This window comes from Primulina huaijiensis, chromosome 9 (genome assembly GCF_012295235.1).
Source record: "Primulina huaijiensis isolate GDHJ02 chromosome 9, ASM1229523v2, whole genome shotgun sequence".
In the NCBI taxonomy this organism is placed as follows: domain Eukaryota; kingdom Viridiplantae; phylum Streptophyta; class Magnoliopsida; order Lamiales; family Gesneriaceae; genus Primulina; species Primulina huaijiensis.
Window position 1 is genome coordinate 18131325 of NC_133314.1, and position 113016 is coordinate 18244340.

The following is a 113016-nucleotide window of genomic DNA, read 5'->3' on the forward strand; positions in this document are numbered from 1 at the left end:
ATATATTGAAACATGACATTTACATCACAGATGTTAGTCTTAATTTCAAGCGATTTTTATCCTTATTTATATGCATGGCTGAATCGACAAAGAACATGTTTAGAATATATGGTACGCTTCCTAACGAGTATCATGACCTTACGTTGGGAGGCAGAACTCATAGTACTTATTATATATTTAAGAACTTTATCTATGCATCTTGCATGAATATATAGATAAAGTAAATGTCATAATTGGATAAATCATAAAATACCATTAAAATAAATATTATTTTCACATAAGAGTCAATAAGACTTAAGCCACGAGTCAGCTCGCTGAACACATACTCTAACATTAAAGTGACCACATTAAGTCTCTGGCTGCATTAAGGGGAGAAAATCTCTTGGGATATTGCGACGTCTACCCCGAAATTTTCCAAGTGATATCATCAATAAATACTTCATAGAATATAAAAGAAACCTATATAATCATATACATGGTTCAGGTTCCAACTGAAACCAAGTAAAATAGGATGTCAGATTGTTATTTTATGCATATCAAGAGCATTGTTCTATGTCACATTTTGGAACTATGAATCCATTCAAAGGAAGATTGTGCATGATAGATATTGTTGGAATTTATTTTGCATTTAATATCTTCTTAGAAACATTATTAATTCAAGTTGTCATAATAGTCAATTACGTATTCATAACTCCATCTTTATCTTCTTAACATACGGATTATTATATGCTACTGATGAATCACCTGTACAAGAAGAATGAGACATAAAAAAATAATAATAACAAAACTCGAAAAAACTAACCTTGAACCGTTCCCCGGCAATGGCGCAAAAATTTGGTGTGATGTCGTTGTGCCACCAAACTTAAATTCCTACTCTCTAAAATAAAATTAGTGTAATGGTGAGCATGATCGAATCCACAGGGAACAGGAGATTTATTTCTTTCGAGCAAAATGTAAATAAAGGGGGGATTTTGGGATATGAACAAAATAAAATATTAAAACTAAAATTAGAAAGCAATAAAAAATAATAAATCTAAACGAGAATTAAATTACCAAACTCTGATTCAAGAGAATTTTCAATATTCAATTGTGTCACTGTTCATCGGCTAACATATTATTTATTCATGCAGTTACAAGTAATTAACCTTATAGTTATAGGGATAGCCGCTAAAATCCTTGTGTTTTCCTAATTTAATTGATCAAACACAGCATCCAGTCAAAACTTATCGGTAACTAACTGGGCACGATAGAGTTGCATATTAATTAAAAATAGCATTTTCGTTTTGTGAAAACAGTTAATCCTAAAATCTAAACACCAAGATAGCTGCAATTGATAGATCGAGTTTCGTTGATTTATTTAGATTAAATATGTTATAATAGCACAACACACCTAATCTATCGCTACTCATGTACCAATCGTTCATGACAATTACGGATCACTGAATTCATGGATAACAATAGAAAATTATATATCAAATTAAATTGTCAGATTAAACAACATACAACTTTCATATAAATAAATCATAAATCAACAAATACTTGAACAAAACATGCATATTAAATTAAAGTGCAAAAAGCCTCATAGTGATAAATCGAAATAGTAAAAATATTCCCTGAATCAAAAATAAAACTTAGCCTAAAGGTGTGGAGAAAATCCTTGCGCTCTTCTTTCTCTTCACTTCACATGAGTTGTTGGAGAAGAGGTTGGAGAATTCTTTCTTGTGTAAAAATCTTATCTTGCCGCCTCCCTTGTACTGTACGTGAATGGTAGGCTGATTTAGGTCTAAAATTAAGCTAAAAAGCCCACTAATTTCTTAATTAACCTTAAATCTTAAAATATAAAATAATAGATAATATCTTATCTATTATTTCCCTCCAAGAATTTTCATTAAACCAGACACCATAATTAATTCTTTTGAATCTTGCATAATCTTCACAAAATCATATTTTTCACTTCTTGCAATTTTAGGCAGCTGAAACATAACCACAAGACGTGGCCACGCCTTGTTCCAGTACCTCTTCTGGTTTGTCCATTCTCTTTCAAAACTCTATCTTGGAAACTTCAAATGTAATAAACATCACCTTTTTAACTCAAATTTGCTCCAAGACCGTAAAAGTTCCTCCTACAATAAAATTACACAAAAATATATCAATTAAACATATCAAAGGTTGGAATAATGAGAAATATGAAAATAAAAATACTAACTATTACGAGCCTATCAGCTACACCTGGAGTATTTCTCCTTATATGATGTGGTCAAACGTTAGCACTTAGATCATCATCATATATGTAAGCTTCCATAAAAATGTAAGGGACTCACATGATCTAATAGTATTGGAATAATAGGAGAAACAAAAAATGTCTCATATCAAAGAAAGAATAAATGTGTAGGAAATGACGACGGTCATAAGCCGGCATTTTTTACAAACGGTATATGTGATGCCTCAACTTTAGAAAATTGAGGAGCGCGTGCGCATCTTCTTTTGACCATCGAGCTCCCGATCAACTCATTGATGATATGAGAAATGTCTATAAATAGTAATTATTGAGGTCCCTAAGTACAAACCCCAAAAGAACAAAAATACAACATCTACGGTGAGAGTTGAAGTGCTTAGAAGGATTCAATCGGAGGAAAGAAAGATACTTACATTCGATGGCCGGAGGTAACACTCGACTCACTTCCGTAAATTGTTTATCATGTTCATAGATATATAGAAACATGATTTTTTTGAGAAAGCTCTAATATTTTGTATCAAAACAATGATATTTCCTTGAATATATTTGTTCTTTATTTTTCCAAAATTCATATACACAAAGTCTTCGGAAATTTGATTCTCAAATTTTGATATGAGATGTGTGAAATTTTTGAAAAATCTGGATGAGGCCATGAGGGTCGTGACTGTTTTTTCTAAAAGTTCTAAGGTCGAAGTTGATGCTACAGGTTTGCGTTTATAATGAAATAGACAAACCATCTGTATGCATTTTGGAAAACCCAACTCTTGCAATTAATTCTTATGACCAAATCACGTGAAGTGTGTTAATTTATATCATGAAAACTTGCATCCCAACATATGGTTGTATTTATAGGGTTGACCCACATAATTGAAGACATTTGAATTGTGGTAAATGTTTTTTAAAAAATTATTAAAAAACATGAAAGCCTTTCATAGGATTTTGAAGATAATAGTTGTTTACATATAGTCTCTCCTCTGGTCCTCGGCCCCTATCCTGGGTAGATCGGAAATTCTTCATTGTCTCCCTGAGTCCTCGAGTCTTTAGCACATACCTTGTGTAGACCGGACACCTTCTTGCCATTTCCTCGGGTCTGACTATGCTTCCAGATCACTGCTTATCTTGGCCAGGACTCGCGAGACATTACTACTGTATCAATTGACGATCTCACCCAATCCATTATTCTAGGAGTGATCAAAATTTTAAAATAGCTGTTAAACTGACCAAACATAATTTCATGCACCATGTGTTTTCATGAATAAGAAAGGTTGTTGATGGAAACAAGTGATCGTGTTTTTATAACTGCACAAGAAAAGTAAAAGAAACAAGAAAAAGTTAAGGAAAAAAGGGAAAGAAAAAATTATATCCCAACCTGACATCAAGAAAGAATCCAAGTGTTTCTTTTGTAAAAGACAAGACACGTGAAGAAGGAATGCAATAAATTTAAAGATTGTCTTGAAAAGAAATTTATTTCTATTTCATTTTTCTGTAATGAATATAATATGATTGATATAATTTATAACAAATAGTGGATTGATTCTGGTTTACAATTCATGTTACAAATACCTTGCAAGATATGCAAAGCCTAAGAAAACCTCTAGGAAATGAGAGGAACATCTATTTAGGAAACAAGATGTCTTCGTATGTAGATGCTATTGGGACTTATTGTCTAGTATTGAATAGTGGTTTTATTTTAAAATTGGAAAATATTTTTATGTTCCTAGTTTTTCTAGGAATTTAATTTCAGTTTCAAATTTTGTGCCCCTTGGTTATTCCTTTCAGTTTTTGGATAAATCAATAAATTTATTTTATAAATCAAATCTTGTTGGAAATTGTACAGTGATTGATGATCTTTTCTCTATTTCTTTACAAAATAATAACACCACTAAACATGTTCAATGATGTATTAAAAGACGTGTTATAAGTAAAGATTCCTCAATATTGTGGCACCGAAGATTGTGACACATCTCCATAGAGAGAATTAAAATATTAGTAAATGATGGAGTACTTAGAACTTTATATTTTACTTATTTTGATTCTTCCGTGGACTGCATTAAGGGAAAATAGACCAATAAATATGAAAAGGATGCCAAGAGGAGTACATGAATGTTGAAAATCATACATTCAGATACTTGTTGTCTAGATATGGACATACCAAGTTCGAAATACTTAATCTCTTTCATTGATGATTAATCAGGATACATGTATATCTACATGCTTCATAACAAAAACGAAGCACTTGGAACCTTTAAGGTTTTCAAGTCTGAAGTGGAGAAAAAGTGTGAATAAAAATTAAAATTGTGAGAACAAATAGAGGTGGATATAGGGGTGTCAATTCGGACAGGTTGGGTCGGATTGATCAATAGTACTATTCAAAAATTGTTCAACCCGAACTCGAATCAACCCGATTTTGAATTTTTTTAAATTTTTTTATGAAAATTAAATAAAATTCAAAAAAATGTTTTTATTTAAACACATAATAACAAAATCTCCCTCATATAAATGATTTAAATTTGAAAGTCTAATTGTAGAAGAATAAAGTATATTTACTAAATCAAATAAACAATTGTTTAAAAAATAAAAAAATGTTCAAAATAAATATTAAATTATGATAATTTATGATATAAATATTTTTTCAGACATACAGTATATAAAACTGTAGGAAATATTTATTAATTATATATTTGTAGGCAATATTTATTAATTATATATTTTTAAAAAAATTAAAATTTTCGGGTCAACCAACCCAACCCAACCCGATCATCTTTTTCGGGTCAGCTATGGGGTCCAACCCAATTTGACCCGAACCCGAAAACCCCAAACCCAAACCTGATTTTTTTCGGGTTGGTGGGTCGTGTCTGATTTTGACATCCTTAGGTGGATAATATTATGATAGATACACTGAGAATTGGCAAGCACCTGGTTTGTTTGCGAAGTTTCTCCAAGAGCATGAAATTGTTGTCCAATATACTATATCTGGTTCTCCGGACCAAAATAGCCTAGCTGATTGAAGAAACCAAACATTATTGGACATGATGTGAAGCATGTTTAGTAGCTCCAAACATCTTAAATCCTTGTGGACTGAAGCTCTTAAGACAACTATGTATATATTAAACTAAATTCCAACTAATGTTGTCCCAAAGATGCCATTTGAATTATTAAAAGATTGGAAACCGAGTTTGCAACATATACGAGCTTGGGGTTGTCCTTCTGAAATAAGAGTTTACAACCCCACATGAAAAGAAACTGGATCCAAGAGCTATAAGTGGATATTTTATCGTGTATGCTAAAAATCCAAAGGGTACATATTCTATTGTTCATCTTATAAAACTAGAATTGTGGAATCAAGAAATGTAAAATTTCTTGAAAATGAATTGATTAGTGGGAATGATCATTTAAATGACATAGTTTATTTTTAGAAATATCACATTTATGCACAAACATTTTATTCAAATGATAGATTGGTCGATATTCACGCCACTCAAGACCAAACAAGTGTTAGAAAATCAATTCTTGAAGTTCCAAAAATCGTTGACGAAAATTCAGTAGATCAAGTTGTTAATGAAAAACAACAAGAAATTGTTGATCAACCAAACAATCAAAGGAGATTTACTAGAATAAGAAGATCAGCGATATCTAATGATTATGTCATGTATTTACATGAATCAGAGTTTAATATCAAAGCCAAAATTATCCTGAAACATTTTTACAAGCCATGAGTTGTAATGAGTTAAAACTATGGTTTAATGCTATGAAAGAAGAGTTGAATTATATGTCATTTAATGGAGTCTTGTATCTTGTTCAGTTGCATATGGTGTAAAAGCCACTTGATGTAAATGAGTTTTCAAAAGAAAGAAAAACTCGTTAGAAAAATTGAAAGATATAAAGCAAGATTCGTCGCTAAAAGATTCACTCAGCATGAAGGAATCGACTACAAGAAAAAAATTTCTCCAGTATCTAAGAAAGATTTTCTCTGTATCATTCTAACATTAATTGCACATTTTGGCTTAGATTTACAAAATATGGATGTGAAAAAAGCTTTTCTCAACGGAGAACTAGAGGAATAGGTTTATATGAAAAAACCTGAATGATTCTTCTATAGTAAAAGTGAGCACTTGGTACGTAAGCTTAAGAAATCTATATGTGGATTGAAACAAGCTTCCTGTAACAGGTATTTAAAATGTCATGATGTTATCTCTTCATTCTGATTTGTAGAAAACCCCATGGATAAATGTATATAACAGAAGGTTAGTGAGAATAATATTTGTTTCCTTATTCTATATGTGGATGATATATTACTTGCAACTATTGACAAAGGTTTGTTATGAGATGAAATCATTTCTCTCTAAAAATTTTGATATGAAAGATATGGGCGATGTATCTTATGTCATTGACATTAAGATACATAGAGACAGAATTCGAGGTATTCTAAGCATGTTTCAAAAAACCTATATAAATAAAGTTTTAGAAAGATATTGAATAAAATATTGTTAACTAAGTATAGCTCTTATTGTGAAATGTGATAAGTTCAATTTAAGACAATGACTAAAAAATGAAAAAAAAAAATTCTTATACTTCTGTTGTCGGAAGCTTGATGTATGCTCATGTTTGCACTAGACCTAACACTGCATTCATTGTTGGGATGTTGGAAAGATATTAGAGTAATTGAGGTTTAGACTACTGGAAAGATGCAAAGAAAGTGATGATGTACCTTCAAAGGACCAAAGATTAATATTCTTATGTTCAGATGAATTGAGAATTTGGAAGTAATTGGCTATTCTCATTCAGATTTTGCTGGCTGCATTGATCACGAAAATCTAATTCAAAATATATTTTCATGCTAGCTGGTGAAGCTGCATATTAGAGGAGTGCAAAGCAGACATTGACTGCTACTTCCACTATGAAAGCTGAGTGCGTAGCTTGTTTTGAGGCAACCTCACATGGCGTATGTTTGAAGAGTTTCATTTCGAGGCTTATAATTATGGATTTTATATCTATGTCATTAACAATATATTGTAACAATTCAGCTGCTATTTTTATGGATAAAAATAATAAAATTCGTAGTTGAAACAAGCACATTGACATTAAGTATTTATTCATATGAGAACGTGTTAAAAATAAGAAATTAATTATCGAGCACATTAGCACAGAAATGATAATTGCAGATCCTTTGACTAAAGGCATGCCACCATTAAAATTTAAGGATCATATAGAAAGGATGAGACTTGGTTCTTTTATGTAATTTTGTTGTAATAACAAATTAATAAAACTCTGATGTGATATTTTCTCACATTTAGTGTGCACACTTTCATTGATTCGAGAAATATCATTAAAGTTGGACCCCAAATAAACATAGAGTTTATTTATTAAATTATACAAATTTGAGATACATAAAGCATTGTAATACATGGAAGATAATAATCCTTTTTAGAGGAATATTATCATGATTCATATGTTTTGTTTTCTCGTAAATGAGATATGAATAGACTAAGTGGGAGAATGTACGAAAAAATGGCTCATATCAAAGGAAGAATAAACGTGTAGGAAATGACGACGGTCATAAGCTTGCATTTTTTACAAACGATACATGCTTCGCCTCAACTTTAGAAAATCGAGACTTGCATGCGCCTCTTCTTTTGACTATCGAGCTCCCGATCAACTCATTGATGTTATGAGAAATTTCTATAAATACCAGTGATCGAGGTTCCTAAACAGACACATCATAAGAACAAAAATACACCATCTACTATGAGAGGTGGAGTGCTTAGAAGGCTTCACTCGGAGGAAAGCAAAATACTTACAAATTATTCGATAGCCGGAAGTAACACTCGATCCGTTATCATATATTGTTTATAAGTGATACTCACGGAAAATTTCGGGTCCGATCCCAACGAGCGTCACTAGTTCAGACGTGGGCTTTAAGATTACCCTCAGCCTGAAATCAAGAATAAGACCGTTAGAAGGGGGCCAGGAGGGTGTCCTGGCGTAGCCCCTCCGACGCTCAAATCAGAGACTGAGGATATATGGAGGGAGCAGCTAAGGGTGCTGCCGAAAACAATATAGTGAATGAAATAACCGTACGCTCAAACCTGGTATTTATAGGAGAATACCTGGTCTTCTCATGGGCCCTTCACCTGTGGACTTTAAATATGGGCCGGATGTTGATGGGCTCATCCATGGGGTATCAATCATGTTCATAGATATATAGAAACATGATTTTGTTGAGAAAACTATAACATCCCGATGTAGCATAGACTAACCCGTAACATCTTAAAGTTTGGTACTATCATTTTAGACAATATGTTTCATATATTTTGGCAGCATGTTTGGTTGATCTAGAATTGGAACCGATGGAGCAAAAAACAAAGCAACAAATATAAAAACTGGAGAGTAAGACAAGAAGATTAACCAAAATATATATAGAGACCAACGACCAGTTTAAAGAATTGGGTGATTTGTTAAAGATATGTGTGGACAATGCTGACGTGAATATACATAATTGGAGGGAAAAAAATAAACAATAAACATTTGTAAATATTTCTAAAAATAATAATATGTTTTTTTTTATAAACAATAAACATTTGTAAATATTTCTAAAAACAATAATATGTTTTTTTTTTTAAAAAAATATCATTGCGTTGGTTCTCTTTAGATAAATGGATTTCCCAAAGTCAAGAATTTCGTTTACCCTTTTGGTCATCCCAACTTCCACGAAATGTCACCTCTCCTTATTGTATATTTATATGTAAAAAAATTGTTGTCCTTTAATAATGAATTAATATTTATTATGTTCACATGTCACAATAATATGTTGAATTAATGTTGTCTGTTTCACATAAAATTTATTGGGAATTTGGATATTTAATTCATTTGTATGTTTAATTCACATTATCGTTGATTGACTAAAACAATTTTTTTTTTTTATTGAAAGCTAAGTTCTTAATCCAAGAATCTCTTGGCCTAATGACAAACAAAAAAAACTTGTGTGACGGTTTTACGGGTCGTATTTTGTGAGACAGATCTCTTATTTTGGTCATCCACAAAAAAATATTATTTTTTATGTTAAGAATATTATCTTATTTGGTTAATCCATGAAAAAGTATTACTTTTTATGTTAATAGTATTATTTTTTTTATTGTGAATATCAGTAGGGTTGACCCCTCTCACAGATAAAGATTCGTGAGACCGTCTCACAAGAGACCTACTCAATGACAAAAGTGATATCCCCAATATATCTGAGTTTAAATCTTACGTGTGAGTAGTATTTATATTAGATAAAAAAATTATTTGCCCCCATTTTATATAAGAAAAAATAAATAAATTCGTAAAACTGATGAAAATAAATTGTCGCATTATTTATATTTCTAAAAAATTTAACTACTTCACCAATTCTAGAAGAATCCATTTTAAAAAAATTATTTTACAAGAAAATAAGATTAATCCCGTCCCACACGTTCGACGGTTCAAATGCAGCATTCCTTCTTCAGCGGTCAAACTTGGCAATTTGTTTTCCTACCTCTCCAATGATTTATATTAGTAAACCGACCTACGTGTTACGTACTTATATAATATTTTTATAATTTATTTGATTAATATTTAAATGAAGATCAAAATACAATTATAATAAATAGTGAGGGACTACACTGTAATTTTGATATATAAATAAAAAAATAAATTGAAAAATAAAATAAAAAAATGAACTCAATAAAAATTGAACATATAACATAAACCCAAAAAAAACAATGACTATATCCACTAAACTACATATAACTTACATTAAAATTTTAACATTTTATTAATATATATAAATATAAAAACAGACCATGACACCAAAGTTAGTTACTCTAAGTGTCTCAACATTAATAAAATAGTATATATATATATATGTATATGTATAAATATACAATACAATTTTAAGCTTATTAAAATTATTAAAGTTTTCTCGTAAAATGTTATATTTGAGTTTTATTTTTACTATTTATTTTATCTATTTAGTTACGTAAAAGGGCATTTTTTTATACAATACAATTTTAAGCATATTTAAAAAAAATAAGTTTTCTCGTAAAATGTTATATTTGAGTTTTTTTTTTTAAAAAAAAATTGTTACGTAAAAGGGTATTTTTAAAAAATAGTTGTGGTAAAAAAACGATTCAAATGAGTAACATGCACTCACACCCATAACTCATAAGCTACTTCAATTGAAAATGATTCCAACTAATTTTTGAAAAACAGAATAGGAAACTTTGCAAAAAAAAAAAAAATTTGTTTGCAAAAAAAATTATGTTTTACAAAAGTTATTAAATTTGTAGATCAGAAAAAATTAGAAAAAATAAAAGTGAACATTGATTGAAAACAAAAGTGAAAAACTAAAAATCACAAACTATGTATTATTCGATAAATAAAATATTCTAATACGAACTTTTAATAGAATCAGCTTTTTGATTTCATTTAATGTAAAATTTGAGAAAAACACAATATTGATTTTTTTAAGTAAAAAAATCAATAATAACTTTTTCCAGTTATTGCAAACACTCTTTGATTAAACTTTAAATGAAATCTATTTCTATAAAAATTATTGCAGAACTTATTCGATTAAAAACATCCATTTCATCGATTTTTTACATTAAAAATCATAAGTCGTTCTCATCAAATTTAAAATTTTTGAGTCGTCATTGGATTAACATCATTCTAAAATTTTCTAACAGTATTTAATTGCGTGTAATTTTTAAAGTAAATTATATTCTATTATAAATTTATGTAGTTTCATGTAGTACAAACATATAAAAGAAAATTCACATTTTTTTAATCATGTAATGATTTTTTTTGTCAATCAATTTACGATCTTAGTTCACTAATTTATATTTTTTTTCGATTCTTATAATTTCTCGTCAGAAGCTAATATATGACACGAGAACATGATGACACGATATAATTGAAAAACAAATTTGTTGAATTAATTTTGTGGATTGACGATAACATAAAATATTTTTATTACCATACTTGTAAGAGTAGGTCTCTTGTGAAACGGTCTCACGAATATTTATCTGTGAGACGAGTCAACTCTACCGATATTCACAATAAAAAATAATATTTTTAGCATAAAAAGTAATATTTTTTCATGGGTGACCCAAATAAGAGATCTGTCTCACAAAATACGATCCGTGAAACCGTCTCACGCAAGTTTTTCCCTAGTTATAAATGTTAAATTCTATAAAATCATGGGCGTGTACGTAATTTCAAACACACTTGTTTCTGTTCTCTGTGTCCGAACTCCGATGCACAGACGCTCCCCGCTCGCGACGACTTTAATTTGAACCAAATTTATATGAGATATATATATATATATATATACACACACACTCTGATTTACTCTCTCATATTTCCATTTTTTTTAAAAATGTTTCTGTACCATCCTCTGTAATCTGTATATGCTAACCCAACACGAACGGTGACACTGACTTCTCCTCTTGATATTTTCGCCAATTTCGAAATAATTGAATCAATATGTTCTAGATTTTAAGCAAAACCCTCGTTTGTTTTCCTCCTTTTTATTGATGACTTATTGATTCGAAGCAGTTGTTAGTTCCAGGTAATCCACCGATGTGGAGTTTCTATTTCTTGACGTGGTATTTCTTGCTTCTTTCATGCTTATTTTTTTTGTTTAATTTCTGATCTCAAATGATTCTCCCCCTTTTTTGGCTGGTTGTTTGTGTGATTGGGGTGGGGATTCAAGGATTTTTTTTACATGAGTTTACTTGAGAAGCTTTTCACATGCATTTTTGGGTATGTATGGGTGAGTTGATAAATTATATTTCCATGTCAATTCACACGAAATGCTGGAAATTAAGACCTGTTGTATGCTGTTGGGGTTGTTATGTTTCAGGATTCAGGAATTTTCATTCTTAGTAACTTTTCCTCTGGATGATTTGAAAACCTACTAATTTGGTAGTAGATGCAAAAAGTCCTTACTTGGCTTATGTTATTTCCTTAATTCCAAATCTAAGATTCAGTAAATCTTAGTTTTTATCCTTTCTCTTAAAGAAATGATTAAATTTAGTTTTTTTAAAATAATTATTTTCTTTTTCTCCTACGGGCAAGCATTGATGGGTTCTTATAACGAGCAGGTGCAGGGTTAGACACCATGGGGTCTTCAACTTTGTGATCAAATACTATAAATTGTGATTTAAAATTTGATTGTGCCAATCCTTGAACTTTTCACGCGGTTACACGTCTACATTTTGGAATACTTCGAATGCAATATTTTTTGTTGAACAGAGTATTTGTTTGTTGGGTGGTTTGTCAAACACATTTGCTTTTTAATGGAGGCAGTAGGCAACTTGGTTTCATCTTTACTGTAAGAAAATGCAGGTTCTCTAACATCATTCGACAATGTTGCACAATTAGATGGTCTGCGGAAGGCAAGGGATCATAGATTGTGAAGTGCTTTATTAGCGACCGATCTCTGAACCTAGCTTCACCAGTTATAAACCCTCTGTGCCGTATATAACTAGTGCAAACAAGTGTTGAAATCGTAGATGAATGATTTAGTGTTATTTTCATTACTTCATTTAATATGTCTTGCGTTTGGTTTATTTTGACCTATTACAGGCTTGTGTTCGTACCAGTTGTCTTTGCTTCCAATGGCGAGTGGAGCATCTTATTATGATGACTTGCGAAATAAACCTGAGGTCATTGATCCACCCCAGAACGAGGACATGTTGGATGTTGGAGAACATGTCAAGGATAGTGGTCAAACTGCCATAAAATCTGATGTCACTGTCTCAAGTAGTGTCCGGGAGCTGCTGGAATGTCCAGTTTGTTTAAATGCTATGTACCCACCCATTCATCAGGTGCAGCAATCTTCTATCTGAGATTTGAAGTATGAGATTTGTGACATCAGTTTTTTTGTTACTTTCTTATACCTCTGTCAGTAGACTCAGTGCCATGTGCATAATTCTGGGTTTGCCACCGATTTTTATTATTTCTTAGATACTTATATGTATACTTAATGAGACAAAGATGACAATTACGACATAATCGGGCAGATCTTGCCTTCAATGAGAATAGCATGAAACACATGTTTCTTAGTCTTAGTCGTGGAAGAGTATGTGGAACGGTGTTTCTTCTGTTTGGTTTGGGTGTGTTGTGGGATGTGGGCAGGGTTGAGGTTGAATCTTTCTTATTAAGAACCCCAGGATTTTTCATTTCTGTAATCAATGTCTACCATTTTGTTTCTGCAGTGCTCCAATGGTCACACATTGTGTTCTGGTTGCAAACCAAGGGTTCACAACCGTTGCCCAACTTGCAGGCATGAACTTGGTAACATCAGATGTCTTGCGTTGGAGAAGGTGGCTGCATCCCTCGAGCTTCCATGTAAATATCAAGATTACGGGTGTGTAGGAATCTATCCTTACTACAGCAAGCTTAAACATGAATCCCAATGCACTTTTAGACCTTACAATTGTCCTTATGCCGGCTCAGAATGCGCAGTTATTGGTGATATTCCATTTCTTGTGAATCACTTAAAAGATGATCACAAAGTTGATATGCATAATGGCAGTACTTTTAACCATCGCTATGTGAAATCAAATCCGCATGAGGTCGAGAATGCCACTTGGATGCTCACGGTGATGAAAATTTTCCCCTTGCCACTTCTTTTATTATTTGATTTATGATGGTAGTATCAGGCTCTCTAATTTGTAGAGATACTGTTTGGCATGGTTCTTCTTAGTGTAAAATTGGGGATGGAGCTTTTAACAGCTTATGGTTGTCCCTAAACCCTGAACACCTCCAACATAAGCACAAAAATTACTTTTTAGCATAGACACGCCTCTATTTGTATGGCGCTTTCAACTTAAACTAAAAAATTTACAATTTTACCCATATATTTAAAAAACCTCTCAAATATTATTTTTAGAAAATGTATGCTGAAATCATTCTCTTGCAATTCAAATTACGAGTTAAAGCACGATTATTACTCAGTCACCTATTTCTTCTCTTTTTCTTTCAAAATAGCATCATTTATTTATTTTATATTTCTCAATACAACATCACTTTATTGCATGTTGCGTCACATTTTAGAAGCATATTCAAATTCAAAAATGTTAGAAATACTTGCCGTCAAGTTTTTAGTTGAGTTGAGGCTGGGCTAAAGCACAACCGAATGCCACCACCATGACTGATTTTTTCCTGATTTTATTTCGTCTCAACTAATATAACTTTTGATATCTTGTTCTTGTTGCTTTTTAAAGGTCCATATGTACCTTCAGGGAGTCCCTCGATTATAGCTGTAGCCTCATGTTAGATAGTTCAAGTCATTTTACCCTAACTAACTTTTTAGATCGATTTCTGTGTAGGATCAGATATTCCAGTTCTCATACTTATACATTCCTCCTTTTCCCCCCCAGGTTTTCAGTTGTTTTGGGCAGTATTTCTGTCTGCATTTTGAAGCATTTCAGCTTGGAATGGCACCCGTATATATAGCATTTTTGCGGTTCATGGGCGATGACAATGAGGCAAAAAACTATAGCTACAGTCTTGAGGTTGGAGGAAATGGGAGGAAAGCAATATGGCATGGAGTGCCAAGAAGTATTCGAGACAACCATCGGAAGGTACGCGATAGTTTTGATGGGTTGATCATTCAACGTAACATGGCACTATTTTTCTCCGGTGGAGACAGGAAAGAACTAAAGCTCAGGGTTACAGGCCGGATTTGGAAAGAGCAGTAACGTTCTTGTAGCTCTCATAGCTTTATCTATTGTTTCATTATAGAAGTATCGTGCGTTCCTCAAGCACAGTGGATCTTATTGTCGTGTATTTTGAAGTTTAGGAGGCAAACTATCTTTGCTCGTCCATGCATCAGATGCACAAACTGGGAATATTTTTCTCGTTAGTTCTGTGCTACGGGCTGTAAGGACATCATTCATGGGTGATCCTGTCTTTCTGTGCTTGAAATAACTTCCTTAAAGTTATCAAGAAACATGAGTTATCAAGTATTGGATGTGTAGTTTTTGTTTTGGATTTAACCTGTGAGAAATGGAATATTTGTTTATTTTTAATATAATCTTATTTTTAAACTAGCTATCATAAATTGACAATTTTAGCTATTTGGATAATAATAAATGTTAAAGTATATAACATTATTATTACAAATTTAGCACCAAAATTATAAATCCTCAAAATGAAATATTTTAGCTTAAAAATTCCACATTATCACTTAGTATCAACAAATACTTCTTCAAAACAGTCAATAGAAATAAATAAAATCAATTACAACAAATTTATCACTACAAATCAGATAAAATAATTCTAAAATTGAAAAAAAATTATATATTTATATAATCAATTTGGTTTTTGGATTATTTTGTTTATCTAAATTTTGAACAAAACCATTTTTTTTGTTTGATAAATTTTTAAAACAAATCTAAACCTCTAAACCTTGAGCAGAAAATGAACCAAACAACTTTGTGGAAGCAAGTAAAATTTGAATGATACTTTGAGTAATTAAATAATTAATATCATTGTAAATAAATTTATAATTTCATGCGAATTTTTTTTAACCGCAAGATTATAAATAATTTGGACAATAATAACTAAAATATGACTCTAAAATGATTCACCAAAAGATAGAAAACTAAAAATGTCACACTCCAAGTGCGCGTTTAATGGATTCTTGTTAATATGTTTGGAGATCATCTACCTTTGAATTTTGCTTGATCTCCCACAAAAGTTAATTAACACCAATTATTCTTGTACTAATACAAAATCAAGATACCTCGTGCAGATTCCTTCCCAGAATCAACAAGAATTCAATACAATCCAATATTTAAAAGATCAATGCACAAATCTGTGTGTGATAAACATATATATGTTTTCTTGCATTCAAAATCTTCACGTATAATGTGTATTTTCACAAATTCATTGATGTATGTATAGCCTGAGTGTACGTATGTAAAACTCATACAACCACGTCTGTTGGACGTGTTTGCGATTTCTCAGTGATCCAAGCTCAGCAGAACAACACCGACACCCTTTGATCCTGTAATTTTTTTTCTCGATTTTTAATTAAAGTTTGCTGCAATGATATTTCTTTCCCACATTTTCTTGATTTCAACATTTTGATCTGTGCGTCTAAATAATTGAAATATCCATCAGGACCCCTTTGACTTTTGCAGAAAGGAATAGAGAAAAAATGAGTTATTTGAGATAAACACCAAGAATTTCGGATTCTTGTCTGAGTTTCTAGAGGTTGAAATGTCAGTGGAACAAGGAAATGCGGAAACAGATGATGTTTCAGTTCCAGTTTCAGGTAATATCTTGTGTTTGTTATTGTGAATTCATGCTATTTTCTGCAGTGTTTTGTTATTCTAATTAAGAATGTCAATGATTTATGAGTGGCATCATACTACATCTGATGAGATTCTGTAGTTTTAATCTTATGTATATTTCATTTTAAGCTTTCAGGAGTGTGATATCATGATAAATCACAATGCTGAAAACCAAGTTGTATCGTTAGAAGCATGATTTCTCTGCGAGATAATGTGACTGAAAGGTTATTTTTCCTTTTTAAAAGTATTTTGTGCATAGTATATTCGGTCATCTTATGTTGAGCGTCGCTTACAATGTGTAGGCGACTTGGATTGCGTGGCATCATCCGATTCATTCTTTCATTTTCATTCCTTAGAAATTATAATAAATGGTATGAGCATATGACCTGGTACAAAAAATTTTAAGATTTTCCCATCGCTAGTATCATCAATGGTTAGTCTTACTTGGAAAATGTGTTGAAGTTTTTGTTTTCCATTTGCATGTAAATCCAAACTTGTTTGAGTTATAGGTAGATTTTTCTTTCTAGGTGAACTATGCTAAAAAAATGGTGAGAAGCAAGTTTTCTGAGATTAATCACCATAATATTTTTGCATCAGATGAACCAGGTTCTTGTCTTTATGATCTCCTACAAAAGGAAACCTCCCCAAACTGGGTTAACTGTCCGAAGGAAGGGCGAAATACTTCGAGTAAGTGTTTGTTAAGATTCATGATTTCTTGTCTCTGTTTCGAGTAAGTGTATCTGTGTATGGTTAGATTCATACTAATGGAAAAGTTATATGAAACTTTGGCTCGCACAACTAGAGTAATCTGGGGAAAGAACGAGAAACTGAATCTGACAAATACTATTTTGTTGTAGTAAATAGATGCCGAATTCATTCGATCTTCATTAATGTGCAATTCTGATTTTTAACTTTGTTGAAATTTTATCAGGTACACAGCGTAGGCTAGAGAGCATGTTATCTGAATCTGGGAATCGATTTTGTGCAGATTGTGGATCAAGAGATCCAAAATGGGTGTAAGTCTCAGTCTCATTAGTTCATCTTCTTGCACTGTTCTTTATGTTATAAGTCCATTATTCTAATATCTTGGTGGTTATGTAGTTGAAAATTTTCACAAGATCTAATTTTGGTTTCATTCGTGGAAATGATTCTCCTGCTATCTTATTTTCATTCCCCAACATATATATTTTCCTTCTTTTTCATTCCTCTATACATATACCCTTATAAATGGTAAACTTATCATTAATTCCATAAAATGTTCTTTTATTATATTATATATACCCTAAACAATATGTTATTGTAAAATATTAAAGTAACTTGTATTGATATCACTAAATGATCTTAACTTTGTTGCTGTAATTCTTGTGTTTTTGTCTCTATAACGAAACTTGTATCTTTATTTCAATGGTCGTGAGCAGATCCTTGAACATTGGAGCATTCATTTGTATCAAATGCTCTGGTGTACATAGAAGTCTTGGAGTGCATATATCAAAGGTGTGGAACACTTGACTTATCAAGTCTACAGTGGAATGAAATTGTGGCTTTGAAATGGCAGTAACCTCATTTCATCTATTTCATGTCTATTTTGCAGGTCTTATCTGTGAAGCTTGACGAATGGACAGATGAGCAAGTAGATGCTTTGATTGAAATGGGAGGAAATGCTGCAGTGAACTCGAAATATGAAGCTTATGTTCCAGATAATTATAAAAAATTGAGACCGGATTCCTCGACAGAGGAGCGTGCCGATTTTATAAGGTAGTAGAAGTACATCCCTCCTAAAAATTTTAAATTTTGTATTTAAATTTTCTTAAGTAGACTCCCTTTTGGATACACAGGAGAAAATATGAAATGCAACAATTTTTTAACCATGATTTATCATCGTGTTTCCCATCATCTTCTTCAACACCCCACACGAGTTCTTCAGGCTGTCATCCTGAATCTGCCATAGATAATAAGAAGCGCTTGGAAAAACAAACTACAGGTCACAGAATCCAAGCTCTTGGGCAGGCATTTCGTAATAGCTGGAGAAGAGGTGAACACAAGGCGCCAAAGAAAACCAACTCAATGGTAATTGTTCTCGCTACAAGAAATTCTCTTAAATAGAACATTCTCGACTACACTTGAAAAACTGTTGTAAAGAAGAATATATACTGAATTAAGATATGACAAGTAAAGACAATCTTGCAATTTGTGATCCATTTCAATACTTAATTTCTGGTTTGGCATGAGTACATAGCCTGATCATATTCAATCATGTGGTATAGGCAGGTATGGTCGAATTCGTAGGATTGATCAAGGTTAACGTCGTAAGAGGTACTAACCTAGCGGTCCGGGATATGGTGACTAGTGACCCATACGTCATCCTCTCACTGGGAAATCAAGTACTTATCCTGTTATTCTCATTTTATTTTGTCCATTAAATTGTTATAGTAATCTATACACAGCAGTTTTTTATACAAACTGTTTTTTGGTAGTCAATGAAGACGAGGGTCATAAAGAATAATCTCAACCCGGTCTGGAACGAAAGGCTAATGTTGTCGATTCCAGAAAACATTCCACCTTTAAAGTTGGTAAGATTCCCATATGCCTAAAGAAGAATATCTATTTAATTTTGGGTCAATGAGGGATACACAGGGAAAGATGATAATTTACTGAAACATAGATGAACAAAAACATTGGAATTTGAGGTGCCATGTGTTTTGCTTCTGAGAACATTTTAAACGTTTTTGGGATTGCCTCTACAGAATATATAGAATTCACTTTCTTGGTAAATATCGCCAGGATCCGATTATCTGAATTCCCTGGCGCCTTTTTCTCTTAGAACCCAATATTTCTCTCCAAGGAGTATGCTTTGTGTCATACCCTCTTGCTGGCTCATAGAGTAGTTTACTGCAGGAATGTGTGTTGCCATGTTGGTGAAAATCAAATCCCATTATTTTTTTATATGCATGCTTCCGTTCCAAAGTAAATCCAGGAAAAAAAACTACCATATTTTTTTTGTTGCACCAAGCTTTCCATTTTGGTTGTTTTTATAACCTTACCCTAAGAAACTTTGTGATGGCATGCCAGCTTGTATACGACAAAGATAAGTTCACAACCGATGATTTTATGGGGGAAGCAGAGATCGATATCCAACCACTCATATCTGCTGCAAAAGCTTCCGAGTGCTCCTCGATTAATGAGACAACACAACTCGGAAAGTGGAAAGCAAGCAAAGAGAACACACTTGTAAAAGATGGTGTTATAACCTTAGAAGATGGTAGGGTGAAACAAGATATCTCTATTAAGTTGCAGAATGTTGAACGGGGAGTCTTAGAGATTGAGCTTGAATGTGTGCCTCTTACACAGTAGAAAGTAACCAAAAGCCCTTCCCAGTTCAGTCTCTCCAACGAGCAGCGAAAATATCCATCGAGCACGGCATGTTTGTGAAGTTTCAAGAAGTTGTGTATAGTAGTGTTATAATGTTTTTTTTAAAAAAAAAAATTGGATGACAAATGAGGACAACAAGGGTAGCACCAACTGTGGTATGGCCATATTTTTTTGTATATTGTTCGCTTCTCTGATTTATAATGGTTTATTGACCAACTTTTGATACTTTTTGATGAATTTTTTATTTTAAAAACGTTTGTACTAAGGAGGTGTATTCATTCTATACTTTCAAATACTTTTAATGACTTTTTTTTAAATGATGGATTTTTGTGGAGTTGATGGATTTTTATTGACTTTTATGGAATCTCATAGAATTGTAAAACAAAGTCGCCAGCTGATGATATACTACCACAGATACAACTAAAATTGTCACATTTTTATATCAAGCAGGCCACTATTGGCACTTCAACCTTCAAGGCATAAAGTAGAACTGGGCTGGCGATTTCAAGCTTTTTATACAAACTCAAGCTCCAATTTAGTTGTTCAAAAACTCGTACACTGACTCGCGACCTTAAACTTATCTTTCCAACATCTATAAATTTAATAATGTACAAATTTAAAACATAACTAATTTTTCTATATAAGAAAATACACTCAAAAGTCTGATTGACCTTATGCTTGTAACCCAAGCTCATGAACATAATATCCATGAGACAAAACTTTTGATGCACATGCTACGTGAGCTTGATATTCAGTTGGCCATCCTTATTTTCAGCTTTGTTCAATCGAATTTTTTACAAGAGATGTGACATAAACCTGAGAAATTTAACAAACTCGATTGGTTTGTATTCACACTCACAGCTACAAACAACATATATACTGAAGTCTGAACTAAGTTCTACAGGTCACAGTAAAAAATATAAGCCGTCGAGAACTTCACATTTCATAATCTTGATACAATAAACCATCGGAGGGGCCTCGGCAAAAGTTTTCAATATTATCAATAAATAAACCATAGTCATAATAAAAATGCTATCACAAGCTGCAAAAACACTCGCAGCATATTAGCCATAAAGTGCATACCACTGCACAATGGCAACCATTACATAATAGGCATTAACATGTACAACACCAAGGAGAACATTCACCTACGTTCCATACACAAACCACAATGCACATAGCTGATTTCCTCGGCATATGAAGTGAGGTTGTCATCGGTTTTACGAAATAAAACGATGACCCAAAAAAGCCTATGCAGAAATAAATAATAATCACATCCTTTTTCATCAGGTTAATTTAAAATCCATCCACTCACATTCACAGCTCATGAGCAGCACAGTGGACACCTAACAAGCCCGTTTTCGTTGCATTTCGGACACCTTTTCGGCTTCTCCTCGTCCTCATCATACACCTTCTTACTGCCACTGCAATTCGGGCACGGAACGAACCTCACATCACCGCACGTATCACACGGCTGTGGAGCAACAAAAGGGAGCCCCTTTATAAGCCTAACCAATTCACCGGCCTCTAGTAATTGCTTTATCACATCAGCTCCCCCAATGTACTTTCCTTTGATAAACACTTGAGGTAAGCTGATATTAGTTTCACCCAATACTTTCTGTAACTCCTTTCTATATGCTACATCCATGGATATATCCCTCTCATCGAGATTCACACATAACCCATGAAAAATCATGCGTACACTGTGGCAATCTTGAAATGTTCTTCGTATTCCCCGTAGGCTTGTGAAGTAAACTACAACTCTGTCCTCAGTACCAGGCAGCCTGAAGGGAGATTCCGGGACTGGAGAAGGGATACCTTTGGAAATGAAATTTGAAGAATCCGATGCTGCTAGCAGCAATTTGGTCAGCTTTATTGGCGTGGGCGAGGGCAGCGGCAAAGCTACTGAATTTGTGGGGCTTGAGGGGTGTTTTGGGGTTTCGAAAATCGAGCATAATTTTCTGACCTTGCCCTTCAAGGAGTTACCGGCGGAGACCATCGAGCCAAAGGAGGAGCTGTACAAACTCTTGATGGAGCCGCTTCGCTGCATGGCCGGGGAATTGTAGAGGCCGAACAGAGGCTTAATGGTAATTTCACCTCCCGCCGCCACCGCCGCCGCCGCCGCCGAGGCTTTGAAAGTGCCGGGACATTTGACAATCGTCAAGGAGCTGCACTTATCATCTCTTTGGGATTTTTCCGGGAATTCCATCGCATGGTTCTTGCAATCAGCCATCAAATAAACAACAAAAAAAAAATCCAAAGAATCAAGTGCCCTGAACGGTATTTCCGAGGCCCGGACGGTGGCGGCGGCTGGGTCGTTGATTGGAGCTGGTTCTTGGCTGAAAATGGGTTTTCTAGTTGGGGAAAAAAATCAGAGATCGAATGAAAATGAAGTATTGAAACAGAATCGGGAAAAGTAAACGAAGAGAGAAGGGGAGAAGTAATGATTTTTGAAAAGTTGAATGGAAGCAAAGGCAGTGATGTCACTGTCGACGACACCACCGAGTCCGAAAATGAATATGAGTTTTGGCGTTTGCTTTCGGTGTTCTCTCCTAGATTTAGCCTTTTGTTGGTATTTTGTTTTTTAATCTCGATAAAGTATTTAATTAAAAAATGGTATTTTGTTTTTTAATCTCGATAAAATATTTAATTAAAAAATGATTTTTTATATGTATTTTGTGTATTTCAAACCGTCGAATGAGATATTTTGTTTTTTAATCTCGATAAACTATTTAATTAAAAAAATGATTTTCTCATGTATGTTTTGTGTATTTCAAATACATACGAAGAGGTCAATTTCTTAACTAAATAATTGATCGAAGTTATTTTACAATTTTGTTGAATACGTCAAACATTTCGAAATTTCACATTTAAAACATCATTTAAGAGATCTTCTTTTACGTGTAGTACAACTAAATAACTCGTTTATGAAAATGTCCCTTCGTTTATTTTATAACACTCATTATCTTTCTAATTTTATTTATTTTTTAAACAAAAAAGTATTATTTTTATATCAAAAATATTATTTTTAATGTAGATATGAATTAGATTGATCGTCTTCTATATTTTTTTAATATTTTGGTGATCGGTATCAGTAAAATTAAAGTCGAGGATTAATCCCCAAGATTCAAAAAAATGTTTGGTTCAAATCTCACTTTTGTGGGTAATTATCTAGTTTTGATAGGAAATCTCACTCCCAATTGTATAAAAAAAATATCGGTAAAATTAAATATATATTGTACATGTCATCAATTTTATTTATTAATAGTGTATCGTGACACATATTATACGTGTTTTTAATAAAAATAAATAAAGAATAAAGTTTTTTTAATTTTAAAATAAATGTTATAAATATTTTGAATGGAAATTGTTGGAAATAAAATAAAATATGAAGAAAAGATTTATTATAACATCGTAAAATTACGTAGTTAGTTTGATAAGATGAACGATGTTTTAGACAAATACAAAATTATACTATAACTTTATATAGTTAGTATAAGTGCTCTCGACTCTTGTAATAGTGTTTACAAATGTTTTAAAAAATAATTAAAGATTTTTTTTTAACAAACACTTGTTTTAAGCATTACAAATACTACTATATAGTAATAAATATATCAATATATTTTATATTTAACATTTATTAATATTTTTTCCTTATTTTAATTTTAAAAATATAGTAAATATCCATTTTTCTACAACGTAACTCGCTTACAAAAACATTACCACTTGATGGGTGTCATCTTCAACGTGGTTTGTTCTCCTCACTGGAGCACCAATCGGAACATCCTATCGAATCTTTTTGGGTGTTTATATGGAATCTTTCTGTTCCACCCAAAGTGCGGCTATTCTGGTGGAGTATTTCTTATGACTGTATCCCCACTAATCAAAATCTGTTTTGACACCATGTCCCGGTTAGTGAATCTTGTTGTCTGTGTAATTATCCTATGGATTTAACCTGCCACACTCTTTCTTCTGTGCCGCAATAAAACACTTGTGGAAGAACTCTCTTTTTGCTCATATTCTTAAGGGAGCAATACAAACCAGCACTCTAGAGATATGCATGAGGTTGAAAAAACACTTGTCAAAAAAGGAGTTTGAGAATCTTGCAGTCCACACGTGGGGAGTCTGGAAAGAAAAACAAAATTTTATCCATGGAGATAGGAGCAACCCGATGGCTGACAATGTTTTTGGGAGTTCCGCAATGATTTGTGATTTTAGAAGGGCTCGGAAGAAGGAAAAACTTGCTATTCAGGCTGAGTTGGGTAATCCGGAAAAGAAGTGGATGCCGTCATGGTCATACAATCTCAAGATGAATGTGGATGCAGCAGTGAATAAGGACAAGAATCATTGTAGCGTAGGAAGTGTTGTTCGTGACTCATAAGGTCGTTTTTGCTAGCATTTGGAAAACAAATCAATCAACCAATATCGGTGGTGCATGGTGAGCTTTTAGCGATCCGGGAAGGAATCAAGCTTCTGTATGAGAAAGATCTTCGAGATGTTCAAGTGGCATCAGACTCTCTGTTGGCAGTGCAAGCAGCCACAACCAATCAGGAGAATCTTAGCTACATTGGTTCTTGTGTGGCAGAAATCAACAATCGAATTCAAACACCTATTATTTCAGAATTTATTCATGTGCGATGCTCGGCTAATATAGTAGCCCATTATTTGGCTCGTTTTGTTTTTTCTTCTCCCTCATCCTTTGTGTGGATGAATGGAGAATTTCTAACTTAGTTGGTTAAGCTTGTAATCGACGATTCTTTGCAATAAAATTACGAGTTTTACTATAAAAAAAACATCACAACTTTTTTTTAGACTAAAAAGAAAAAAACATCATCACTTACTATTTCTTTCGTCTCAAATATATATAACAAAGTTTTTTTTTTTTACACATATCAAATCATTAGTAAAACAAAATTTATAAGAAAATTTCATATTTTGTCCATATTTAATTAATTAAAAAAATGTGTCAAGTTTTCCAAAACTTAGTAATAGGGGTATATTAGTAAAATAATAATAAAAAATATTTTATGTAGAAAATCGACTATATATTTAAGATAATCGAAAAGAATAAAAGAACTAATATATAATTGATATAGACAAAATGTTTTTTTGATCGGTTCAACCATAAAAAACGATTTTGACTATTTTCCAAAGAAATCAATTAAATTTCAAGTAAAATTATCAAGAAATTACTGAAAACTAATTGGAAAACCAACTAATTTTATTCAGTCAATCAATTGTATTTCAAACAAAATTATTGAGAAATTACTCAGAAATCATTAACAAAGTTATCATATCCAACTTTCTTATTATATACTAGAGGAAAAATTAATGCTGAGACAAAAAGAACTTTTAAATTTTACAGAAGACTTTATGTTAACACTAAAATAATGGAGTCAATTCAAAAAAAATTCGAACTTTTTACTAACTAAATTAGATATTCGAGTAAAACATAATTAATTAATCGAGTTTATATATTTATACACTATTTTTTGTATTTGACACGTAGATGTGCACGATAGTGGACGGGAAATCAAAATTGTATATGTATATATACAATATATTTGTTAAAAAATAGATGTAAGACATGTCTATTCAGCTAAATTTTCCATCGTTTTTCCACTGAGCAATTAGAAGCTGGAACCCTAAACAACAGGTTTCTCAAAAACCGCCATTTCCCGTTCAAGCTCCGACCAATGATGTATGGCGGAGATCCTCAGCATCACCAGCAGCAACATTCACGTCCGCCTCCTGGCCCGCCGCTGCCTCAACCACCACAGCACCCCAATCCTCACCAGTTCCAGCATCAGCAGCAGCCGCAACAGTTCCACCATCAGCAGCTACATGATTTCCCGCGGGGTCCACACCCTCCCCCGGGTCCACCGCCGCCTCAAATAACGCGGCAGCCTTCTGCTTCCTCCACTACTCTGAACACTCCCCCACCTGATTTTCAACACCCGTCTGCTCAGCCCTTTTTCTCTATGCAGCAGCCGTATGATGGTAGTAAATATTTGGTTCTCATCTTCTTCTTTATTTGTTATCTTAGTTGCTTCTTTTTATCTGATTTCTTTCGAGGTTACGTTTTTGCCACGTCGTTGTCTTTGTTTTCCTGGAATTTTAGTAATGTGGACAGATTTACACTAGAATTGCACAAAATTTTGGTAATCAAAACATGTGGTCAATGAAGAGATCCCATTTGAAACATCAAATAACTCGAGCTTAATTGGAATCGTTCTTAGGTATTTGGCAATTTAAGACAAGTTATATTTATTATCATTTTGAATGTGTTTATGCTTGACAAATGGTACTTTTTCTTGAATTATAAATTGAATATTAATTATAACGCAGAAGCGAAGTATATCATTTGTCCATTTATTTTTATATTATTTTTTTTCTAGAATAAATATCGTCACAAGGACAAGTATTGGTGAGCTTTCTGTCTTACCTTGTTTCTACACATTTGGCAGCTAATGCAGATAGTTTTGCTGCAAAAAGAATGAGGAAAATTGGACAAAGACGAGCAGTTGATTATACAAGTACTGTTGTACGATATATGCAGGTGATGCCTGTTACGAATGTTGACTATATTTTCTTATTGCGTAATATTTGGATGTAGCAATGTAAAGTTCTTAGTTGCACCATGAACAGCATCATAGCTTCAAAGGTGTCGATATAAATTCCATACAGTTGATTTGAACAGCTGTTTTTTTGGTCTAATTTTCAGGTGCTCTTATATCTGATGTCAATACCACTTTAAGGCTAACCTACCTGATCCTTCATTTGACCAATTTTTTTGATATTTTTAGTTCTCTCCTCTCTCTCTTTTACGTTTGAGAAAAGACGTACACTTTTAGAATTTTATTGACTTACATATATGGATGATTGTGTGGGATCATTTTATATGACCATATAAAGATTCTATCTTCTCCCTCCTGTTGCTGGGTCTACTTTTATGATATCCTGCAAAAAGTATCATGTCGCGGTTATGATAAGCCTTAATTGAACATCACAATTGCTCCAACTTAATTTGTGTTATAGCTTGACTTAACATCGGTAGACATTTGTTTCATATTTTGTTCCTAGAATCTCCTTGAGTTTTGCAGCACTTTCATAAGTCAAGAGGATGCTTTTTTTTTTACACATGATGTATGTAATTTTTTTTTTTTAAATTCTGATTGCTGTTCTTGCTATCACTTAATCTTGAGATCCTATAAACAATTGTTCATACTGTGATTAATTTAGCAAGGTGGCAGAACTATAATATATAATAATTTATAGCTTGTAACTTTTATGCAGATATCAAATCTATGATCTACACACACCTGTTGTTAAAAAATGCTATACACACACCTGTTGTTAAAAAATGCTTTCACCTGAGTTTTTTTTAAAACCCAAAAAAACCTACAGAGGACTTTTTTTCATTATTTTAATTACAGTCACCATAATCAAATGAGTGTGAAATGATTCCATTTTTGTTGCCTTAATGGATCGTAAAGACAGTTGATTGGCCTGTTTGTTGTTTATGCATGCTTTGCAATTAGAAAAGACCTTTTATTTTGATGCAACTGATTAAAAAGCTTAATACAAACTGTCAAACAACCATTCTTAATTAAATTCTCTTGCTGTGGTAGATACCAGTACGGAAATCTGCTCTCACGTACTTATAGAATCTTAAAAGCATCTGACTTGGTGTTTACTGTACTTGAATAACCCAAGAGTCTTGCAGATGATTATTATTTTTATGTTATCACTTAAAGATAAAAAATGGTTAAGTGACGAAAAGAAAGAAGCGAGTCAATTGTAGACAAATAGGCAATATGAGACCTGCACAAAAGAATGTAATAAACCTGTGAACTCTATCAATGAGAATTGTTTTCGTAGATTCACTCACAGTTTCCTTCTTTCTCAGATGAAATACTCTAGAAAAAACACATTGTTTCCCTGTTTTGAGATATGTATTTCAATGCTTTTGGGTCCATCTCTATCTTTTTTGTGTTTGAAGTCTAAAGCCTCGCAAGTGTTGTCAGTTTTCTAGAGGATTTTGAGTAGGATTCCTAGCTGTTCTTGGATTTCCACCCTTTTGGCTCGTCTTACAGAAATTGAATGTGTAATAAGAGAAATAAATTAAAAATTAGAAAATAGAAAGGGATTGGGATGTCTGTATAAGTTTGGAGAGTAAGTTTTCGATTTTGGACGAAGATACTCTAAGTTGGTGATTGGAGGCAGAGGCATCTGATGTGAAATAAAAAAAAATCCTGGCTCTCAAGATACTAAGTCGGTAATGCCATTTTGTTTTGTGGACCTAAGCTGTCCGATTGTCTTGTCAAATTATGAGGTCATAGTAAATACTAAATATTGGGGTGGGTACTGCTGTAGTGGAGTAGGGTTATGCTTAAACTTAGAGATTAGCCAAATTGATGTTTTTGGTGCGTTCTTTCAGTTTTATGTTCTGTTTTATCTATCATTCTGAGTTGTAATACCAGGTTCTTCAACTTATGTATCATGATGTATACTCAAGTTTCCGTTTTCTTCTTTCTTTGGCAGATTCGCATGTTCCAGCCCAACTCAAGAGATAGGACTGTATTGCAGCCTACCCTAGCCGCCGCTATTGATGTTTGTTAACTTCCTTTCTTGAATCACATTACTTATTATCAGGCATTGTTATGAACATCACCATCTTCATGTCATGTTTTATGACTGTTCTTTGAGAAGGAGCTCTTCTTCAAAGAAATGTGGATAATTATATATTCCAGTTACTTTGACCCATTTATGACAGTGCTGACTTTCCTTCCCTCGTCCCTCCTTGATCATTGTACGCAGATGTTACCTGCTATAGCGTACTCAGATAACCCATCAATAAGTTTCACAGCAAAGTTTGTACATACATCATTGAATAAAAATCGTTGTTCGATTAATCGAGTTCTGGTAAGTTGAAAGAACTAACCTCCAGTTCTTACTTTTTTTTTTTAATTTTCTGATGTCATGAAGTATATCTCTCGATGCATTGACTTCAACAACCTGACACCTTTTCACTGTGGTTAATAGTTGTGATTTTACCAGTACAAGAATGCTTCACTTCCTCTTTTTCATCTCAAATATGGGTGTTTGTACCAAATTTTATCCTAACTGAAGATTTTGTTTCGTTTTCTCTTGTTTCGAATGAAATTCTGCACTTCACTAAAAATTTAATTCTCTGGTTGATTGTTGTTTCGTTCATTACGTAGGCCTGTATTTTGATTGTAAGCTGAGAAGATTTCTTTCTTCATGGGTGTTAATTTTCCTTATTGAGTAATTGGATGCAATTGTTCGTTAGAACTGCCAAATGGTGTTTAATACTTGCTAGAACTGTCCATTGGATTTTGTGCTTACTCCTGGGCAATTCAACCACAATGGTCGGCCTATATTTAACTGGAAGTCTGAAACAATGAAGAGTTATCAGAAGGAGCCCACACCTACAGTATAGGCAGGTCGCTGTACTCATGGTTGTGACAACCTCAGTCTGAGATGTTAGCATGTTTGCCATTTAATTGAGAGGATTGAGAGAATTAAAACAAGAAATAGAAGTTTTTGAATGAGTTGCCATGTCTATTAAATAATATGTATAGTGCTCAGTTATTTCCTAATTTTCCAAGTTTCTTATTATGATATAGGCTATGTGATGTAGTAAGTCATCCACTATATTTCAACCTTATAGATTCTTTTCCCAAGACCATAATTTGTTGTTCTGTTACGTTCTTTTGTATGCTAAAATTGATCTGTTGAAATTGCATTGAACTTAGTATTGCTGTTCTACAATAAATCCCAAATATCTGAGGATTTTGGGTGATGAATACATAGGTTTTTGTCTTCTTAGTTTAATGTATTTGCATTTGCTGGCAGTGGACTCCTAGTGGTAGACGTCTTATTACAGGATCTCAGAGTGGGGAATTCACACTTTGGAATGGACAGTCATTTAATTTTGAAATGATATTACAGGTATTTCGTGTTAATAGCTGATTCATATTGTTTGAGTAAAGTGTAATCACGTGAATTTTTTATTGACAGGCTCATGAACAAGCTGTCAGATCAATGGTTTGGAGTTATAATGAGAACTGGATGGTCACTGGGGATGATGGTGGCTCAATAAAGTAATCTAGTGTTCAGGCATATATTGTCAAGAGTTTTTCATTAGTTTGTTGTGCAAAGCCATGACAGGCATCTGGTTGCAGGTATTGGCAAAATAACATGAATAACGTGAAAGCCAATAAATCTGCTCACAAAGAATCAGTCCGTGGCTTAAGGTATATGTACATGCTCAAAGGAGGTTATATAATAGTGATAATCTCTCTTTATTTTTCTTGGGATGGGTTGCATTCAGCTTTGCAATTGCTGATTTTCAACTAGTTTTTTATGTGGTGATGACAAACACAGGGTAAAACTTTGTTTGATGGGTGTAAAGAACCAAGCTGATTTTTGTGAGGTTTTTTTATCTGTCTCCACATTAATATTAGAGTTTTTAGTTTTCAAACTTGAGTTGAGCTTAAATTGACTGGAATATTTTTTGAGCCCAACTCTAAGTCCAAAATATTTTGTTTTATCGTGTAATTTGTTATATATTTTTTACTTTAGCTTGTTAATTTTATGCGTTATTTTTTAATAGTTTGAACCACAAAGTTCTGTTGACTAGAAGTGTTCAGGCTTTTGTTTTTTCCTATCAAACCAAATTTCTAATATTCTCAACGCGTATCAAGTAATTTCCATTTTATGATTTTTGTACAAGTGCTACTATTTCACCTCCATCGCATATAAAAAAAATTAATCTATCTCTAGCCTTAATTAAACTTTTCATTTTTCATAGCAACCCCTAAAGTTTCCATGGCTGAGGATTCAGCTGCAGATCTAGGAACCATACATGAGCTGGACTTTGGGTGATGTTAATGGTGTATGACGATGCAATTGACGATGTTGATGGAACTTAAAAAAACCAAGCCATCACTAATATTTAGAATGGGTTTATGCTTTTTACATTTATTTTTAAGTTCAATAGCTTACCTACGATTGTGTGTCTTTACCCCAATTTCCTCCTATAGATCTTGCAGTCGATAGTTTCTGATTCTGTTTTTTGGTTATTTTTTTACACTGTTGTCTGTTGTTTTTCTTTTCATTATCAGCTTCATTTGATGGTTAGGATCGAGTCATTGTCAAACATTTAAGTAGAGTTTAAACCTTCAATTTTCATGTATTAGAATTTGTATCAAGCTCGAGCCAGCTCAAACGTTATTAGATTAAAAAGTCAAATTAAAAAAATTAGCTAATATGCAGCTCGATATAGTTCATTTACACTGGACCCACATTGTGGTCCTGCACTCCACGTAATTGAACCAGCGTACTAAGTGCACAAACTAAGATGTGGAGTGCAATATATCTCTACTTCTCTACATTGTACTGTTAACATCATTTCCTTATTTGTAATATTTAGACAGGGAAAAACTGCTTCTGGATGATTTCTTTGATCAAAATTTAGTTACTTTCATTCATTTTCTGTTTGACAAGCACGCACTAACTTCATCCATGTTACATGTTGGCCAGCTTCTGTAGGACAGATTTGAAGTTTTGCTCCTGTTCTGATGACACAACTGTTAAAGTCTGGGACTTTGCTAGGTGTCAAGAGGAGCGATCATTATCCGGTAATGTCCTCAAAGTGTTGATCAAGGACTGATTTTATTTTGACCATGTTTACTCTTGGCTGTTGCAGTATTTCTTTATTTCCCCGTATGGGCTACACGAGTAAATGGTTAAATCACTAAACGATAGCATTTGACCCAAGATTAGAGAATACTTTGTAAAATTTCTGTTGCTGCCTATGGAAATCACCAATTCGCAGCCACATGGTGCTGATCTTTTAAGCTGACTATTTTGGATAAACCTCTGATTTTAGAATAGCCATGATTTTATGGTCTTGACATCTCATGAATAGACCAGACAAGTCATCAACTGCAACAATTTTTCTTTCCTTTACATGATGCGACCCAAAATTATTTAAATGTTATTTTTTAATATCATACACACAAAATATCAGTTGATAGGTATCATCTTTCCCTGCAAAAGTTAGCCTATAAATGAAGGAAAAGTTACATAAAACAGGGATCTGCAGGTTCGAAATGGTTACTTATGCAATGTGGTCATGGTTGGGATATAAGTGCGATTACTGACATGCTACAAACGTACCACTTCTACAACCTAATGCTCACATGAAGTAACCTATAAATTTCTTGTGTCATTTGAACTCAGGCAGGCCATGGTTGGGATGTAAAGTGTGTTGACTGGCATCCTAGCAAGTCATTATTGGTCTCGGGTGCGTGCTTTATTAGTTCATGCATTTTGAAACTCTTCAGTTTATGAGAATTGTATTGTTAATTAATGAAGTGGTGTATTTTCACAGGTGGGAAGGACAATCTTGTCAAGCTATGGGATGCTAAGTCGGGGAGAGAACTCTGTTCATTGTAATCAACTGTCTATTGCACATTCTTTTTTAAATCAAATTTCAGTTACATTTAATTCTCATAGCTTGATTTAATTGAACTCAAGCTTTGGCTTGTCAGTCATGGACACAAGAATACAGTTCTGTGTGTGAGTTGGAATCAAAACGGTAATTGGGTCTTAACAGCTTCAAAAGACCAAATCATCAAGGTAATACTGTATTTTACTTCGATATGGTCCTTAATTGAAATGCTGTCCCCCATGTCTTATTGTCTCCGTCCCCGCACAATGCGTAAGAATTTGAAAGGTTGGATAGTGGAGGGGTTGAAATTGAAAAAAAAATGGGAATATGCAAGACTTCAATTATTTCTCTATGGTTCTTGAGAATTTTTTTCGCTGTCAGCTTTATGATATAAGGGCGATGAAGGAGCTTCAATCTTTTCGTGGGCACCGGAAGGATGTCACAGGTAATGAAGGTCTTATTGCAGTAGAGATGCTTTATTTTACTAGAGAATACGCATTGGTTGCTTGCGATGCGAGTGTCATTTGTTTTTGTTTATTCATTTATATGTATGGGCTCTTAAGAAATGTCGCAAGACTTTTAGATTTACATTTAGCTTAATAGATTTTTAGGTGTCCATTTATTTAGGGTTTTTAGGGTTATTTATGAAGAGAAACAATAGTAAATTAAATGAAAGGGTTTAGTTCTCATTCTCACAGGGAGAGATATTAAATAGGTATACGGATATCCAGTATTCAGCTTCTATCTCTACATTCTTCCTCATGCTAGAATCAAATTCCTAGTTTGGAGCACGAAGATGAGAACAAGCTAGCTTAATCTTTTAGAAGATTTGGCTATTTGTGTTGAAGGAGCGGAAGAAGTTTGAATCTGTTAACTTGCTGAATGAGAGAGCTCTCTACCTTCTTCGCTTTTGCACCAGCCTCTGAGATCACACTTTTCTTTTTGATATTCCAAGTCGCATTAACTTCTGATACATGATACAATAATCTGGTGTTGATATTCTACCTTTGCCAGCTTCTTAACTTGAGTCTGAATAGATTTCAATATTAATATGTTTTTAGTTTTGTGATGTATACATTTCACTTGAGACTTTTTAATGTTAGCATCTTAAGTGGCCTTCCAATGAACAACCTTAAGATTCTTCAAGAATTCTGTTGCAAATGCCATCACATGATGCCAACACTTCCTTTCACCATTGTTGTTTAATAACAATATAATCACATCTCGCGAAATGTATCTTGCAAGTTAGGCAGATCTCCTATGCAGAGCATGAACATACAATTCAAATGTTTATGACTTAAATATTCCATTCATTCAATTTCAACGTTGTTTTAGCTAGGGATTTAACGATATTGGCTCAAGAATTATACTTTTAATCACTAGATAATATATTAACATTCTAAACAAAAAAAATTAAGCTTTCAGTGAAAGAAGATTTACAATATTTCTTCATGCATTGTGGTATACTATTTGTGTATACTATATCCATAGATTCATTTTCATCCTTAATTGTGCATGATGGCTCATGACCACATACTTATTCATTGTCCTTTGACGAGCTGTCTTTAGTTTAGAGCTTTGGAGGATATGAGTTTGGTATGGGTAGTTCCAAGATCTTCGCACGAGCTATTTGCTGCAGATCTTGGACATGAACTGACGAACTCGGAAAGAAGTGTAGGATTTTTTGTATAGTGATAATTCATTGTATTTGTTGCTTAGTTTGGTTGTAGCGGGATAGAAGGATTTTCGACAATCTATAAGAGTAAGTTGAAGAGTGTTGGGACAATATTAAGATTTGAGTATCTAGCTGGATTGAGAAGCATATAGAGTTGAAGAATTTATTGATCTCACATTTATTGAAGGATTGGAGTTATATATGTTGTTGATATGATCATGGCTTTGTTTTTCCTTTTCTCCTGTGCTATCACTTGTCCGCTTCTTGTAATTAATAACTTTTAATTATTTAATATAATTTCGTTTCCGATAAAAAAAGAAACACTGTAAGTTGAACAATAATGAAAATAAAGTTTCTGTATGACCAGTTGCATTAAGGTCTTTGCAGTGTGTTGATGTAATTATATCTGGTAGTTTCTTCTTGATGTCTTGTGTGAGAGCTGTAAACCGAAAAGTCGAGGCTTGGTGATTTGAGAACCTGCAATGTTTGTTTGGTTTAAAGCTTAATTATATAATTTGGAATCTTTCTCAGGATAAAACTTGAAACAAGTAAAATAGATGAACAGTGGCTAAATCTGACTTTTATGATTAGTTATTTATTTTACTGGCTTTTATTGTTGCTCTTATACATATTTTGGTTTAATCTGAACATATTTTTGTTTAATCTGATCCTGCATTTGTATTTCAATTATCACAGCACTAGCTTGGCATCCATTTCATGAAGACTACTTTGTCAGTGGGAGTTTTGATGGATCAATTTTCCATTGGCTGGTTGGGTAAATTGTTCGCTGTGATCCTTGATATTTCTGTATGGTTTTATGTTGAAGTCCTTGAGTTTCAACTCTTACTTTCCCAGTGTGCAAATCACTGCTTCTCTTCAAAACCTTTTATGGATGACTTTACATGTATATCTTGTTAAATGGATGAAGATTGTTTGATCTTTTATTGAGATTTGTTATGGTAAGGAGCTTCCAATGAGGTTTCTATTTTTTTGGTTTTGGAATACTTGATCAATTCATTGACAACAAATTTTGATGCAATGCCTCAAATTAGGTAAAATTGATTAATAACACCATAAACTTGCCAAAGCATGGAAGATCTCTATGTTTCAAATCAAGTCATTCAAATGATGCTAATTTAATTAAAAAAAATCAGTTTTAGTTATCGAATTTTTATAAAAGTTAGCTAAATTTTTGGTCAGAAATAGATTGAATATTAAATTGTTTATAAATAAAAAAATTGAGTAGTATATGAATTTTCAAATCATACAAAATGTTAAACCCTTCATCTTTGCTCTTTAATTTGCTCGTTTCTTGAATACAAATTCCGCATATTCACTTTGTTTATGAAAATAGTTGCATATTTAATTCTGCAAGTTAATATTTGTGGTTATTAAATATTTTAGACTTATTGTTGTGGGTCACCCGTTTTGCCAATAATTGGGTCATTTGTAAACTTCACGCTCCAGATGTTCATTCTTGGGCGTGAGGGGGTATGTTAGCTGTCCCACATCGGTTGGATAAAATACCTGGGAGTTGTATATGTGGTCTTGGACAATCCTCTCCCCTTGAGCTAGCTTTTGGGGTTGAGTTATGTTCAAGTTCCAATCTTAACATAGACTATAGAGTATCTCAAGATAACATGGATAAACATGAATTCTGAGTACTGCTCTTTACTAATTTCTAGCTTTCTGTTACCTGCTGACATCTTGTGAAAATTGAGGATTATTAAATTATTCGAGTTTCGTCATATTTAAGTCTCTTTCACCATTTGGATTTCCTAAAAAGTTTTTGATCTGGTTGTTGCTTTGTATAAGCAATACCAAGGCTTCTAATTTCTCTGCAGTACGGGTATGATGTGCTCTACTGGCAGCATGAAAGTTGCGAGGGAATATCCATTAATTGTCGCCAATTCTCATCTTATTTTATGTGGGCAGGCATGAATCTCCCCAGGTTGAGATACAGAATGCGCATGATAACAGTGTTTGGGACCTTGCATGGCATCCTATTGGATACATTCTATGCAGGTACCAATTTATCTGTAAGAAGATATTTGACGTTTGTTACTGTGTATGAGTGCATATTAAGAATGTCGGGAAGTACAGTGTTGCTTATGTCCATTTAAAATAGAAATAGTGGTAGACATATCAATTTTTCATGTCATTCTAATTTATTTTTTTGAGAAATAGTATGGCCTGAAAAAGAGCTTTGTTTTCTGTATTTTTTCTTTTACTTTTTTTTTATCGTTTCAATGTTTATATTGGTTTTGCATTTATTTTGGTCTTAACTTGGATGATATCTAGCATTCATTAACTGTTCCAGATTTGTGGTGGTTGAAACCAATGTTTAATATATGAAAGAATAAACTATGATGTGACTAAAACAGTCTTTCTTTATTTTGTACTTGATTGATGTTGGTCTTCAAAAAATACAACAATCTTTCTTATACAACTAAGTTAACGTCTTGCTGCTAGTTTTTTCATCCTTTTTTTTACAATCCTGGTTTGAGAGACTACTGCATCTGTAGGATATATGTATTTTCTTCAATTTTTCCTCTGAGAATTTTCATGATTCCTACTGAATTATGAATTTGTAAGAATAGAGCCTACAAAAGTAGAGGAGATCTACCTTTCACTTGAACATGTCTGATTCCTTAAGTTCTCTCTTATATCAACTGTAAAAAACTTAAAGAAAATACTGAAGTTAGGAACATGATTTCGACTAAATGTTATCTGTTTTTGGGTTGTTCAGAAGATTAGCAGAGCTAGATGCCATTGCTACACATTGAGCTTTCGGACAGAATGTAATTTCTCCTTTGATCCAAAGTGCACCAACTATGTTTGCTGAGATGTGTTTTGGGTTGTTGGAACCTTTTAGGGACATATTTTTCTGCAGTTTTGCATCTCTGAATTAAATTTGGCTTCGAACGCTGGTGTTTGCTTTCTACTATTTCTCCGTTCCCCCTTTCTTTTAAACTTGTGCGCTGCAGTTATAGAACTTCATTTTTTCATAGCGCCTATTGTCTTCCATTTGATTCAGATTTATTTTTTTCTTATTTCCATCGATCCACTGTCTCCTTTCCCGTGTAATAGTGAAGAGCGTCCCATGTAGACCAGAAATAAATAAATAAAGAGAAAAAAAAACTATTTTATGCAACTACAAAGTTGGCACTTCATTGACTTTGAAGTTTTTATATTGGGTGTAGCACAAGGATTGAAGAGCTCTAAGTTCAATGTTTCCATCTGTGTTACCAGAAAACGAAGAAGGGGAGCTATTTATGTGTGTCCATGTTTAAATAAGGCTGCCCTATCTGATCCATTGTGTTTAAAACCATAACTCTTAACAATAACAAATATTTTCAAGCATACTTAAATATAATTATGTCGGCACATATTAATAGCCTATGTTACATTGCAAATATATTAAATTTGGAAGTAAAATTTGAAATTATTGAAACGGCTAAATTTTCCAAAGTTTTGGGCATTGAGCAAAGCTATGAACCAACTTGCGTGCAATATATTTTTTAGTTTTCATTCAGTTTGGAAGAGCATGATCATTTTCCAGTTGTTTTAAAATTTGATATAGATTAATTTGAAAAAGATTAGTTCCAAGGCGGTGAGAATGATAATTTTTCAACCGACTATACTTGTTATTTTTGCAGTGGAGGAAATGATCATGCAACAAAATTTTGGTGCAGAAACAGGCCTGGTGACACTTCACGTGATAAATTCATCCCTGGACAAAATCAAGGTTAATTTTCACTTGAATATAATGTGTCATTTTCCAATTGCGTGGTTGGCCTATTTCAGAACTAGTATAAACTTGATGTTTTTAAGATAGCTACACACTGTTTTTTAAATTGTCTTTGATGTTTTTAACAAAGATGATATTTACTGATAAAATAATGTTTACGTAGAGGAGAAGATATCCTCTTAATATCTTATTATTAATGTAATGTTTTCATTGGGACTGTCTTATATCGAACTTCTTTCTTCTTTTGGCATGTTGAACGATAGCCGTTGAAAATTTTTTAGTTTTTAACAGCTCATGTGACCTCTAGAAAAGTAATGTTTTAATATTTTAGTAGGTATCAGCGAGCAAAGTCCTGCTTTAGGAGGCCGAGTTCCTGGTCCTTTCCAAGTACCCGAGCTCCCGACAACCCATGGTCCATTTGGAATGGGGTTGCCTCGGAATGAGGGAACAATCCCAGGAATTGGAGTTGCAATGCCGCTCTCTGTTAATTCTCTTGATTCATCTGTTCAAGGAGATCAGAAGACACCCCCTCTATCAGTTTCGATACCTATGGGAGCCCCTCCTCTGCCGCCTGGTCCACACCCATCTCTTCTCGTGAGCAACCAACATCAGTCTTATCAACAAAATTCTGCGCAAGCCCAACATCACCAATCTTTACAGCAGCACATGTCCTCTTTGCCATTTCCGGCACAAAATCTGCCTCAGCAACAGCCCACTTCTCATTTACCTTTTGTACCGCATCCTCATTTACCTCGCCCCCCCCTACAGATGCAACCACATAATATGCCTGCAAATGCACCATTTTCAATGTCAGGATCTTTGCCTAATGCATCCATGCCAAGTTCAGTCCTAGTACCAATGCCCGGTCAAATGGTAAGAAACTATAGCGGGCCAAGTGGCACAATAACACAAATTCTGCTAGATAATGACTTTGAGCTACATTTTAAATGCATTCCTGTTTTTCCATGTTGTCAGGGTGGTATGAATCAAATGGGTCCGCCGTTGGCCCAAGGTCATTTTATGGGCATGAATCCCATGCCTTCTGGATCAGGACCACTGGGAAATATCCCTCCAGGTGGAATTGCAAATGTGTTGCCCAACATGCAGGGCTCTTCCAACACAATTGGCATTCAAATGTATCCCCCTGGTGGTGGCTTCAGCAGGCCTCAAGCTGGGCAGATGCCAATGATGCCTGGACTTAATCATTACCCGGTGAGTAACTTTAGTCATCACCATAAACCGCCTGGTAAAATCTTATAATTTTGTTCCATTATATTCAGCTACGCATTACGATATCTCCTTGAATATTGGATGTTTCCCCTTATACTTGTTATTGTGTGACAATGCACCGATGCAGCTGGATAATAATTCCTTGTCGACTGCAGACTTATGTGGTTTTTTTAAATCTGAATAGTGTCGGCATTGTTAATCCTGTTACTAGTTTGTAAAACACGCCCTTACTGTTAAACGAAGTGACCTCTTTGTTGTGTCTTAAAGTCTTTTAATGTAACTTTTACATGTCATCTCTGTGTAATTGAGTTTTCTTCATACAACTAGATTCTACGACATTATGTCTTAGTGCATCTTGCTCCGACAGGCGCATATCTGGCTTTGTATCTTGCACCGCTTTAGGCTCCTATTTATCCTGGTCTTTATCTACAATGACTCGGGTCATGTGTCGCAGTTTTCCACTTTTTGAGTCATTTGCCCCTCACTTTACCTGATTGAGAACGAGTATTTATGTTAATTCTCATTATATGGACATAGAATCACCACACCAAAAATTTAACCAAAATTTGAGAAAACATCCCTTTAACAAATGAACGTTTGACTTGAAAAGGGCATGATTCTTCGGAAGAAAGGTCTTATTGTTCGTGTAGCGCAAGAAAAACAGAGAAATGTACTGAGTTTCGTGAGAAGTGCAGTGCCACTGCGTATTGAAATAACAAAAAATAAGTAATGATTATATTAAGAGATATGAAAATGAGTTTTTATAAAATATTATAAAATGAGATAATTATGTTGCTTTCTTAAAAAATGAGAAATTATTGTCCGAAAACAATAACATTGCCTGAATTTTTCCTAGGGATCAGCATTCTAATATTGCAGAGGTGACACCTGATACTCACAAGAGAATAGAAACATATCAAATTCTTAAATAATTCCTTCAGTGGACCAATAAAAACATTTTAACTTGTTGACGTGATTTTGTATGTCTTCATTACTGTAACAATCTTATCGATCAGAAATATTTTTGGTCTGTCTTCTCTTATCAATTTATCGATTTTTGTCGTCTCCGTCTCATATGGTTAATAGGTTTCTATTGTGTCGCTATATTCAAGTATAGACTATAGTCATTTTGTTAATAGGTTTCTATTGCGTCACTCTATTCAAGTTTAGACTAATGTAGTTGCTTACTACTTGCTGCAGTCTGGAAATGCAAATTCACCTGGAATGCAGACAAATTTTAGCATTCAGTCGGGGATTCCTCCACCGTTGCCCCCAGGCCCCCCACCACATGGTCAAGCTCATCAGTAAAATCATTTTAGTCAGTTATGTTTTGTATCCAGCCATTAGGCAGGAAAATGGTGGACACATAATCATTGTAACCTGAATCTGTCATGACGAAATTTTGCTGATTTCTGGCTAGTCAGGCGTTGAATTTTTTCTGATTCTTGTACTGGGTTTTATATATTGCCAAATTATTGTCAGGTGAGAATTGAAGATTAATTTGTGTTCAGCGTGGACTCATCTGGGTTTGATTTCTCTGAATACTTAGTTACTTAAAAGTGTGCTGGATTCTACGTGTGATGGAAGTTCTCATTCGAGAAAATGTCGTCATTTGTAGAGTGTACATTCCATGTCTTATTATTACGATATATCGAACGTCCAATCCGTTTAGAAATGAGTAGGGGAGATGGATTCAAGGCCATAGCGTTTAAGAATTTGTAAAGGAGTATGACTAATAAACCAAAATTTGTAGTACATTTGAGGGTGAAAAGTTCATCTTAACCGTCTATCGATATGCGATACCTACTGATTTAGTAATCTGATCCTTTCTCGCTAGAACTAGAATCAGCCTCGCGTTCTCCTCCATTCATTTTGTAGACGACCCTTCTTGCAACATAAACATACCAACAAAAGTTAACAGCTCTCAGTGCGGCCAAAGCCCAATAAAAATACTCAAGATTTCTCTTGTTACTGTTGTCTCCCAGCCGTTCATGCCCAGTACTCGAGCTCGTCCCTTGCATGATACTTATCAAACCACCACTCAAAAAGCTTCCAACTGTCACATTGATATACGCAGCTGCACCGATCCCGGTTTGTGGCAGCATTGTTATTCCGGTAAGGTGATTTGTGAATCTTTTGGCAATGGGAACGAAGGCTCGTTCATAAAGTAAAACGGATGTCAGAATTGTGAGGCCCATGAAAACTTGGAATGATGCTGGTGGGATTTGGTAGGTTTTTTTGATGAATCTGTTCATTGTACTGGTTTGTTTGCTGAAATATGTGCTCAGTTGTGCTATCACTACAGCGAACATTAAGCAGCCAAGCCAAATGGGGATGAGTTGGAGAACTAGTTTTACTTCTTCTACTTGGTTTACCGAACATAGTCTCCAAGGATTCCTCTTTTGATCACTTGATGCATCCGTGTCGTCCATGAGCGTCGCCTTGTCGATCCAATAAATATTCATGTATAAAGAATCACTATGATTTTTCTCTTGTTTCTTCGGAGGTTGTATATCCACAACTTCCTTATCCTTTCTTTTCTTTCCTTTACCTTTCGAGGTAAAGGCATAGCAAACACTTTCTGTCTTGTCTTGATTCAACTTTTCCTCTTTCTGAACATAGTGCGAGATGGGCTCATTCAGAGACCAATTTTTGTTTTTTTAAGTTATAGCTCACCTTAAACTGATTGAACTGTGGATGAATAGATATCAAAACTAAATGCTGGTCCTCAGAGAGGTCAAGTTTCAGTGCTTTCAACCTTGAAGCAAAGATGAGACATCTCCATGATGTACTCCCTTATGTTGTCTTTACCCCTATACCTCAATGAAATGAGTCTCGCCTATAGTGTACCAATTTCAGACTTTTCACTCTTAGCAAACCTATTTTTCATGTACTGAAAGAAAACCTTAGCCGTAGCAATGTCACTAGAAATTGTGCCCCTGAATGTTTCTAGAATGACCCTTTTCATGATCATCATATACATGGGATTCGACCTCTCCTACCTTTCAAACTCCCTCTATTCATCAGATGTACTCTTATCAATAATGACAGGAGGAGAGTCAACCCTTATCGCAAGGTCCAAATCCATGACTTCGAGAACTATCAGTAAATTCTCTTGCCACGATTTAAAGTTCGAACCATTTAACATAGGAATATAATTTATGTTGAAATGAATATTTGCATAAGTCAAACTTGAATAGAGAACAAAAATCAAATATACATGTTCAACCAAATATCCTAAAATAATCAATAAACTCAAATAATGTAAACCTCATAAACAGGATACCGAGCATTCCATTAATATTTTATCTTTGGAGAGAAGATTAACTTGTAAGTGATATCCTAGCGCAGTAGTCTAACACTGATAGTAATTATCATTTCAAATAACAATTTTCTTTTGGGCTGATTTATTATTCACATGAAAAATCGAACAACTATAACAAGTTTACCACCACAAGTACATATATAATTATATTAAATACTAACCTTCCTTTGGCCCGATAAATATTCATATAAATCACATATACCAAAATCTTTTTGTATTTCAAAATAAAATTAATCTTCACAAAGGAGGTCACATTGGCTACATTTTATTTCAAAACGATTGATATAAGGATCCGCTTATATCGATCTAAGGAACTTATATGGAAATTTATGCGGTTTTGTAATCTTTCAGCTTTAGCAGAAACGTTTCGTAAAAATTAACTTATGCCTGTTTGGACCGAAATGGTAGCACAAGGAAAACTTCGGGAATGAACCTAAATCTAACAAAACTCGAATATAAAATTATGATTTGAGAAGATGATTGAACAATTAATTTTAAACTCTTATCTTTATTGCTTCTTATAGTTGACATTACTTGGTTAGTCCCAATAAACCACCAATAGTAGGTTTGAACTATATTGATAATCATGTTGGTGTATGAAAATGTTGGGTTTATTCTTGAGGACTGATACTCACGGAAAATTTTAGGGTCCGCTTCCAACAAGTGTCACTAGTCCAGACGCAGGTTCGAAATTACCCTGAGCCTGAAATCACGAATAAGATCGTTAGAAGGGGGCCGAGAGGGTGTCCCGGCGTAACCCCTCCGACGCTTAAGTCAGAGACTGAGGATATATGGGGGGAGCAGCTAAGGGTGCTGCTGAAAACAATATAGTGAATCCATTAATTAAACACTCGAACCTGATATTTATAGGAGAATACATGGGCCCCTGATGGGCCTGTCTTCTCTTTGGGCTAGGGATGGACAAGGGGTAGTGGGTACATCCATGGGGTATCACCAGTCTCCCCCTCCCAAGTCGAACTGAATCGTAGGTTCAAAGTTCGATTAATGGTGTTGTCCTCGGTTTACAATATGGATGTTGCGTATTTTTCTTTTGCTGCTCATCAGTTTCCCAATATTTGGAGACAAATTAAATCATCTTCTCATCTTGAAGGGCCGGATTAGCTTTGAGCCTTCCCTACAAACATATGTCTCTCCTCAGTCCATTCTAACTTCCTCCTCAGAATTACCTCTGTGTCACATTCAACAATTCTCTTCCGCTTACACATCACCCCGCTAATCACCGCCCGCGCCAATCATCACCTTCACCAACCGCCGCCCGTGCCGCGCCTGCAGCCCTAGCCACCTCGACAGCCCCGCCTTTCACATTCTAGCCACGCCCAGCCGCCCAACGCTCGCCTCGCCGCTGCGCTCTTCTGGCCAGCCGCGCCTCCGCCCTTCCATCCACGCCACCTACCTCGCAAAGCATCACCTTCGCCCGCAAGCCTCCGCCCCGCATCTCAAGCTCACCCCACCGTAGTTCTTCGCGCTCGCTCGCCTGCACAGCATCGCTCGTCAACCCTCGCCTGACTTGCCCTGCACTTGCCAGTCCTGCCTCGCGGGCGCGCGCTCGCTCGCTCTCGCCTTCTCGCCGCAGCCCCTGTCCAGCGCTTCGTCCATCCACGCTCGTCCCTTGCCCCCCTCGGCTTGCTCGCCCTGCACTTGCCAGTCCCCTCGCCTCGACTTCATCCGCAGCGTCTCGCCCCAGCACATTCGCCACATTCTCGCCCACGCACTAGCTCCCTCACCTCGACTTCATCCGCAGCACCTCGCCCTAGCACACTCGTAATTTTTCACCCTCGCCTAGCACGCCCAAAGGTCTTCTCGTCCAAAGCTCTCTCGCCTCGCCCCTGCACCAGCTTCACCAAGCATAGCCCCCCTGCACCAGCCTCGCCCTCCGCCTGCACATCCTTGCCCAGTATGTTGAGAATTTTATTTCGAACATGATACAATTGAGATATTCCCTTGCGAATGATTGTGTGGTTTCTGAATAGCTTTTGGGGGCGTTGCCCCGAAACCCCCATGACCTGACCGGGCAGGTCGATCCCCGTAATTTTCGCAGTGGTAAACATTGTTCGTTAACGACAAACCAAATAAATATTTCTAACACGGTATGCCCTCGTCGCCACCATCTTAATGGTCCTCTACTAAGCTTTTGAAGGAAAATAATTCTCACTTCCCCACGCCCTTGACTCCTCTGCCAAAATAGTCCTTAGCAAGAAAAATAAAACTTCAACCTCCTCACCCTCTAACTCCACTGCTAGGCGACGCTTTAGCCGGGCCTTAGCAGGAAAATAAAAATTCTCCACTCTCACCCTCTAACTCCTCTGCTAGGCGACGTCATAGAAGGAAAATAAAAATTTTCTCCTCCCAAACTCTGCTCCTACGCTAGGCGATGCCTTAGCAGGAAAATAATCTGCTCCTCTGCTAGAAGACGTCTTAGCAGGAAAATAAAATTTCACCTCATCACCCTCTGACTCCTCTACTAGGCGATATCTTAGCAGGATAATAAAAATTTTCCACCCTCACCCTCTAACTCTTCTGCTAGGCGACGCCATAGCAGGAAATTAAAATTTTTCTCCTCCCAAACTCTGCTCCTCTGCTAGGCGATGCCTTGGCAGGAAAATACTTTGCACCTCTGCTAGGTGATGTCTTAGCATGAAAATAAAATTTTTCTCTTCCCCAACTCTGCTCCTCTGCTAGGCGATGCCTTAGTAGGAAAATACTATGCTTCTCTGCTAGGCGATGCCTTAGCAATTTTTCTCCTCCCCAACTCTGCTCCTCTGCTAAGTGATACCTTAGCAGGAAAATACTATGCTCCTCTGCTAGGCGATGCCTTAGCAGGAAAATTCAATTTTTCTCCTCCCCAACTCTGCTTCTTTGCTGGGCGATACCTTAGCAAGAAAATAAAGTTTTTCTCCTCCTTAACTCTGCTCCTCTGCTAAGCGATACCTTAGCAGGAAAATACTCAGCTCCTCTGCTAGGCGATGCCTTAGCAAGAAAATTCAATTTTTCTCCTCCCCAACTCTGCTCCTCTGCTAGGCTATATCTTAGTAGGAAAATAAAAATTCAACACCTCCACCCTCTAACTCCTCTGCTAGGTGTTACATTAGCAGGAAAATAAAAATTCCCCACCTCCACCCTCTAACTCCTCTGCTAGGCGACGCCTTAGCAGGATAATGAAAATTCAACACCTCCACACTCTAACTCATCTGCTAGGTGTTACCTTAGCAGGAAAATAAAAATTCCCCACCTCCACCCTCTAACTCCTCTCCTAGGTGATACATTAGCAGGAAAATAAAAATTCTTCTCCTCCACTCTGCTCCTCTGCTAGGCGACGCCTTAGCAGGATAATAAAAATTTTCCTCAACCCCCACCCCCTAGCTCCTCTGCTAGGCAACGCCTTAGCAGAAAAATAAAATTTTTCTCCAACCATCACACTCTAACTCCTCTGTTAGGCGACGCCTTAGCAGGATAATGAAAATTCTTCTCCACCCTCACCCTCTAACTCCTCTGCTAGGCGATGCCTTAGCAAAATAATGAAAATTATTCTCCTCCACTCTGCTCCTCTGCTAGGCGATGTCTTAGCAGGATAATAAAAATTCTTCTCCTCCACTCTGCTACTCTGCTAGGCGACGCCTTAGCAGGAAATTAAAATTTTTCTCCAACCTTCTCCCTCTAACTCCTCTGCTAGGCGACGCCTTAGTAGGAAAATAAAATTTTTTTTTTTTCAATCCTCACCCTCTAACTCCTCTGCTAGGCGACGCCTTAGCATGATAATGAAAATTCTTCTCCTCCACTCTGCTCCTCTGCGAGGCGATGCCTTAGCAGGAAAATAAAATTTTTCTCCAACCCTCACCCTCTAACTACTCTGCTAGGCGACGCCTTAGCAGGAAAATAAAATTTCTCTCCAACCATCACCCTCTAACTCCTCTGCTCCTCTGCTAGGCGATGTCTTAGCAAGAAAATAAAATTTTTCTCCAACCTTCAATCTCTAACTCCTCTGCTAGGCGACGCCTTAGCAGGAAAATAAATTTTTTTTCAACCCTCACCCTCTAACTCCTCTGCTAGGCAACGCCTTAGCAGGATAATGAAAATTCTTCTCCACCCTGGAGGGGTTGCGTCTCTTCAACCCTGCTCTGATGACCCTCAACATTCTCCTCTCGCTCATGGCGATTGGCTTGTCCTTCAGTAAACATAGACTCTTGGTTCCTCTTCATGGCCTCGTCTACTGTCTGGGTAATAAATTGGCTCAACTGTTCCAGGGTCAAGTTCCCCACATTCTCATTGGGACGGGTTTGCTCGACCCTTGTCTCGTGAAGGGGCTGCTCGGCTCTTGTCTCTTGACGAGGTTGTTCCTGTATCGTCTCAAAATGCGGTTGTTCCTGTCTTGCCTCAGCATGAGATGGTTCGGGTCCCCTCCGAGGACGCGATGATGCTGAGGTGGCTCTTCCACTCCCCCTCTTCCCTACCATCTCTACGTCTCAACTCAAAGTTTTCCACAGACGGCACCAAGTGATACTCACAGAAAATTTTTGGGTCCGCTTCCAACAAGTGTTACTAGTCCAGACGCAGGTTCGAAATTACCATGAGCCTGAAATCACGAATAAGATCGGTAGAAGGGGGCCGGGAGAGTGTCCCGGCGTAGCCCCTCCGACGCTTAAGTCAGAGACTGAGGATATATGGGGGGAGCAGCTAAGGGTGCTGCTGAAAACAATATAGTGAATCCATTAATTAAACACTCGAACATGATATTTATAGGAGAATTCCTGGGCCCCTAATGGGCCTGTCTTCTCTTTGGGCTAGGGATGAGCAAGGGATAGTGGGCGCATCCATAGGGTATCAAGGACTAAAAGAATTATTTATGTTAACATAGAACAACGAATATGAAAAGAGGACACATGCATGGGAGGAGTACTTCAATATTTGCAACAGCAGATTCAATCAGATATTTTTTACGCATTCAAGTTGACATTAATGATTTGATAACCGATATATTTTGTTCAGACATGAAAATGATTGCAGGCTTTTGGAGATTTGATATGTTTTAATATAACTAACATATAAGAAAAATAAAGATGGTAGACCATTTGTACTCTTTGTTGGTGTCAATCATCATAAGAAAACCGTTATTTTTGGCAAAACATTGTTATATGATCTCAAACTTTTATGGGGATCTTCGATACGTTTGCTAAAGCTACGAACTGATACACATGTAACTATTTTCACTTATGAAGATTTAGCGATGGAAAATACATATAACCTTATCATTATTTGAATAAATAAGAATTGAAAATTGTGTTAATTCGATTATTTACTCAACATGTATCGAAAATAACCCTAAGGGGTGCCCTCGCGGGCTATTCTCTGGCCATGAAAGCCTGGGTGTGAGGGTGCCACTACGCGATCGCACATGCTCGGACAAACTGTGGCAAGCGGGCGCGCGCCTCGACGCGTTCGACGTCGTTCCTGTATCATGAAAAACTATATCTGCACGAATCACAACCTTTTCAGCGCTCGAACACTATAGAAACTGTGCAGCAACCTTGTAGTTTCAAATTTCTGAAGATTTTTTGTTTTTTTTCTTTAAAAACTGAACTTTAATATGAAACTATCAACTTGAATCCATGAAATTTTTTTTTCTGCCAAAATATTTTCCAGACCTGAAGTCATATCAAAATATTTTCAAATAAAATTTTCTTTTTCAAACCTGGATCCAAAAAAATATCCAAAACTTTAAACAAATCTCAATGATTCAAGCATGAGTGTCTCTGATACCACTTGTTGAGAAAATACATTAAGAAGATTTCTCGAGGTAATCCACAAGCATGATACAATAAGTTGTATTTTCTGATAATCTGATATACAAGTGAAGAATAGGACACCCGGCTACACGCTAGCAGTAGAGAGTAGGCACATAACATAGATCTTTAACCAACCATGTTCGTGTCGGAAGTTCTGTTTCCCTCTTCGTTTGACAAACTGATTGATGCAACAAGATGCTCGATTTTGAGAGGACTGTGTCGAACTGTGTGCTGGAACATGACCTAAAAAACAAAAGCATAGTTTATGATATTCTGCCAAATTCGATACGAATTCAAATAACACATAAAGCAAATTTAAAATCGAATAAAATAAAGGAAAATTCAATCTTGAATTGAGATCTTGGTAAAAAGTGTCTTATCACTCTGCTACAAGTATTTGTCTTTATCAAGAAGAAGTTCCATAAAATATGGGGAGAATAATGCTTAAAAACTGCCTATTGGATTAATGCGTAAGGATTTAGACAAGTTACAGCAGATTAATTCTACCTACTTACCTTGGAGTAACTATCAGCAAAAGCACGCGCTCGATTGGGTTTGCCTAGGTAGTGCAAATCTGCTCTCTCTAGCTTTCCATCCATGAAACATAATCCTCCTTCACTGATGGCAAAACGTAGGAGATTGCCAGTCTGCAGTCCTGTCTGAAAGCCATAAGTTAGTATACAATCAAATTTTTAACTGTTTTCCTCATTTTTGTATTTTTGTTCATGTTGTGTGCTAAAAATTGCATAGAGCCATAGACATCGCTCATGGTATTCATTTCCTTAAATCCCTTGAATGATAAGGGCCATGAGGTGATTCAAGTATGTATAGTTAGTTACATAAGAAGTAGCTTCGATAAGCAATTACTGAAATCAGGTAAATATAGTGTCATGGCTTCTCATTTAAACTGATGAATAAGCATTTTTACAATTATGTAGTCAGTCAAGCATTTTTGCGCGCTAAAATTATAGAACCTTTTGTATAAAGTCCTCGTTCAAGCATCCGAAAATAACAGGAGGTTCGTCAGATGTAGCCAGCCTCCCATCAACAAGTAGCTCCAATACAACCTGATTATATAACCAAAAAGAATGATCAAGCTCACAACAATACTTGGTTTATTCCAAAACAATCCAAAACAAGTCACCAGTATCTTACCATCATGTAGCTCCAATACTGCCCGATTATTTAATAAAGTGAAAGATCAAGTCAAAACAAATAGATTGAGCATCGCATAAAAGTATATAACCAATGCCAAATGAGGTTAACAAAGGAGCAACCGTGTAAAAGTGGCTGCTCGTAGCAAAAAGATTACAAACTATTTGAACTCGTCCACCTATTCAAATATTGGCTTAGTAAAACAGAATTTTAAAGTGGTTAATCACGAAATTGCTCAGTTGAAGCTTCCAATGAAAATTCTGTTCCACACTTCCTCAAGGAGTTTTCCTCAAGGCACCTCAACATGTCACCAACAGAAACACCAACCAGCTTCACCTTGAGGCATGCTATGCTCACCCAGCCCCAGGGACCAGTGCACTGCAATGCTTTTTAAAATGCTCATTCAAATTTAAATTTCATAACTCTTTCAGATTTTGCACTGAACAGCCCCAGAAAAATTCCTCAAAATATATTAAGATGCTAGCCCCTTTCAGCTATCTATGTTAATTGTCATATATCACCATCAGAGACTATAAGTATACAGTTGATCAGTAGTACAGAAAGTTACACGAAAAGACGGCCAACGATCAGGCTACATTAGAATAACGATCAACCAATTCCCATAATATTAATCAAGTCCTATAATACAGGTGATTTGTCGCAATGCAAACAAAGGGATTAGACATAAACATATATATACCTGCTGCTGATCTGGAACCTGTCCTTTACCATCTGTATCACAAACATATTGACTGCAAGTATCATCCTTCCAGACCAGGACCAATGGTGTATTTCCCGATTGATAATGTGCAAATCTGGGAGAGAATCAGAGCGAAAAATTAAAGTAGCGCCATATGCAACTAAGTGAGATTTATAGAAGTGTGATACAGTAAATCTGAATGCAACTATGCAAGTTGCTACAATTTGAGTAATATAAAATTCAACAGAGACGTTTAATTCAATAATGGAGAAAGGCCAAGCAGAAGCGCAGGGAAATGTGTTAAAAATCATTTAGTCTACTTACATGGATTCAGTGAGCTGCAATCTGTTTGCTTAACAAAAAAGTTTGAATTTAGTCATATCACCCGTCAAAGAAATAGATTTGTGTCTCACAGATTCACGGGTCTATCATATGGTGAGACTACTTCAGTTATTTGAACCAAAAGTTTTAACTATTTCTATGTATTATCTGAACATTCAATGCTTACACATGATCAATGCAACAATTATCTGAATATGGTTTCAAGTCTAAATCTTCATCTCAGTATTGACCCGTCAAAGAAATAGATTTGTATTTCACAGATTCATGGGTCTATCATATGGTGAGACTACTTCAGTTATTTGAACCAAAAGTTTTAACTATTCCTATGTATTATTTGAACATTCAATGCTTACACATGATCAATGCAACAATTATCTGCATGTGGTTTCAAGTCTAAATCAGTAAATCTTCATCTCTGTATTGTCTTGCATACACTGGAAGCATGGAAAAAGATCAGATGTTGGTATGCTTGCAACATCATATAAACACTGATAGTTACTTATTTTTTAAGTGATAAAGAGTTTTCAGCCACAATTCAATAAAGAACAGAAACAAATTTCTTGAAATTTAAAAAGCACAAATGAAACACAATCAGGCAATATGTGAATCCCTATTCTGCCACGGCATCAAAAGTTAGGGAAGTATTGTGATGGGATCAAAGATGTATTCATGCGATGATGCATGATCTTAGAAACATAAATATTCCATAAACTCTACCAACACAAATCTTGTATAATAATTTGCTATCCAGTCACATGCAACGATACACCTCAAGGGCTTTCCCATTGAGAACCTAGGCACTTCATTTACTGCATAAACTTTTAATTTGAGTTAATTTCTTTATTATCTAATATATCCCCATTCTTAAGCAAAGATAAAGTTTTTTCAACCCTGGGACAGCAGATATACTCAGATGTTCGACTGCAAGGGAATACACAGTGGTGATTTTAATGGAAAAACAAAGCATTTCTTTTGACATCGATGACTGAAAGATGAAACATGTAAAGTTTGAACATTTACGGCTCCTATCATATTTTAAGTACATGCACATAAGCTCATAGAAATCAGATAATTTTCAAGGTAAACTCACTTATTGTAGAACAAAAGTCCATCCTTCACATACGGCATTGATCCAGCATAAGCTGCCTTAAGACCATCCTCATCACAACTGAAAACGGGAACCGTGCTGAACCTATATTTATGGTATGCGGATGGACCATTGCAAGCTTCTGTCTCCACAAGCTTGCTATTTAACCAGAAAAATCTGAACTCAGCTGTGCACTCATACATTGACATTCCCCCCCAACACACCAGGTCAATTACATAATATGTTTGATCAGGCTGTAAATCATAACACAACATGCAAATAAAGTATAGTTATTTCAGATATTCAAGCAACAGTACCTCAAAGAAACTGAGAAATTCATTCATTACCTCGTGGTATATACAATCAAGAATACAATAAGATTGGCCAGAGCGGGAACTGTTGCTGCTCCGTGAACCATTGGGCAGTGCAGAAGGAAAGCGGTGCATCAAAGTTCCATTACGCAATCTGCTAACCGTTGTTCCATTTGATGACACCACGAAACATCGTTTTCCAGTAGGCCTCGCAGACACATACCTATACAAAGAGCAAGATCCGGCTGCATTGAGGTACAAGAAAATTTAAATTTGAGACATGAATCAGACTCGCACAGCATTGAAGAAAGCATCTTACAGTTTTCTTTTTTCCTTTTTGATCGGTAAGTGTCTCACAATTTGTTATCAATCCCTCGAGGGGTTCAAAATCAACATCTTTGAGCCATCATTAAAGCAACTTTGACATTCAAAAGCACGAATAACTAGAACATGGGATGGTGGGTCCAATTTTTAGCAAATAAAGCATTCAAAAACTGGGTTTTCTTTTACGTTTCGCACCAGAAAAAGACGAAGGTAAAAAGAAGTACCAGTCGGTGTTTAATCGATGAGGAACGTCGATCATCCACTCGGAAAGCATGAGCTGTTTAGCAAACCATCTTCGGGCTTCGGGCCCTCTAAGCTTGGCGGCCTGTCGAACATCATTTATCACTTCACAAGCTTGTCCGCCCTCGGGTTCTATTTCGAATTCGGCGGCATCATTTTGAAGTGAGAGGACAGTATCGGCTAAACAACGGGCCTGTCGCTGGGCGTCGCGGCGGTTTTGAGACTGTCTTTGCAAGGACAGCTCCCTCCGCCGTTGTTGGTCGGAGATCGCCGGCCGTTTGAAAGGTCGGCGGAGATCGTGTGGAGCCATCGCTTCAGGTTACACGGAACAAGATCGTGTTGGTCTTATTTTGAAATACAGAAGTTGTTTTGCTTTATTTATTTATTTATTTTTTATGATAAAAGTGGATTCGATCTCGAAAACATTTTGATATCATCAATTTTTTTTAAGGAAATTGAATAGTTACATATTAACAATTAACATAAGAAACATAACGAATATCTATAAATAAATTAATATTTGTTTTTTTCTCTTGTTTCACATAAATGTAGTAGAAATCATTGTTAAATAAATTGTGAATTTAGTGATTTCGTAAAAAAAATCAAATTATTTTATGAAAATAAAACTTTAACAAATTACATGATTAAAATCCAATACATTTTAACTTACAAAACTAAAATTATAAGTTTTTTTTAAAAAAATTATATATTATTTTTTTATCAAATTTTTAATTTTTTCAAAAATCAAATTTTTGGTCATATATTAGAAAAATAAATTTTGATTAAAAATTTAATTTTTTATAAACATATTTAAAAAATATTTATATTAAAGTTTTATTAAGATACATATAATAATAATAATGATAGTAATAATAATAAGTTACAAACAACCAATTTATCAAAAATTTACAAAGATACTCTTTTAAAAATTTGGAAAAGTAAAAATATATAAAAAAATTATATTTTATTTAATATGATAGAGAATATTGATAATTAAATATATAAAAACAACAAAAAACTCAAAAGTATAATTGAAATTAAATGAAATGATATAACAATGCAGACATTTAAATGTCATTTATATTTCCAATGGATATTAAATTTGATCTTGTCAGTTGAATTTTCATTAAGTTAATCAGTATGACCAATCCGAAAGTAGACTTACTAAAACTGGTTGAAAAAATGACTTATCAAAAAAATTAGATGAGATTTTCTTAATAGTAATAAGGTAGTTAAACTTAAAAGTAAATAAGTACAATGTTATTTTTGGATGCTCGGAGATTTAAAAACTCATATGTCACTCCTTTTTTGTCGTAAAAGGTTTGCACTAAAAGACTTTGGTAATTACAAGTTATTTGAAATCACCAACTTCAGTAGGATTTAACACTGCCTAATTGAAAAACTTAGTAAAACTTCAATATAAATACTTTAAGCAGTAAGACTTCTTGCGCTCAATTATACGGATTTCACTGAGAAATTCTAATCACAAATTTGATCATCAATATGATCAGTTAATGATTTATCATTGTACGCTGATTATTTCAATTTGGTCATCGGAAAGCTTCTTCAGAGAAGATCATTTTATTTTTTGATAATCCAAAGATAGATGGTGTAACTGTTTAACATTTAGAGGTTGTTCAATTGATCTATTTATAATTTAATCTGCAACGATAATCTTTTCAAAATATATCTGTTTCCAAATGCAGATGTCGTTCTTGCCATGTCATCGTCCTTTATAACATGTTCTGGTAATGCATCGAAACCTGACATTCTATTAAGTTTAAGTGACTATTAGTATATAAAGTTTTATTGCTATTTCAACTGGGCTATGATCCTTAATCACTGATTATACTGATTCTTCGGATAATACATGAATTTGAACTGACTAGTCAACTAGATAGACTGTCAGTTGGGCTTCATCAGTAGACCTTGAATCATTTGGTTATTGTATCATTCTTATGCTTTATTAGTATGTCTTTGTAATCAATTTGTCTGGTTAAACACATTTTCCACCCTGACAGTATCATTCAACCATGTCTTGCCATGCCAAAAATATGAATCCGGGCTTGTATGAGTTCATAGTAGTCTGATATGCTTCCTGAGTTATTGCATGTCTAGGGTTGTTTAAACAGGTTATTATTTTTTTACTCGAACTGACTTCCACCCTATCTCCTCTTAACCTCTGAGACCAACTCTAGACTAGTTCTGCTTTGATTCTCCCTTCTTACCTGAATCCAAAGATGACGCGAGTCCTATCCAAGGCATCATGAAGAATCTTAGTGATGTTGAGGCAAAGATATATGACCATTAAACCTTATCTGAAATCGTAGAATTCATTTAACTCAAATTGGAACAACTTGTGCATGTGTAGCCTTGCGATATGTGAAGGTTGTTTTAAAAATCATTGAGACCATACTTAAGAAGTTGATGACGTGGTCTAATATTCATAACTTCTTAGATATGGTTATTAGGAAGTTATCGGGAGCTTTTGAAATGTTTAATGACCCTCAAAACTTTTTGAAGGCTCGTTACTTTTTATTTTTATTAACATGAATTCGTAGATGCACGCTGAATAAATATTGGGCTCAATGCAGTAACCTTCAAACTACGTCAACAAGAAAAACCACACTAATAAATCTTATGTGACAGAATCGGCCAAAAAAGTGTTTGTAAGGAATATAACCATTGTCCAACTGACCATAAGTACACTTACTCCTCCAACTTACACACCCTTCAGGGGCAAGGTTCGTCACTATGCATCTATCAAAATATGAGATTGAGATGATCCAACGAAGACACATGGAAGCTATATATGTGTGTGTGTGAGAAGTAACAAGATGTTTTTGACTAGGGGTGTCAAAATCAGATACGACTCACAACCCGATATGGTTCAACACGAAAAAAAATAAGGTTCGGGTTTGGGGTTTTCGGGTTCGAGTCAGCTATCGGGTCGGTCAAATCGGGTTGGACCCGATAGCTGACCCGAAAAAAATGATTGGGTTGGGTTGGGTTCAGGTGACCGAAAAATTTTAATTTTTTTAAAAAATATAATTAATAAATATTGTCTATATTTTTATATATTGTAAGTCTGAAAAATATTTATTGTATATTTATATCATAAATTTTCATAATTTATTATTTATTTTGAATATTTTTTATTTTTTAAACAATTGTTTATTTGATTTAGTAAATATATTTTATTTTTCTACAATTAGATTTTCAAATTTAAATTATATATATGAGGGAGATTTTGTTATAGTACTATTACTCAACCCAACCCAACTCACCTGAATTGACACCCTTATTCTTGACCCGAACAAATTACTAATATTTGGTTGGATGAGTTTAGTTTATGTAGATTTAGAGTCAACTTCCTAGCAAATTAAGTACTTGTATTGTAATTGTGACAAATTCAATATACACATCATTTAAATTCAAAATTAAGTTTTTTTTTTTCAAAATCAAATCTTTCGTGATATAGATAATGTAATTATTTAATTATAATTTAAAGTTTCATTTTGATGAGTGTACTAGAATTTTGAAAATGATTTACAATTAAAATGCAGAACATCTTTCCACACAAATTTAAAATCATATTTAAAATGGTTTATAACGAGCACAACTCTTACATTAATTTACATTAATCATTTTCATATAGCGGACTCAAAAAAAGAAATTTTTATATAAATCCATTGTGGAATCGTGCTTGCACTGACTTGGGCATGAAAGAAGTGCCATTAGAAATTATCACAAGTATAAACACCACGAGATAAATGTTTTATAGGACAAAGTAATGTATACACGAAAACCCACCTATTGAACATATAGAAATCACCTCTAATTCCTCAGCGCTGGTTGATTGATAGGTTCGAGAACGTCATGTTATTAAGGATGAGTGATTATAATACCCCATATCCTACACGAGTTTTAAATAGATTTTTAAAACCATGAAATTGTTTATAATGAATTACAATAGATTCTTATAATAACTCGTGTTAACTAGTTCCATAGAATCTTGAAGATACATACAAAGTAACTGCTACATAAACATATTGTGCAGTCGTGTTTACATGAGTTTGGGCCCGCATGAAGATTTCAAAATTCATTGGTGTGAAATAAAATGTAGTTGGGTGTCATTCTAAATTCTTTCAAAAAGAATACATAAATACATTGAATGATAACAATTAACTTGAAATACCTATATAATCTTTTTGTCCAAATATACACAATTTATTTGTGTCAAAAATTTAAAATCCATGTAGTTCAAATCTCGTAACCCAAACACAGCCTAACAATATGTTTGGCAGCAAAAAATTGGATGAAATTTAGAATTATAAATATTATTTTAGTGTTCGACAAAATGAGATTTCAAATTGTGATTGATATTTAATGAGATTTCATAATATTTCATTTAACTAAGTGAAATTTTTACAAAATTAGTAGGATTTCAAATGCTTTGATTTTTAAAAAGAACCAAATTATTTTCACTATTAAATTTTTATTACTTATAAATTTTAAGTTATTTTTAAATTTTTTACAAAATACATTTTATCTAAAATATATATTTTCAATTAACATTATTATATTATATATATTGAGAAAATCTTAAAAAATATATATTTAAAAAATTCTATAAATAATTTCTTTTTCTGAAAAAACTTCATTCTTTTTAATGCTAAAAACCTAATTTATCAAAATTTGTTAACTTTATTTTTAATTTCATCTTCATAAACTTTATATATTTTTCATTTCTTAAAAAAACTGTCTAATAAAAAAATTTATATGTTAAAAATAACTTTTTATTATGGAAAAAATATATGAGTGTATATATAAATATTATTGATAATTTTTGTAATATAAGGAATATTATTTTTAATTGTCAAATCAAATTCAAAATTACATTTTAAAAAATCCTTCTCTAGAATTCCAATTTCATGAATTTCAAATCCAATTTCAAATCCTTCTTCAGTATATACAAACACATTGTGAGAGTACTTGATTTGTCAGATGCAACACATGTTTCTATGGTTTTATTTCTACATCCCTCATGCCTAACCCTATTGTTTGCTCACTTCTCCACAAATTTTCCACTTTTATATTTATCAAAATCGACTTCTTCTTCTACCGCTAGCTTGTATATCATCATCTGATATCAATGTCTCAAATTTAAGATGAGGTATTGGTTTCAAAACCAAATAGTACAAAACCTCTCTCCAACTAAAAAAAAAAAAAAAAAAGACCTCACTTTTCTACACTACATGTGGTGAAGCGAGCAAGTGATATAAATCTGATTATCTCCCAACAACGTAGAACTGGTTCGATCACAGGTGATTGCGAAAAAACCCTTCATCCAATGTAATAAAAACAAATTGACACCGTTTTTGGTTTTGAGGATATTTCATGTTTCTCTAATTAAAATTATTTCATTTTTTTTAGCCAAGCTCCTGCAAGCAGATCTTTGACGACTTCAATTTTAAATTGAAATCATTTGTTGGAGCAAATTTTCACCCACTTTTATTTTTTAAGCAAAGATATATCCATTAAACTCTATAATATTTTAATTTTTTTAAAATTGAATCACTTATATTAATATCAAATTAATCCAAAATAAACATATATTAAAAATATTAGGCCACACGAGCTTTCAATCAGTTTGTGAGCTAACATAGCTGAACTCCAAAACAAGTGTAGCATCCTATGAGCGAGGGTTAGGATTGTGAATGACACGTAGAATAGATAAAGCATCGGCCACCACGAGTCACTCGTGCAAGTTTCCGCAAGCTGAGAAAAATTCCAAGTAGGCAATGAACCAAGGCGAAAATGACCCCAACTCCAAAATATGGCAATGATCCCTCCCAAAATATTTAATAAACCGAAGTTATTTTTGGTGTTATTTATATTTTCATGGATGACTCAAGTTCATACAATTCATGTTTGACCCTCGCTTTTCGTGTTAAATCTCCAAACATACATGGGGTGCATCAAAAGTCAATAGGAGTTAGGGGCGACAGTGAGTCCACGTCTAATGGATATCCTACCTGTTTCGGACGATGTGTACTAAAGGGTCTTAACTTATAAACGTATCCGACCCATTAGAGTTTTAATATATATATATATATATTCACTCGAATTACGAGAACCTACACATATTAGTACAGTATATCGAAGTCCCGCCCTAAACCATACGTGCAATAGAGCTACAATTCAGATGGCAGGTGTAAGCTTAAAAAAATCACATCGTACTGCAAATATTTCATTGTTATTCCTTCAAATCTCAGCTTTGATTTAACAATCAATAAAAACAAGATTTTTTTGTAATCTGATGTTTTTACTAACTGATCATATGGTTCGAGTACAACAGAAAAACACAGGGACCATGTGATTTTCCTCTCAAACTTGCATATCATTAGCTTTTTACATACACAAATGTCAATACAGACAATCTTTACCAACAAGGGCAAAAAATCAGAAAATTGCATCGGTCTTCTTTGGTGTTTTGCCTCTTACATTAACAAACGTATGAGGGAAGGGCAGTCCGCCATAGACGAAAGGATAATACTACTGTCTTTTCCATAACATTACTTAAAAAAAAGGCAGAAATGAGATGGCACGACCTTCACATAAAAGTAAACTCCCAGACTTGATTTGGTTGAGATACAACACCTTGTCGATAAACACATTCTCAACGCGGTCGCGCATGATATATTCGTCAGCATCATAACAAGTTCTTGTTCTTACCAAGTCAATGTCATCATCAGCTCCCCTCTCAAAATGCTTGATGTAACTCCTAATGCTTTCATTTTTGGAATGTTTATCCGCAAAGGAGAACTGGTATGACTGAGTGCTAACTCCTGGTTCAGAAATACTCTTTTTGACTGCTTTCCCAGAATCCTTGCTGCCATGAAGAAGCGGCACCTGGTAGTAAAAGATGTTTGTGATTGACAGGACAATTGAGAAGTCCACAAATTTTATTTGTTGCATATATATGCGTGGAACACAATAATCACACCAAATCTAGATTAAGGTTGAGTGCTCGCACTAGGGAAAACTAATAAAATAACCCTTTATCCACACTAAAAAAAACTTCTGTAATTCAGGAGGAAACAATTCATGTTTAAGTTTGACAGCGGGATGAAAAGAGAACCTCTAAATTTTATTCCATACATCATGAATATGATAACCACGTGTTGTTAAGCACAGAGGATGGCTTTTATGCTCCCATTTATTTGAATACAGATGATACGAAATAAACAAATATATATACTACAGTAGTTACAAATTGACTCAGAGGAGGAGAAGAAATCGACACACACACACCAAACTAGGAACGTGAATTACTTTCCAGATGTCCTTGGTCTCAAATGTCAAAACTGCATGAATTACTCAATTGCCAAACGAGTTTAGAAAATAAAATAAATCGTTACTCAGCAAATAGAATAACCTGTTTCTGGTGAGGGTCACTGCACTGATCATAACATACTAACGTGGAAGGACGTCCTTTTAATGGAGATGAAGAGTGAACAGCAATAGTAGTTGCAACTGAAGAATAAGGTGGGTCTTCTGCTGCTGAAAAGTCAGAACTATCAAAAGTTGATAAAGACACACATTCATCAAAATATGCCATAGCTTCTTCACTGAGACGGTTCGACACCCATTTCCTTTCATTGCTCGTCTGAAATCAATGTAAGTAATGTCAATTTCATTTAGAAAATACATGTATACAAGGAAACAAGTTGTCTATATTTGATCAGGAACTGAAAATTTGCTAACCATAAAAGGTTAATTCATTTTTCTATCATTATAGGTGCAAAATTATCACTTCCCTAACACAAGGATAATAGAGGCAGAGTTAGGATCCTAGGTTCATGGGGTGCTGTTATGACGTGCAAAGGTTTACCCCACCAACCCCCGGGAAAAAAATGATAGAACGACACTTCAAAAGTACAGAGCTCTCCAAATACGAGTTTCATGTTCTGAAAGGACTGCAAAATTATCTCATGGCCTGAAGTGTACAACTAGTTTCTCAAGGTAAATGCTTAAAATTTAACCATACCATTGATCGAACAACTTTTCTTTCGTTATCTATTTTTATAAATATTGTAGCTAAATATAAAATAAGAGCAAATTTGTTAGAAAATAAACAAATGGATCTACAAGTATGAGGGGCGACAATAAAAAATAGGAGGAAAATAAAACTAAACGAATACACATAATTTATGCACAGCTCGATGATGATTTAGTTTTTATTTGAGAACTGAAAATATAAAATTATATTATTTAAAAAAAATTTCTTTATTTAAAAAATAACAATAAATCTATGCACACAACACTTCTTAAAACTACAAAAGAAAAAATTACTTGCCACAATGAAATTATTCTTACCAGTCATGAAAGCAGACAACTACATTAGTGATTACATCAAAACTTTATGACAAACAAAAAATATCATTTAAATACTAAAACGAGGTTATAGCCAAACGACGAAATATTGTTTAAACTAAATGGAAATAAAAGATGAAGATCTTCAATGGTGTCCACGTGGTCTAATAATTTGGTATGTGATCCTTTGTGTACGATTTTCTCAGTTCCATTTGCTTTGAACCTGATAAGATGCCTTTTCAGTCTCTTCTGGGATTATGTGATGGGCATAACATTGGTACTTGTAAAAGAATAATCAACACTCTATTTTCCATTCATTGGCTCGAGGGAGGAAAGAGTGTATCAACACACACACACACACAAAGAAGTCAATTGAGGTGCCCCTTGCAGTAGACATACATTTACAGAAAGTCTGCTCGTCATTTAAAATCCTGAAGAAATCATAATAATTTGTGGTTTTACAAACATTCCACCATGTATAAGCATAAAAGTTAGGAAACATTAACGTCTCATATCCCATGCTTCACTTCCACATCTCCGTGATTGATTGAATCAATTTTGCATTCCTATTTCAGGTATATCAGATTTATCTTCAGATTCAATGAGCATTTCCAATAATACATATACAAAAGAGAAACAAGTCAAGAGTATTATAGGCTACCCTTCTTCCTCGACGGGACTTCTGAACACTAGATGTCTTTGAATCTGGAATCATCTCCTTGAGTATTCTGTTGAGCTCCTTCCCACGATGCTCTTCGATAGCAAGATCTGTTCGAAGTGTTCTCGCCCTTTCTTCAGACTGCAAAAATATAGTCTAATCAATAATGTCACGCTTAAATGGAGAAATATTTCCAAAAACAATGAAGAGGAAAGAGTTTCTGAGTTGGCAAGGCACACTCTGTAAGCAGCAAGAAACTAACAAATTAGCATCACCCAAAACATCTAGAAACTTAAGTTGAGCCTCATGTCTAAAGTCATAGACATATAGTTCCAACAAAGCTTGAAGGTGAAAAAACTTCACCTCTTCCAGTTTTATCGAATATTGCCTTCTAATGTCAGATGTTAATCCAACAGCCCTGAGATTCACCAAGTCTGGAGGCATGTCAGGAACATGTGTAGCCGTAACAATGTTCGTATTATCTATTCGAAAAGCCTGAATAATAGCCAAGAGAAGGAATCAAGACAGCGTCTTTCAGAAAGATGAAACACAAATAGTATGTGCAGATGCAAGTGAAGAGCAAGCTTAACAGATCTTGTTATTGCTTTCTGTAGATGGGAAGACAAATTTTGAGGGCAAACACCTATGTAGCCCCTTCATTTTGTGTAGAGCAGACTTGGCACTCAAAGTATTGAGGTTACGTGAGCAAACAAGATATATTTTATTTTATTATATCAATGTTTAATCATCAACTTGGGCTTGGGGAAATGTTGTTGCTCCAATAGAAACCTCCATAGTCGTGAGTGGAGAGACATAATGACATATATACAGCCAAGCCTGTTTAAACGACATTTCTTCATTATTTATAGATAATTTCACTTTGAATTATGATTATGTTTTGTTCATTCAAGTCAATGCAAAAAGATTTATGTAAAGCAAGAACAAATTACTATAAGAAGTCAAAATTGATCACACGGAACAAGTAGAGATTTTATTTTAACTGGTAAAACCATGAAATTTTACACACTATAAGTTGTTTTGGATGTCTGCCTCATACTTAATAGTATCATATCATATATACCAAAAGAAGATATAGATCACCACCTCGATGTTTCCCTACTGACAGTAATATTATGGAACAATCATGGTCATAACCGTGGTGAACAAAGTTAACGAAGTAAATCTAGTAATTCAAAACTCCATCACTAAAACAACCTCAAATCTTTAGTGTACGTGGTAAGGACTTACATTAAAATCATCAGATATAGCTTTAATAGTTTTCTCCTCAGCTTCCGATAAGGAACCTGTTGAAAGGCCATCCTCCAAATGTGATATTTTCGTACTAAACTGGGAGACACATATGTTGGTAAATCATATTAAGTTATTTTAGTGAGTAATAACGAGTGATTTGCTTTATAAAATAGTATAATCATACTCACAGCTGAGTCATCTTCAGAACACTCTGTTTCTCGATTCTGGGTTGCTATTATTCCTGATTTTTTCACACTGCCCTTAGTATCAACTCTATTCCTTGCTGAATTGACTCTATTAATGCCATCATTGATATGTTCTTTTCTATTTCTGCTTCGAGCATTTGTAGACGTTGCAGAATCCACCACATTTTCACTCTGCATCAGGCACTATTCACAATAAAAAAAACTGCATTGAGAAAGCACTAATTTCAGAGTAATTGTGTTCCAAAGACAAAAACAGGCTCATTAACTAACTTATCCAGACATCTATATCCAATCTGTCGTACCCGCAAAACAGAACAGAACACACTACTAGTTTTCCAGTGAAAAATCCACTTTCATTAAACATTTGAAGGTACTTAAACTGTGACTAACCAATCCAACGATCATCAAGAAAAGATCTTGCCATACACGTCATTGACAACAAGCAAAAGCAAAAAATAAAGATTCGATCCTCAAATCAAACAAGAACTCTCACCAGTATCTCTACAGCCTACCCTATCATCCACATTGACTGAGCTAACAATTAATTAGTAATCATCAAACAAAAACCTTTCAAAAATACAACCTCATAAACTCCTTTATCATGTGTCCTGGACACAGACCTCCCCCGCACCCTGGACATACTTCGACCAATCCCATTTCGAATACTGCCATTCCTCGTAACGGAACGCCCCCTTACTTCATTAACAGAACTGAAACTACCTCTCTCTTTCAAATGATTCGAAGAATATGAAGACGGTTTCATTTCACCATTTTTCAAGCTGACTTCTTCTTCCTTTTCCGGAGGTGAAGAAGATGAGGTCCAGAAAAGAGGGTTGTCTCTGCGAACTGAAAATTCGGAGGAAATCAAATTAGAGTCCTCAAATGGGAGGTGGGTTTTTCGAGAAACGGAATTAACGCTGTGGGATCGGCGCAACGAGGCCGGCTGCTTTGCGGCTTTGGGTTCTGGTGCAACTCTTCTGGAGGTGGACTTGAAAGCGGCGGTTGCCATTGAATGGGATCAAAAGAGGAAATGGATGAATCCAAGAACTAGTATCGTTGATTTCGTCACTGGCCGTCACTCAAGTATTGCTTCGATTTTCCCGATAGGTGTGCGCCATCCCTATTCGACATTTCTGAATTGGTTCGAATGTCTTCTGGGTTCTTTATGGGAAAGTTAGGAAATCATATTTACGAAGTTAACATGGAACGTGGTCTGGTAAATTGTCTCTTCAAAGCGTAACCTCAGTTGTATTAATTGTCGACGTTAAAATAAAAATTTTTTCCCGGTTTGCGAGCTTTTTGAGTTCGGATCAATTATCGAATTCAAAGCCAAACTATCACATATTCAGATTTTTTTCGAGTTGAATTTAATTTTAAATTATTTTATTTGATAGTTCATCAATTATCTATGAATTTTAATATTTATTAACATAAATACAATTATATATTATATATTAAATAAATATATTTCAAACTTTTATTTTTTAGTAACCTACCGATATGTTTGAATACTTCGATTCAAACTCGAACTTGAGCGAAAAATATTGAATTTTTTTAGTTTCACGTTGAACTCAAGTCTGAATATAACTATATAATATATCACAAAAAATTTTGTGAGACGGTCTCAAGGATCAATTTCGTGGGTCGAATCTCTTATTTGGGTCATCAATGAAAAAATATTACTTTTTATGCTATGATTATTACTTTTTATTGTGAATATCGATCGGATTGACCCGTCTCATAAATAAAAATTTGTGACACTGTCTCACAAAAAAACTTACTTTTAATTTATATACTAATATGGTATAGATTTTATAAAGGATTAAATAAATCATTTAATTTTCATTTTATCTTTGACAATGTCAATTAATTATTTCATTGCTCGTGTTGTATAAGGTGCATATGTTTTAGAATATCCGAACTAGTATTAAACTATAGGCTCAGAAATGCCTCTCTTTCACGCACACATATATAATTTTAATATGTTGTCAATCAATGTGTCCACTTTTGTATTTACTGTTGAGATGAAACTTACTTGGTAGATGTATAATTTTGATATGTTTCGTTATATCCAACACTGTGAGTAGTATCAACTCAACGATGAACACAGATTTGATCACGATTTGTGGGAATTTCAAAATTCCCTTATTATTCAACAAAGTAAAAATGAAAAGTACTCATGGCAGACGAGCAACGTAGCCAAATTGCTCTAAAATTGTCAATAATATGAAAGACATACCAAGTTATATTTTGAGGGAAAAAATGCATGCTACACTAAGATATCTATGATAACATTTTTTAACCACAATTTAATGATTTATCACCAAAATTTTTAAATATATTATTTCCAATGACAAGCATATAAATCAGTTTTATATTCAAAATCTCAAAACTATTAGTGCTTGAATATGAAATAAAAAATAAGTAATCTGTGGAGATAACTAAGCTGCATTTGATGATCTTAGTCCTTAGAGGAATGAAACTTCATTGTATTTCCCTGACGCTTTTCATTCTTGATTATACTATACATGCAAGCAGCTTCCTTTAGGATTGAACTGTTTTCTTCTTTCTTTGTCCGAAGACTCCTAGTTTTATTTCTTACATAAAGGGTCATTCTCTTTTTGTGGGGTTGTTACATCAGGCGTCACCAGTGATTTATAGGTGGATATCAGGCAAATTCTTCTCAATTCATCACATGATTTGTTAAACTCGAAACAATTGGTGCTAATTGCCACGGCCACCAATTTTCTGAGACAGTGATGTCCCAATTTGTTTGGTTTATACTTCACATTCCGAAATGCAAAGTTATGTGTAAGATATTACATCTCGGTGATGATTTTAAAAGTATAGCACAGAAGAATGGAAATTACCTGAAGGAAGAAGCAAAAACAAAAATCCATGTCATTCAATCACAAATACACGTGCAACACGTACCAAAAGAGAGAAGAAAACTATCAACCTGAATATAACATGTCGTAGAGTAGGAAAGCATAGTCAACAGCATATTTTCAACTTACAGTTACATATTTAGTGGATCAAGTTCATGAAAAACATTGACATAAAAGTGAAACCCATCAGGACTGACATCTCTGCTCTACAATCCTGCAAGAGAAACATATCATCAAATCATAAACATCACTTTAGCTTGTCAATATATATAACAGAAACTACATGCCTTTGCCTTCAGCAGCAAGGAGATACTCTTTAGCCATAGCTGGAGCAACACCCAACGTCCTTGCAGCATCACTGGCACTGATCCCAGCTAGCAAGGCCTCTGGCTTCATTATTAAAGAACTGACTCGGTCATATACCTTTAAGGAAGAATGATTCAGATAACAATGACTCAATGGTAGTATACATCAATATTTTACTTGAGCGTGTCCAAGACAATATCCAATTTAAAATATGCAGACTATGCCACTCCCGCTGCGTAAATATCTCTACATTTACTTCATTTGTTGGTTACATAAATTTATCAATCAGAAATGTCCCTTTCCTTAAATTTTGGTTTTCATCATATTTTTATACAATAAAATCGGTTTGGTCACCAAAAGAGCTTATTGAAGATGGGAGGTTTGTTTTGCCTTTTTTTTTAATACAAGAAAAAATATTTATCAGGGTAAATTAAGATAAAGTTTTCAAAATGGTGTACATATTAGTCAAGCTCGAATGATCGACCCATGGAGGTGGCTCGACCTACTCGACCCTGGAATGAAGGCTCGACCCACGCTCAGTACACGAATAACATGGAGGCTCGACCCATTGAGATATATTAAACATTCAAATCATATGGCTCGAGATACATTAAACATTCAGTCGAGTCAACATGTTGGAATGAAATTTGTTATGAATTTTTTAGGTTCCATTTTTATGAAATTTGTTAAGAATTTTAATCGAGTGGATATTCAACTCAAATGCCTAGACTAAAAGATACATTCTTAACATTAGATTCCAGTATTGTTATGAATTTTTTAACAACGTACTTAAATTATAATATATGACTCATATTAAAATGTTTACATAATTATAAATTTTTTATATACTTACATTCTAATTATATTTAAAGTCAATTATATATTAAAACATGATCAAAACTCACAACACCTCGACCCACTCGACCTAAACCCTAAACCCTAAAGAAAAACCTAAACCAAACCCCAAACTCAACCCACTCTCCACCCACTCAACCCAAAATCGACCCACTCATCACCCACCCGACCCAAACTTAAAAATCCACCACAAACACATTACAATCTCTGTACACTCGACTCACTCACCACCCACTCGACCCAAACTTAAAAATTCACCACAAACACATTACACATTAATAAAATTGATTGTCTTTAAATTCAAAAAAAATTATATATCATTCAACCCTATCTTCTACCAAATTGTCCAATAGAAAGAAATCTGTTTTGTTTTTTCTTCTACGTTTTCTCTTGATCACATGTGGCGATACTAACATATCATTACGTGGCCACTCGTTTTGATTCAGAACATGATAAATTGGCTCAGAATAGGCTAAGGACCATATCATAACAGAATAATATTCTGAGCACAAGGAATAAAAATTAACATCACAGAAGTAACTCGCTGCAATTGCATGAGAACCTGGAATCTTGTCAATATCAAATTCTCTTCATGTATATCTCTTCTATTCCTAATCAACAATGTCACTGTTTGTAGCACTTCGAACATTGAATTCAAGACAGCCCAACTCATAAACTTGATATCCCCGACCATTATTAAACCTTTCACGTGGAATCGACTCAACAGTTGGAATGAAATTTGTTGTTGATGCGACAGATGCATTTCGATACCTTGAAAACCAAGATGTAGTCAATGTCTGCAAAGAATTTAGTAGTGCAATGATTGGAAGTTGTCTTTATTCACACAATCTTGCATTTATAGATTCAACACCATTCGTTGTCATAATGTTATATCGAGATCTTGGGCTATATGCTCGAGTCCATCAATCCAATTAATCACTTTCATCCAAAAACTTTGCAGCATCGGGATATATTTTCTTAAACTTTTCGTACTCCAGGTCAAAGTCGGTTTGCTTATAATTTTTTACTAAACGCATAAACATTTCAGTACAATCCTTCTTTTTGCAACGAATTTTCATATTTTGTGACAAATGCCATATATAATGGCCATGGTTTGCATTTTTGTACACATCAGCAACTAAGACAATGATACTCGGATGTCTGTCTGCCTGAGATAATCACCAATTCTTCCTCATCAACCACTACTTGCAAGAGCTTCGTCAAAAACCAACTTCATGAAGCAATGGATTCTACATCAACAACAGCCCAAGCCAAAAGATATTGATTAAAATCTTCATCTTTTGATGAAGCCAAAAGTAAAATACCATCATACTTTCCTTTCAACCATGTACCATCAATAGATACGACTTTTCTCATGCATCTATATCCTCTTGCACATGCGTCATATGCTAAAAAAAAATACTTGAATCTATTATGCTCATCTACTACTAAATCTATTATACTATCTGGATTCATTCTCTTGACAATTTTCAAATATGAATGCAGAAGAGCAAAACTTCTTTCTAGATCACCTCTGAAGATATCATGAGCAATTTGTTTGCCTTTCAAGGCTTTGTAATAGGTAATGTCAACCCCCTTATTCCACATCATTTTCATAATAGATTTTGATTGAGGTGTTTTTTGTTGCCCCCGAAAGTTCTCTACCAACAAATCACAAACGACAGATGAGCTTGTTTGTCGATGCCTTTTACGCATTCCTGTCAAGTCACAATTGTGTATGTTGCAGCATGTACGAATCACAAAATCTATTGAGTCCTCATGTTTTGAAGTCCAAATTCTCCAAATGCAACATTTAGTCACACAACGAACCAAATAGATATTTGGGGAAGATTTGACACCCTCAAACTCAAAAGACGAGTTCAAAACAATTTTGGATAACTCTTTCTTCACTTCAGCCTTGCTTGAAAATCTTTGACCAATAAATAGTAGGAACCATCGGTGAATGAATATGTATCATTGCTAGCTTGAACATGAATCTCGGTATCATGAGCTACACTGATGTGCTGGATGTAAGTTTGTTGCATGACATCATTATCATCCACATGCACTGCATCTATGTTCTCCACATCATTTTCTCTGCTTCCCACATCATTATTTTCCATATTTTGAGTTGAACATGAATTATTTATATCTTCCAATACATCATTATTGACACAATGGTCATTTGAGACAAAAGTTCTGTCAAAATAGTGATCATACAAATTTATTTGCAATCATCATTCAAATGAGTCACAATTAAATCCGCAAGCATGATATTTTCAGTTTCAACAATATCAAGAGAAACAATATTGAGTTCAAATTCGACATGAAGTACATGTCTTTCTTTTGTACATCCAAAGTATAAGTTTGATTTCAAATCATTATCATCCTCAATATAAAGTGGACGAATATTGCAATACTTCACATCAGGAAGATAACTTAATCTCAATTTTTCTGTGCCAACTAGATTAATAATTCTGTATATCTCACTTTCTATATATTTCATAGAACAAATTTCAAAATCCAAAGGAATCGCTGCCTACTTACCATTGGACCATGAACGCCATTTAAATATATTATCTTCCTTAATTTCCCATTCTCCATTGTACTCGAAGACAATAACGGTTGGCATAACCTACAAAAAATAGATAAGACATGTTATTAGATCCAATATTATATTAGAGACAAGATTATTTATTCAAAAGAATATGCTACTCGAAGACGTCACTGGAAAGAAATGAGTGTTTAGGCGCTACAAACTAGCGCCGCAGCGCTTGAATTGGCGAAGCTCAAGCGCCTAGGCGGCAGGCGCTACCTACCAAAGATCGTAACAATATGCAACACTCGACCCATGAATTGCAACACATACACGTCACTCGACCCATGAATTGCAAACACATACACAGCTCGACCCACACGGCACCTCGACCCACACAGCACACTCGACCCACACATGCTCGACCCACACACACAACCCACACATTAGCACACATGCTCACCCACATCTCAGCACACAAGACTATGCTCGACCCACACCACACTCAACCGACACTACCTGCTTGGCCCACACACTTAGCACACTCAACCGACATCTTACAACACTCGACCCACACACTTAGCACACTCCATCCACCTGCTCGACCCAAACACTTTGCACACTCAACCCACACTACCTTACTCAATCGTAAATATTCGCTCCAACTCCACCCACAAAAATTCTAACAAAAAACGACCTAGAAGAGTGGGTCAAGGTGTGAAGAGCACGACCCACCTCTTCACACCTCGACCCACTCTTCACACCTCGACCCAGGTCAACCCAGGTGTGAAGAGCTCGATCCACCTGTGGGTCGAGGGCTTGATGTTTGGGTTGAGGGGCGAGATTTGGGTCGAGTCAACTGTTATTCAACCCAAATCTCAGTGACTTGAACCAATTTATTACATTAACACTATTTAATTTTAAATTTTGACAAGTAATAACATTTTTTTTGCAGGTTTACTTCCTCACTAAACTTGGAAGAGATCAATTCTTTGAATGCAAGTTAACTTTATGATCAAAATATGTCGAGATTTGTAAGAAGATAGTATCATTTTTGAATGAGAAACAAATGGAATATCTGGTCCAGCATACACAATTTGATAATTTAATTATATGTGCTAAAGATTATAACAATTCGATCAATTCTTATGGTTTTTGATGAGTAGACATATGACAGTAGATGTGATGAATTTTGGATGGTATATCATAAACGATTTTTACGGTTTTCATTATTAAAGTATTGTTTGCTCAAGGGTCTAAATAGTTCAAAATTTTTCCCTATGATACCTGATGAAGATGATTTATTCAAAAGAATATGCTACTCGAAGGCGTCACTAGAAAGAAATGAGTGCCTAGGCGCTACAAACTAGCGCCGCAGTGCCTGAATTGGCGAAGCTTAAGTGCCTAGGCGCTACCTACTCAGCGCCGCGAGTCTACCTCAAAAGGTCATAACAATATGCAACACTCAACCCATGAATTGCAACACATACACAGCAATCGACCCATGAATTGCAAACACATACACAGCTAGACCCACACATTATCACACATGCTCACCCACATCTCAGCACACACGACCATGCTCGACCCACACTACCTGCTCGACCCACACACTTAGCACACTCAACCGACATCTTACAACACTCAACCCACACACTGAGTACACTCCATCCACCTGCTCAACCCACACACTTATCACACTCAACCCCTTGCTCGACCGTAAATACTCGCACTAACTCCACCCACAAAAATTCTAACATAACCGATCAGGCCTAAACTGAAAAAAATCTAATTGCTACAACATAGCATTACGAATATATACTTACTTCTCTTACAAATCTTCAAATTTTCAAATGATATTTGATTATATTTTGTTTTGTTTGTTGTGAAGAACACAAATAGCTAAAATTAAAACCCTGAGATCGGGAGACAAGACCAATCAAAATTTTTTTTAAAAAAATAATGAAATCTAACTAATTAATTAATGAACTAATTAATGATCTCACCTAACTAACAGAGTCAACTCCCTCCCTCGATTTAAAAAGTCAAAATCTTTTTTATTTAATTAAATTTTAAATGAATCATATACTTTTTATTGAACTTTTTTTGTACACCTAGTCACTTCTTTTAACAATTTCACTATTTTTCTTACAAATATTATTTTATAATAAACTAATCCGAAATCGAAACCGATTAAAACAAATTTCGAATCAATATTTAATGTTTTCCAACCATTATGTATATATACATGATGAAGTTCTGTATTAAATGGGATAAATTTCAACTCGAATTGATCAAAAAGATTCCACATGCATACGTTTTCAAGCAAACAAATCCGGTTCCGTTCGCAATCAATTAAACATGTTAATCGGATCAATTTCAAATTGATATGGCGCCATAAACATCTCTATGCTCAAGTATGTTGGATACTTACCCGTTGGCAGGTTGAATCCACGAATCATTTGTCTCTCAACAATAAAAGATTGAGATTGGTATTATGGCATATAATCGATCATAATAATCTTTTAATGAATAGGTCTTTCATCAAACGATCTCACGGATCAGACATATTAATCATGTTCATATTTACAATAAAAATTAATATATTTGAAATAAAAAGTAATAATTTTTCATAAATGACCCATATAGAATATTTGTTTCACAAAATTGACCCGTGAGATCGTTTCACCTGAGTTTTTGTGTCTTTTAATAAACAATAATAACTTTTACATCAGAAAACACTAATTATACGTTGATCCATTAAACAAAAAATTCAAGGATATAACCAGAATTTATTGGAATTGAACTAAGGATATCATCTTGATTAACAAGACGTTGATATTAGTTATAGGACCAATTTTTTTTAAAAAAATATTAACTTAGATAAAATATTAAAATTGACAACGCGTAACTAGTTAAAAACATAATTTTGATGCTCATTTGATCAATAACTAACATCGATAATAGTTCTCACACCAAAAAGGATTTCCCCTAGCACGCTTTTAGTGTTGTAGCCGCTAGAACTCTTGATTCTGCAGTAGCAAAGATTAGCTTCCCGTAAAGTATCCAAACTCCACCTGCATAAATGTTCTTTGTTGTACTTCAAATATGAAAAGATAGTTACATATTTCAAGATACCTTTGTGAAAAAATGCGACATAGGATCCGTACATACATAATCCTAATATGTTGAATGTGTTGCAAAAAAAAAAAAACTAATTCTCATTTTCCTGCTAGTAACAGAATGTGTTGCAAAAAAAAAATACTAATTCTCATTTTCCTGCAAGACTTACTAGCATTTTTAATAAATTATTGAAATATTTATACAAAATGTTCATATATAAATATTGAACGTGTACATATGGAATGCGATAATTAAGAATTATGTATCTATATGTGTACCACCATCTAAGAGAGCAGAGAACTTCTCATGTCTTCAGATTACAACTTTGGCCTGTCTCTATTAGCGTCAGTTGCCTCCAGGCTCCATCCCACCACCTAAGAACAACGAACATTTAGCATTCAGGCTTCATGTCAATAATCAACAATCTGATCAACACCTTGTGTTGCAGCCATGTTAGCAAGAGCATCTATTGGAGCCCACTTCAACCTGATCGCCCCCGTTTTGACCTCCTTCGTTTGCCAAGAAGTTTCAGCATGCTGTCAGTAACATCAGGCAGAGATTTATTATCTTCATCATGGTTATCCTCAGAAGTTTGGGTTAACCAAGCCAACGCTTCAATAGCCGCATCTTTCTCAGACAAGACTTTATTTCTCTTCGGTTTTCCCACAAACTGCATGCCCTTGAACTCCACTAACGCCCTAAATTCATTTGTCTTGAGATGTTTTGTTTTATATTTCGGAGGTGAATGACCAGCTCTCATTAACAGAGTTTGAAGTAAGCTCTTGGGATTTGTACCATCTTGTGTAAATCTTTCGCGATAACTAGACTCTCGAGGCTTCTTATTTTCACGACCGAAAACAAATCTTCCTTCGCTTTGATCACCCGAAACCAGCTCCTGAATAGCAAGCATTAGGTACTTTCCTTCTTTATTGATATCCAAGCAGGGATCTTGAAGCTGCATTTGTCCAGATTTATAGAGCAAGAATAAAAAGACATCAATCCACTATAGCATTTTTTTATTAGGATTGTAAATGCATGATCAATTACCGGCTAAAGTAAAACAAAGTCAGAGGAATTCATAAAAATAACGAAACAAAGTGTACTTGAAGCTTTGTCTTGTAAGGAATCAAAGACCTCCATGTCTTTCTAGAGACAACTTGTTTCACTCTTGTGCTTTCTAGAGACATGCACACGTACTTAAAACAGTGATAAGTGGTTGTGCGGAGTTGAAAGTACACTTTTCCACTGCCTCCCCCATATTCTCAAACCCCATTAAAAAAAAGGAAAACCAAAAAAACGAAGAAAACAAAAACACTCGTCAATGTACAACCACAGACAAATGAATATGCTAAACCCCATCTCTCATAGCAAATATATTTCTTTGTGCTGGAATTTTACGGTTACTTGAACTTAATTCACCGTAGTTCCTCCTATAGTACATCTCAACAAGTCTGTAAGAAGAGAATGTACAGGAGATATTACCCTATCTAAATTGTAATGATAATACTGTACAAAATCACATAAAAAGTAAAATCAGATTTTAAGATAACAAACTAAAATGAATCTTTCAGATCAGATATTTTGAAATGTTGGTCAAAAGTAACAAAATGATGTGAACAAAAAGTATTGATTAACATGTCAATGCTGATGTTCCGGGACATTTTGTGCTCTACAAAATATATCAGCATCGGAAGCAAAAGAAACATATTCTTCTCACACTCATAACGTAAAAAGTTCTGTATTTGCAATCTATCAAGTCTCACAACAACAATCCTAAATTTTCTCAACTTGAAATCAATTATCAATGCTTATTGTGGAACTAACATCCGAACAAACAACTGCAATGATAAAAAGAGCACAAAAATCAGAAACCAACTTGTCAATAACGCTTTAAAGGGAGGAGAATGAAACAAAGATTGCAGCCAGTTATTGTCATTAAATTGGTATAATCAACAGTTTTGATGATAGTTGTCCACATGGAAATGGAAACAAAGAGATCACAATATTTGCTACAACTTTAGAACAAAAATTACCAGAAAAGATTAACCACAAAAATAAAAGCCACTACACAGAAATATTTCCAATTTACCTTCTTTTGCAAAAGCTTTTCGAGCTCCTCTTTCAGCTTGACATAACACTCTGACAAACTCGGATCCATGAAGAAGTCAATATATCCACCCAACATCTTTAAATTGCCTGCCTGAGACACCAAAATCCGATATTAAAATGAGATCATAATTTATATGATGATATGTTCCAAAAAAGGATTTGAAGACACAGAACCCTACCATACCACCACAGTCAATGCCACCACCAAAAAGGATCAAAATGGAATCAGATACTCCAGTCGAATCACGTATGAATACTGTATTGACTTTCACCTTCTCACCAAAAACCAACCATGGGTATGGGATTGTTTGATAACGAGCGTTTACAGAATTCTAGACCAAATGAGAATCATGTAAAACCATTAGATAAATAGCAATAAACAGATCCCATTCATTACTTTCCATAAGATCAAACCAGTAGATAATAAAAAAGCGAGGTGAAGATGAATAAGAAAATTAAAGTAATCAAACATTAGCAAACTCACAATCTGGAATGACTACAAGTAAAGTTAGACACAAAGAAATTACCTGCTTTATGAAAAGATACAAGAAATGTTGCCGTTTTTTTTTATAAAAAAAATTAGTAAGTTAACATATGCATGCACCTGATATGATTCCAACCTGGGTTCCACGACTAAAGAAACCTATATCCACCTAGTGGTGTTAACAGGCCGGGGGTGGAGAGGGAATGGGGGTAAGATAAAGCCAAACCAATCTATACCGGTAGAATCAACCTTGTATAAATGAGTTCAATTATTTGTATATTTCTTAATACATAAGACAGCTACATTTTTAAATAGATGAGCCAATTCACTTATGTTACCATTTAAATTTTTAGCCAATGTTCAAAACAGTTTGGTTTGTTTCCTCCGAAAAAAAAAGTTTGGTCTGTAAGTGTTCCTCTTTATGCACCCCAAAACAAAAGAAATAATTATATTTTATGTGGGATTTACTTATTGTCAGTAAACACAACTCTCAATTATAAAACAATTTTTTTACAGATATATAATATTTAGATGTCATCAATTAAAGCTCACTACCTTTTTTTTTTTTTGAAAAAGTTGTTATTTTGCAATCACATGCATGAAATTTGTATTCCTCTAGATGTTATTTTGCAACGACATGCATGAAATTTGTATTCCTCTAATAACAATAGATAACTAAGTCTTGGGACATACCGCATAGAGAAAAACCTGGCCATCATCCATTGTCTTGAAAGACATCGATGTTTCCCTGTGCTGCACATAAAGAAGAAATAATCGATCGACTAGACTATTCAGTTGCTTAACCTCAATAAAAGCAACATATTATACCCACCACAACAGAAGCAATTCCAGGGAATAGACCAGAACATATTACAGCACGGACCAAAGACTGGTTGTGACTTAATCTGTTATTGATTGATCCATCTTCGTCAAGCAACTGAGCATCTTTCAAAATGTAAGTGAACTGCTTACGAAGAGAATGGATAGCTTGAAGAGTCTGGACAGAAAGGAAGTTTCTCCAGCAATATTCATATGCAGAACCTTCTCTTTCTGCTTCCTTCCATCCTTCATAGGCACGAACAAGAGCCATATGATCACTATAGTCCTTAGCAGAGAATCTAGACTTGGCAGAGCCTGCTAACTGCATCAAATAAAGTGAAGTAAGCAATGTCATAAATCGTCCCATAAAGATGCAAGGCCCCATTATACAATAAAGAGCAAGATAATTTAAGTAAAAACAGTCTTAAGCATGACAATAAATCCAATAAAAGATGCTCATCCAGATTGTGACATATTAAAAATTCAGGCATATTTTGAGCGGGATCCTGATAGAAAAGAAAAGCATCGAAATTAACTACTTGGATGTCCAGGTTCATGAATAGGGTGTATGTATGTTGAAAAGCATTTTTTATGCGTCCATATTTATCAGACAATGGTATGGAGGTACTCCTAATGGGTTGAAGACCATATCAACAGGTCTTCCATCTTGCAGAAACAACATCCTTGATGAGACAACTAAGGTGTGTGGCAAGTCAAAACCAAAATATAGGACCACGGTGTAGCACATAAAACAACGCAGAAGTACTTTTGTTAACAGTCAAAGCCTTTTATACAACATTAGCTTCTAAGCCACGTGGCCCAATGTCAAGTACACAATAAAAACAGGGACTTATTACTCAGCATAAAATATAAATTCACAAAACTAGGGAAATCAAAAGATGTAGGAAAAGTTGGATGTCAGACAAACACAAGAATATCTAAAGTTCAATCACTACATCTCAAGCTGAATAACAATGAACTAAAGAAATCAGATTCGCTTCCTGGTAATAGTAAGTCCTCGTGTCAGGGATATCATATTTGAGCAATATTTTATGCATATGCTTGTTGTTGTTATGCAGCCTCAGAAGTGTGAAGGCTTGCTAATGGCTACTGTATCAGCAACCAAATGAAACATCTAGGTTTAGGTAAAAAAAATTGAAAGCACTAACCTGAAGGGGTAAATTAGACTTTTTCAGTTTTTACAACTTTCATTATCATTCAAGGAAAAACATACATCTCACAATTTTTTATATGAAACAATATTATATTAAATAATAAAAACTAATAGTTACAAAAAGAGGACAAGAAATTCGTAAGGTAAAAAAAGAAAAACAATCGTACTGATCATATCAACAAAAAGTATAACTCTGATTCCAAACTAAATCTGAGATCGAGAAATATCCAGTCATATGCCCGGATCTTAATCTTGTCCAAATAATCTTCAACTGACCGTAGATTGTCAAAAATCCTTCTATTCCGCTCAAGAATTGAACAACAATTAACTACTACTGTCCAAAAAATTTTATCCTTCATGCCAAGATCACGTTCAATATCTGCAGCAAAAGGTTCGTGCAAAGATCCTGGAACTACCCAAATCAAACTCATCTCCTCCAAAGCTCTGAACCAAAGACAGCTCGAGAAAGTACAATGAATAAGTATGTGGTCCTAAGTCTCCCCCGTCTATCTGACAAACCACACACCAGTTCGGACAAAGAGCACAAGTAGGCCACTTTTTTGCATCATATAACAAGTTGACAGCTTACCCAGAACCGCAGTTAACGAGAATACTTGAACTTTTGGTGGGATCAATGCTTTCCAAATAACATGAAAAAAGGGAAAGAAAGGAAAATTGGTGACCGGAAAGAATGACTCATAGAAAGATTTAACTGAAAAAACTCTTACACTCTCCTCAACCAACCTAAACCTCTCTAAAGGCCTTAGCAAAGAACTCAACCCATTCACTTCATCATCTCTCAAATCCCTCCAAAAATGCAAATCCTATGATAAAAAAGAAGAAAGAGAAGATTCCACAATGAGAAATAAGCTTGTTATGATCGAAGAAATCTGAAATAAGGAAGAATAAGGTCCTTAGAAGATGAATATCCCACTACCTATCCTCAAAAAATCATATCTTGTTACCTCATTTAATTATTGTCCTCACTAACCGGTGAAAAGCTGGATAAGTTCTAGAAATAAACTTCCATAGGCTTCTAAATGTAACATTCTTTGTTAAGACCACATCCCAACCATTATTTTATTGCCTATATTTGTTTACTATAACCTTCTTTCATAACGCGTCCTCCTCAACAGAACACCTCCACCACCATTTCCCCAAAAGAGCCTTATTAAATGTTCTCAATACCCAAACCCCCTCTTAGTTTCGGTTTACATACATGCTCTCACGCAACCAGATGACAATGTAAATCTCCATCACCTCCATCCCATAAAAAAATCTCCCTCATAGTCCTCTTCACAACCTCCACTACCCCTCTTGGTACCCTAAAAAAAAACACGAAGTACATTGCAAAGCATTCAACACCGCTGAAATCAAAGTTAGTCTACCCCCTAGACAAGAGTGATTTCTTCCAACTTGCTAACTTCCTCGACATCTTAGACAAAACAGATTCCCATAATGAAATTTTCATCGGATTTCCACCCAATGGAACCTCTAAGTATCTGATGGGTCAATTCTCCCTCTCATTTCCAATCTCTCTGGCTAACCATTGCACTTCTACTCTACACAATCAGGGCCCAACAAGATGCTCTTTTCCAAATTGATCTTTAATCCTGATATTCGGTAGAATAAGTTCAATATCTCCATCAAAAACGCAGATGATCATTATTAACAAAGAACATAGTATCGTCCGCAAATTGAATGTGTGAAATCTCAACTTTCTATGTATCTACTTGCAGACCCCGAACAAGGTTCATTGTCTTGGCCTTCTCAATCAATCTAACAGAAAGCGGATCACCTTGCTTTAGGCCTTTCTCACCCTTAAATTTACCCTTTGGTCTACCATTAACAAGAACTGAGAATCGAACAGCCGAAACACATCCTTTAATCCATTTTCTCCATCACTCTCTTTTTTAGCATAACAAAATCCAAAAAACTCATCCGCGAACTTTGTAAAATTTTATCTATTAATAAATTCATGTTTCATATCAAAAAAAAATCCAAAAAACTCCAATCCATGTTATCATATGGCATACGCCTTCTCAAAGTCGACTTTAAACACCCAACTTTTCTTTCTTTTTTTCCATCTCAACTCCTCCACCAATTCATTAGCCATAAGATAACAATCAAGAATATATCTACCTTCGATAAAAGCAAATCGAGTCTCCGCCATTGTGGTGTTTAAAACTTTCTTCAAGCTTACTGACAAGACTTTAGCAATAATCTTACACAAGTTGGTTGTCCAACTTACAGACCTAAAGTCTTTTAGCTTAACAGAATCTTGTTTCTTCGAGATCAAACAAATGTATGCCTCGTTGGTGACACCATTTATAACCGAACCCTCAACAAATTCATTAAAAATCTTCAATAGACCTCCTTTTACAGTATCCCAACATTCCTGATAAAATGTCATTGTAAAACCATCTAGGCACAGAGCCTTTGAACATTCAATTATTATTAGGAACACTAGATGACTTCTAAACGTATAAATATGTAAATGAAGAAAGTGAAAACTAGACAAGCTTCTTCAAACCGTGTTGTCAAGTCATGCACATCGATATTAGATCAAAAATGCTAAATAATTTTTGCATGTTACAAACTGGCCAACTGATACTCTGAAAAACCAGTATGGCAATTGTTGGTTAATCATATGCCTAAGATACAAGGAGAAAACTGATGCAAAATGAGCTATGCTTACAGTAATGAGATGTGCAGAAAGCACATAACAATCAGCAAATTCATATTTTGTACACTATCACAGAAACGATCGATTCTGCTATGTAATGGGCTTTTGATTAAAAAAGAATGATTCCTGTTACATGAAGAATTGCATGACCTCCCATAGAAAGCGAATAAGACATCTTGACAAGACAAGGAATAGTGTGCAGCTAACTTACATCCTTTTTATCTTGAGGTAGAAGAAAAGGATCCCTGACACTGAGACCGGCCACAATCGTTAATACAGGGTCAAAGCAACTAAATATAGAACCCATAACTAGCATTTTCCCGAGCTTAGGATCCACTGGTAGCACTGACAAGAACTTTCCTGATCAAACAATGAAATGAAGTAAAAAAACATGGGAAATGAAAGATAACATCAAAAGGCTGATGAAACAAGAATATTTGAGTGTTGAACATGTGAATGTACATACCAAGAGGTGTAAGATTCTCACTTTCATCCAAAGCACCGATCATCTTCAAAAATTCAACAGCATTTTTCACCTGAAATGTCCAACAGGCAAACAATCAATAAAAACACACAGTGCCATGAGGATGAAAGGAAGCAGAGTAATCCCATATTCTGAGAATCGAATTAAAGCATAATATCATACTGAACCTGCCACTAGCACCAGAGTCAAGCTAGAGAGAGGGGGGAGCACCAGAGAATGTTTAGAAGAATGCCTCAACAACTTCATATATTATCCAGAAATAGTTTGTAAAACAATTGATTTCAATGCTATTTGTTCAACCTTATGATTTGGTGAGCTGCTGTTAAGTTAAATTTCTACAATAAACTAAGGTTGAAATGTCATGTAAATCACAAATATGACAATTTTCGTCCTCAAAAGTCATAAAGCATAACTCAGACACCGACAGCTCTGTTGCAAAGCCCTCTACCAAGCACCCTGATTGATCTAGATTCTCACTCCATGTTGAATGCGTCAAAATTTTGGAGAGATTTTTATTCACAATTAGGGTTAGAACTGGTAAACCATTGAACAACTAAGCTTCATTATTTGCCAAGTTGACATTTTATTACATCAATGAATAATGCAGTGCTTTTCAAATACATCAAGGGAGATAATAATGATGCAGAAGCAACAAGCATAAAAGGTACAAGATTTACCAAAATAGAAGGTCAATCCAAATTCATATATTTTGCACGGAGGATATCCACCGAACAAAACTACTTTTGAAATGAAGTCTATATGTGAAAAAGGTATTTACCGCCAACGGTTCAGGAGGCTGAAGAGCAGCAGACAAAAAATCGATAGTACTTTCAACTTGCAAACTTTTAATTTGCAGACACAGAGAATTCAGTGGAGTTCTTAGAAGTTCAGGAAGTTGATATTCAGCAAAAGCTTCATAAACACATCTTGGATATAAGTGGTAGCACACGCCTGGCTGCACACGACCTGCCCTACCCCTTCTCTGTAACCAAACAGTAGATGAAACAACAACATAGCTGCATAAGCAGAAATGTATATGATGGATGGCATCCCAAAAGAATTGAAGATATTTGAGGGAAGGGAACAAAGTCAAGTAAGCATATGAGAGTCTAACAATATAAAAAAGACATGTATGATTGAAAAAAAGTACAGCATGGCTATGTCAGAAATACCAGCAATAACAGAACTGCATCAGTCATTAAGGTGCTGTTCTATCCATCTAAAGAAACCAACTTATACAGTGGGGATTAGCAAGGACCCTGAACTTGGTTGGGAAACATCATCCATCAATTTTGAGCATCACATCCTCGTGCTACATCCAAATCGAGTGATTTATGATGTTATGAAAAATGATGAAAAGAAACTATAATTTGCATATGTCGACCATTTTGACAAACTCTGAATTGTGTTTAGGGACAAATGTAAGGGCAACACAGTATTTCTTGCTTGGGGCCTAACATATGGCTGAAAAATAGGCCCAATGTAGAGAAAAATTGGGCCTTCAAAGTTACTGCGCTCTTGGTCCAAGATGTTGTCACTGAAAAACCCTGAAAAATATGAGGTTTGTGATTATGGGGCGCGGGCGCTATTAGTGGGCCAAGTTGCGTGAAAACCCAAGTTTTGATTTTGAGGAGATGAAGTCGGATATTGGATTGAGGAGTTTACCTAATAATTGGCATTTCATAAATATTGATAACTGACATGAGTATTCCCATCTTATATATTGATTTCAACCAGTCTGAGTTATGCCATGAAATATTGAGTCGGGATTTGATTTGCTTATATATCGGGATTTGATTTGCTTATATAACTACTTGGTACTTGATATTTGATAATTTCACACTTTATGTATTGGTAATTTGATTACACATCATGATTATGCATAGATAATTGGAAAAATAAATGTAACTCATACATTTGGCATATAAGCCTCATGCCATGACTTTCAATAACCATGACCTATTGGCAATAAATGAGTCAATGACAAAGATGGTGAAAAGATTCTTGAGGTTTTGGATATGCCACGTGTCTTGTGAAGGAACTAATAGGCCGAATAGCCACAGTACGCCATACGTAGAGAAAACGGTGATTTGTATTTACATACAGGATGCCTTGAAAAGGGGATGATAGGCCAGACAGCCGTAGGTAACGAATCGATGATTAAGGATGAAAATTTCCTCCCAAGATGATGTATGTCCCTAGTAAACTGAGCATGTGCGGTGTGTTCTATCTTTCATTGTGGCCAAAATACTAAGCATTGATCACTCATGGTGAGACTGTTTCATTTAAAACAGTTGGGTTCCAAGATATGGAGTAAGAATAGATAAAACAGAGGTTGGAAGAAAAGATTTACGCAGATCAAGTCTTGATTTCTTTTGGCCTTTTTGAATTACATAATTTGATTCGCGGAGATGCAATGATCACAATGAAAAAAGTATCTAAGAAATATACGCCTTCGTGTTGACATGTATATGAATACGATAACCCCGTGTGAGATTTAAATATGATAAGATTGATAATCATGATTTTTATGAATTACTTTAATATAAAAGACAAATTTAGCCCATCAAATTGGACATTGAATATAGACCACAACGAAGAATTATTTGAACAATTTTAAATCGAAAGCATGATTATGATGCAAGATATCTGATCCGAGGCCACAAAAGAAATAAGCTAAATTAAGCCTCTTAACTATGTGGTGTGCCAGTAATTACAACGGAAATTTCATCATATGATGCAACTGCTAGCTTACAAATGCCATAAATTCATGTAATTGAAGGCTGAAACTCACCTGTCTAGCGGAAGCTTGGGATATCCACGAAGGTAGTAAACAAGGTGTGTTATTTAAGGCATCATATGTAGTCTCCTTCGCTTTTCCACAGTCAACGACATAAACTATGTCATTGATTGTTATGCTAGCCTCGGCCATGTTTGTCGCAAGTACTATTTTGCGAACATTAGGAGGTGATTTCTCAAAGATGAGTCTCTATAAAAGAAACGGATGGTCAACAAAACAACTGAAATCAAAACATAAAATTGTAACAGCCATGAAAAACAAAACATATTCATGTGGGCCAAGTTCCATGGATAACAAGCTAGCGTCTCAAAATACAAAGAAGTAAATAACCAGGTGACAAACTATAGCTTGGAAGAACAAATTAAAATTTAAATTAAAAAAAGTACCAAATAAGTAGTTCCAGTACACTAGAGACAGAAACTAGGCATAAAATATTGAAGGCAACAGCAAATATGAGAATGACAATTTTGGGGTGATGGTGATTTAACAAGAAGACACGAGACAACATTTCAATATCTTGAAATACATCATACCTGTTCAGAGGTGGCCATTGACCCATGGCATATAAGAAGCAAGACCCTGTTGGGGTCCCCCAAGAGAGGGTGAGCTTTTATTTGATCCCTCAAACAACTTATGTCTTCCCACCCAGTCATAAATACCAAAACAGCACCCGGACGCTCCTTGCGACATATATGACACAACACAGCCTCGATAAAGTTGAATCCAATACAATCAGGTGCCCAGCATGACAATGACTCAACAACCGCAGAACCATAGTTCTCAAAGTTTGATTTATTCAGGGCTTCCTGTTCATGATACATATAAAGAACAAAAAATAAATCTGATTAGAGGGGATTGATTTAGTAGCCAACAATCAAAATGGCTAGTTCTTTCAACATGTTAATCAATCATTTACACAAAATCAAATGGTACAGTAAGTTGTGGCAATGAAAGTCTTGTAACTCTTCCGAAGTTAAGAGCAGCTGCAAACCTCAGCCACCAAGGTCTAGGGTATGGTACAAGGATATTGTCCATACTTCAATAACAAATTTAGTAGATTCCATAATGGTTCCAGTAACTATAGCTCCTTATTACAGGATTTCAGATCGTGTCTTTAACCTACTGTTACTGCAATATAGACCTACAAAAGCTGGCGATCTTCTTACCTCTCTAGGCAATATAACAAGCACTATTGTACAATATATTGGCCTTAACGCCCAATATTGGCTCTTCAGCGACATGCTACAGATATACAAATACAAATCTATCTTGGCTAGTTTCACTCTTCAAAACATGCCTAGTGAAAATAAGATATGCATTGCAGAGACATCAGGCACCTGCAGGGCCAAAACAGTTGAAAATTCCTTGCCAGGAAATCAAGTTCAGCATTGAAGCAGCCTTCTCAACCTGGCCCTCTGAGAGGTGCCAAATCTATACCCTAGAGGAGAGGCTGATAAAAGGGCTACTGCATAACCGAGGAACACCAAATCACTGTGTAAGACTTAGGGATAGATGCCCATTTTTATTCCTTTATCCCCAACTCGGGGAGGAGAGATGAAAACATTTTTGAGTAACTGATCTGCTTGTATGGTTTAGACGATTCAAGCGTATACCAATAAATAAAGATACGAAAATGACTTGGGCCTGTGTACGATATGCCATAAACTATGCTACAATAAAAAAAACATGTTACTACAAGGTGCTCCATGCCATCTGATGGTTTAAGGAATTCCAACAAACGTCAAACTCATACGGCATCTTATTAAATAAATAGATGAGGTGCTTCATTTGAGAGTAAGATCATCCTCCAAGAAACACCTTGAAAGGAAACATGATAAGTTACAAAGAATGAAGCGAGTAAAAATAGCTACATGAAAGGTTAGGCATTCATTCTTACTCATTCCCTTAACCCTTCAACCAGCTCCAGATTTACGTCAACAATTTTAACATTCAAATAATCAAAACTCACAAGTACTGATACTTCAGTTGTACAGATTGATATTAACTGCAAAGATTACCAGTACCTCTACACGAGAAAGAAAAAATAATCGAGTCAATTGAAAAGAAAAACATATTCTTTTACAAAACAAGATTTCTACATGTTAAGCAAGGAGTGAACACACTAAAGGAACTAAAAGTAAAATTGGATAATATTGGCAATTTCAACAAGAGAACACATCAAATAAAGTTTCCTACCTCAACAAGAGTGGTGATTTGGTTTTTTCTTTTTCGTGGTGCTAGTTGTCTCTGTGTTTTCCACATTTTCTCTTGGCCATAATCATCTATTTGGTTGAATGAATTCAACTTATATCCAGTCATCTCCAGAATATCTTCCAGAAAGTGTGCTGTTACAGGATATGTGAAGCCCTATATTCAAATAAAACACTCAATTTCAAATGCTATAAAAAATGGGGAAAAAGACTAAATATAAAATGGGACTTGAGTAATTATTAAAACATCAGAAAACTTTAGGAGAATGCTCAGAGAATTTCAGAAAATCAAATGGCTATTCAATAAAAATATTCACACGGAAAGACGTATTATGTACTTGATTGGGCTAATAAGTTGAGGATGTACTCCAAATTTAAATTATACAGATATTGCCCTGTCGAGTTCACTGAGATCCAACAACCGAGAATGTCAAATCCTTAACTCTTTGACACCATAAACAACTAAAGCTAAACCAACTTCAACTTACAGGAATATGAATCATTGGTGCGCCACCGAAATAATCAGAAAACAGATCAGCATTAAGAGTGGCACTCATCAGGATCAACCTTAAATCCCGACGTCTTGGAAGAAGATCCTTCAAGACAATCAACAAAAAGTCTGATAAAGAGAATGAAATGTCAACAATCAAAAAACTGTCGAACATCTAAATATAAATTTTAAAAAAAAATTTAAAAAACCAAACAACAGACAATTTGTTCGCAGATATGAGATCACCTTCATTCATGCCTCGCTCATGAATTTCATCCACAAAAACATGAGTTACGTCACCCAGGTTGCGATCACTCAAGAGCCTGCGGAGCAAAATTCCACTGGTGCAAAAAAGCAAATGTGTGTTCTTGCTTTTCTTGCCTTCTAATCGTACTTTAAACCCAACCTATCAAAATAATTTTTGATTATCGAACAAAATTTTTCAAATAGGACGTTAACGTTCAGAGTTTACTAGTTTCATTACAATAATTGACAGCTTATGCTTGTAATAAAAACAACAGAAAGGAAAAGATAGAAAGCAGGCCTACTGTTTCACCAAGAGGCTCTCCCCTCTCTGCGGAGACTCTTTCTGCTACAGCCATGGCTGATATTCTTCGAGGCTGCGTGCAAATAATGTTACAGAATGCTCCCCGACCAGACTCTACCTCGGACTCTAATATATACTGAGGAAGTTGAGTGGTCTTACCGCATCCGGTCTCCCCAGAAATCACTATAACCTAATATAAAAAGAAAAATCAGCAGTGCATCAATGCAAACAAAAATTAATAAAGTTACACGAACTGATATAATTGATGAACTTAAAGTTTTATCCAAGAACACAAAGCCTCGTCATTTTGGATACCATATACAGAAAAAATATTCTAAGGAAGACAATTCCTTGGAAGGAAAAACAGAGTTGCAAAAGGTATTGGGTATATTTTCAAGCTCCGATCAACCATCGGATAAAACAGTCCCAAAAAGGAAACCATATGAACGGTAGCAGATTCTCCACCACAGCAAATTGTAAACCATGTGCAGTAGGTCAAGGGACATGTCAGGAATGGCTGCCACGGAAAATCTGCTTTCATCCTTCCAGCTAGAAAGGTCCTCTCAAACAATTTTAGTTGAGTTATTTTCCATTTTATATTGACCACTGTGACATGCGCAATTATTATGATATGGATCATAGAATAAAAGACCTGCTAGAAATGTAGATTTTAGCAACAAATATTTCCACAAAGCAAGATCAAGTTAATGGCTTTCTAGTCTTTGCCACATGCAAGCTTCAGGAGTAAATGATAAACCGGAAACTGGTGTGAAAGATTACGGTAAGTCTAACTCAGTTTATGTTTCTAGAATATGCAGGGAGGTCAAGCATGCAGTGCTGGTGTATTCACTGTCAAGTACAATGAAGTTCAACTCAGTTTATGTTGCCAAAATACGTATTGATCAAACATGTAGCGGTGGTATATTCTCGCTGTCAAAAACTTTTTGAAAGGTGAGGTCATGGGGTGAATAAACCAGCTATCAACATACACCACTTTCACTTTTTTTGTTTTAAATTTGTAGATAAAATTTCTTCACATATTTTAGTAATCTACATAAAATAATAAAATCTTATAATGCCTATTGAGATGCAATCTGACTTTAAGACACCATCACTGCATAAGCTTTTAGGAGTTGTTGGTCATTAAAAATAAAGCACCTGATCGTCGAAGCACACAAAATGCTTATGCACATTTTTTGAAGATAACATGTTTTATGTTATGTAACATGGAAACATTTAATTCATGACAAATACTAAATGAAAATGATTATAGATTATTAAAGAACTGTGAGAGAAACTCATTTACACCTGCCAAAAATAGGGTGTCGATTAAAAAGTTACGTTTCGAAGAAAGAGTAGCAACGACATTGGAGAGAAGGAGAAAGATGTGATAACTGTCAAGAGAGTAACGCACTGCAAGTCCAATGTTGAGGTGATATGCCAACAAAATTTACATACTCAAAGACCCTTGTAGATAATAAATGAAATAGGTACATAAAACAATGCTCATACTATGTTGACAATACAGCTCTCTCAAAACCAGTATGATAGTTACCAAAAAATTGGATACACGAACTAATATTTTTCATTCTTTTCCTTGTACAACCTAAAGTACTTTGCCACTCTATACAAATATTGTTCCAACCATTGCACCCACAGAAAAAAAGTAATTGACCAATGACAGATTTCTAAGTCTCAAGGGAATTGAAGATAGATTAAACAAATCAGTTTTTTAGCTTTCACATGGCCTTGTCAACACTTTCACCAAAATCAATAAACTAAATCTAATACTGAGAAACAAATTCGCAGCATAAAATCATTTCCATTTGCTTTCTCATTTATGAAAGTATTTGTGGTAAGACACTTACCAATGCCATCTAACACGCTTAAAAAAGGCCATGTAACATGCTGATGACAAATATGGAAAGCAACACGAAATAATAACACCAGAAGCTAAACAACCAAAGAAAATTAAAAAAGCATGACATAGTTTCTCAAAGGTAATGGCAACATAAATAAATTTTTCCATGTCTTTTAAGCAAATAGCAAAACTGCAAGGAAAAGGCAGCTGAAACACAACAATCTGGACTCAGTCTGATCTGAGGAATACATTAACCAAGAAATCAGTGTGTGACTAGTTTGAAAAATGGAAATGGGACTCTCAGCCCCAGAAAAATCTTGTCCTTGGTGTGAACGCCTCCAATAAACAGGAATTGCCATTAAATCAGTACGAAGAATCAGATCTTTTTCCACACTTATCCCTTTCCCCACACGAGCCACAAGCAGATATTCTTGAATAGGATGTACTACCAACAAAAGTTTTTGAATCTGATTGCAAGTTTTCAGTCACACTTATGACTAAAACAGGGTGAGGTGCAGTTCTTTACAACTGTGATTCAGAGTTGAAACATGCCAGTGAAAGAACAAAAAGAGCATAAGCGCTGAAATTAAACCTGATTCCGAGCTATAGCTTGAAGAAGCCTTTCCTTCTCCCTGAAGGTGGGGAGAGACCTTCTAAAATCTAGCATCCTGTTGCCTTCAGGTGACTCCTGTGAATATGAGAAATACATTGGAAATGAACAGTTAATCGAGTCCCAGCAGATAAAAACTCACAAGCACCCATTATTAAAAAGAACACTACCAAAAGCATCTGGATTGTTAAAAAATTACGAGGTACTATGAGAGAGACAATTTTATCACTTGCTAATGTGATGCAAAAAAATAACATTGATTAGTGTACAGTGTCCATAGCTACTGCAACAGGGTAAACTATCATCTTTTGAGCTGAAATATAAATGAAAAACCATGGCATTTAGATTTTAGAAGGATAAATCTAGGACCTCATTGGTTTGCCGGTATCAAAACTGGTAATCAGATCATTCATCATTTGTAGTTCCACAAATGAAATCTATTCTGAAGTAAGTTGACACAAATGCAACTATATTATACAAGTTTTAGTTTAATAATCATAATATAATTATACATTATTTATTAAGTACTGCATTAGCATTGCTGAAATTGAATAGTTGATTTTTATCATCTTAGCAACACATTAAACAATTTATTTCACAGAGTAATATTTTTAATATCATTAATCTATCTACTATACTAAGGGTAAGACCATGAGACCAACAATTGGACTCATGCTATGGCCACTTTTTCTTCTTTTTTTGCTCCTTCTGTTTTTTTTCAGCCACTTTTTCTTTCTTTTTTTTTTTCAATTTTACCATTTATTTTTCTTTTTCTTTCTTTTTTTTTTTTTGTAAAGTTCCCATTTCAATTTTGCCATTTCTTTTCCTTCTTCTTTTTTTTGCAAAGTTCCCAAATTGAAGTATGGCCACTAATTTTTACAATTATGATATCATCAATATGTTAGTAGAAATTTCAGAGTATTCTCCAGTGAGGTTCTCCTACGTAGGAGTTCAACTTTAATCATTATTTAGTTTTTTCCAAAAAAATTCTTCTTGACAAAAAAATTTGAGATGATCAAAGGAAAAACCTATTCACTTTAGTTGACTATGTTTGACATGCGCTTACACATAATTTTCTTCACATAAATAAAGAAAATCAGTTCTAGAAACAAAAAGTTTATGAAGAAGTTTACCACTCTCAGAATCATTATTTAATATATCATATACACTAATTACATTATTACAAAAACAGATTTTCAAATAAAATTTCATATTAGGCTCAAATCTCGAGCTTGGAAAAGGAAATGAGTAGCCGACTATGAAACAAAACACAAGCAAGTAGCAACAGCAGGGAGCAGAACATTCGAAATGGGCAACAACAAAGTAAAACATTTTCAAGTTCTCCCACTGAAAAAATATTTTCCATATGATGATTCAGAAACAAAAGGAAACACAGGAAGCCAAATTGATCACCCAGACATATGTACACGTAGCTCAGATGAACTACTTTGTCGACAAAATTACACAAGCAGACATTATGTGCTCCCTGTACATACATGCGTGCAGAAAAACTTGTTTTAAAAATGAAAAAACATGATACCTGCCAAGTTCTCTGCATATTACGCATGCGCAAACTCTGCCTCTGGAGAACTTTCTCCATAACAGAAGCATCGAGGAATGACTCGGCATTTTCATCAGTATTTGCATTTTCAACATGATTTTTGGTATCCAATTCACTCAAAGAAGGATCTGCTTTTCCAGAGTTCAGCAATGTCCTGTCAAGATGTTCCTGGAGCAAACCCTCCACCCTCCTTTGCAAGCTCAATGGGATCACAACCTGAAACAGAATTAAGAGAATTCATACTGAAAACCAGGAAATCAGTACCAAAACATTTCAATGGTGTTGATCACACTAGTAGGAAACTGTAAATATTGAGCGAGAACACGCAGACAAGACACTCCATAACCTAGAAAGCTGGTAACAGAACTTGTGCTGAGACTGCAGCTCGGTTTCAAACATAGATCTAAGGTATGGGATTCAGATTTCAATCAAAGAAAAATATTGTCTGAGAACATGGACAAGATACTCCAAAAACTAGAAAGCTGAAAACAGAATTTGTGATGAAACTGCAGCTCGGTCTCAAAAATAGATTTAAGGTATGGGGTGAAGTATGGAACATGGTCGTGACCATATTTCTATCAAATAATCATACTGACTGATAAGACATCCACAGCACTCATAAACTATAAAGCTAATACTAGGGTAAAACAATGATGATCAAATATATTGGTGATATTTACAAACAGCAAACACTGTTTTCTATTAAGTAATACAAATACAATAGTTATATAACAAGAATGAGAAATTATGTTAGTAGGTTGTAGTATATTGGCTTAGTGTTTCGGTTTTGTGAAAGCTATGTCAGAATTAAGTGCAACTTCAAGGACACAAACATAAATTTTTTATTGTGTTAAGTGCCACATCTAAGAGACATGAATCTTTAGGGTAATATAAGGGACAATGTAACCCGACATAAAACATCAATTGTATTTATCAAATATTCACTGGAAATCTTTTCTTACCTCCCTTTGAGGTCGCTTGTCATCCAAATCTGGTCTGTAGTTAGGAAGAGGAACCTTGCTTGCAACTACCACTTTACCATACAGTTCACTGAAGAGGGCAATTCGCAATAGGTCAGAATGGTCTCCTCACTAACAAATCCGGACAAATGTAACTCACCCTTGCGTACCAGTAAAGCCCCATGTGTTTAGCAAGTCTGGCTATTTGTTCAAAGTCTCTCCTGTCTCTTTTATCTCTAGACACAATTTCTTGATCCTTATCATTACGTAACAGCATGCTCAGCTTCCATTTCCACTCATCAATGTTCACCACTGATGATGACGCCTACATTCAAACACTTTCATGTTTACATTAAATCAACTTTGGATAGAGATCCTCGTTTGTACAACGCAACTAATGTCATTATTTTCAGTGTATACATTTTAATGATTTCCCCTATGACAGAAAAACAATGTTGTAGATGCCATAACAGACAAAAGAACAAATTTAAGCAACTTAAATTCCTTTCAGTCCTCGACAATAATCTGTTTTCATGTTCGTCAATCAAGTATGTGCTGCCAGTTTTAATCTAGCAAAAGCTATAAGTTTCGTGCCTGGACATTTCTGAATTGAAGAAGGCAAATCAATTAGACCATAATCCTCTGTATTCCTTACCACCCATCTCTCCCCCAGCCCTATATTCATTGAATTAAAATTTTCCAACTCGTTAAATACAGATAAAACACTACATAACGTGACTTAAACTAATCATACTCGTTATAAACCTGTCTTTGTACCTAACTTCATCGCATAAATCTATTCATTGCTTCTGCTGTAATTTTTTACTAACAAAAGAAAAGGAAAAAAAACAAAAAAAAAACCCCCAGGTTTCGCCTAGAAATTTTTTTTTTAAAAGAGCATGATTCCAATAACACTCACAAAAAAAATTCTTCTTTGACGCAGGAACAACCATTTCTTGACGAACAAAAGACAATCAGAACCAAAATGCAAGAATCACACACGGAAAAAAAATCAAACATATTCAGCACATTTATATAAAAGAAGAGTAAAAAGGAATTTACCGGGTGGTTTTCATAATCACATTCGTACTCATCATCAGAGAACTGCTCGGCGGCATAACCACAAAACCCACTCCGAAAAATAACAGGATAGCTACTTAACTTCTGCAGCTTAAACCTACGAAAATTTTCCATAAAATTACATAAACAAGCACGATTGCCGGCATATAGGACATTTATGATGTCTGGGTTCAACGGGAATAGGAATGTTGAAGAAAGATGCGAGTGATTCGACGATTTTATAGCAGTACGTGCAAGAAAGCCTCCAAGCCGGGAACGCATGATTGGTCCACGGGCGAGAAGCGACGGAGCATGGCAGGGTTTTGTTGATTTTCAACCCCTTTCGGTGGTTCTATAGTTTCACCTAAAACCTCAAATAAGACTTACAATTACAACAAAATTCAAGGGAAAACGAGGAATAATCCAACGATGAAAAACTGGATTCGATGATAAAAGAGTACGAGCGACCACTAATATTTTTTTTTATGGATGACCCAAATAATATAGATATCTCATAAAATACGATTCGTGAGACCGTGTCATACAAGTTTTTGTCATGATAAAACCACGGCCCAAAGTTAATATAAATATAAAAACTTAAATCAAACTTCACTTAAACGAAAAAATCAACTCAAACTCGACCGATGACAGAGTCTCAAATTCGATACAATAATGAAAAACTCGACCCAGTGATAAAAATTCGTATCAAATATCGATTAAATGATAAAAAAAAATTAGACCCAAAATCAACCCAATTAAAAAATTAGATCCGAACTCGGTCAGTGATGAAAACTCGACCTAAGAAGTCTTATGGGTTTTATATATTTTCATGCATAAAAATTTAAATATTGACGAATTGATTTTTTGGTAAAAAATGGGATTTCGCGAAATTTTGCTGAGTTCGAGTCCCAGTCATTTCAAATAAGTTTATTTCAATATTTAAAAAAATTTGAAAAAGACTAAAATACTCTCAAATTCACTCTTTTTGACTCAATGAAAAATGTCATACTCCCTGCAATTCAAATAAAATAATGGCGAGTCTTATATATTTTAATGACTCCAAAATTCAGTATATCAATTTTTTTTAATATTATAATACATTACTTTAATATATGTTAAGGGCTTGTTTGAAATAAGAGTAAGTGTCTTATGAGATGGTCTCACGAATTTTTATATGTGAGACGGGTCAACTCTATCGATATTCACAATAAAAATAATACTCTTATCATAAAAAGTTATATTTTTTCATGGATGACCCAAATAAAAGATATGTCTCACAAAATACGATCCGTGAGATCGTCTCATACAAGTTTTTGCCTTGAAAATAAATGATTAGGGCTTCACCGATTGTATATTTTGAGTGATCTAATGTTTAAGTTGTCATATTTAGATGAAGCACATTTATATTCCTATTTTTCCTCCTTTTAGTGATAATTTTGTCTTTATTTATGCAGGGTAAAAATGATATTTCATTCAGATGAATATTATAATCCAACTTTTCATAACCAAAACAAACACAATATTATTTATCCTCTATTTTTTTATATCTAAATCCAATTAAATTATATTTCTCTATACATCATAACTTTATTTTATCTTTCAATTCAAACGGTACATAATAGTATAAATTAAATTAATTTGTTTATCACCCTACTTGATTATTCAGGATGAATAATATGATTATGTATGACTCTAATTACTTATAAAATTTGAGTCATATTTTTAATGAAACAAGAATATATAAAAATTAATGCCTTATCTTTAATGTGGTTTACGACATTGATTTTTTAAGACAAGGACTTCTCAATATCTTTTCAATACAACTATTTTCATATTGTAATGAGAGTATTAGATTCATAGTTAAATATTAAGTGTTCGAGATTTAAGTTAGGATCAAATGCTTACTATTAGGCCAAAAGTTATAATTGTTAGCCAAGACGCAACTTTATTTCTTTATACTCGTGGCAGCACATAGTGTACCTACTTGGGTGCTAATGGATCGGACTATTAGACTCATGAGTCCGAAGAGATGTGTGTATATCTATTAGTGATGTCTCATATCTTTTATAGATAAGTCTTATATTTTTCCTACTGTCGGCTCTGTCTTTCGTTGAGATAGTATACTCGTGAAGATCTGGCATCACTATTTTACAGCCTACCTAGCCAACGAGATCAAGCGACGCAACGTCGGCAGCTTGACATACGATAACTTCCCATGAGGTCACTCGTCTATATACTACTCTAACTAATTGATGCTTAATCAATATTTCTCCCCCAAGAGGTATATAGATGTGTTTATTGGGAGACTGGACATATGACCTCACTCTGATACTAATTATTAGAACCAAGTACTTACCACTAGGTCAAAAGCTATAGCTGTTATCCAATATACAACTTTATTTCCTTATACTCATGGCAGTGCAGAGTACGATAACTTCCCAATAGATAATACATCTCAGTATTGTTATCACAATGCATGTTTAACTTAACATCCCCTCTAAGAAGTATATAAATATGCTTATTGGGAGACTGTACTCATGAATTCGCTCTGATATCAATTGTTATAATCAAAAGCTTACCACTAGGCCAAAAGTTATAGCTGTTAGCTAAGACGCAACTTTATTTTCTTATATTTTTAGCAGTGCAGAGTGCACCTATTTAGGTGCTAATGAGTCATATTTTTAGTTCAGGGACGTGTTTGTATATCTACTGGTGCTGTCTCATATCTCTTAGAGATCAGTCTTACCATTTTTCTATCACCGCCCTCGTCCCCCGCATAGACAGTATTACAAGTGAATATCTTATATCACTCTTTTGCAGCCCACCTAACCAACCAGATTAAGGGACGCAAGATCAGCAGCCCGACTTATTACAATTTCTCAAGAGATCACTCATCTCAGTACTATTTTAACTCATGCATGCTTATCCCAACAATTTTCATTACTCAAATATCTAAATATATGTGAAAATGCATTAATTGTGTTTGTCGAGTTGAAAATTATATTATGAAAAAAAAAGACCTGCACTAAGAATCTTATAGCATCATTGAAACAATATAATTGTTCGTTTGAATCTTTTATTTCAATTTCTATTAGTCAAAATACAAAATCTAAGGTGTGTAACAACCATATATTTGCTACAACTCGAGCGCAAAGGTTGCTTTAATGTAACTAGATACAAATCATGAAGCTACCAAAAATTTTCAGACTTCTCCGGCACAATTTCAATACGAGCAATATTACAATGAAATTATGAAAAAATGCTAATCCATATTATTTGAATGCGCCAAGAAATAATACAATGTAATATTCATGAAAAATAAATTTTGTGAGGATAATATGTAATATTCGAGACACTTCTAAACACTATTGATAAGAATATGTTAAAAAAATGACGTGATTATGTTAGAATATGATTAAAACTACAAGAATTAGAGTGTTATATGGTATAATTATTCTTTTCAAAATTTAACATGATTAGTTGAGAGCCAAAATTTTACTTGTTAAGAGAAAACTGTATTTTTTTTTTTGTCTTGGATACTTACTTTTTCGAGATTTTGGTTATCTATATTAACAAATTTCAGTCTTATTTTGCTATTTTTTTTGTTGTTGGTGATTTTAGTCATTTTTCAACGTAATACTGATATGACACCGATGACCTTGGCATCAAGTGGTGTTGATGTGCACTCTCAATGAAAAATGACTAAAATTATCAAAATTTGAAATATAAAAAATTAATATTGAAATTTTACAACATAAAAAAACCAAAGAGTCGGATATATAATATAAAAATGCAATTTCCCCTGTATGTATAAATGTAGGTATGATATTATGAATGCATGTTTTGGGCACCTCATTAAATGGTTTTGTATTATTGACATGAACATTGTTAGAATCGGTCATTGATTTATAGGGGGTCGATAAATAATCTCAACAAAAATTTATTATATTATAGTAGAATAAATTTTATATATATATATATATTGAGTTTTGATATGCTGCACACCTCATCGGTGCTCACATAAGTGTGCACGGCAGGTGTGCAGCATATCATATATATATATCACAAGACTCGTCTCGAACCGATTGTAGACCCGTTTAAATGGATTCAACCTACCACGAATGTGAATTTAATCAGACCATCCTAACAACTTAATCTACAATCGAACAAATTCCATTGTTATGTATAAAAACGGATTTATGTTTCTATTCACAAATCCGCTATTGCAATTACTTTTTTCTCACTCAATAATTTAAATCTACAGTTGAACTAATCTCACTCACTTTGCATTTTAGGACTAATCATACTTCCAAAGAAAGTATTCTGTTCTTTTTTCGGTCAATTAATACTTTTTTTCGACCACTAAATAGTTTGATGGAGATTTCAAATACCCGAGAGAACAAAAATATATTGAGTTTATTTAAATTCTTTAACACGGATCGTATTTTGTGAGACAAATATGTTAAAAAATATTATTTTTTATATTAAGATTATTATTTTTTTTATGCTGAATATCGATAAAATTGACAGGGTTAACGTATAAAAATTCTTGAGAACGAAAATAATTCACTAATTTGAAATAATTCTTGTTAAAATTTGAAAATCCAATAAATGGTAAACGGAGAACCCTTGTGTTGTCCCAGAGAATCAGCCATGTCTGTCGAATCAGTATCTGTAATCCCAAGAAGCCAAGTATGCTCCCGTTTTTCTCATTCTCGTAGAAATGATTTTTCACATTTATGCCTCGTGATTTTGTTGATGCGCATGTATCTGTAGATTGATTTACTGGATTTTGTTGATTGGTCTGGTGTTGAATGCCTGAATCAAAGCAGCAGCCACTCTCTTCCCAATGCTCTTAAACAGGTGGTTTACTTTTTAGATTTCTCCGAAATATTAGGGTTTTTAATTGTTTGATTATCTTCCTTTATTTTCGTTCTTTTCAAGTTTGCGAATCTTATTTTGGATGATATAACTAGTGATGCGTGGAGACAGTATGGTGATGCCATTTGTAAATCAGAGATTAATCTAATATATGCTTTTTATTAAAGTCTCTTGAGTATTGATTGATTCGATTTTGCTAGTCAGGGTTATAGAGAAGATGATGGTTTGAATTTGGAAAGCGATGCAGATGAACAACTATTGATTTATATTCCTTTTACACAAGTTATTAAACTGCATTCTGTTGTCATTAAAGGGCCGGAGGAAGAAGGTGAACGATTTATCTCTTGCATTCAAACTGATTATGTGGTGCGCTTACGGTGTTTATTGTGATTTCTAGTACAATGTATATATTTTTTTGGTTGTCACCCACTCTCATTTTTTGGTTCTCTCATGCATTGTGAGAACATCAGTGTGACATGAGATTTTGCGGGAATTTTGATTTTTGTCGAGTTCTGCATAGAAAATATGACGTTCGTTGGAGTCGGATTGGAAATCCTAGAACAAAGAAAATCATAGAAAATAATTGGAGCTAGTATGACAATTATTGAGTAAGTATGTGGAGAATGTGGAGAGAGGAGCAAATGTGTTTATTGGAGGATTGCAAGGAAATAAGTATGAGTTAATGGAAGAACATTAAGTGTTGGTTTGCATCATGGTCATAGCTCGAAGGGGGTATTTGGTTTAATGTTTATTAGATGGCACTGATAATAGCTTAAGAGGTTTGTACCTGTAAGAATACAGATTTGAAATGAGAATGGAAAAAGTTTAGGTGGCTGTTCGATGTTTGATGGAGGGATGTGACCCAATTACATGCAATATTGTGAATCAGTTATTGTTTTTGTTTCCTTGTATGTGGTCTTAACTGTGCTGTGATGTGGTTAGGATCTACGCATCCCTTTTGGTGTGTAATTTGTAGCTGGTTTATTTTTTTGCTCTCTAAACTATCTGCCTAAATATTGTCGCTTGTTGATGGAAAAAATGCAAAATAATAATAATAATAATAGTAATAATAATAATAATAATAATAATAATAATAATAATAATAATAATAGAAAACACGTTTCTTCTCAACAATGTGCCCGGTATTAATGTCTCTTAATATTGTTTGAAAATTTTCAGTACCATCTGCTTGTCATGCTTGGGAACACAAGATCTGGTTTGATTATATTTACGGCTAGTAGCAGAAGCATGTCCTATCCTCTATATATACAATTGTATTGTTATCAATGAATATAGTTTCTTGAAAAGGTGATAAACATTTGTCGAATAGTCTTTATGGAAAAAATACATCAAGAATCCTAGACATTGTTGGGTCAGATGATCAAGAAAAAATTGCTCTTGTTGGAGAGATTTACACAGTAGGAGTCCTACTTTTGTCAGCTATGGTTCTTACAACAATTCGACGCAAAGAAAATAATTTTTGGCATGGTTATCTAGAAGAGGAGACATGCACGTGTAGCTAACCAATGAATCTTAATTACAAACTCATAGAATCAAGAAAATACTCGTGCTAAAGACACAGAAGTATGTGAAGAGGTTGGTTGATGGGTTTAGCTACCTATCCTACATCACTCTGACATGGCCCATGCAGTGAGTGAGGCTTGTCAAATGTCAATTTATGCAATAATTCGGGGAAGTTCATCTACTGGTTGTTTATAGGATCTCACATTATCTAAACAGGTCTCCTGAAGAGGGGCTTCTATTCACAGAGTGATGACTAACTGACACTTGAATCCTACAAGAATGTTGCCTATGGTAGTTGATAGAAGATCTACTACCAAAATGCCATATGTTGTGCATTTGTAGGCAGGGATCTAATCTCCTAAAAGATCAAGAAACAGAGCATGGTAGCAAGATTAATCCCAGAATCTGAGTTGGCTTGTCAGAGTATGCCACATAATCTGTGTTTTGTTCCCAACTTCCCATTGCACAGGGACTATATCTGTTACCATGCCCGAAAAGCATTCTATAAGTTTTGAAAGTTGAGTGGGAACGACTTTTAAGACTTTATTGTGAACGGGCGTACAATTAGCATGCGTTCAGACCCACACAAAGTCATCAGATCAAGCACATCAAAGTGGAGTATTTCGTCTCAGAGAAACTTGACACTAATCTTACCCATAGACGATATGTTTCATCAAAATCTATCTAACCATTGCATTGGTTTTAAGTACTATTTTCCAAGCTGGAAATGGACAATAACAGTTCACTATCACGAGTGTCAGCAAATGGGTTGAATACGTACGTATTCAGTTATCTTCCATTTATGAAAGACCAAGTCCTATAACTTTGTGTAGTATATGTATCTTGTTTAAGTTTACCTAGACTCAGTGCCTGCTTTCTTAGGTGAAATCACTCTTGTGTTGTTCTGTTGAAGCTGGGGATCAAAATCAATCCTCTCTTCTCAATGTTCGACATTTTGTTACCATTATCTGGCTACTTTGTTACAAATTCTGATATTTGCAACTTGAATGCAATTTTATTTGGATTTCTGTAGATAACTGATGGACAAAGTTTTGATCCAAAATTTGAGTGTGATCTTTATTTTCCAGGTCCCAAAACTGTGAAGCTTTTTGCTAACAAGGAGCACATGGGTTTCAGGTGATCTTTAATGATCAATCTTTTGTGAACTAATGTTTCATCCACTGTATTTAAATCATGTCTAATTAGGCTAACAAATGATGCAGTAATGTTAACGATTTTCCCCCAAGTGACTCGGCTGTTTTATCTGCAGAAAACCTGGAGGTATGCTATTTTGCTTGTATTGTTCCTTTTAATTAATGAGAAAAGGCTTACCCAGCTGTAGTATCACTGGTAAGCATTGTTTTATGAAGCAGCATGCTTAATATTCCTAATGCTGCAGGGAAAACCAGTGATTGTGAAATACGTCAAGTTTCAAAATGTCCGAAGGTATATTTGTGGTCTTTGTGTGACCCTTTACTTAATAACGTTGTTACATATCTAAAAGAAAGTGAGCCCGTTGTTAATTGTTGCCTGAATCAGCTTGACAATTTTCATTGAAGAAAATCAATCTGGTTCAGAATTGACAAAAATCCAAAAGATTGTTCTCTATGGAACAACGTAAGTTTCTTCGTCTTTTTTCCTTCTATCTTCACTTTTTTAATCACCATCTCTTTAAATTTACCACATCTCAAACTTTAAATTGATGACCGAGCTAATCTAATGGTGCCTTGTTTCCTTTGGTTATTCACATGCTATTTTTTCATGCTGCAGGGTGGAAACAACAGATATGAAAAGTTTGAAGAAGATCGAGGATCACTGAACCCGATCTTGTCGCGTGTGAAGAGAAGTTTTTTCGTTGTATTTGCAAGCATTTCAAAATATTATTGTTCATAAACCGAAAGTGAGGACTCATATGTCAAAGGGAAATTTACATTGCCTTTGTTGGTCCTACTTTGAACATTAGAAGTTTTACTTTGACATGTATTTATGGTATGGTTGCATTAATAGGTGTACCCATTATAGTTATTTTGATTATTTATTTAGGGAGTATTTACAATCATTAAAAAGTAATTTTTCGTTTTGACTTAAAAAATCAGTTTTATCTGTTTTTCTCGAATCCATATGTGTTAGTTTATGGTTAGTTTAGTTGAAATCCAAAAGTTGTTGGGAGGATGATTCTGATTGCAGAAAAAATGATTTTGGTAAAAATTTAGTATTAAAATCATTTATTTATCAAAAAGTGTGCTCATGATTTTTAGGTTTTCATCATTTTCTTGGTAATCTATAAATTTAATCATTTTTACATAAACATAATTTTTTTTTAAAAAAACTCGTACTTATAGGAAAAAAATAGGTGTATTATGGCATAGACAAAAATTTGTGTGAGACGGTCTCACGGTTCGTAGTTTGTGAGATGGATATCTTATTTGGGTCATTCATGAAAAATTATTATTTTTCATGTTAAGAGTATTACTTTTTTATTGTGAATATCGGTAGGGTTGATCCATCTCACAGATAAAGATTCGTGAGACCGTCTCATAAGAGGCCTACTCTATATCATAATTGGAAAATCTTGTAGGATTCGGTTGTTTTCGTTTCGAAAAGTTTGGCTTGATGGAATTACTTGCATATCTTAATTTGCTCAAAATGATAAAACTTTTTAATTACAAAATTATTTAGTAAATCAACTTAAAAGCTTTCCAAAGAATTTAACTTGATGAATATGGCCGAATTAATTTTCCTCGTAATTTCTATTTCAAATTTATATCTCTGTCTTTTTTTTTTAATTCTTATTTCCAACTTTCAACGCAAATATCCAATAAAATAAAACATTTTGTGTTAATTTGACTAATACATCAATGATTTAACTTCTTTGTTAAATGAAAACGTTGAGAAAGGTGTTTCTCAAAGAACCTTCCAAGAATTTAGCAGAAGAAGAAATGCCAAGAAGTTAGTGGGAAGTTGCAATCTGATCAACATGTGTGTACATAGATATACGAGTTGAACAGAAGAATTCATCACTTCAATACACTCTAAATACAGTAACAATTGCGTGATGTGAAGAAGAGAAAAACAAGAGAAAACTTGGTCAATAAAGTTTTTCTTATTTTCTTTTGTAGGTTTCTGTTGTAAAGCTCTTGTATATGCAAATTTGTTGTGATTATCAATAAAGGATTTAGGTTGTTCTCATTTGTATGTAGATTGTTTGTTACCGAACCACGTAATTCGCTCTAGTCTCCATTTTCTATCTTGATTTATTGAATGCCCTGAGTTCAAGTTTACGTTGTGCATGGTATAAACGTCCATGATCATCTATATATATATATACACCTATAAAAGTGTGGATACTTGAAAAGTTTTCCCATTGTGAACGGACATAATTACCCTTCACATATTTACTTATTTTCATTATCAAGTTACGTATGTAGTAATTTCACACTCAGTCTATTAATTAATAATTAATACTAATTAACCATATTTTATGGTTATAATTTTATGTTTTTGACTTTCTACTCTCATCTTTATACAATATTTAAAAGTTATATCTTTTTAATTTTCTCTCTACATCATATTTTATTATTTTAATGCAAATTTGTAATTATATTTTTAGTGTAGAACTAATATAACAAGAGATTAAACTAAAATAAATAACAAAATGATTCAAATTATTTTTTTAGAAAATCAAATTTTTTGTTTTTATAATATAATTGGTATTTACGTGCATCGCACGTGCTTCATGCTAGTATATACAAAAGTCCTGGACGTTCGCTTCATAAATTCACACACCACACGCATACATCATGGTTTATAATTGGAAATCTTGGATGTTCTTTTGGTACATATTTTGGTATCATATTCCAGTCACATTCTCAGCAATTGGCGTCGTCTGTGGGAAATGAAACTACGGCCGACAATCAATCAAGAAGATGGGATTGATGGAATTTGACATCGATAAGTTAACCGAAAACAATGACTTCAAGTTGTGGAGAATCAAGATGCGTGCCATTTTGATTCAACAAGGCTTAGTCGATGCCTTGAAGGGAGAAGATGCAATCTCAAGAGATTCAAAGAAGAAAGCATTTAATATAGCAAAGGCTCAAAGTGCCATCATTCTATGCTTGGGTGATAAACCAGTTCGTGAAGTCTCAAAAGAAATCACAACCACTGCAATGTGGAGTAAGCTTGAAAACTTGTATATGACCAAATCTCTTGCCAACGGATTGTACATGAAACAAAGGCCATATTCTTTCAAGTTGATGAAGAGAAAGACATCTCAGATCAGATAGATGATTTTATCAAGATCTTATATGACCTTGAAAATATCGAAGTAAAACTAGAAGAGGATGACAACGTATTGATCTTGTTAAATTATTTACAAATATCCTATGAGAATTTCAAAGATGCTCTACTGAATGGAAGGGCACAATCCATCACTCTTGAGGAGGTGCAATCTGCTATCAAGGCCAAGGAATAACCAAAAAAAAAAAATCAATCACATGGACATGTTCATGGTGAAAGCCTCAATACTAGGGCAAGATCTGATAAAAGACAGCAGCAGGGCACCAGGAATCGATCAAGATATAAGAGTCATCCCAAATACAAGTGTTTTCTATGCCACAAGGAAGAACTTTAAACGTGACTGTCCGGACCGAGAAAAAGGGACCTAGAAAAAACTAAAGATAACGGTGAGACATCGGTGGCCCCTGATGGGTATGATTCGGCAGAAGTACTGGCCATTTCAGAACAAGATACAATGAATGAGTGGATTCTAGACTCAGGTTTGTGCCCTTCAAAATCATGGTTTGTGTCCCGACAAGAATCAGATTTAGCTATGGTCATTCTGGGAAATAACAATTCATGTAGAGTGAAAGGAATTAGAACTATCAGGCTGCGGATGCATGATGGTGCAGACAGAATCTTAGAACATGTCAGGTATGTCCTTGAACTCAAGAGAGACCTTATATCTTTAGGCACTCTTGAATCACATGTATATGCTTTCAAATCTGATAATGGGTATATGAAAGTATTCGGAGGATCTCTGGTTGTCATGAGAGTCGTTAGAAAGAATTCTTTGTACATTCTTTCGGGAAATACGGTGTTGGGTGGATAATTTAATGTAGAAAACCGAGATAACAAGTCAAGACTTTGGCATCTAAGACTTGATCACATAAGTGAACTGTCCAAGAAAAATCTGCTTTGTGGTGGTAAGATACAAGACTTGGAGCCTTTTGAGTCCTGCATATCGGGAAAGGCAAAATGAGTAAATTTTGGAACAAGAAAGCAAACTATAACAAGAAAAATCTGCTTTGTCGTGGTAAGATACAAGGCTCGGAACAACTTGATGTGAAAATTGGATTCTTCCATGGTGAACTTGAGGAAACCATATTCATGGATCAACTTGAAGGTTACTCAATGACAAACAACATAAACAAGGTGTGATTATTGAAGAAATCCCTATATGATCTCAAGCAAAGTCCTGGGTTGTGATATCTCTTGTCCCACATCTTAAAAATTAAAGATTTAAAATGAGCTACAATGGACTTCTATAGAAATTTGAGTTAATCATTTTCGTAAAGTGAGGACGAATACGAAATAGTTGCTATAGGGGCCCATTGTGCAGTCACGCAGGCGCGAGCCCGGGCTCGGGACGTGACAGAATGGTATCAAAGCCAGGTCAACGGCATGGAACACCGAGAAATAAGTGTTATGTGAGCCAAAGTGCTATGTGCATGGGAGCCACCTCTTGAACCTGCGGGGCAAAGTGCTACATGGCGGGAGCCACCTCTTGAACATGTAGGAGCCACCTCTAGATTCTCGGCGCTGGTGGATCGAGTGGTCAGGCCGCGACGAAGACGTTGCGTTCTGAAGGAAGGATGATTGTGATACCTTTTGTCCCACATCTTAAAAATTAAAGATTTAAAATGAGTTTATAATGGGCTACAATGGACTTCTATAGTAACTTGGGTTAATCGTTTTCGTAAAACGAGGATGAATACGAAGTAGTTGCTATAAGGACTCATTGTGCAGTCACGCAGGCGCGGGCCCGGGCTCGGAGCGTGACATGGGCAATGGTACAAGAGGTTTGATGAGTATATGACATATATAAACTTCACTAGGAGTAAGTTTGACAGCTGCATATACATGAAGAATGAAGGTGCCCAATCAATGACTTTCTTGCTCATATATGTTGATGGCATGTTAATAGCAAATAAAAACAAGAGTGATCTTCAAACTCTTAAAGGGATGCTAAGTTCTGAATTTGACACGAAGGGATTGGGGAAAGCTAAGAAAATGCTTGTGATGGAAATAAACAGAGACAAAGAAAGGAAAACTCTCTTCCTCAATAAAAGTTCATACATTAAGAAGGTATTCCAATGGTTAAAAATGCATGAATCTAATGAAATAAACAACCGTTATCTTTGGTACGTTTTGAATAAACCTAAATGGTCAACACAGTAGCAACATATCACGCCGATCAGGTAAACCACACTGGACATATCATATAAGACATACTCAAAGTTGGGATGACAAAGACAAAAATAGATTGAACATCTGATCTCTTGATAGATATTCATCATACCCTACCATCCAAGCTACTCCTTCCACTATATTATGGTAAATTGTTTTCCATATGGAAAAGAGTTTGAACATAATTTAATAACATATACACAAAACTATATTTAATACTTTTGCAATGTGATTAGATTTTTAATTCTATGGAAAACAATTGAAAATCTAATCACATTGCAAAAGTATTAAATATTGTTTTGTGTATATGTTATTAAATTATGTTCAAACTCTTTTCCATAGATGTAAGTTATTAAATTTGTGTATATATATTGTTTAAGTTTCTAAATTAAGCATAATTTGATATCATCAATCACGGTATGTTATTAGATTCAATAGATTAAACGTGTATATAAAAATATTAAATCAATTCGTTATATAAAAGAAAAAGTATTAAATATAGTTTATTATAAACAAAAGGTGGCCTTTACTATAATAAATATGAAAGGTATTTGAATCGATTCGTTTGAAAACTAACCATCAAATGTCTATATTTTATTGACAGATATTTAAATTAAATACCAAATAACCCACGTAAAAAGGCTAAGAAAAGAATAGGTAAATTAAATTATTGAGTCTTCATTTGCCAGTCAATGCGAATCATTATATAATTTTTGGCCCATTAATTTTATGTTCATCATTACATTCGCCAAGACTTTATTCTTGACTGGACTGAGTCAGAAGTTAGGAATTTTTTCATCTAGAATTATTTTTAAACAGTATATATTTAATATTAATATCCACAAAAGAGCCTCACAATTGGATATGCATTATCTTCTGTTAAAATATTTCATTTATTTTAAGTTTTGGTTTAATATAAAATAATAGTATCAAGCTGTTTCAGAAACTTAGTCACTATAATATATATTTCAGGTTTCCATCGTTGATACAAAATCCAGCCGCTCCAGTTTATCATTTTTTATAATCGACAGATCATCTAAGTTCTGATCGGACATATTAAATGAAGAGTGTTACTATCCAGCTGTCGGTCAGAAATAAGCAAATCAATGTGGATATGTTACTTTCAACTGTTCTGAAGGCTACCGGAGAACACCACTTCACCAACTTCTGATGTGACAAAATGTTTCCCAAAATGATCTAAGTAAGAATACTTTTCAACTGCCATTCGAGCTAAAGCCGAAAAAGTCAAAGAGATATTTATTGACATTTATTATAGTGTACGATGTTGATAAAAACAAAACCATTATGTCGAAAAACATATCAGATCATTCAAGGATCTTTCAGTGCTACTTCAGCAACTCAAGCCGTTACAAGCTAACAATTAGTTATTTGTTTAGCTGTCTAGTGAACATCTGGATTCGTATATTGATAACTAAGAGTTTTAATTTAGGCATTTGATAAGTAATAGATGAAGTGAATTGCTATAAGCAGTTGTGAAAAGATCCTTTAGTGGAATTTTTCTTAAGTATAATTTATCTCCGAACATTCATAATTTTTTTATTTAGTTTATCGTACTCTATCTTTCTGGCTGTTGCTTGTTATTTGATGCCTTATTTGAATATATATATTTTAACAATAGCTTAATTGTATAGTTTACGCAATTTTTTGTTCTTTAGTTGTCCAGTAAAATAATCCGTTCAAGGATATTAGTCTTAACAACCTAAAAAATATTAAAACAGCTCGTCTTTGAAGAAATTTTTTAAAAGAATTTATTACTCCCTCTAAACTCTATTTCGATCTCAACATTTTCTATTTTTAAATACTTTGTTTTCAAATTTATTTCATATTGTAATTTATTTCTAATGCAAAATTAATTATTAAATATCCCTAAAATATATTAAATTAATGTCTTATTAAAACGAGAGTGATAGCTAGCTCTCTAAATTGACACTTTACCATTTTTTTAATCTTTAAAAATAAAAACAATCCAACTATTTCAATTTATTCTTGTTAGATAATATTTAGTTTTGGTGATAAAACACAACAAATGATCAATCAAATCGACAATGTTAAAGCCGAACACACTTTACCAGCGTTTCTGTCGGTCTTATTTATATCTTATCAAAAACCCCACGACTTAGTTTTTCAGTAATCTTCTGAAATTATCATTGGTTTGACATATTTATCAAAAGATTTCAAGTTTAGAGAATGTTTACATCATAAAGCTGACAAATCAAAAGTGGTTATTTGATGTAATTATTGCGACATTCCATATCTGGGAAGATACAAAAGACACGTGACACTCAATACTATTTTTAGATAAAGACGGTGTACGAGAAAATTATAGACGTTCAAATTTTAAAATTGTTTGTTTATATAAAGCTAAGTCAATTCAAGACTCATATATGATTCTACACACAGTGCAATCGATATTATCTTATTCATTAATTATTCAAAGTTCAAGAAATTCTACTGAAAGTTGACAAGCACACACTTAAAAGCATAATCAGATCATTTGAAGGAACACTTGGTGCAGATCATTTACTCACTATCAATATAAAGTAATTTTTTTTTCCAAAGCGTGAGTTATTTGTAATTGTGTAAATGAGTCTTTACACAGAAATCTCAGTTGTTAATTTAAGTTATTTAATAGGAGTTTCAGTAGGTATATGTATCAGTCTTGTCGAAGTGGATTCTACAAGGTATTGTAATAATCAAATTCTTCTAGTGATATCGTCTGGAAACAGAAGAAAAACAGAAATAAAAATGATTTATCCTTCTAGAAACATGTTTTTGTGTTTTTACTTTCTAGTAACTTATATTCTTGATATTGGTTTTGATCTACCATTTTCAATAAGTATCTAGATATACTGAGTTCGGGGAGACTATTTCCGCACTTACTTCAAAGGTTGTCTTCTGCACTCAGCAGATCAAGATTAGCTTCTTACTCCTAACACATGTTGAGAGCACCCAATATTTCAATACATAAAATTTTATAAGATGTTTATTCAACCAACTCTAAACATGGTAGCCGTTCGTAACAATTCTCATAAAATTTATTCTATATATTTTGTGCTGTAATTTTCACTTTTATTTAAAATTTTCATCTAGAGCACACAGATGCCACATTATTAAATTATATTATACATAAAACATTTTAACAATTTTGCATGCTATTAAAATATCAATCACTATAGAAACTTTTATACAAATGTATAGATTACCATGAAGAAATTATGGTAGCAGTTTTTAATACAAAAAAAACCTATGAGATCGTTTCATAAGTTATTTTTTAAAATTAATTTCCTTATATGCACGTGTACCACACACACACACATATTATCTATTGAATTACTCATCGTGGAAATTTATGTGAATATTATTGAGATGATATTCACTAATTAAATGTGATGAAATTGTAAATCCAATAGATAGATGTAACCTCAATGGTGCTCAAAAAACCTGCCCACAATAGGTGTTAAGATATCAAACATATATATATACAAAATCAAGGGCACGAGTTTTGGTAATTTGTAAGTAATGTTGAGAAAACTCGATTCAAAACATGTGCAAAATTTATCATTAACTTGATACATAATTTGTGTAAAACTCGAATATATACATAGCTTATTAAAAAATTGGGAAAATGCTAATTTCAGTAGTGTAAATTGACATGTTTGAGTTTTAATCACATAATTTGTCAAATTTTAGTTTTTATTTAATAACTTGGCTTTTTTTATTTTGGTCTTTTTCTCGAAACTACTAAATCCATTCGATAGTTTATTTGACACCGATGCTCTCTTACTTGGTACATATTGTGAGAAAAAACATGTATTACACACATGCATTAAAATTTATCTAAGCTAAAAGATCGAAAGGACAAAATAAACTAAAACGACCTCCAATATCTCAATATGAGAGGAATTTTTTTCGTCTCCCTTTATTTTTGTATAGGTAGATTTAATATTTGTAATATATGTTTTCTTCTCACATGAATCACGTAGGTGAACATCAGAATATCCCGTAGATTTAGAGGTTTTGGGGCAATAAAAGAATCAAAACCCAAAAAAATCCATGTTAGTGAATGAAAACTAAATTATGAAAAAGTACATAACTAAATTTAAAATAAATCAACTTACAAGAATAAAATTAATAAAATTGTAATTCTAGTTATAAATTTATAAACTCTCTTCGCTGAAGGGTTTTATGCGTGGAATATAAATAGATCGAACAAATTTCATTTTCTAAAATTCATGTACCCATATTCTTTTCATCAGCCTTAGGACAAACTTTGAAGAAACAATAATAAATGATATCCATTTGTCACAAAGACAAAACATTTTTCAAAACTACAAACTGCAATCAATAAATTCAAATTCAAATAATTCTTTTCAGGAATATATTTCATGCACGTCCTTTTTTTTAAAAAAATTATATACACATTTTATCTATCCAGATAAATATAATTCAATTTTCTTAATTTTTTTTTAAATATAATATATGATCCCTTGTCCACAAAACATAGTACAAAGCGCAACATTATTTGAAAATAAACATATGTACTTTTTTTTATGACGTTGAAATCCACGCCATTAGCTTTCGTTACGTACTGGGTAATTAAACTCCTTGTTCACACAGTAACCTGCAAACCGTACTAGTGAGATAAACCACACTGGATAAATTATATGTAACGGATTCTTTCGAGAATATGTTGGTAAAGATAACCATTAAACGAGTGATCAGTTTCGTAACTTTGTTCTCACCAAATTTTGAACTCTAGTATCTCCCATAATGTTACTCCACCAGATTAGTGGTGACTGATCCTTCCTTTGATCTATACATATTTTCCTAGAAGCGGTCTCGGTAGAAAGTCATTCCACTTGATTCTACTTTTACAATATTTCCATACTATCCGCACTAATATATCTCCAATTTCCACTATAAATACCCCATAATCCCTCCCTGCCTATGCATCAACACACACACCACATTTTCTTCAATCATTCTTAAAAATGTTCATTTTCAGTTCAAGAAAATGTTGTGTCACATTTTATACCTGTTTAGCTATAATTCTGACTGCCGGGGAGTTGGCTTTCGGGCAAAACTGTGGCTGCGCGTCTAACCTTTGTTGCAGTCAATACGGCTATTGTGGTAGCACCGCCGCTTATTGTGGCACAGGATGCCGATCCGGCCCATGCATGGATCCCCAAGTGGTGGTGGAAGTGAAGTTTCCGGTATAGTGACTGTCACTGACTGATGCATTTTTCAATGGGATCGCTAATGGGGCAGGTGGAGGCTGCGAGGGGAAAGGATTCTACACCCGCTCAACTTTTCTCACTGCGGCCGGCTCATATCCGTCTTTCGCCAGCGGGTCTAAAGATGTTGCTAGGCGTGAGGTTGCTGCGTTCTTCGCTAATGTCGCACACGAAACTGGAAGTGAGTTTAATTTAAGGTTTGCAAAATGCTTCGTGCATTTTAGGCATGCCATTACACTCCAACAATTAATTTTGATCCCTAAAATGTTGTAATATATATNGAAACTACTGCGACTCCAGTAACAGTCAATATCCGTGTGAGTCCGGAAAGGCTTACCACGGGCGAGGTCCCCTTCAGATTACATGGAACTACTACGGGCCAGCCGGGAAAAGCATCGGGTTCGATGGGCTAAACAACCCAGATATCGTGGCTAGAGAAAATGTCATATCTTTCAAGACAGCCCTCTGGTTCTGGATGAACAATTGCCATAATGCTATAACTTCTGGACAGGGATTCGGGGCCACGATTCGAGCCATTAATGGAATGGAATGCAATGGAGGGAACTCGGGTGCAGTCAATTCTCGTGTCCAATATTACAGAAGCTATAGCAGCCAACTTGGAGTTGATCCTGGTCCCAATATCAGTTGCTAGACTTACTCTGATAAATTATAAATAAAATATATGAAAATAAAACTTGATGAAAAGAGCATATACATCTTGTTTGAAATAAATAAAACTCCTGTTAAAAGTACAAATTTAAAATTAGTTATGTAATAATATAATATGCAAGCTTAAGTTAATATTATTACCTTGATTCGCATGTATCAAGTATTATATAATATACATTAGTCATCAGGAGAAAATTTATCAATTATCTCATAATTAATTTGGGCCAAAATTGAAAATACGTACACAGTTGGTATTCCCATCCCATTTAATATATAGTCATAGATTCATATATATTCATGTGAAATATTAAATATTTATAATATATAAAAGTTGAATTAGTCTTAACTTCAAATCATCACGTCTTTAGTTAAAATTTAGAAGAAATTAGATATAAATATATATATATATATATCTATATATCTATATATTATATATAAATATATATATATAACTATATAACTATATATATAGTTCTATATAACTATATATATTATATAACTATATAACTATATATATAGTTCTATATAACTATATATATATTTATATAGTTATATATATAAAACTATATAACTATATATATTATATAACTATATAACTATATATTATATATAACTATATATATTATATAACTATATAACTATATATTATATATAAATATATATATAGTTATATAGAACTATATATATAGTTATATATTTATATATATATATATAGCTATATATATATTTATATAGTTATATATATATAACTATAAATATATATATATATATCTATATATATATATATATTATATATATATATATAGTTATATATTTATATATATATATATATAAAACCATAGAGAATATATCATCTTTTATTTTTACTGGCGTCCGGCACACGTGTTGCGTATGTACAAATGAGATGAACTTTGATAATTTAAAATTAGATATAGATGTGCGTTTTATATATAAAAAAAAATTCATTGACAATTTTCATATAAAAATATTTTAATTTTTTTGGATCAAATTAGGATAATTTTTAATTTTTTATATATTTCAAATCTCAAAATCTTTTTTTGTTAATCAACTATCTAACTCAATATAACGTTTTATTTTTTAATTTTTTAGTCCTCAAATACATAAGTTACTATCATTGTACTGTATACTAATTATAATAATAATTTTATCTATAAAAATTTCATATTACTATCACTTTTACCCCATTTATTTGTAAACATTTTGCTACCACCAAATATCATTTTGGTTTTTTTTAAATATAAATTTGTACATTTTTTTTGTTTTATTAATATGTACAATTTTATGTATATTGTGATTTTGTTGAAAAATAATATTTAAAATGTGTGTATTGAATATTTGAATGTTGAATATTTGAATGTTGAAAATTAGGTAAAATTAGGTGTTAAATATTGAAATTTGTGTGTGATGATGAAGGTAATGATGTAATTTATTTTTGGATTATTTGTAAAAATTTTCTATAAATAGATTTCTCATTTGTGAAGAAAATCACAATTGAGTTGAGAGAAAAATATTATAAAGTGTGTAGTGTGATAATTTTGAGAGTTTGAGATTTTTATTTTTTACCGTAAATTTTTACTTTTTCATAACACGTTATCAGCACGAAGCTCTAAAAGTCCTCCATATTTTTCCAAGCTCGAAAACAGAAGAAAAAGATAACAAAAGTAATAATATTTATTTTATTGTTTATTTATTTATTGTTTATATATTTACTATATAATATAATGTTATTATAAATAATAAAAATAAATTTTTCAAAAAACTTGTTATAAATCCTGGGAGGATGTTAAGACGA

At 34.2% G+C, this 113016-nt stretch overlaps 8 protein-coding genes and 1 pseudogene across 18 annotated transcripts; 5 read left to right on the forward strand and 4 right to left on the reverse strand.

Moving 5' to 3' along the window:
* Positions 1-11606: 11606 nt before the first annotated feature.
* LOC140984315 (E3 ubiquitin-protein ligase DIS1-like) lies at positions 11607-15258 on the forward strand. Of its 3 annotated transcripts, none has more exons than XM_073451629.1 (5): positions 11607-11681; positions 11810-11859; positions 12842-13083; positions 13474-13860; positions 14641-15258. In XM_073451629.1, the coding sequence occupies exons 3-5, from the start codon at positions 12874-12876 to the stop codon at positions 14959-14961; spliced, it is 918 nt and encodes a 305-aa protein (XP_073307730.1). In that variant the 5' UTR covers positions 11607-11681; positions 11810-11859; positions 12842-12873; the 3' UTR covers positions 14962-15258. The 3 variants fall into 3 exon arrangements, with proteins under 3 accessions (XP_073307730.1, XP_073307728.1, XP_073307731.1); XM_073451630.1 differs by having other exon boundaries at positions 11665-11681; positions 11823-11859; XM_073451627.1 differs by having other exon boundaries at positions 11608-11822.
* Positions 15259-15975: 717 nt separating this feature from the next.
* Positions 15976-20182, forward strand: LOC140984314 (probable ADP-ribosylation factor GTPase-activating protein AGD11). 3 transcript variants are annotated; one of them, XM_073451624.1, is made up of 10 exons: positions 15976-16273; positions 16388-16541; positions 17158-17253; positions 17492-17576; positions 17979-18054; positions 18152-18315; positions 18396-18627; positions 18825-18941; positions 19035-19130; positions 19630-20182. In XM_073451624.1, exons 2-10 carry the CDS (start codon positions 16487-16489, stop codon positions 19909-19911), a joined length of 1203 nt encoding a protein of 400 aa, XP_073307725.1. In that variant the 5' UTR covers positions 15976-16273; positions 16388-16486; the 3' UTR covers positions 19912-20182. The 3 variants fall into 3 exon arrangements, with proteins under 3 accessions (XP_073307725.1, XP_073307727.1, XP_073307726.1); XM_073451626.1 differs by having other exon boundaries at positions 17158-17247; XM_073451625.1 differs by having other exon boundaries at positions 16408-16541.
* Positions 20183-20474: 292 nt separating this feature from the next.
* Positions 20475-22463, reverse strand: LOC140985139 (uncharacterized). The gene is made up of 2 exons (XM_073452896.1): positions 21245-22463; positions 20475-20745 (listed from the first exon to the last, which is right to left on the reverse strand). Exon 1 carries the CDS (start codon positions 22160-22162, stop codon positions 21254-21256), a length of 909 nt encoding a protein of 302 aa, XP_073308997.1. The 5' UTR covers positions 22163-22463; the 3' UTR covers positions 20475-20745; positions 21245-21253.
* Positions 22464-25513: 3050 nt separating this feature from the next.
* Positions 25514-40576, forward strand: LOC140984183 (flowering time control protein FY). Of its 2 annotated transcripts, none has more exons than XM_073451425.1 (18): positions 25514-25929; positions 26397-26488; positions 28474-28542; positions 28750-28854; positions 29809-29904; positions 29974-30056; positions 30138-30209; positions 31498-31595; positions 32204-32263; positions 32351-32411; positions 32511-32598; positions 32792-32855; positions 34782-34860; positions 36021-36110; positions 37745-37833; positions 38168-38709; positions 38812-39048; positions 40267-40576. In XM_073451425.1, exons 1-18 carry the CDS (start codon positions 25626-25628, stop codon positions 40372-40374), a joined length of 2337 nt encoding a protein of 778 aa, XP_073307526.1. In that variant the 5' UTR covers positions 25514-25625; the 3' UTR covers positions 40375-40576. The 2 variants fall into 2 exon arrangements, with proteins under 2 accessions (XP_073307526.1, XP_073307527.1); XM_073451426.1 differs by having other exon boundaries at positions 38171-38709.
* Positions 40577-48160: 7584 nt separating this feature from the next.
* On the reverse strand, positions 48161-52717 carry LOC140985115 (uncharacterized). The gene is made up of 7 exons (XM_073452872.1): positions 52336-52717; positions 51824-52010; positions 51480-51730; positions 50048-50162; positions 49167-49259; positions 48708-48851; positions 48161-48435 (listed from the first exon to the last, which is right to left on the reverse strand). Exons 1-7 carry the CDS (start codon positions 52659-52661, stop codon positions 48319-48321), a joined length of 1233 nt encoding a protein of 410 aa, XP_073308973.1. The 5' UTR covers positions 52662-52717; the 3' UTR covers positions 48161-48318.
* Positions 52718-58643: 5926 nt separating this feature from the next.
* Positions 58644-64054, reverse strand: LOC140984843 (uncharacterized). Of its 2 annotated transcripts, none has more exons than XM_073452500.1 (7): positions 63429-64054; positions 62828-63028; positions 62637-62735; positions 61752-61883; positions 61392-61529; positions 59793-60023; positions 58644-59266 (listed from the first exon to the last, which is right to left on the reverse strand). In XM_073452500.1, the coding sequence occupies exons 1-7, from the start codon at positions 63852-63854 to the stop codon at positions 58934-58936; spliced, it is 1560 nt and encodes a 519-aa protein (XP_073308601.1). In that variant the 5' UTR covers positions 63855-64054; the 3' UTR covers positions 58644-58933. The 2 variants fall into 2 exon arrangements, with proteins under 2 accessions (XP_073308601.1, XP_073308602.1); XM_073452501.1 differs by having other exon boundaries at positions 58648-59266; positions 62828-63016; positions 63429-64051.
* An 8353-nt stretch (positions 64055-72407) lies between these two features.
* Positions 72408-92844, reverse strand: LOC140984279 (DExH-box ATP-dependent RNA helicase DExH3-like). Of its 5 annotated transcripts, XR_012176591.1 has the most exons (21): positions 92410-92844; positions 91518-91672; positions 91351-91438; positions 90368-90604; positions 88810-88905; positions 86358-86546; positions 86056-86215; positions 85808-85938; positions 85306-85476; positions 83643-83915; positions 83104-83298; positions 81088-81291; positions 80292-80361; positions 80037-80185; positions 75979-76287; positions 75840-75899; positions 74842-74994; positions 74643-74753; positions 72990-73508; positions 72832-72927; positions 72408-72507 (listed from the first exon to the last, which is right to left on the reverse strand). XR_012176591.1 is itself a non-coding variant. In XM_073451561.1 (20 exons), the coding sequence occupies exons 1-19, from the start codon at positions 92686-92688 to the stop codon at positions 73035-73037; spliced, it is 3504 nt and encodes a 1167-aa protein (XP_073307662.1). In that variant the 5' UTR covers positions 92689-92844; the 3' UTR covers positions 72699-72927; positions 72990-73034. The 5 variants fall into 5 exon arrangements, 3 of the variants coding, with proteins under 3 accessions (XP_073307662.1, XP_073307661.1, XP_073307663.1); XM_073451561.1 differs by lacking the exon at positions 72408-72507 and having other exon boundaries at positions 72699-72927; XM_073451560.1 differs by lacking the exon at positions 72408-72507 and having other exon boundaries at positions 72699-73508.
* A 4146-nt stretch (positions 92845-96990) lies between these two features.
* LOC140984236 (PITH domain-containing protein At3g04780-like) lies at positions 96991-100815 on the forward strand. The gene is made up of 8 exons (XM_073451504.1): positions 96991-97098; positions 97183-97269; positions 97492-97615; positions 99900-99948; positions 100035-100092; positions 100211-100257; positions 100351-100428; positions 100582-100815. Exons 1-8 carry the CDS (start codon positions 97018-97020, stop codon positions 100628-100630), a joined length of 573 nt encoding a protein of 190 aa, XP_073307605.1. The 5' UTR covers positions 96991-97017; the 3' UTR covers positions 100631-100815.
* Positions 100816-110262: 9447 nt separating this feature from the next.
* LOC140984995 (basic endochitinase CHB4-like) lies at positions 110263-111246 on the forward strand (annotated as a pseudogene).
* Positions 111247-113016: the final 1770 nt, after the last annotated feature.

Excerpts from the sequence above, each read along its gene's own strand:
- LOC140984315 (XM_073451629.1), top strand. The coding sequence starts at position 12,874 with ATGGCGAGTGGAGCATCTTATTATGATGACTTGCGAAATAAACCTGAG. Across the intron at positions 13,084-13,473 it reads TGTACCCACCCATTCATCAG|TGCTCCAATGGTCACACATT; the intron begins GTGCAGCAATCT and ends TTGTTTCTGCAG. Across the intron at positions 13,861-14,640 it reads ATGCCACTTGGATGCTCACG|GTTTTCAGTTGTTTTGGGCA; the intron begins GTGATGAAAATT and ends TTTCCCCCCCAG.
- LOC140984314 (XM_073451624.1), top strand. The coding sequence starts at position 16,487 with ATGTCAGTGGAACAAGGAAATGCGGAAACAGATGATGTTTCAGTTCCA. Across the intron at positions 17,577-17,978 it reads TCAAGAGATCCAAAATGGGT|ATCCTTGAACATTGGAGCAT; the intron begins GTAAGTCTCAGT and ends GGTCGTGAGCAG. Across the intron at positions 18,055-18,151 it reads TTGGAGTGCATATATCAAAG|GTCTTATCTGTGAAGCTTGA; the intron begins GTGTGGAACACT and ends TCTATTTTGCAG.
- LOC140985139 (XM_073452896.1), bottom strand. The coding sequence starts at position 22,162 with ATGGCTGATTGCAAGAACCATGCGATGGAATTCCCGGAAAAATCCCAA.
- LOC140984183 (XM_073451425.1), top strand. The coding sequence starts at position 25,626 with ATGATGTATGGCGGAGATCCTCAGCATCACCAGCAGCAACATTCACGT. Across the intron at positions 31,596-32,203 it reads AGAGGAGCGATCATTATCCG|GCCATGGTTGGGATGTAAAG; the intron begins GTAATGTCCTCA and ends GAACTCAGGCAG. Across the intron at positions 32,412-32,510 it reads GGGAGAGAACTCTGTTCATT|TCATGGACACAAGAATACAG; the intron begins GTAATCAACTGT and ends TTGGCTTGTCAG.
- LOC140985115 (XM_073452872.1), bottom strand. The coding sequence starts at position 52,661 with ATGGCTCCACACGATCTCCGCCGACCTTTCAAACGGCCGGCGATCTCC. Across the intron at positions 49,260-50,047 it reads AGGTTCCAGATCAGCAGCAG|GTTGTATTGGAGCTACTTGT; the intron begins GTATATATATGT and ends TTATATAATCAG. Across the intron at positions 48,436-48,707 it reads TTGCTGATAGTTACTCCAAG|GTCATGTTCCAGCACACAGT; the intron begins GTAAGTAGGTAG and ends TTTGTTTTTTAG.
- LOC140984843 (XM_073452500.1), bottom strand. The coding sequence starts at position 63,854 with ATGGCAACCGCCGCTTTCAAGTCCACCTCCAGAAGAGTTGCACCAGAA. Across the intron at positions 63,029-63,428 it reads ATGATAAAGGAGTTTATGAG|TGCCTGATGCAGAGTGAAAA; the intron begins GTTGTATTTTTG and ends TATTGTGAATAG. Across the intron at positions 59,267-59,792 it reads GTGACCCTCACCAGAAACAG|GTGCCGCTTCTTCATGGCAG; the intron begins GTTATTCTATTT and ends TTTTACTACCAG.
- LOC140984279 (XM_073451561.1), bottom strand. The coding sequence starts at position 92,688 with ATGCGTTCCCGGCTTGGAGGCTTTCTTGCACGTACTGCTATAAAATCG. Across the intron at positions 83,916-85,305 it reads AAATCACCACTCTTGTTGAG|GAAGCCCTGAATAAATCAAA; the intron begins GTAGGAAACTTT and ends TATCATGAACAG. Across the intron at positions 73,509-74,642 it reads AAAAGCTTTTGCAAAAGAAG|CTTCAAGATCCCTGCTTGGA; the intron begins GTAAATTGGAAA and ends GGACAAATGCAG.
- LOC140984236 (XM_073451504.1), top strand. The coding sequence starts at position 97,018 with ATGGTAAACGGAGAACCCTTGTGTTGTCCCAGAGAATCAGCCATGTCT. Across the intron at positions 97,099-97,182 it reads CTGTAATCCCAAGAAGCCAA|ATTGATTTACTGGATTTTGT; the intron begins GTATGCTCCCGT and ends ATGTATCTGTAG. Across the intron at positions 99,949-100,034 it reads AAGGAGCACATGGGTTTCAG|TAATGTTAACGATTTTCCCC; the intron begins GTGATCTTTAAT and ends CAAATGATGCAG.